The sequence below is a fragment of the Orcinus orca genome, chromosome X, assembly GCF_937001465.1.
Source record: "Orcinus orca chromosome X, mOrcOrc1.1, whole genome shotgun sequence".
Lineage (NCBI taxonomy): Eukaryota > Metazoa > Chordata > Mammalia > Artiodactyla > Delphinidae > Orcinus > Orcinus orca.
The window spans coordinates 103902061-104045398 of record NC_064580.1 but is presented as its reverse complement, the minus strand read 5'-3'; the positions used below and the strand labels follow the sequence as shown (position 1 = coordinate 104045398).

At 44.0% G+C, this 143338-nt stretch overlaps 5 protein-coding genes and 3 non-coding genes across 9 annotated transcripts; 5 read left to right on the top strand and 3 right to left on the bottom strand.

Moving 5' to 3' along the window:
- Positions 1–1574: 1574 nt before the first annotated feature.
- Positions 1575–1719, bottom strand: LOC125963164 (small Cajal body-specific RNA 20). Its single transcript, XR_007474993.1, has one exon. It is a non-coding gene; the product is annotated as a small Cajal body-specific RNA 20 (non-coding RNA).
- Positions 1720–15345: 13626 nt separating this feature from the next.
- On the top strand, positions 15346–15490 carry LOC125963163 (small Cajal body-specific RNA 20). The gene has a single exon (XR_007474992.1). It is a non-coding gene; the product is annotated as a small Cajal body-specific RNA 20 (non-coding RNA).
- Positions 15491–23478: 7988 nt separating this feature from the next.
- LOC125962947 (homeobox protein ESX1-like) lies at positions 23479–34622 on the top strand. The gene is made up of 4 exons (XM_049704532.1): positions 23479–23584; positions 23740–24109; positions 30656–30701; positions 33850–34622. The coding sequence occupies exons 1-4, from the start codon at positions 23479–23481 to the stop codon at positions 34390–34392; spliced, it is 1065 nt and encodes a 354-aa protein (XP_049560489.1). The 3' UTR covers positions 34393–34622.
- A 4507-nt stretch (positions 34623–39129) lies between these two features.
- On the top strand, positions 39130–39202 carry TRNAC-ACA (transfer RNA cysteine (anticodon ACA)). Its single transcript has one exon. It is a non-coding gene; the product is annotated as a tRNA-Cys (tRNA).
- A 39807-nt stretch (positions 39203–79009) lies between these two features.
- Positions 79010–98562, top strand: NKAP (NFKB activating protein). Its single transcript, XM_049704691.1, has 9 exons — positions 79010–79559; positions 82521–82601; positions 87076–87146; positions 87328–87465; positions 89941–90004; positions 91951–92060; positions 92158–92233; positions 93588–93737; positions 96790–98562. Exons 1-9 carry the CDS (start codon positions 79171–79173, stop codon positions 96962–96964), a joined length of 1254 nt encoding a protein of 417 aa, XP_049560648.1. The 5' UTR covers positions 79010–79170; the 3' UTR covers positions 96965–98562.
- Positions 98563–104784: 6222 nt separating this feature from the next.
- Positions 104785–117008, bottom strand: AKAP14 (A-kinase anchoring protein 14). Its single transcript, XM_033439165.2, has 5 exons — positions 113115–117008; positions 112934–113025; positions 108238–108417; positions 105518–105570; positions 104785–104979 (listed from the first exon to the last, which is right to left on the bottom strand). The coding sequence occupies exons 1-5, from the start codon at positions 113230–113232 to the stop codon at positions 104790–104792; spliced, it is 633 nt and encodes a 210-aa protein (XP_033295056.1). The 5' UTR covers positions 113233–117008; the 3' UTR covers positions 104785–104789.
- A 128-nt stretch (positions 117009–117136) lies between these two features.
- Positions 117137–128969, bottom strand: NDUFA1 (NADH:ubiquinone oxidoreductase subunit A1). 2 transcript variants are annotated; one of them, XM_033439166.2, is made up of 3 exons: positions 128769–128969; positions 127636–127725; positions 117137–117264 (listed from the first exon to the last, which is right to left on the bottom strand). In XM_033439166.2, the coding sequence occupies exons 1-3, from the start codon at positions 128868–128870 to the stop codon at positions 117178–117180; spliced, it is 279 nt and encodes a 92-aa protein (XP_033295057.1). In that variant the 5' UTR covers positions 128871–128969; the 3' UTR covers positions 117137–117177. The 2 variants fall into 2 exon arrangements, with proteins under 2 accessions (XP_033295057.1, XP_033295058.1); XM_033439167.2 differs by lacking the exon at positions 117137–117264 and adding an exon at positions 125116–125271 and having other exon boundaries at positions 128769–128963.
- A 56-nt stretch (positions 128970–129025) lies between these two features.
- RNF113A (ring finger protein 113A) lies at positions 129026–130268 on the top strand. The gene has a single exon (XM_004275823.2). The coding sequence runs from the start codon at positions 129181–129183 to the stop codon at positions 130210–130212; it is 1032 nt and encodes a 343-aa protein (XP_004275871.1). The 5' UTR covers positions 129026–129180; the 3' UTR covers positions 130213–130268.
- The last annotated feature ends 13070 nt before the right edge of the window (positions 130269–143338 follow it).

The window sequence follows — 143338 nt, the reverse complement described above, 5'->3', positions numbered from 1 at the left end:
GCATCTCCCTCCCTCCCACCCTCCCTACCCCACCCCTCCAGGTGGTCACAAAGCACCGAGCTGATCTCCCTGTGCTATGCGGCTGCTTCGCACTAGCTATCTATTTTACATTTGGTAGTGTGTATATGTCCATGCCACTCTCTCACTTTGTCCCAGCTTACCCTTCCCCCTCCCCGTATCCTCAAGTCCATTCTCTAGTAGGTCTGCATCTTTAGTCCTGTAAGAACCTATTCTTGAGGAATTGACTTCATATGTGCTTGAGTAGATGGATAGAGATCCATAATCAAATATATGTATAAAGGTATAGTTTACACAAAGGTGTATACATATATATACAAACAGATATATATATGTGTGTGTATATATATACATATATGTGTGTGTGTATATATATATACATATATCTATATATATCTTTGTTTAGACTCTACCTATATAAACTTATATATTATATGTCTCTGAATTCTACACACACACGTTCAATTCCTTCTATCACTGGCATCCTTTAGGTACCACTTCTGTGTGGAGTCACACTGAGGTTAAGTCTGAAGTGGCAATTATTCAAATTAATGCACCGAGGAGCCCTATATTAAATTATTTAAAACCAGGCATAAATGCTTTGCATAAGGAGTGAATATATGAATACTTAGGCATCGGAGTGAGGGGATAATTCACACTCAGAACACAACAGACGAGCAACTGATGTATGTTTCGTTACGCTGACGCTGATGCGGAGGGGAGAGCGTAGAGTCCAAGTCTGCTCCTCCCGCAGCTGTTCTTTTGTTATCTTTTCCACAGAGAGTGGTTTCTTGCTTTCAGAACAAAATAAGATGCTCTCAGAACTTTGGTTAGCGAAGCAAACACTTTTAGGACTTTAGAATCTTTTAGAACTTTTGTAAAACACCATTTTGTCAGCGGATGAAGGAGGCACTTGAATGTCGAACACTTTCCAGAGGCGAGGGCCCGGGCTGGGTGGCACAGCTCATAGGCTTTGGGTCCCCGAGCTGTCCCACTGGAGGCAGCTCGCTGCCTAGGGCAGGGCTTGAGCTGCTGCCAGTGTGCTGAGGGGCAGGTCTGGCTTCCTTGCCCTGACGCCCGGGGTGCCCTTCTTCTCCAGCACCCACTCAGGGCTCTTCCTCGCCACCCCCGCCTCACAATCCTGCACGGGACCCTGTGCAGGAGACACAGCTGGGGGCTGAGGGCTGGAGCGGCCTGGCTGGCGCCCAGGTCAGTCCAGGCGGGGAAAACGGTGAGCTTCCCCCCAACTGAGGTGGCCTCAGAAGCCCTTGTACAACAGCCTCCGTGCCTGGACCCCGTTCCAGGTGACATCCGCTGGGAACAAGCAGGTGCGTCTAGGAGGGCAGGAGGTGAGAGGCCCCCTCACTGGCGGGTGTCTGTACAGTAGGTGGTCACTTGTTGGGGGTGCATACGTCCTTGCCTGGGGACAGCCTAGGCCAGGATCAGCCCATGAGAGCCTGGCAGTGTCCTGGGAAAGAAAGCCAGAGGCCCCGTGCCCAGTGCTGCCACGTAAGGCCCAGCCTGGTGTAGACCAAGTAGGGGCTCCCAGCAACTACAAACGTCTGAGGTAGGAAAACAAGGGTGCCCAGCTCATGGCAGCCCCGACAGGGATCCCCCAGGGCTGATCTGCGCTTCCAGCCCAAGGGCTGAGGAGAAGAGGTCCCCTCCCCCCGACACACACAGCCCCATGGGAGAGAGGCCCTCTCCTGCTGGAGTTTCTAAGTGTTTGGTAAAGTAGTGGAGAGAGTGGCAGCCCTAAATCCTCATTTTCTGGAATTCTTTGCTATGCCAGCCTGAAAGCGTTGCTAACATAGTAGGTTTTGCATTATAGTGGAGGTGGGAGGGCGAGTTGCAACCTTTGACATATGTCTAAAGAACAAAACAAACTAAAACAACAATTTCAAACAAAGTTCCACCGACCTGAGAAAGGTGGAAGTTAGGCAAGAGTTATACAGAGTGGAACGTACGCCGTGAGGATTCCTCACACGTTCAAAGTTTTGAGACTACCGAATGCATTCGTGAATAGTCTCTTGAGGAATTTCTGACACCTGAGGCTTTTCTTCCTTTTCGTGGTACTGTTACGAAGAGATGGGGTGTGTGGAATTTGTTGGCAGTGGAGGATGACTCTTAGTTCAGGCAGGATTCTTACCTGTGGTAAGGTGAAATACATATGCTCTTCCAGTGATGACTAGTTTGTGAGTCAAAGGATCAGGAGTGATTATTTGAGACTATAGAAAAGCCTAAGTTAAATCAAAGGAGTATTTGTGGGGGGAAAGAAGAAGAAAAGAAAGAAAGAGAGAAACAGAAGAATCAGGACGGGTTCACTAGCTTTGCTGCAGAGAGCGTGTGTGATGGACACGGGCTGCAGAGCTGGTGGTGGGGTCTGGAAAGCAGTGCTGGCGGCCTAAGGCCACGGGCTGGGCTCACAGTCAGGTCTGGCCAGGGCTTGGGAGGCGCAGGCCTCTGCTTTCTCAAGCAGGCAAAGCAAGCTCAGAGGAAAAGAGAAACTGAAGTTTTGGTGGCTTGCTTCTCCTGGGTTTACGTAGTGGTCTCTTAATGGAGTTCTGAAGGGAAAAGGAGCAACAAGAAACAAATGAAGAAGACGGGAGAATGTTTTCATCTGTTTCCAAACTCTACAGCATGAGCGTCCCAAAGAAACATTTAATGGACACCCCCCCTTGGTTTGCAAGGACAGTAGGAGCTGTTTTATGAAACCAGTATTGGAAATATGGAAGTAGTGTCAGCCTGAACCTCACATAGCCAGCTTTGCACATTGCCTATATTTATGCAGATTTGACCATTGGTACGCTCGAACCCCCCAAAATGAGCTCTATTACACTGGCTTTTCTCGACTACATATTCATGCAGCAGAAGGACCCAAATACTAAGATGGGAGAGGGAAGATGGGGCGACAGAGAGAGGAGGCCCTTGGTCTCATGTAAAATTTGCCGAGTGGAAACATCCAAAAATACTAAATGTGGCACAATTCCATTAACAGATGCTGAGGGAGCAGTGGAGTCCACAGGACAGGTTTTACTTTCAGTTGTTAATAGTTGGCAGATATTTAGGGGGGAGCCGTTTTGTGACCCCTCACTCACGTGGTTGTCGGCTGTCCTCCTAAAATGCAGGTTGCACCCTCTTGACTTAAGCATAAGGGACAGGATGGGGATCTCCTGGTTGATTAGCAGCTCCTAGAGGGTGCAACCTTGCTGGGCACCAGAGGCTCTGCTCCAAGGCCCTGCAACTGTAGCCAGAGCGGAGTGAGCTGACCTGGTCCTGAGCCCAGGAAGGTTTGGAGGGTGGGGCAGGTTGGAGAGTGCAGAATTGACAGAGGTGACAATGGTATGCCTCTTTCCCCCCAAACTCTTGTCTGGGCAAAGATTTTAAGAGTTTTAGTAAATTTGGGCTGAGTTCGTCTAAGCATTCGTTACCCCTATAGTCTAATATTAAGGCAGTGTCCAGGGCTTCAGTTCCGCCGGTGTCCAGCAAGACAAGCCACAAAGTCCCTGGGCCCCCCATGACCAAACCTCCCTCACAATACCATCTCCTTCTTTATAACCATCCCAAGGTTCCAGAGGATGAATGACCCTTTTTAGTCATCCTTGGGGAAAGCTTTTGTTTAAAAATCCAACCCACTCCTATTGATTATTTACTGTAACCAAAGATGGGTTTTTCAAAATGGGGACCGTTCCCCTCAGTATGATTTTAAAAGGCACCCACTTTTTCCTATGCTCAAGTTCCCCCATAACTAAGGTGACACCTGCCCAATGAGTAGGGATTAGTGGCAGCTGGAGCTGACGGTCAGTTGTCAGGACGCAGACCTCCCAGGCACAGTAATAACAGCAGGGACAGAGTGCAGTTGGTCAGCTCCACCTGCGTGTAAGAGTGGGGGAAATAATAGAAAAGGTGGGAGGGGAGAGACAAAGCCATATGCCAATCCAGAGCCTGGCACATAGTCGGTGCTCGCTCTTGGGGGGGAGGGCGGCTGAAGGGAGCGCCTTCAGCTACATATCCTAAGATACTTTAGCAAGAAGGAAATAGCTTCTCCTGATGCACTTTCAAATCTTCAAGGCACCGAGAGCTCCCTGCTGCAATTTTTCATGTCTGACATGAAATGCTCAATATACTAATCAATCCCTTCTTCTCTCTGCTTGAAGGTTTGGTTTAGGAGTAGAAGGGCTAAGTGTCGGAGACATCAGAGGGCAGTAATGCTCAGAAACGTGCCCCACGTGCCCCCGGTCCTCCCTGCTGTCGTCAGCGTGTGTCAACCCTGCAGTGCCATTCTGCTTCAGGAACTAGATTGGGTCCACGTTTTTCTGGAGCAAGTGCCGCTGGAGCTGCCTCTGCTGCCCGGGGCGCCCATGCCACCCATACCGTGTGGGCCACCCATGCCGCCCGTGCCACCTAACCTGCCCGTGCCACCCGTGCCACCTGAGCCACCTGTGCCACCCTTGCCACCCTTTCCTCCTATGCTGTTGCCGCCTCCGCCCTGTCATCTTCCACACGTGCTTCACTGTAGGTGCCCTCATGTGGCATGGCGTCATTCCTTTCCATTGGAGATCCTTCAGCTGCCCCGACTTTCTATTGAATTGTGTCTGTGACGGTTTTTTCCAAAGTGCCTTTGAGCCAGTTTCAAATTCTGCATACCTCACCACCAAGAGCAGTTCCCCAAATGCCTGCCAAGTATATTAATTAGAAGTAGAGGCCTTGACCCACTGTTTTAGGGCATGTTTTGTATTTTCAATAAAGTTGTGAGTCCTCTGCATATTTGTTCTCTGTGTCACATGGGGTTAGTAAATTTGATAGAAATGGCTAAGCCAACTCCATTCAGACCGAATGCCCAGGAGGCCTCCTTTCATGCAGTAACAGCCCTGAGTCACCATCATAGGCCATGCACATCTCAGAAGTTTGCCAGGTGCCCGTGAGGGGTTTACACAGACCCACCTGTTCTCTTCCACCCTCTCCCCCAGCACCCATGCTCCCCGCACGCTGCCCCACTGGGACCACCTAGATGTGCAAGACGGGTGGTGTGAGTCTCGAATGGGAGAACAGTGTGTTTCAAAGCAGGCCTGAGGCCCATTCATGGTGACCAGCTCAGGTACAAGGAGGACTCCAAGGGACACTTCTGCAGTGACTACTCATAGGGCTTTATGGAGGAGAGGGAGCAGGGCACCGTCGGCTTCTCTCCCAGTTCTGTTCACCGCCTTCCCTGTTGTGGAGGGCACCTGGGGACAGAAACCACGCTAGCGGAGGGGGAGGGGCCTACCTCTGCGAAGGTAACACAAGAGGAGACTGTCCAGGCCCACATGCGGCTCTTCTCACCCCCTCTCCCCCACCCCCAGATGCGGAAAGCATATCATAGCTCCTTCCGCAGCTCAGAGCTGACGGATGATGTGGCCTTCAAGTGTATTTTGTCACCTTCAACATCCTTGGGAGAACTCTGGTTCCAGCTAATTCAACACTGAAAGGGAGCCTCTTGGGTGAGTGCTGCCTGAAGCCAGGAGGTGGTGGTCCCTGAGCACTGATCCAGGATAATCACTTTATTTAAAAGAAGCAGGTAGGGCTTCCCTGGTGACGCAGTGGTTAAGAGTCTGCCTGCGGGAAGATCCCACATGCCGCGGAGCAACTAAGCCCGTGCACCACAACTACTGAGCCTGTGTGCCACAACTACTGAAGGCCGCACACCTAGAGCCCGTGCTCCACCACAAGAGCAGCCACTGCAATGACAAGTGCCTCAACTACAGAAAGCCCGTGCACAGCCACAAAGACCCAACACAGCCAAAAATAAAATAAATTCATTTTAAAAATAAAAATAAATAAAAGCAGCAGGTATGGGAACATATGTATATGTAAAACGGATTCACTTTGTTATGAAGCAGAAACTAACACACCATTGTAAAGCAATTATACTCCTGTAAAGATGTAAAAGGAATAAAAATGAAAAATAAAAGCAGCAGGTACGCCTTACCTTTGTTCATGGGGCCTTCTTCAAATGGAACTGCCAGGTAGAAAACACACACGCACACACACAGATACTACACAGGTGTGCACCCTATAGCACATGTCTGTGATAGAAGCACAAACATACGCAGAAAATACCCGGAACACAAGCAGAATTGGCTTGTGTTATTAAAATAACCCTTCTGAAATGTATCTAGTGGCCTGTTGTCCTTGCCTTCGGTTTTTTCAGGTTCGATGCTGGGAAAAAACGCGTGTCCTTGTCCACCCTGGTCTTGGGGACGGGGAGGGGCTCATGCGGAACTGAAGCCGTGTCCATGCTGCATCGCCACTTTATTTACACAGGCACACACAACCCTTCTTGTTGGTAGGATGACCCCAGCCTGAGGAAGAGTTTTGCTGACGGACCAAAAACCGTTTCCACGGCTAGTCAGGTTTGGGCGGTAGCACTGCAGAGGGTTCTTGGAACCTGGACACCTGAGATCTTCTCTGAGATCGGAATCGCCTCCTTCTTACGCAGTAGCGATGGTTTCAGCATCCTGCCTCCGAATGGAGAAAAACACAGCCTTTCTTTGCAGTTCCCCAAGCCCAGCAAAGCCGCAGGCTCCACGCTTAGCCACCACTCTCGCTCCCATTCTAACCTCAGTCCCGAGACCTGAATGGCCTCAGCCATCAGCTGTCGAGGCTTCAGCCCAGGCTCCCGAAACCAATCCTACAGCTCCTGCTCAAGGTGTCACTCTCAAGAGCTGTCCTGGGCACCATCTTCCCTCGTGACTCCAGGACACTTCTGTGCAAATGGCAAGTTTTGAAACTGCCTCTTGGTATGTTCGTTGATGGAGGTCTTGCTATTCTTTTCCTTTGTGCATTTTAATAGTCAGGTGCTAGAGGGAAACTGGCTATTTTCATTTATTTATTTTATTTGGGTGGGATAATGACACCTTTATTTTGGACTACCTCGTAAAGAAATGTAGCATTTCCTTCCTCCCCCCAGTTTTATTGAGATAGAATTGATATACAACACTAAAAGTTTAAGGTGTACAGTATAATGATTTGACTTACATACATCATGAGATTATTTGCACAAGTTTAGTGAACATCCATCATCTCATATAGATACATAAATAAATAGAAAAAAACTTTTGTGTGTGATGAGAACTCTCAGGATTTACTCTCTTAACTTTCATGTGTAACATACAGTTGTGTTAATTATATTTATCGTGTTGTGCATTACATCCCCAGTACTTATTTGGCTTATAACTGGAAGTTTGTGTCATTTGACTGCCTTCATCCGTTCCCCACCCCACCACAAATCAGATCGCTTTTTCTATGAGTTTGTGTGTTTCTTTTTGAAGTATAATTGACCTACAACACTCAGTTCCTATTACATAGTGAGTGGGTATTTCTATCTATTTCAAAATGATTTCCACGATAAGTCTAGTTATGATATGTCACCAGAGATATCACATAGGTATTGATTATATTCCCCACACTGTACATTTCATACCTGTGACTCATTTATTTTGCAAGTGGAAATTTGTACCTCTTAATTTCCCTCACCTATTTCTTTCCTTCTTCCACCCGCTTCCTCGTCTGGCAACCACATGTTTGTTCTCTGTATCTGTGACTTTGTTTCTGTTTCGTAATGTTTATTCACCTGTTTTCTTTTTCAGATTCCACACATAAGTGAAATCATACAGTGTTTGTTGTCCTCTGTCTGACTTATTTCACGTACCATAGTACCCTCTAGGTCCATCCACGTTGTCACAAGTGGTGATATTTCATTCTTAATGGCAGAGTAATATTCCATTGTATATATATAATATACAAGTTCTTCATTCATCTATTTTTTTTTCTTTTTTTTTTTTTTTGCGTTACGCGGGCCTCTCACTGCTGTGGCCTCTCTCGCCGCAGAGCACAGGCTCTGGACGCACAGGCCCAGCAGCCATGGCTCACAGGCCAAGCCGTTCGGCAGCATGTGGGATTCTCCCAGACCGGGGCACGAACCCGTGTCCCCTGCATCGGCAGGTGGACTCTCAACCACTGCGCCACCAGGGAAGCCCCTTCATTCATCTATTGATGGGCACTTAGGTTGCTTCCATATATTGGCTAATGTAAATAATCATGTAATGAACATACAGGTGTATATATATTTTCTAATTAGTGTTTTTGTTTTCTTTAGATAAATACCAAGGAGTGGATCATATGGTAGTTCTATTTTTAATTTTTTGAGAAATCTCCATACTGTTTTGCATAGTGGCTGTATCAATTTACATTCCCACCAACAGTGCACGAGGGTTCCTTTTTCTCCACATCCTCACCAACACTTGTTATCTGTTGTCTTTTTGATAAAAGCCATTCTGACAGGAGTGAGGTGATATCTCATTGTGGTTTTGATTTGCATATCATTGATGATTAGTGATGCTGAGCATCTTTTAATGTTCCTGTTGGCCATTTGTATGTCTTCTTTGGAAAAATGTCTATTCAGACCCCCTGTGCATTTTTAAATCAGGTTTCTTGTTTTTTTGATGTTGAGTTGTGGCAGTTCTTTGTATATTTTGAATATTAACCCTTTATCAGGTATTTGTTTGCAAATATCTTCTCCCATTCAGTAGGTGGCCTTTTCGTTTCGTTGACAGTTTCCTTCACTGTGCAAAGCTTTTTAGTTTGATGTAGCCCCATTTGTTTAGTTTTGCTTTTGTTTCCCTTGCCTGAGGAGAAATGTCCAAAGAATATTACTAAGGCCAATGTGAAAGAGACTACTGCATATATTTTCTTCTAGAAGTTTTATGGTTTCAGGTCTTACATTTAAGTCTTTAATCCATTTTGAATTGATTTTTGTGCATGGTGTGAGAGTAGTACAATTTGATGCTTTTGTGTGTAGCTGTCCACTTTTCCCAACACCATTTATTGAAGAGACTGTTTTTTGCCCATTGTATGTTCTTGAGTTCTTTGTCATAGATTAATTGCTCATTTAAGTGTGGGTTCATTTCTGAGCCCTATGTTCTGTTCCATTGATCTATGTGTCTGTTTTTATGCCAGTGCTGTACTGTTTTGATGACTGTAGCTTTGTAGTATAGTTTGAAATCAGGGAGCATGATACCTCCAGCTTTGTTCTTTCTCAAGGTCATTTTGGCTATTTGGGGCCTTTTGTGTTTCCATGCAAATTTTAGAATTATTTGTTCTAGTTTTGTGATAATCCCATTGGTATTTTGATAGGGATTGCATTGAATCTGTAGACTGCCTTTCTTTTATAATGCAAAACAGATTTATCGGCATGCACGACTATGAGGATTAGGATCCAAGATGAAAAGGAAAGAATACTTCTGTCCAACAGAGAAGAAGATCAAGATTCTTAAGTAGCTGACTTTGGGACCTGCTGGGTGGGAAGACTTGCTGTGTTGCCTTCAGATGTTGTCTCTTTACCTGATGCTTCAGATGCTTTAGCAGCCTTTTCAAGCTGTCCCTCACTCTGGGCTGCCTTTTCTAAGTCCTTGGGATAGTTAAGCTGGTATTCCAGATAGCTTATGTTCCTGGTCTGTTGATCCAGGAACGTTTTCATGAAGCGTGAGAGTTTGGTTTCTGTATTTTTAGAAGCCGAGGCCTTCAGGTGTTGCAGGAGGTTGTTTAATGCGTTCTCCAACTGCGGAGCAGACTCTACGGCTTGTTTGCCAGTTCCCTTGTGTTGTGTGGCCATTTTAACAATATTATAAGTGTCTGCTTATTTAGGCTATATTTACACCAGTTGGATAGGTACCTTTGAGCTAACGGGTCCCGGTCTGCTGTGAAGAAGTAAACAATATAGAAGCAATATACAGAGTTTATCTTTGGCTCACTTGTATTACACCATAAAGAATCATGTAACATTATGCTCTATCTAGAAATAGATTATAGCTAGTTAGGAGAAATGATAGTATCATTTTAATTTCTAACAGTAACCATGCGTTATAGGTACTTGGGTGATGATTAAATCATGAGTACAAGCAGCCACCTGTCCAAATCTGTTTTGGCTCCTTACAAAGTGATAGCTTAGATTTGTTTTGTGGCCCACTATCTACAAAGTGTATTCGAGAAGCTGAATTAGCTTTTTTTTATTATATAATTAATTCATCAGTACATCTTATTTTTTTCTATTTATTTATGTATTTATATGAGATGATGGATGTTCACTAAACTTGTGCAAATAATCTCGTGATGTATGTAAGTCAAAATTTTACAGTGTTGTATGTCAATTCTATCTCAATAAAACTGGGGGGAGGAAGGAAATGCTACATTTCTTTACGAGGTAGTCCAAAATAAAGGTGTCATTATCCCACCCAAATAAAATAAATAAATGAAAATAGCCAGTTTCCCTCTAGCACCTGACTATTAAAATGCACAAAGGAAAAGAATAGCAAGACCTCCATCAACGAACATACCAAGAGGCAGTTTCAAAACTTGCCATTTGCACAGAAGTGTCCTGGAGTCATGAGGGAAGATGGTGCCCAGGACAGCTCTTGAGAGTGACACCTTGAGCAGGAGCTGTAGGATTGGTTTCGGGAGCCTGGGCTGAAGCCTCGACAGCTGATGCTGAGGCCATTCAGGTCTCAGGACTGAGGTTAGAATGGGAGCGAGAGTGGTGGCTAAGCGTGGAGCCTGCGGCTTTGCTGGGCTTGGGGAACCGCAAAGAAAGGCTGTGTTTTTCTCCATCCGGAGGCAGGATGCTGAAACCATCGCTACTGCGTAAGAAGGAGGCGATTCCGATCTCAGAGAAGATCTCAGGTGTCCAGGTCCAAGAACCCTCTGCAGTGCTACCGCCCAAACCTGACTAGCTGTGGAAACGGTTTTTGGTCCGTCAGCAAAACTCTTCCTCAGGCTGGGGTCATCCTACCAACAAGAAGGGTTGTGTGTGCCTGTGTAAATAAACTGGCGATGCAGCATGGACACGGCTTCAGTTCCGCATGAGCCCCTCCCCGTCCCCAAGACCAGGGTGGACAAGGACACACGTTCTTTCCCAGCATCGAACCTGAAATAACCGAAGGCAAGGACAACAGGCCACTAGATACATTTCGGAAGGGTTATTTTAACAACACAAGCCAATTCTGCTTGTGTTCCGGGTATTTTCTGGGTATGTTTGTGCTTCTATCACAGACATGTGCTATAGGGTGCACACCTGTGTAGTATCTGTGTGTGTGCGTGTGTGTTTTCTACCTGGCAGTTGATTTGAAGAAGGTCCCATGAACAAAGGTAATGTGTACCTGTTGCTTTCATTTTATTTATTTATTTCATTTTTTATTTTTAAAATGAATTTATTTTATTATTGGCTGTGTTGGGTCTTTGTGGCTTGCATGGGCTTTCTGTAGTTGTGGCGCTTCTCTTTGCAGTGGCTGCTCTTGTGGTGGAGCACGGGCTCTAGGTGTGCAGCCTTCAGTAGTTGTGGCACACAGGCTCAGTAGTTGTGGTGCACGGGCTTAGTTGCTCCGCGGCATGTGGGATCTTCCCGCAGGCAGACTCTTAACCACTGCGTCACCAGGGAAGCCCTACCTGCTTCTTTTAAATAAAGTGATTATCCTGGATCAGTGCTCAGGGACCACCACCTCCTGGCTTCAGGCAACACTCACCCAAGAGGCTCCCTTTCAGTGTTGAATTAGCTGGAACCAGAGTTCTCCCAAGGATGTTGAAGGTGACAAAATACACTTGAAGGCCACATCATCCGTCAGCTCTGAACTGTGGAAGGAGCTATGATATGCTTTCCGCATCTGGGGGTGGGGGAGAGGGGGTGAGAAGAGCTGCATGCGGGCCTGGACAGTCTCCTCTTGTGTTACCTTCGCAGAGGTAGGCCCCTCCCCCTCCACTAGCGTGGTTTCTGTCCCCAGGTGCCCTCCACAACAGGGAAGGCGGTGAACAGAACTGGGAGAGAAGCCGACGGTGCCCTGCTCCCTCTCCTCCATAAAGCCCTATGAGTAGTCACTGCAGAAGTGTCCCTTGGAGTCCTCCTTGTACCTGAGCTGGTCACCATGAATGGGCCTCAGGCCTGCTTTGAAACACACTGTTCTCCCATTCGAGACTCACACCACCCGTCTTGCACATCTAGGTGGTCCCAATGGGGCAGCGTGCGGGGAGCATGGGTGCTGGGGGAGAGGGTGGAAGAGAACAGGTGGGTCTGTGTAAACCCCTCACGGGCACCTGGCAAACTTCTGAGATGTGCATGGCCTATGATGGTGACTCAGGGCTGTTACTGCATGAAAGGAGGCCTCCTGGGCATTCGGTCTGAATGGAGTTGGCTTAGCCGTTTCTATCAAATTTAGTAACCCCATGTGACACAGAGAACAAATATGCAGAGAACTCACAACTTTATTGAAAATACAAAACATGCCCTAAAACAGTGGGTCAAGGCCTCTACTTCTATTTAATATACTTGGCAGGCATTTGGGGAACTGCTCTTGGTGGTGAGGTATGCAGAATTTGAAACTGGCTCAAAGGCCCTTTCGAAAAAACCGTCACAGACACAATTCAATAGAAAGTCGGGGCAGCTGAAGGATCTCCAATGGAAAGGAACGACGCCATGCCACATGAGGGCACCAACAGTGAAGCACGTGTGGAAGATGACAGGGCGGAGGCGGCAACAGCATAGGAGGAAAGGGTGGCACAGGTGGCTCAGGTGGCACGGGTGGCACGGGCAGGTTAGGTGGCACGGGCGGCATGAGTGGCCCACACGGTATGGGTGGCATGGGCGCCCCGGGCAGCAGAGGCAGCTCCAGCGGCACTCTCTCCAGAAAAACGTGGACCCAATCTAGTTCTTGAAGCAGAATGGCACTGCAGGGTCGACACACGCTGACGACAGCAGGGAGGACCGGGGGCACGTGGGGCACGTTTCTGAGCATTACTGCCCTCTGATGTCTCCGACACTTGGCCCTTCTACTCTTAAACCAAACCTTCAAGCAGAGAGAAGAAGGGATTGATTAGTATATTGAGCATTTCATGTCAGACATGAAAAATTGCAGCAGGGAGCTCTCGGTGCCTTGAAGATTTGAAAGCGCATCAGGAGAAGCTATTTCCTTCTTGCTAAAGTATCTTAGGATATGTAGCTGAAGGCGCTCCCTTCAGCCGCCCTCCCCCGCAAGAGCGAGCACCGACTATGTGCCAGGCTCTGGATTGGCATATGGCTTTGTCTCTCCCCTCCCACCTTTTCTATTATTTCCCCCACTCTTACACGCAGGTGGAGCTGACCAACTGCACTCTGTCCCTGCTGTTATTACTGTGCCTGGGAGGTCTGCGTCCTGACAACTGACCGTCAGCTCCAGCTGCCACTAATCCCTACTCATTGGGCAGGTGTCACCTTAGTTATGGGGGAAGTTGAGCATAGGAAAAAGTGGGTGCCTTTTAAAATCATACTGAGGGGAACGGTCCCCATTTTGAAAAACCCATCTTTGGTTACAGTAAATAATCAATAGGAGTGGGTTGGATTTTTAAACAAAAGCTTTCCCCAAGGATGACTAAAAAGGGTCATTCATCCTCTGGAACCTTGGGATGGTTATAAAGAAGGAGATGGTATTGTGAGGGAGGTTTGGTCATGGGGGGCCCAGGGACTTTGTGGCTTGTCTTGCTGGACACTGGCGGAACTGAAGCCCTGGACACTGCCTTAATATTAGACTATAGGGGTAACGAATGCTTAGACGAACTCAGCCCAAATTTACTAAAACTCTTAAAATCTTTGCCCAGACAAGAGTTTGGGGGGAAAGAGGCATACCATTGTCACCTCTGTCAATTCTGCACTCTCCAACCTGCCCCACCCTCCAAACCTTCCTGGGCTCAGGACCAGGTCAGCTCACTCCGCTCTGGCTACAGTTGCAGGGCCTTGGAGCAGAGCCTCTGGTGCCCAGCAAGGTTGCGCCCTCTAGGAGCTGCTAATCAACCAGGAGATCCCCATCCTGTCCCTTATGCTTAAGTCAAGAGGGTGCAACCTGCATTTTAGGAAGACAGCCGACAACCACGTGAGTGAGGGGTCACAAAACGGCTCCCCCCTAAATATCTGCCAACTATTAACAACTGAAAGTAAAACCTGTCCTGTGGACTCCACTGCTCCCTCAGCATCTCAGTTAATGGAATTGTGCCATATTTAGTATTTTTGGATGTTTCCACTCGGCAAATTTTACATGAGACCAAGGGCCTCCTCTCTCTGTCGCCCCATCTTCCCTCTCCCATCTTAGTATTTGGGTCCTTCTGCTGCATGAATATGTAGTCGAGAAAAGCCAGTGTAATAGAGCTCATTTTGGGGGGTTCGAGCGTACCAATGGTCAAATCTGCATAAATATAGGCAATGTGCAAAGCTGGCTATGTGAGGTTCAGGCTGACACTACTTCCATATTTCCAATACTGGTTTCATAAAACAGCTCCTACTGTCCTTGCAAACCAAGGGGGGGTGTCCATTAAATGTTTCTTTGGGACGCTCATGCTGTAGAGTTTGGAAACAGATGAAAACATTCTCCCGTCTTCTTCATTTGTTTCTTGTTGCTCCTTTTCCCTTCAGAACTCCATTAAGAGACCACTACGTAAACCCAGGAGAAGCAAGCCACCAAAACTTCAGTTTCTCTTTTCCTCTGAGCTTGCTTTGCCTGCTTGAGAAAGCAGAGGCCTGCGCCTCCCAAGCCCTGGCCAGACCTGACTGTGAGCCCAGCCCGTGGCCTTAGGCCGCCAGCACTGCTTTCCAGACCCCACCACCAGCTCTGCAGCCCGTGTCCATCACACACGCTCTCTGCAGCAAAGCTAGTGAACCCGTCCTGATTCTTCTGTTTCTCTCTTTCTTTCTTTTCTTCTTCTTTCCCCCCACAAATACTCCTTTGATTTAACTTAGGCTTTTCTATAGTCTCAAATAATCACTCCTGATCCTTTGACTCACAAACTAGTCATCACTGGAAGAGCATATGTATTTCACCTTACCACAGGTAAGAATCCTGCCTGAACTAAGAGTCATCCTCCACTGCCAACAAATTCCACACACCCCATCTCTTCGTAACAGTACCACGAAAAGGAAGAAAAGCCTCAGGTGTCAGAAATTCCTCAAGAGACTATTCACGAATGCATTCGGTAGTCTCAAAACTTTGAACGTGTGAGGAATCCTCACGGCGTACGTTCCACTCTGTATAACTCTTGCCTAACTTCCACCTTTCTCAGGTCGGTGGAACTTTGTTTGAAATTGTTGTTTTAGTTTGTTTTGTTCTTTAGACATATGTCAAAGGTTGCAACTCGCCCTCCCACCTCCACTATAATGCAAAACCTACTATGTTAGCAACGCTTTCAGGCTGGCATAGCAAAGAATTCCAGAAAATGAGGATTTAGGGCTGCCACTCTCTCCACTACTTTACCAAACACTTAGAAACTCCAGCAGGAGAGGGCCTCTCTCCCATGGGGCTGTGTGTGTCGGGGGGAGGGGACCTCTTCTCCTCAGCCCTTGGGCTGGAAGCGCAGATCAGCCCTGGGGGATCCCTGTCGGGGCTGCCATGAGCTGGGCACCCTTGTTTTCCTACCTCAGACGTTTGTAGTTGCTGGGAGCCCCTACTTGGTCTACACCAGGCTGGGCCTTACGTGGCAGCACTGGGCACGGGGCCTCTGGCTTTCTTTCCCAGGACACTGCCAGGCTCTCATGGGCTGATCCTGGCCTAGGCTGTCCCCAGGCAAGGACGTATGCACCCCCAACAAGTGACCACCTACTGTACAGACACCCGCCAGTGAGGGGGCCTCTCACCTCCTGCCCTCCTAGACGCACCTGCTTGTTCCCAGCGGATGTCACCTGGAACGGGGTCCAGGCACGGAGGCTGTTGTACAAGGGCTTCTGAGGCCACCTCAGTTGGGGGGAAGCTCACCGTTTTCCCCGCCTGGACTGACCTGGGCGCCAGCCAGGCCGCTCCAGCCCTCAGCCCCCAGCTGTGTCTCCTGCACAGGGTCCCGTGCAGGATTGTGAGGCGGGGGTGGCGAGGAAGAGCCCTGAGTGGGTGCTGGAGAAGAAGGGCACCCCGGGCGTCAGGGCAAGGAAGCCAGACCTGCCCCTCAGCACACTGGCAGCAGCTCAAGCCCTGCCCTAGGCAGCGAGCTGCCTCCAGTGGGACAGCTCGGGGACCCAAAGCCTATGAGCTGTGCCACCCAGCCCGGGCCCTCGCCTCTGGAAAGTGTTCGACATTCAAGTGCCTCCTTCATCCGCTGACAAAATGGTGTTTTACAAAAGTTCTAAAAGATTCTAAAGTCCTAAAAGTGTTTGCTTCGCTAACCAAAGTTCTGAGAGCATCTTATTTTGTTCTGAAAGCAAGAAACCACTCTCTGTGGAAAAGATAACAAAAGAACAGCTGCGGGAGGAGCAGACTTGGACTCTACGCTCTCCCCTCCGCATCAGCGTCAGCGTAACGAAACATACATCAGTTGCTCGTCTGTTGTGTTCTGAGTGTGAATTATCCCCTCACTCCGATGCCTAAGTATTCATATATTCACTCCTTATGCAAAGCATTTATGCCTGGTTTTAAATAATTTAATATAGTTGGGCTCCTCGGTGCATTAATTTGAATAATTGCCACTTCAGACTTAACCTCAGTGTGACTCCACACAGAAGTGGTACCTAAAGGATGCCAGTGATAGAAGGAATTGAACGTGTGTGTGTAGAATTCAGAGACATATAATATATAAGTTTATATAGGTAGAGTCTAAACAAAGATATATATAGATATATGTATATATATATACACACACACATATATGTATATATATACACACACATATATATATCTGTTTGTATATATATGTATACACCTTTGTGTAAACTATACCTATATACATATATTTGATTATGGATCTCTATCCATCTACTCAAGCACATATGAAGTCAATTCCTCAAGAATAGGTTCTTACAGGACTAAAGATGCAGACCTACTAGAGAATGGACTTGAGGATACGGGGAGGGGGAAGGGTAAGCTGGGACAAAGTGAGAGAGTGGCATGGACATATACACACTACCAAATGTAAAATAGATAGCTAGTGCGAAGCAGCCGCATAGCACAGGGAGATCAGCTCGGTGCTTTGTGACCACCTGGAGGGGTGGGGTAGGGAGGGTGGGAGGGAGGGAGATGCGAGAGGGAGGAGATATGGGGATATATGTATATGTATAACTGATTCGCTTCGTCATAAAGCAGAAACTAACACACCATTGTAAAGCAATTATACTCCAATAAAAACGTTAAAAAAAAAGTGTACAAGGCAAAAAAAAAAAAAAGAATAGGTCCTTAAAAGGTGTACAAACATTTTAAGTTCATTGTCTGTATGCCTTCTTCATATTCATTTGCATCAACATTTATGTAATTGCTGCCCAGGGCCTGGGAAACCAGGCTACAAAGGCTTTGCCCCTGCACGCCATCAGCTATTGAGCTAAGTGGTGGGTATAGTTACTGTCTGTGAAGTTTTGGTGTCCTAGAAATTAAACCTTTGAGTGCCAAGATAATCTAGCATGAATTCAAATTACACAAAGAGCAGGACTCTGCACACTATCTACAGTATGTGGAATATAGTACTTGTAAAAGAAATTATAGGATAAGAAACTGAAAAGGTAGTTTTCATTATCACCCTTGCATGTTAGACAAGGTTATAGTTCAGTTTAATTTGTTTTAGTTTTGCTTTCTTCATCATCTCCATGTAAATTACAATGATAATCTGTTACTTTTGTTCTTGAGTGTTTCTTTGGGGAAGGCAAAGAAGAACTCCCACGCACACCTGAGTCATCTTTAAGTCCACTTCTTCAAGTATGCTTCCAGATTTGTATTGAAAGTAACATCTACCTTCTTTGAACTCCCATATTATTGCTTTGTTACTCACCTGTGGCATTTGTCTTGTTCCAGAATATATGTGACTTTAACTCATGTATTTTCTTTCTCTCCATGACTTGCTTATGTCTTTCTTTGGCCCTCATTTATAGTACATGGACAATGAATTAAAAAATTATACACACACACAGACACATACACACACTAATGATAGGGAGGAAAAGGATGATAACTATGAAGAAGGAGAGAGAAACAGGAGAGAAGAGCCTTTGCAATTCAGACTTCCAGGGCAGCTCCACACACAGTGCTTCAGACACAGAGGAGAGCACGTTGCTGATCTGTTTCTCCACCCCCATGGAAGGCCACCAGCTAAGTGCTAGAGCCTTTCTGAGAAGATCTTTGCTACCTCAGAGTCTGTCGCTCAGGACTGCCAGATGGGCTGGGAGGAAAATAAGAGAATGGAGCCAACACTGGACAAGCTCAGCTAGTAAAAGTCCCCAGGCTCACTGGCCTTAGTCAAGGCCATCCACCCTTGTTCTATATTCACTTTCAACCAATCAACAAGTCCTTACTGAATGCCTGCTACGTACACAGCACTGCTCTGGGGTACTGCATGGGGAATGCTAAGAAGTGTGTCAAGTGCCAGATTACACTGTAACTGAGAAGTCACAAAATACACATACGTATACATACATATTACATTCACCCATGGACACACACACACACATACATACACCATTCATGCTTCCATACATTTAAGACTGACTCGCAATGCAAGCAATGTGTGATAGGGATCCAATGAATTGGTCCCATTTCAAGAGCAGTAAGAGCTCAGAAGATGAGAGTACTGTGGCTTCCTCCAAGAGATGGGGATTGAGCTAGAACTTGAAAAATCTGAAAGTTGACAGGAATCAGCACATTGCATTTCTTTTACCATCGAGTAGACTAAAAGGAAATAGCTTGGGCTTCCCTGGTGGCACGGTGGTTAAGAATCTGCCTGCCAGTGCAGGGGTCACGGGTTCAAGCCCTGGTCCAGGAAGATCCCACATGCCGCGGAGAAAATAAGCCCCTGCGCCACAACGACCGAGCCTGCGCTCTAGAGCCCGCGTGCCACAACTACTGAAGCCCGCATGCCTAGAGCCCATGCTCCGCAACAAGAAAATCCACCGCAGTGAGAAGCCCGTGCACCACAACGAAGAGTAGCCCCCGCTCACGGCAACTGGAGAAAGCCCGTGCGCAGCAACGAAAACCCAACTCAGCCAAAAATAAATAAAATTAAACATTAAAAAAAAAAAAAGACTGGTGTTTGCCAAGGGGGAAGGTGGGGTGGGACAGGGATGGATTGGGAGTTTGGGATTAGCAGATGCAAGCTAGTATATATAAAATGGATAAACAACAAGGTCCTACTGTATAGCACAGGGAACTATATTCAATATCCTATTGTAAACCATAATGGAAAAGAATATGAAAAAGAATGTGTATATATATATATATATATGTATAACTGAGTCACTCTGCTGTACAGCAGTAATCAACAAAGCATTATAATTCAACTATACTTCAATAAAAATAAACCATTACATAAATCACCCCTTATGTTTATACACAATTAAAGTTAATAGAGTATCTTTCCATACTTCATTCTGACTTCATAAGAATTCCGTGAGATGATTATCTTTATTTTAGCAAATAGTAGTAGTAAGAGTAATAGTTGTTTATAGTTCGGGAAACTAAGGCTCAGGGACAGTAAGGCTTGTCAGTGTCGTGTAGTGAGAATTCAGGGCCAAAGCTCTTGCTATGAGCAGGAAAGTAGAAGTGCCCTAAAACCAGATGCATATGCTGCAACTCCAGAGACTGCTTCCGTTACTCAATTCCTTGGTCTTTCCGATTATTATCATTAGTTATTATTTATTCTTCTTATTATTTTGGGTGGGAGGGGGTGGTTAGGGGCATTGTGTCCCACTTTTTCTGATGAAAAGTGCACACACTATTCTAATGCCACCATACACACGGAACTTTACATTCAAATTCAAGGGGACTCCCAATCCCGCTGACAGCCAGCTGTGGCCTCCAAGTAAGCCCTCCGGATCTGTACCTTGTTCCGCAGGCCCAGTAACTGCAATGAACTGAACCAAGAGCCAGCCTAGAGATTCCCTTCCTATAAACACATCCTAAAACACTGCTTTCATTAAGGCACTCCCCCGGCACAAAACTCTTACAGTTTTCCATGATCCCAAATGCAGACATTCTAACTCCTTCCATAAATTGGACCCCAACCTAACTTTTAAACTTTAGTTCCCACCCAGTACAGAGTTGTCTCCAGGCTCCCCCTCCAGCTCCCTCTCAAGGTCAGCACGTCATATGCATTCATTCTCCTGGCCACCCTGTTTGGGTTGGTGTTCCCTAAGACAAGCTTTACACTTGATCACTCCTGGGGCTGCTCATACTACCTCCCTGAACTGAAGTTCCATGCACGGCCTGCTTAGCATTTACCAAAATTTGACTCACTCTGTGAGGTGTAAGGGAAACCCCACCACCCTGCAAAAAAAGCCAAATCTGCTCCTCCCACGGGCTGCTAAGAACAAAGTCTCTTCAACGGTTTGAATCCTGGCCCTCTTCCACTGACCTATGTAACCTTAGGGAAGTCACTGGACCTCTCCGAGCCTCCACTTCTTCCCTTAGGAACTAAAGAGACTGATGGCCCCCTCCTCAGGGGACGGCTATAAGATCGATTAGCCAGGCCCTGGTGCACAGTGAGTACCCACATGGTGTCACCAGCCTGAGCAAGCACAGCTCTGTGCCACTCCACAGACTCTCATATCCACTCAGGGGCAGGGGCGACACTCCGTGTCCAGCATCCTCAGTCACAGTGCAGGCCCCTGTGCAGAATGACCACAGTCAGTCCCGACCCCTTAACTCCAGCATCAGCTAAAGTTATCTGAGCCCTCACCATGGGCCTTATTTGTATTCCTTCATGTAAATTTCACAACACGGTACAGCAGGTACCATCATGATCCCCATCCTACAGATGTGGCACCTGAGGCACAGAGAGGTCAGCTAATTTAGCTCTGGCCACACAGCAAGTTAGTGGCGGTGGGGCTGGGCACTCTGTCTCCAGAATTTTCAGCTTCTTTCTCTCACATGGGCTGATCTCTCTCCCCAGACTGTGAGAACCCATGGCACAATAGCTGCGTCTGGAATCATGACACTCTCCACACTGCCTGAGGCAGGGCCTTGTAAACAGAGCAGCCAACAGAGGATTACTGACTGAAGCCTGTATAGGGACACAAAAACATGGTAGCGACATATTCACAAGAAAACTTTCTGTCCTCATTGCCAACTGCCAGAGAATAGCCATCATCTTTCTTCTCTCATGGACCTTTGTGAATAAATAAACCACAAAATTGATGAAAATTGGAAATGTGAGACAGCATGGTATGGCCGTTGGTAACACTGTGTTTTCACCATCTCAGTTAATCCTCACGATAACCTGGTGAGGTAGTTACTATTGCTAGCCTCATTTTACAGATGTGGAAACCACGACTAAGTGAGAATAAGCAACCTAACAGTTTAGCCAGCTAGCAAGCGTTGAGCGAAGCTAGGATTTAGATGCCAGCAATCTGGCTCCAGGGCCCCTGCTCCCATAAATCCGCTACATCGACTACGATTCATGGCTGTTACTGCTTAGGATGAAGCTCCGTTCAGTATTTAAGGTTTTCAAAGTGTGAAGTTAAGTAAAACTTTTAAATAAGTATGACCATGACTGATGCCAAGGTAGGGCAACATTTGTCAAGGGTCACATGGGTGACTAAAGTTGAGAAAACACAAATTCACTGTGGAAATCTGAGATGTGGAAGGACACACCTCCTGAGCTGTCACAGACCTCCTAGCTTGTCTAATGCAAATCATGATAAAAACCCTCATAGGTCTCGCATGTGATAACTGATATGGAACCAAAATTGTGTACAGGGTATCCAGCCAAGAGAGGGACAGGCCTGCCGAACTCACCAAGGGCCAACCTGAGGAGGAAATGTCTTGGTTAAAATCAGGAGGAGGTACTCATATTGCCATGTCTTACCAGTTTTTGAAAGAGAATTGGTCAACAAACCTTTTTTAGTTTCTGGACCACCCTCCACAGACATGAGGCAGGGGCACTTATCCCTTAGGCACTGTAGGTGAGGGGACTAGGTCCCATGATATGTTTAGGAGCCCACAAAAATGATTTGGCTTCTGATCCCCAATGGGGTTGATGAAAATGGTTGTCCAAGGAAACACAGGCTAAATCAAGTACATTGTCAAGTATAGGGCCCATTATTATAAGCTATTTTCAATATTTAGGATATTAAGTCTTGGGGCATCTATAAAACACTTCTCCAAGGAAAAACCATAGAGCTGTAAATCTGGCCTGGCCCTCTTTTATTTGACAATAAATAAAATTTATTTACTCCTCAGCAAGGGCTCAGGAGAATATTTCGAGAAAACGTGAGGAGATGAGATGGGGGGATAGGCAGCGGCAAGGAAGTGGGTAAATTTACCCATGTCCACAGGGGCCCACCACAAGGGACATGTATGCTTTTGTAGAGGATCCACAGCCAGAAGCAATAGGAGCTTAGGAGCTGTGCACAAAGATGTAGCATAGTCCATAGCTGCAACAAGGACAAAAAAAAGAAAAAGAAAAAAGGCAGGAAATCTGTACCCAGTAAGCATTCGTGAGTGCTTGAAACACTGTGCAGGTTTCTACACCTGCAATCTGATGTTGATTCATTACTAAAAATCTATAGGCTAATGGGGGGGGGGCGCTGGCTTTCGCTTTCTTTTGTTTTGTTTGCATAGTGCATCTGAGCACCAGGCATGCTCAGAAAACCCAGCCCTGAACTCCTGCTCCTGGAGACCCGGGGACTATGGCGGACTCTGACTTCAACCTCATTGCAAAAATTCAGAGCAAGCAAACTCCTAGCTAATAATACGGTTGACCCTTCAAATACACAGCTTTTGAACTTGCAAGTCCACTTAAACACAGGTTTTTGGTGTTTTTTAAAAAAATTTCAATAAATATACAGGCGGCCCTCCATAGCCATGGGTTTCGCATCAGCAGATGCGGAGGGCCGACTCTGGGACTTGACCATCCGCCGATTTTGGTATCCGCGGCGGGTCCTGGAACCAATCCCCCGCGGATACCGAGGGGCGACCGTATTACTTTGATTACTGTTCCCTTCTTGGTACTGGCTGCCGGATATGGAGGGCTCGGTCAAGAGATAGTCCCCAAACGCTTCTCCAAGGTCTATGGAGCTTGGGTGAGGTCTCTCTCTTACCCTCCACAAAACGGGCACAGCCCCTTGGTCTGGGAAGGCGCCCGACCAAGTGCGGAGTACTTAGTCAGCTAGGTTGCAACCTGCCACCCGGAATTCTGCTCTCACGCATGCTCCCTACCAGCGCCTGGGCGTCGCGCAACATCCTCCGCGCCCTGCCCGCGCCCCCTTAGACGGCCCCTAGACGGCCGACGCCCTGCCGCATGCGCACATCAGCTAACCCAACCCCCAGCAGGCTGTGGTAAACCCACAGCGGGCGTCATACCAGAATCTCTGAAACCGGACCAGTCTCCAGAGGAGCCTTAACGTGCCAGATCGTGGGCCACCGCTCTAGCCTTGAGTCGTGAGCCGGGGGTCTCAGGAGATCCGGAGCAGCCTCTGCTGAAGCTCACAGCCTCCTCGACAGCAGTCGGGACATGGAGCGTCAGCCGCAGAGCAGCCACGATGCCTATGACGTCACAGATGCAGCCATTGCCCGCTTCTTCAAGCTGGGGGTCGAAGAGGAGCGGGAAGAAGCGAAAGGTCAGTGGCGGGTGGGGCACTCGCTTTAACGGATTCCAGGAAAGGTACTTTCCCAGGGCGAAGCGAACGGCAGGACCCCCCTCGGACGCAAGCCCTCCCCAGAGCCGGGCTCACTCGATGGCCTGATCTTTCTCTTTGGGTTTCCTCCCTTGCAGAGGTGAAGCCCGCGGAGATGTCGCCTCCCGGAGAGGGGGGCCAGGAGCAGAAGGCTCAGTCCGAACTGGAGCAGGGAACAGCCGCGGATGGGAAAGAGGCGGGAGATGAAGGAGAAGGAAAGGAAGGCTGCGAGGTCAGCGTCGGAGCCGCCTGCCCCGCGGACGGCGAAAGTCGCGAGGCCGAGGCCGAGGCGGGCGGCGGCGAAGGCGGAGAGCAGGGCGGCGAGGAGCAGCCCCCGCGGGTCGCCGTCGAGGGTCCTGAGGCCACAGAAGGGCGGCGGCGGGCCCCCCGCGCCAGGTTCACGCAAGCGCAGGTGCAGGACCTGGAGCACGTTTTCCAGCACACTCAGTACCCCACCGCGCTCATGCGGTAAGTGGGCGTCTCGGTTGGCGCGGGCTGCCGCGTGGGTGGTGGGCGGCGCTCTCGCGAGTCCCTCTCCTCGGCTCCGGATCTGAAAGCCCCGGGGCCTGGCGGCGGCCCGCCCTTCCGGCACACTCGAGGCCTAGGACGGGGGCGGGGACTCTGCCTGGCGGGAATCGAGGTCGATATTTCCGTGCGGTGTTTGAGTAAGTCACGTTGGGGAGCTTTGTGGGCCGCCGGTTCACATAAATAATGAGTCGCCCGAGACGTGGTGGAGCAAATGCAGAGTTGGAATCTACTTTTATCTGAAATTTTGATCATCAGTTATTCATGGATTATATTTGCATTAGTTTAAACACTACATGAAAACATCCTTTATCTTGATTACTGAATTTTTAAAAATCCATCAATTTATTTATTTATGGCTGCATTGGGTCTTTGTTGCTGCTCTCGGGCTCTGGGCGCGGGCTTTCTCTAGTTGCGGCGAGCGGGGGCTACCCTAAGTTGCGGTGCGCGCATTGTGGTGGCTTCTCTTGTTGCAGAGCGCGGGCTCTAGGCGGGTGGGCTTCCGTAGTAGTTGTGGCACGTGGGCTCAGTAGTTGTGGCTCGCGGGCTCTAGAGCGCAGTCTCGGTAGTGGTGGCACATGGGCTTAGTTGCCCCGCGGCATGTGGGATCTTCCCGGACCAGGGCTCGGACCCGTGTCCCCTGCATCGGCAGGTGGATTCTTAACCCCTACGCCACCAGGGAAGCCCGATTACTGAATTTTTAGTTACCCCTGAAGTTTGTGCCTGAGGTAGAATTGTTCCCTAAAGCAAGCTTCTGTGTGGAGAATGAATGGGTTGCTGAGTACCTGTGAATGCGGCTAAAATTTAAAAAGCTATCATTTACATTGTGCTTACTGTGTGTTAAGCACTTGTTTTAAAGGGTTTTTCTACATACTGTCATTGAATCTTCACAACCCCTTGTGAATGTGGTAGCCACTGTTATTATCCCCACTTATAACTGTGAAAAAACTGAAGCTCAGAGAAGTGATGAGACTTGCCCAAGATGGCACAGCTGGAATGTGGCAGAGCTGGGATTCAGTCCTAGGAGGCTGTTCAGTAGGCAAGGCCAGAGGTGATGGTGTGTTGGTCCAGGGTAGTGGCGATGGAGAGAAGTGAACAGATTAAAGAGATATTTAGCAGGTAAAATTGATAGCAATTCATGGTAATCTGAACACGGGGGTAAAAGGAAATGTTTAAGAAAAATGTATAAATTTCTGATTTGCCCAAATGAATGGCTGCTGGTATATTCAGTGAGCTAGGGAATATTGAAAGACAATAAAAGAAGCTTGCAAGAGACAGAGGAGGAGTGTTTGGAGAGGCTGTTTGTAGGCAAACCGTATCGTGGAAACCTGGATGGCGGTAGGAGACGATTCAACAAGAAGGGATGGCAACTAGCATCAACTTCGGTTTAGGATTTTCTGTTCAACTCGATTACTCCAAGTTCGGTTGCTTTTTGCTGTGGTGTGATAATTGGATCAGCCCAATTTCTCCCTTTCTCAAAAGTGTCAAACTCAAGATGCCCCTTGATTTGGATGTCTAGAGCTGCCTGATAAATATTTTTTCTTCTAGTTTATTATGATATAATTAACATTCAGTACTGTATAAGGTACTTGTTTCTATTCACCCTTGTTTCTATTTACATTTCTCTAGGAGGTGGGTCAAAAAGGATCTTGCTGTGATTTATGTCATAGAGTGTTCTGCCTATGCTTTCCTCTAAGAGCCCGACAGCTTCTGGCCTTACATTCAGGCCCTCCATCCATTTTGAGCTTATTTTTGTGCATGGTGCCAGGGAGTGATCTAATCTCAAACCTTTACATGTACCTGTCCAGTCCTCCCAGCACCACCCATTGAAGAGGCTGTCCCTTCTCCACTGTACACTCTTGCCTCCTTCATCAAAGGTAAGGTGACCATATGTGCGTGGGTTCATCTCTGGGCTTTCCATCCTGTTGCATTGATCCATCTCCCTGCCTCTGCGCCAGTACCACAGTGTCCCGACCACTGCAGCTCTGTAGTATAGTCCGAAGCCAGGGAGCCCGACTCCTCCAGCTCCGTTCCTCGTTCTCAAGACTGCCCTGGCCATTCGGGGTCCCCTGTGTTTCCTGTATGGATATTTTAGCAATGTTAATTCTTCCAATCCAAGAACACAGTGTATCTTGCCATTTGGGGGGAACATTTTCAAATTCCTTCATCAGTGTTTTGTATATAGTTTTCAGAGTATAGGTCTTTCACTTCCTTGGTTAAGTTTATTCCTAGGTATTTTATTCTTTTTGATGCTATTTTATTTCTTATTATTATTTAATTAATTACTTTTATTTTTGGCTGCGTTGGGTCTTTGTTGCTGCACGTGGGCTTTCTTTAGTTGCGGCAAGTGGGGCCTTCTCATTGCGGTGGCTTCTCTTGTTGCAGAGCACAGGCTCTAGGCACGCGGGCATTAGTAGTTGTGGCACACGGGCTCAGTAGCTGTGGCTCGCAGGCTCCAGAGCGCAGGCTCAGTAGTTGTGTCCCACAGGCTTAGTTGCTCCGCGGCATGTGGGATCTTCCCAGACCAGGGCTTGAACCCGTGGACCCTGCATTGGCAGGTGGATTCTTAACTACTGCGCCACCAGGGAAGCCCTTGAAGCTATTTTAAATGGGATTGTTTTCTTGCTTTCTCTCTGAGAGTATAGTGTATTATAGTGTAGAGAAAAGCAGCAGATTTCTGTATATTAATTTGAATCCTGAAACTTTACTGAATTCACTTATTAGTTGTAGCAGTTTTTTGGTGGAGACTTTAGGGTTATCGGGTTTGTTTTTAATTGAGTTACAGTTGATGTACAATATTATATAAGTTTCAGGTGTACAATATAGTGATTCACAATTTTTAAAGGTTATACTCCATTATAGTTATTATAAAATATTGGCTATATTCCCCATGCTGTACAGTATATCCTTGTAGCTTATTTATTTTATACATAGTAGTTTTTACCTATTAATCCACTGCCCCTATCTCGTCCTCCTCCCCTGTATCTTCCCACTGGTAACCACTAGTTTGTTCTCTATATCTATGAGACTGTTTCTTTTTCGTTGTATTCAATAGTTTGCTTTAATTTTTAGATTCCACATATCAGTGAGATCATTTGTCTTTCTCTGTCCTACTTATTTCACTAAGCATAATACCCTCCATGTCCATCCATGTTGTTGCAAATGGCAAAGTTTTATTCTTTTTAACCTCCATTGTATATACATACCACATCTTCTTTATCCGTTCCTCTATTGGTGGACACTCAGGTTGCTCCCATATCTTGGCTATTGTAAATGATGCTGCTATGAACATTGGGGTGCATGTATCTTTTTGAATTAGTGTTTTTGTTTTTTTCAGATATATACCCAGGATTGAAATTGCTGGGTCCTATGGTAGTTCTATTTTTAGTTTTTTGAGAAACCTCCATACTGTTTGCCACAGTGGCTGCACCAATTTACATTCCCACCAACAGTGTACAAGGGTTCCCCTTTCTCCACATCCTCACCAATATTTGTTATTTGTAGTCTTTTTAAGAATTAATTACTTTACTAAGTTTTGGCTGCATTGGGTCTTCGATGCTGTGCGCGAGCTTACTCTAGTTGCAGGTGAGCCAGAGCTGCTCTTTGTTGCGGTGCACGGGCTTCTCATTGCGGTGGCTTCTCTTGTGGTGGATCACAGGCTGCAGGTGCGCAGGCTTCAGTAGTTGTGGCACACGGGCTCAGTAGTTGTGGCTCGAGGGCTCTAGAGCGCAGGCTCAGTAGTTGTGGTGCACGGGCTTAGTTGCTCTGTGGCATGTAGGATCTTCCTGGACCAGGGCTCAAACCCGTGTCCCCTGCACTGGCAGGTGGATTCTTAACCACTGCGCCACCAGGGAAGTCCCTGTAGTCTTTTGGACGGTAGCTATTCTAAGGTGATATCTCATTGTAGTTGTGGTTTGCATTACTCTGATGATTAGTGATGTCCGTTTTTATTTTTTTATATATTTATTTTTCTGAATTTTTGAATTTTATTTATTTTTTTATACAGCGTGTTCTTATTAGTTATCCATTTTACACATATTACTGTATATATGTCAATCCCAGTCTCCCAGTTCATCCCACCACCAGCACCACCCCACTGTCCCCCCTTGGTGTCCATATGTTTGTTCTGTACATGTGCGTCTCTATTTCTGCCCTGCAAACTGGTTCATCTGTACCATTCTTCTAGGTTCCACATATATGCATTAATATAGGATATTTGTTTTTCTCTTTCTGACTTACTTCACTCTGTATGACAGTCTCTAGATCCATCCACATCTCTACAAATGACCCAATTTTGCTCCTTTTTATGGCTGAGTAATATTCCATTGTACATATGTACCACATCTTCTTTATCCATTCATCTGACGATGGGCATTTAGGTTGCTTCCATGACCTGGCTATTGTAAATAGTGCTGTAATGAACATTGGGGTGCATGTGTCGTTTTGAATTATGGTTTTCTCTGGGTATATGCCCAGAAGTGGGATTACTGGGTCATATGGTAATTCTATTTTTAGTTTTTAAAGGAACCTCCACACTGTTCTCCATAGTGGCTATATCAATTTACATTCCCACCAACAGGGCAACAGGGTTCCCTTTTCTCCACACCCTCTCCAGCATTGTTGTTTGTAGATTTTCGGATGATGCCCATTCTAACTGGTGTGCGGTGATACCTCATTGTAGTTTTGATTTGCGTTTCTCTAATAATTAGTGCTGTTGAGCAGCTTGTCATGTGCTTCTTGGCCATCTGTATGTCTTCTTTGGAGAAATGTCTATTTAGGTCTTCTGCCCATTTTTGGATTGGGTTGTTTGTTTTTTTGCTATTGAGCTGCATGAGCTGCTTGTAAATTTTGGAGATTAATCCTTTGTCACTTTCTTCATTTGCAAATATTTTCTCCCATTCTGAGGGTTGTCTTTTGGCCGTGTTTATGGTTTCCTTTGTTATGCAAAAGCTTTTAAGTTTCATTAGGTCCCATTGGTTTATTTTTGTTTTTATTTTCATTACTCTAGGAGGTGGAACAAAAAAGATCTTGTGGCAATTTATCTCAAAGAGTGTTCTTCCTATGTTTTCCTCTAAGAGTTTTATAGTGCTCGGTCTTACATTTAGGTCTCTAATCCATTTTGAGTTTATATTTGTGTATGGTGTTAGGGAGTGTTCTAATTGCATTCTTTTACATGGAGCTGTCCAATTTTCCCACCACCTCTTATTGAAGAGACTGTCTTTTTCTCCATTGTACGTCCCTGCCTCCTTTGTCATAGATTAGTTGACCATAGGTGCGTGGGTTTATGTCTGGGCTTTCTATCCTGTTGCATTGATCTGTATTTCTGTTTTCGTGCCAGTACCCTATTGTCTTGATTACTGTAGCTTTGCAGTATATTCTGAAGTCTGCGAGTCTGATTCCTCCAGCTCCATTTTTTTCCCTCAAGACTGCTTTGGATATTCGGGGTCTTTTGTGTCTCCATACAAATTTTAAGATTTTTTTTGTTCTAGTTTTGTAAAACACGCCATTGGTAATTTGATAGGGATTGCATTGAATCTGTAGATTGCTTTGGGTAGTATTGCCATTTTCACAATGTTGATTCTTCCAATCCAAGAACATGGTATATCTCTCCATCTGTTGGTATCATCTTTAATTTCTTTCATCAGTGTCTTATAGTTTTCTGCATACAGGTCTTTTGTCTCTCTAGGTAGGTTTATTCCTAGGTATTTTATTCTTTTTGTTGCCATGGTAAATGGGAGTGTTTCCTTAATTTCTCTTTCAGATTTTTCATCATTAGTGTATAGGAATGCAAGAGATTTCTGTGCATTAATTTTGTATCCTGCAACTTTACCAAATTCATTGGTTAGCTCCAGTAGTATTCTGGTGGCATCTGTAGGATTCTCTATGTATAGTATCATGCCATCTGCAAACAGTGACAGCTTTACTTCTTCTATTCCAATTTGTATTCCTTTTATTTCTCTTTCTTCTCCGATTGCCGTGGCTAGGACTTCCAAAACTATGTTGAATAATAATAGTGGTGAGAGTTGTGGAAGTTGTGGAAGCTCTTGTCTGCTAGTCTTCAGGTCATTCTCATCAATAGCTGCTCTGTAGGCTTCCCTGGTGGCGCAGTGGTTGAGGGTCCGCCTGCCGATGCAGGGGACACGGGTTCGTGCCGCGGTCCGGGAAGATCCCACATGCCGCGGAGCGGCTGGGCCCGTGAACCATGACCGCTGAGCCTGCGCGTCCGGAGCCTGTGCTCCGCAACGGGAGAGGCCACAACAGTGAGAGGCCCGCGTACCGCAAAAAAAAAAAAAAAAAAAAAAAAAGTTGCTCTGTAAATAGCTGTAATTTTGGTGTACCCATGGAAGGAGGTAAGCTCGGGGTTTTTCCTATGTCACCATCTTGGTTACTCTCTGAATAAACATTTTAACATAGCATGAAATGTGCATTGTATATTTCGTTTCATCCATAATGTCAAGTGCTGAATATTTTCAATATTTTTCCCCTCAGAAAGGAGCTTGCAAGACGCCTGGGAGTGACTGAAGCCAGAGTGTGGGTCAGTAAACCTGATAAAAGCAACTTGGCAGGGCAGCCAATCTAAAACCTGCTTTAGGAATTGGATACCTTGTCCTAGACATTCTCAAGTTGGTGTGTTTTTGTACACTTGTCGATGTTTTGGAAATAAGGTTTGGACTTCTGGGGCTTTGGGGCCAGAATATATGTATCTTCAGTAAAGTTAAACTCCTTCCAAAACTGGTATCCCTTAGGGGACAAGTCTCTGTGGAATCATGTTGGGGCTGATTCGGACTTGGCAGTTATTCAAATTAATGCACCAAATAGCTGGCTTAGAAGAGGGTTCAAGTATACTAAATTATTTAAAAGTTTTAAAGCCAGGCCTAAGCTCTTTGTATAAGGAGTGAATTTACAAGTATTCAGGCAATTGGGTAAGGGAATAACTCACCTCGGAACACAACATGTGAGCAACTAATATATGTTTAGTTTAGATGAGACTGATGGGGAGGCGAATAGCTTAAAATTCCAAGTGCCTGGTCCTCTTGCTGTTGTTTTTATGTGTTTGGTAGAGCAGTGTAGAGAGTTTCAGCCGTAAATTTTAATTTTCTGAAATTTTTTGATGTGCAGCCTGAAAACATTGCTAACATAGTAGGTTGTGCAGTATGATGGAGGGGGGGGAAAGGTTTGCAACCTTTAGGAATTTGTCTAAACATATAAAACAATAAAACAAACAAAAAGAACAAATTTGAATAAATTTCCACTGACCTCAAAAGGTGGACGGGTTTGAGAATAATTGGATACTATCGATATATGTCTTGGAGATACTGCGTAAATTCAACATTATGAAACTACCGAATGTATCAGTGAATATTATTTTCAGCAATTTCTAATGTCTAAGAATTTTTTTCTTCCGTTTTCATACTATTATGAGGGATTGGTTTCGAAGAATTTGTTTGTGATGGTCAGTGGTTGGCTCTCAGCTAGTCGCTTACCTGTGTTAATTTGAAATACTTGCTCATTCATTCAGGTAGTGGTTACTAGTTGGTAGCTCATGGCACAGAAGCTGATTATTTGTCCATAGAACACAGTAAGTTGTATCAAAGGAGTATATATATATATATATATATTTAATATATTTATTTATTTATATTTGGCTGCGTTGGGTCTTCGTTGCTGTGCGTGGGCTCTTCTCTAGTTGAGGAGAGCCGGGGTTACTCTTCGTTGTGGTGCGCGGTCTTCTCAGGGCAGTGGCTTCGCTTGTTGTGGAAGAGGAATATTTTTTAAAACACAAGATTGATAGAAAGGAAGAAAGAAGGAAGGAAGGAAAGAAGAATCTGGATGGGTTCACTAGCTTTGCTGCAGAGAGCGTGTGTGAGGGCAGTGATGGACACGGGCTGCAGAGCTGGTGGTGGGGTCTGGAAAGCAGTGCTGGCGGCCTAAGGCCACGGGCTGGGCTCACAGTCAGGTCTGGCCAGGGCTTGGGAGGCGCAGGCCTCTGCTTTCTCAAGCAGGCAAAGCAAGCTCAGAGGAAAAGAGAAACTGAAGTTTTGGTGGCTTGCTTCTCCTGGGTTTACGTAGTGGTCTCTTAATGGAGTTCTGAAGGGAAAAGGAGCAACAAGAAACAAATGAAGAAGACGGGAGAATGTTTTCATCTGTTTCCAAACTCTACAACATGAGCGTCCCAAAGAAACATTTAATGGACACCCCCCCTTGGTTTGCAAGCACAGTAGGAGCTGTTTTATGAAACCAGTATTGGAAATATGGAAGTAGTGTCAGCCTGAACCTCACATAGCCAGCTTTGCACATTGCCTATATTTATGCAGATTTGACCATTGGTACGCTCGAACCCCCCAAAATGAGCTCTATTACACTGGCTTTTCTCGACTACATATTCATGCAGCAGAAGGACCCAAATACTAAGATGGGAGAGGGAAGATGGGGCAACAGAGAGAGGAGGCCCTTGGTCTCATGTAAAATTTGCCGAGTGGAAACATCCAAAAATACTAAATATGGCACAATTCCATTAACTGAGATGCTGAGGGAGCAGTGGAGTCCACAGGACAGGTTTTACTTTCAGTTGTTAATAGTTGGCAGATATTTAGGGGGGAGCCGTTTTGTGACCCCTCACTCACGTGGTTGTCGGCTGTCTTCCTAAAATGCAGGTTGCACCCTCTTGACTTAAGCATAAGGGACAGGATGGGGATCTCCTGGTTGATTAGCAGCTCCTAGAGGGCGCAACCTTGCTGGGCACCAGAGGCTCTGCTCCAAGGCCCTGCAACTGTAGCCAGAGCGGAGTGAGCTGACCTGGTCCTGAGCCCAGGAAGGTTTGGAGGGTGGGGCAGGTTGGAGAGTACAGAATTGACAGAGGTGACAATGGTATGCCTCTTTCCCCCCAAACTCTTGTCTGGGCAAAGATTTTAAGAGTTTTAGTAAATTTGGGCTGAGTTCGTCTAAGCATTCGTTACCCCTATAGTCTAATATTAAGGCAGTGTCCAGGGCTTCAGTTCTGCCGGTGTCCAGCAAGACAAGCCACAAAGTCCCTGGGCCCCCCATGACCAAACCTCCCTCACAATACCATCTCCTTCTTTATAACCATCCCAAGGTTCCAGAGGATGAATGACCCTTTTTAGTCATCCTTGGGGAAAGCTTTTGTTTAAAAATCCAACCCACTCCTATTGATTATTTACTGTAACCAAAGATGGGTTTTTCAAAATGGGGACCGTTCCCCTCAGTATGATTTTAAAAGGCACCCACTTTTTCCTATGCTCAAGTTCCCCCATAACTAAGGTGACACCTGCCCAATGAGTAGGGATTAGTGGCAGCTGGAGCTGACGGTCAGTTGTCAGGACGCAGACCTCCCAGGCACAGTAATAACAGCAGGGACAGAGTGCAGTTGGTCAGCTCCACCTGCGTGTAAGAGTGGGGGAAATAATAGAAAAGGTGGGAGGGGAGAGACAAAGCCATATGCCAATCCAGAGCCTGGCACATAGTCGGTGCTCGCTCTTGGGGGGGAGGGCGGCTGAAGGGAGCGCCTTCAGCTACATATCCTAAGATACTTTAGCAAGAAGGAAATAGCTTCTCCTGATGCACTTTCAAATCTTCAAGGCACCGAGAGCTCCCTGCTGCAATTTTTCATGTCTGACATGAAATGCTCAATATACTAATCAATCCCTTTTTCTCTCTGCTTGAAGGTTTGGTTTAAGAGTAGAAGGGCCAAGTGTCGGAGACATCAGAGGGCAGTAATGCTCAGAAACGTGCCCCACGTGCCCCCGGTCCTCCGTGCTGTCGTTAGCGTGTGTGAACCCTGCCGTGCCATTCTGCTTCAGGAGCTGGATTGGGTCCACGTTTTTCTGGAGCAAGTGCCACTGGAGCTGCCTCTGCTGCCCGGGGCGCCCATGCCACCCAACCTGCCCGTGCCACCCATGCCACCCATGCCGCCCGTCCCACCCATGCCCCCCATGCCACCCAACCTGCCCGTGCCACCCATGCCACCCATGCCGCCCGTCCCACCCATGCCCCCCATGCCACCCAACCTGCCCGTGCCGCCTAAGCCACCCGTGCCACCCATGCCGCCCAGGCCGCCCATGCCACCCTTTCCTCCTATGCTGTTGCCACCTCCGCCCTGTCATCTTCCACACGTGCTTCACTGTTGGTGCCCTCATGTGGCATCGCGTCGTTCCTTTCCATTGGAGATCCTTCAGCTGCCCGAACTTTCTATTGAATTGTGTCTGTGACGGTTTTTTCCAAAGGGCCTTTGAGCCAGTTTCAAATTCTGCATACCTCACCACCAAGAACAGTTCCCCAAATGCCTGCAAAGTATATTAAATAGAAGTAGAGACCTTGACCCACTGTTTTAGGGCATGTTTTGTATTTTCAATAAAGTTGTGAGTCCTCTGCATATTTGTTCTCTGTGTCACATGGGGTTAGTAAATTTGATAGAAACGGCTAAGCCAACTCCATTCAGACCGAATGCCCAGGAGGCCTCCTTTCATGCAGTAACAGCCCTGAGTCACCATCATAGGCCATGCACATCTCAGAAGTTTGCCAGGTGCCCATGAGGGGTTTACACAGACCCACCTGTTCTCTTCCACCCTCTCCCCCAGCACCCATGCTCCCCGCACGCTGCCCCATTGGGACCACCTAGATGTGCAAGACGGGTGGTGTGAGTCTCGAATGGGAGAACAGTGTGTTTCAAAGCAGGCCTGAGGCCCATTCATGGTGACCAGCTCAGGTACAAGGAGGACTCCAAGGGACACTTCTGCAGTGACTACTCATAGGGCTTTATGGAGGAGAGGGAGCGGGGCACCGTCGGCTTCTCTCCCAGTTCTGTTCACCGCCTTCCCTGTTGTGGAGGGCACCTGGGGACAGAAACCACGCTAGCGGAGGGGGAGGGGCCTACCTCTGCGAAGGTAACACAAGAGGAGACTGTCCAGGCCCGCATGCGGCTCTTCTCACCCCCTCTCCCCCACCCCCAGATACGGAAAGCATATCATAGCTCCTTCCGCAGCTCAGAGCTGACGGATGATGTGGCCTTCAAGTGTATTTTGTCACCTTCAACATCCTTGGGAGAACTCTGGTTCCAGCTAATTCAACACTGAAAGGGAGCCTCTTGGGTGAGTGTTGCCTGAAGCCAGGAGGTGGTGGTCCCTGAGCACTGATCCAGGATAATCACTTTATTTAAAAGAAGCAGGTAGGGCTTCCCTGGTGACGCAGTGGTTAAGAGTCTGCCTGTGGGAAGATCCCACATGCCGCGGAGCAACTAAGCCCGTGCGCCACAACTACTGAGCCTGTGTGCCACAACTACTGAAGGCCACACACCTAGAGCCCGTGCTCCACCACAAGAGCAGCCACTGCAATGAGAAGCGCCGCAACTACAGAAAGCCCGTGCAAGCCACAAAGACCCAACACAGCCAATGATAAAATAAATTCATTTTAAAAATAAAAATAAATAAAAGCAGCAGGTATGGGAACATATGTATATGTAAAACGGATTCACTTTGTTATGAAGCAGAAACTAACACACCATTGTAAAGCAATTATACTCCAATAAAGATGTTAAAAAAGGAAATAAATAAATAAAATGAAAGCAACAGAAGCCCCACCTCAGATTCTAATTTTAATCCAGACTGAACAAACTGAAAGCTAACTGTATTAGCAAAGATGTTCCAAATGTAAAACAGTTTGTTATGTTATTAACAGAATTATTTACATGCATATTTACAAGCAGTCCTTTTGTACATAAGTTTTACTTTTAGTTAGTTGGAAAAAGATTTTTGACATTAGGTAAAAATATTACTAAAATAGGGTTGAGGTGGTACCACATTATAGTAAAGTATTAGGAAAGTGATTCTCAAGGTGTATCAATAATAAAGCAGATGAAAACTTGAGTGACAAAGATCTAGTAAAATTTTCTAGTAGAAAAGTCAATGCAACTCATGCTATAAAATGAAAGTGGTAAAGTCATATAAATAAAGCAGAATACTGTTATAGGCTTTATTTTTTAATAAATTTAAACCATAATTCAAAAAGAGTCATGTACCAAAATGTTCACTGCAGCTCTATTTACAATAGCCAGGACATGGAAGCACCTAAGTGTCCTAAGTGTCCATCAACAGATGAATGGATAAAGAAGATGTGGCACATATATACAATGGAATATTAGCCATAAAAAGAAACAAAATTGAGTTATTTGTAGTGAGGTGGATGGACCTAGAGTCTGTCATACAGAGTGAAGTAAGTCAGAAAGAGAAAAACAAATACCATATGCTCACACATATATATGGAATCTACAAAAAAAAAAAAGGTCATGAAGAACCTAGGGGCAAGATGGGAATAAAGACACCGACCTACTAGAGAATGGATTTGAGGACACGGGGAGCGGGAAGGGTAAGCTGGGACGAAGTGAGAGAGTGACATGGACACATATACACTATCAAACGTAAAATAGATAGCTAGTAGAAGCAGCTGCATAGTACAGGGAGATCAGCTCGGTTCTTTGTGACCACCTAGAGGGGTGGGATAGGGAGGGTGGGAGGGAGGGAGATGCAAGAGGGAAGAGATATGGGGATATATGTATATGTATACTGATTCACTTTGTTATAAAGCAGATACTAACACACCATTGTAAAGCAGTTATACTCCAATAAAGATGTTTAAAAAAATAAAATAAATTTATTTTATTTATTTATTTATTTTTGGCTGCATTGGGTCTTTGTTGCTGGGTGCGGTCTTTCTCTAGTTGCGCGAGCGGGGGCTACCCTTCGTTGCGGTGCGCTGGCTTCTCATTGTGGTGGCTTCTATTGTTGCAGAGCAAGGGCTCTAGGTGTGCAGGCTTCAGTAGTTGTGGCATGCAGGCTTCAGAAGTTGTGGCACACGGGCTCAGTAGTTGTGGCTCGTGGGCTCTAGAGGGCAGGCTCAGTAGTTGTGGTGCATGGGCTTAGTTGCTCCGTGGCATGTGGGATCTTCCCAGACCAGAGATCGAAACTGTGTCCACCGCATTGGCAGGCGGATTCTCAACCACTGCACCACCAGGGAAGTCCCTGTTATAGGCTTTAGGGTAACGAGGTTAGGTGAAAAAAATGAACAATTCTAAAATTGCAATAAATCCTCAGTGAAGAATCTTGGTTGTTTAGTTGGGAGTTCTAAGTTGTTGTCTTTTTAAAATTTTTATTGGAGTATAGTTGATTTACAATGTTGTGTTAGTTTCGGGTGTACAGCAAAGTGAATCATATATATAAATATATATATATATATATATATATATTCACTCTTTCTTTAGATTCTTTTCCATATAGGCCATTACAGAGTCTAAGTCTTTTTTTTAACCCCATTTTGAAAGCCCTTGGTATCAAATATCATCTGGATAATCAGTCATTAAGGATATATTCTAAGACTTCACTGCTAAAGATATTCATGATCGTGATTCATATTTGAAACTCAAGTCACTGAGACACTAAATGTAAAACCAAATGAAAGCTATAATATTCATATCTTAAGGATGCTGCATTTTGCAGTAGTATGTATTTCTAGGCTAAGACTGTTTCCCTCAAGAAAAGTATGAATAGAATTTTTTTTTTTTTTTTTTTTTTTTGCGGTACGCGGGCCTCTCACCGTTGTGGCCTCTCCCGTTGCGGAGCACAGGCTCCAGACGTGCAGGCCCAGCGGCCATGGCTCACGGGCCCAGCCGCTCCGCGGCATGCGGGATCCTCCCGGACCGGGGCATGAACCCGTGTCCCCTGCATCGGCAGGCGGACCCCCAACCACTGCGCCACCAGGGAAGCCCATGAATAGAATTTAAAGGATAAACTTCTAACCAGCTGGAAAAATTTACTTTTAACATTTCATTTATTTCAAAGTTGATTTTATTGCAGCCAAAACAATGGAATTAACTGTACACAATAAACTATTATATATATACATATACATATACATTTTAAATTTTAGGGAATAAAGTTTACTTTGGCAGAGAGTGTTAAACAAAATTAATGCTGCATACGTTAGTAACATAACTGCATATCCTTAATTTGGTAGAAGTGTGACATTTTCTTGCTTTCCTGTGTTGTGCTAAATCACCACAACCTAAACTGCTTTATAAAAGGTATATGCTGAAATTTAATTTTACTGTTTTTGCTTACTCTCTGATTACAAACAAAACTTTTCATAAGGCTCTTCTAATTCTGGGTCCATCTCATCATCAGTATCATCCAAGTATGGATCAACAGCCCCCGATAAATTTGTTCACAGATATAGAGAACAAACTAGTGGTTACCAGTGGGAAGAGAGAGGGTGGGAGAGGCAAGATAGGGGTAGGGGATTAAGAGGTACAAACAATTATGTATAAAATAAATAAGCTACAAGGATATATTGTACAACACAGGGAATATAGCCAATGTTTTACAATAACTATAAATGTACTATAACCTTTAAAAATTGTGAATCACTATGTTGTAAACCTGTAACTTATGTAATATTATACAATAAAAGAGGTTAAAAAGTAAAAGAAAAGAAAAAGAAGTCAGGGTAAGGATAAAGTGCCAATTTTTTAAATTAACATAAAACCTGAAACAGTAAAACTAGAAGAAAACATATGGGAAAAGTTTCTTGACATTGGTCATGGCAATGACTTTTTGGTCATGATGCCAAAAGCCCAGACAACGAAAGTAAAAGTAGACAAATAAGACTGCATCAAACTAAAAAGCTTTCTGCACAGCAAAGGAAACAATTGCCAGAGTGAAATGGCAAGCTATGGAATGGGAGAAAATATTTGCAAACCATATATCTGATAAGAGGTTAATAACCAAAATACACAAGGAACTTGAACAACTCAATAGCAAAACACAAAACAAAACACGACAACAAAGCACAAAATAACGCAATTGAAAAATGGGCAAAGGTGGGGGTGGAGGGATAGATTGGGAGTTTGGGATTGACATGTATATATTGCTATATTTAAAACAGATAACCAGGGGACCTCCCTGGTGGTCCAGTGGGTAAGACTCCATGCTCACAATGCAGGGGGCCCAGGTTCGATCCCTGGTCAGGGAACTAGATCCCACATGCATGCCGCAACTAAGAAGTCCACCAGCCGCAACTAAGACCCGGCGCAGCCAAAATAAATAAATAAATAAATACATTTTTTTAAAAAGATAACCGGGACTTCCCTGGCGGTCCAATGGTTAAGACTTTGCCTTCCGATGCAAGGGGTGCAGGTTTGATCCCTGGTCAGGGAGCTAAGATCCCACATGCTTTGCGGCCAAAAACCAAAACACAAAACAGAAGCCGGGACTTCCCTGGTGGCGCAGTGGTTGAGAGTCCGCCTGCCAATGCAGGGGACATGGGTTCAAGCTCTGGTCCGGAAGGATCCCACATGCCGTGGAGCAGCTAGGCCTGTGTGCCACAACTACTGAGCCCATGTGCCACAACTACTGAAGCTCGCACACCTAGAGCCCTTGCTCTGCAACAAAGAGAGGCCACTGCAGTGAGAGGCCTGTGCAGTGCAACAAAGAGTGGCCTCCGTTCACCACAACTAGAGAAGGCCCACATGCAGCAATGAAGACCCAATGCAGCCAAAAATAAATATTTTTTTCAAAAAGAAGCAATATTTAACAAATTCAATAAAGACTTTAAAAATGGTCCACATCGGGCTTCCCTGGTGGCGCAGTGGTTGAGCGTCTGCCTGCCGATGCAGGGGACACGGGTTCGTGCCCCGGTCCGGGAAGATCCCACATGCCGCGGAGCGGCTGAGCCCGTGAGCCATGGCCGCTGAGCCTGCGCGTCCGGAGCCTGTGCTCCGCAACGGGAGAGGCCACAAGTGAGAGGCCCGCTTACCGCAAAAAAAAAAAAAAAAAAAAAAAAAAAAATGGTCCACATCAAAAAAAATTTTTTAATAAAATAAAATAGATAACCAACAAGGACCTACTGTATAGCCCAACAAGGTCCTACTGTATAGTGGCAGGGAACTCTGCTCAGTATTCTGTAATAACTTAAATGGGAAAAGAATTTGAAAAAGAATAGATACATGTATATGTATAACTGAATCACTTTGCTGTACACCTGAAACTAACACAACACTGTTAACTAACTATACTTCAGTATAAAATAGCAATTTAAAACAAATTTTTGAAATGGGCAAAGGTACATCAACTATACTTCAATAAAAGTTAATTAATTAATTTTAAAATGGGCAAAAGATCTGAATAGATATTTCTCAAAAGAAGACATACAAATGGCCAACAGGTATATGAAAAGGTGCTCACCATCACTAATCATCAGGGAAATGCAAATCAAAACCACAATGAGATATCACCTCACACCTGTTAGAATGGCTACTATCAAGAACACAAGAGGTAACAAGTATTGGTGAGGATATGGAGAAAAGGGAATCCATGTACACTGTTGGTGGGAATGTAAATTGATACAATCATTATGGAAAACAGTATGAAGGTTTCTCAAGAAAATTAAAAATAGAACTACCCTATGATCCAGCAGTCTCCCTTCTGGCTATATAACCAAAGGAAATGAAATTGAACCCAGAGGACATTATGCTAAGTGAAATAAGCCAGACACAGAAAGACAAATACTGTGTGATCTCACTTACATGTGTAATCTAAAAGAGTTCAAAGTCATAGAAGAATAGAGTAGCATGGTGGTTGCCAGGGGTTGGGGTTTGGGGAAAATGGGGCAATGTTGGTCAAAGGGCACAAAGATTCAATTAGGCAAGATGAATAAGTTCTGGAGATCTAATATACAGCACGATGACTACAGTTAACACTTCTGGACTGATACCTGAAATGTGCTAAGAGGGTAGATCTTAAGTGTTCTTACCACAAAAAGGGGGAGAGGGGCAACTATGTGAGGTGCTAGATATGTTAATTAGCTTGATTGTGGCTATCATTTCACAATGTAAATATATATCAAAATAGCAAGTTGTACACATTGAATATAATTTTTGTCAATTATACAATAAAACTGGAAAAAATAAAGGAAAATAAAATAGACACAGAAATAGAGGAGAGGGAAGAAGAAAATGATACACAGCACCACGTAGGGACATTTAAAAGAACAACATTTATTATAATAATAGGAACAATACCTAACCATTATAGAGAGAGCTTAGGAAGGCTTTTTTCTCCTCTCCTACTTTAGCTTTCATTCTCCACCCTTCCCAACTCCCAACAAAGAATTTTCACTTACATATCCTGTTATCATCTTAAACCAAAAATGTCTGTTCACCATTCAAGAAGCAATAGTTGAGCGCCAACTTAGTGTCAGGCACTGCGAATTCTCTGATGAATCAAACAGGGCTTCTTTCTTCCATGAGTTCAGACTAGTAGGGAATAAAAACATAAAGACAAGTAAATTCCAGTAGGTACGCTACCGAATACAAATTCGTGTGCCCCATGCACAGTGAGGCCAAACACTACTGAAAGTCAGAATTTGGAGCAGAGAAAGGTTTATTGCAGGGCCATGCAAGGAGATATGATTGGTTCATGCCCAAAAACCCCCCCAAACTCCCTGAAGCGTTTCAGCAAAGCACTTTTTTTAAAAGCCAGGTGAAGGAGGGGGGTGTCACAGGGTATGTGATCAGCTGGCGCACAATTCTCTGATTGGTTGACGGTGAGGTAACAGGGCGCTGTCTCAGGGGTTAACATTATCAATCCTCGGGCTCCAGTAGGCCTGGGGGCTATGCGGTCAGGGTCATCAAGTAGTTAACATCTTCCATTCTGTGGGGGGGCTTTCAAATCAGTAAAACAACTCAGGAGCTGTGCATCAGATACTGTTATCTATGTACTTCAGAGAGGAGCTAAAGCAGCGGACATGGGGGAAGGCCTCCTGCTCCGTTACAGGTATTAGGTGCTTGGCCACATCTGTTCCAAGTCGGGAGATGGAAGGGAGAGTGGGAGACCAGGGCACCTTGTGAAAGAACCTGAGGAAGAATGAGAATGTTGAGGGAGTAGGATTTATAAGAGGTGGTTGCGGATGGATTGAATTAAAGGATGAAGATGCGCACAAGGAAGGTAGAAAATGCTTAACTGGGACCGTTCAGAAGCGGGATGAGAGGTGAAGCGAACTCTGAAGGCAGGTGGGCTCCTCAGAGCGAAGGTGCGGCCGCATCACTCACCTCCTCCCGGTCTTCCTGTTCCTCAGGAGACTCTCCGAGTCTAAGCTGAACAGGAGACCGTGTCCTTTCTCAGCCCCGTATTTGAAATAACTGAAGGGAAGGGCGATGGGACACAGGACATATTTCACGGAGGCCATTTCAACAATACAGTGAATTCATCTTGTGTCTGGGGTATGTGTGTATATGTATATACGTATACACACATATACACACTACATATATATTATATAATATGGGTGTGTACTGTGTCATATACCTCTATGTATATATGTGTGTATAATACAGGAATGGCTCAAATCAAAGTACATATTTTTTAAATCTCCCCTGAATTAAAAAATATAAATGGAATGGGGAGAAAAGTACAAAGTAATGAAAATATTTCCTACGGAAATGACAATATGTTTGTATTACAGTTGCAATATTTAGCACAAAGAATACAGGAGGCTGAGTTACGTTTTAATTCTGATAAACAACAAATATATTTCTGGATAAGAATGTCCCATGCAATATTCGAGACATACTTATATTAAAACATTGTTGTTTATTTGAAATTCAAATATAAGTCAGGGTCCTGCATTTTATCTGCCAATGCAAGTTTATTTCCTATTCTTCAAAATCAACAAGATTAAAATGTTGATGCAGTTTTAAATTTTCAAATTTCTATACATTTGTTCTTTTATGTAATACTTCATTTTAGTCATAAACTGATAATTGGCATTATGAAAATACAAGGACTTCATAAAAGTCCAAAGTAAAAAGAACAAATCTACTCACATCTGATGAAGATGAAATAATCAGGGTTGATGATATTGATGTACCTTCCCACCGACATCCCTATACACACAAGGATGAAGAAGAGAGGGTGAATGGGGGCGTGTGTGCAGCAGGAGAATCTAATAAGACTGGAATCATACCACATACACTTAAAATATAGAGTATTATGTTTCAATTTTACTTCATTTAACAGAAGGAAAAGAAACAAAGGAGACTGAAAAAAACTGCTGAACTTCAGGAAAATGTTCTTGACCACATGAGGGAAAAAAGGGGATTCATAAAATCCCCTTTTTCTTCTCCAGGGTACTCTGACCTTCCCAGCCTGTTACCTTGTCCCTGAGGCATAATGTTTCTTAATACTCTCCCAAGGGGCCTCCCTGGTGGTGCAGTGGTTAAGAATCTGCCTGCCAATGCAGGGGACACGGGTTCGATCCCTGGTCCGAGAAGATCCCACATGCCGCGGAGCAACTACGCCCGTGCACCACAACTACTGAGCCTGTGCGCCACAACTACTGAAGCCCATGTGCCTAGAGCCCGTGCTCCACAACAAGAGAAACCACCGCAATGAGAAGCCCGCGCACTGCAACGAAGAGAAGCCCCCACTCGCCGCAACTGAAGAAAGCCATTGCACAGCAACGAAGATCCAACGTGGCCAAAAATAAATAAATGAATAAATAAATTTATTTGAAAAAAAGACTCTCCCAAGATGCATGCTTATCACTAATAACAGCTACAAAATTTGTCAGCAAGGATGACTAGGACAAGTGGGACCTGGTTCATTACCATGGGACTTCCTGTCCTGGACACTCATGATGTCTTAGTCCTCAGTGGTCAGAAATTTGAGATCAGAACTAGGTAACCAGAGTGAAGGATCGAGTTAGAGAAACTCACAGGCAGGGATGGAGGGGAGAGACCAAAGCATGTATGGGAGCGGGACTTATAATGAGAAACAACAGGGCAGAACAGTGGCATCCTATGATTGTTAGCTTTAGGTGTGCTTTCAGTTACATTCTTCTGCTCCAGAAAATGAAAATTGTTTAATGTTATTAGCTTCTCAGGCAGAGGCTGCAAATTGGCAGCTGCAGACTGAGTCTATTCCACAGACCTGTTTTAGATAGGCAGCATGCTTTTCAATAAAACATATTTCAGTTAGTTGCCAACATTTAAAGAATGGAAGGTTTCATATAAACATTTTGATTTGGGGCCAGTCTTGAAAAACTGGGAAAATCTGGCAGTCCTGGCCCAACATTCCTGCCCAGCAACACTGAGCTGGAGCTGAGTACTGGCCATCTTCTTTGGAAGAGACATACTCTTCCCCAATTTGCCAGTCCCCACGCTCCTTGCTATTAAATTATCGGCCTGCCTTTGTCAGCATTTGTTTGTAACCCTGATCATTTAAAAACATGTTTTTTTATTATTCAAAATAATAGCAGAGAGAATCTTAGGATAAACTCCATGTACTCCTCACGCGGTATCAACAATTATCCATCACCAACGTTGTTTCATCAACACCCTAACCAGTTCTCCAACACACTTGCATCTGCCCCTTGATTATTTAGATGCAAATCTAGACATCATCTCATCTGTAAATATTTCAGTGTGTGTCTCTTAAAGAACCAGAATGTGTGGTTCCTAATCAGGCCTCTTTCCATTATGCCAAATATGCCACAGGTAATACACCGTGATGATAAGGATATATTATGGAGTAACAGTAGTGAACATTTCTGAGGGCTTCTTCTGTGGCTAGACATTGTGCTACGTACTTGTGTATGTTATGTCATGAAAGAAGATTTAATGACTTGTTATAGATCTCCCAGATGTCTTTGATTTCCATTTTAGTTTTTTTTTCATTGTAAAATATAAGTAACTTATGTTTTCTGGGGTTTTTTTTAATAGGAAGGTATTTTTTAATATTTATTTATTTATTTGGTTGCATCGGGTCTTAGTTGCGGCAGGCAGACTCCTTAGCTGCGGCTCGAGGGCTCCTCAGTTGTGGCATGCGAACTCTTAGTTGAGGCATGCACGTGGGATCTAGTTCCCGGACCAGGGATCGAACCCAGGCCCCCTGCATTGGGAGCGTGGAGTCTTAACCACTGCACCACCAGGGAAGTCCCTAAGTAAATTATGTCTTAAGTTCATTGTCCACCAAATTTAAGGATGCTTAGGCTCAATTTTTGGGCTAGCTAGAGAAAGTGCTCAAAATTCGGTGATATCCGAGAGTCAACTTAGATATATATGCCTTTTAGTAGAAATATTTCCAACATTTCACTACTGCAACTCTCAGGCAATTACGTCATCAATGGTCTGTCAATCTGGTACTACGGTTTGAGTGAAAGAAACAAATTTCTGGTAGCATTTCATAGATTGCTAGAATCTAGCAGATCGATTGGACAGAAAGCATAGCTGGACAGGCTACATTTCAGAGGATTACGCTTAGGTTACTCAGATCTGATTCTAATTTTTAAAAAACATGTAGTGGGGCTTCCCTGGTGGCGCAGTGGTTGAGAGTCCGCCTGCCGATGCAGGGGACACGGGTTCGTGCCCCGGTCCGGGAAGATCCCACATGCCGCGGAGCGGCTGGGCCCGTGAGCCATGGCCGCTGAGCCTGCGCTCCGGAGCCTGTGCTCCGCAACGGGAGAGGCCACAACAGTGAGAGGCCCGCGTACCGCAAATAAATAAATAAATAAATAAAAAACATGTAGTGAATGTAGAGAAAAGGGAAGCCTCGTTCACTGCTGGTGGGAATGTAAATCGGTGCAGCCGCTATGGAAAACAGTATGGATATTCCTCAAAAACTTAAAAATAGAACTACCATATGACCCAGCAATTTTACTCCTGGGTATTTATCCAAAGAAAGCAAAAACACTAATTAGAAGAGATATATGCACCCCTAAGTTCATTGAAGAGATATATGCACCCCTAAGTTCATTGAAGAGATATATGCACCCCTAAGTTCATTGCAGCATTATTCACAATAGTCAAGATATGGAAGCAACCTAAATGCCCATCAATAGATGAATAGATAAAGAAGATGTGGTATATATACACAATGGGACATTACTCAGCCATAAAAAAGAATGAAATCTTGCCATGTGCAACAACATGGATGAACTTAGAAGGTGTTATGCTAAGTGAAATAAGTCAGACAGTAAGACGAAAACTGTATGATCTCACTTATACGTGGAATCCAAAAGCAATGAACAAACAGAACAGAGTCATAGGTACAGAGAGCAGGTGGTTGCCAGATTTTATGTTACTTATAAATTATCCATATATATATTTAATTGTATACAGAGACTAAAAGAAGTGGTTCAGTTCTATTGGTTTTTTCCTTTAGGAAATCATGTTTCTGGTGGTGATAGGGAATTCCCAGAAGCTGGGGTTTACATATCCCAGTTTCCACTCACAAAGACCCAAAGTTCAAAACTTATTCTCCAAACATGGAAAAGGCAACAAAACACACAACTTAAGAATATCTAGGACAAAGGTGTGTAAGTCCTGAAGCAGGTTTTAGAATGGTTGCCTCCACAATTTTTTCAGGTTTACTGACCTATATTCTGGCTTCAGTCACACGCATGCATCTTGTAAGCTCCTTTCTGAAGGGAGAAAACCACAAATATTCAGTGTTTGGAGTTGAAGGTGAAATGAAATACACCATGTTCTGTTCGTGCTTGCTTTTTTTTTTTTTTTTTTTAAATCTTAGTTCCCGGACCAGGGATCGAACCTGCACCCCCTGCAGTGGAAGCCTGGAGTCTTAACCACTGGACCGCCAGGGAAGTCCCCATGCTTGCTTTTAAATACCCATTCCACGGACTTCCCTGGTGGCGCAGTGGTTAAGAATCCGCCTGCCAATGCAGTGGACACAGGCTCGATCCCTGGTCCGGGAAGAGCCCACATAACATGGAGCAACTAAGCCTGTGCGCCATAACTACTTAGCCTGCGCTCTGGAGCCCACGTGCCACAACTACTGAAACCCGTGTGCCTAGAGCCCCGTGCTCTGCAACAAGAGAAGCCACCGCAATGAGAAGCCCGCGCACCACAACAAGAGTAGCCCCCCCCCGCTCGCGGCAACCAGAGGAAGACGGCGCCCAGCAACGAAGACCCAACTCAGCCAAAAATAGATAAACAAATACAATTTAACTTTTTCCTAAGCAAGCAAGAGATCAGGATGCTATTTATAGAGAAAGGGAGGGGGAGGTGGAAGGGGGAAGAGTAAATTCACCTGGGTTCACAGCAGGAGCTCAGCACAGGACAGCCTGAACTTGTGCAGAAGACCTGCAACTAGAGATGCTGGGGTGGAGCACAGTAGAGGATGCATACTCCATTCTGCGGTCCCGAGCCCATGCAGTGCGAGCGTGCACTTGGATGCACTAAGCCTTGGGCTGTAGTCCACACTTCCACTATGATGTGGATTCATTACCAAGAATCTGGAGTGCTTGAACTTTCTCAAGGGGTGCAGTAAGTTTCCTGCAGAACTTATCTGACCCAGAATCCTTTGCAAATGCAGCTCCAAGATCACGCTCCCAGCACTCCAGGGTGCACAGCGGGCTCTGCAGAAGCTCAGAGCAAGGAGCAACCTAGTTAGTCATTTCAGCTTAATTACTAGCCCGTGGCATGGGCAGGCTGCCAAATATGAAAGGCTGGACTCTGCAACGGTCTCCAAACATTTCCGCGAGGGTTCCTGTGGTTACTGTGAGCTCATGCCCCCTCCCCTCCCCTCCCCCCTAAAAAGAGCTTGCATAACCCAGTACAGCCCCTTCCTCAGGGCAGACACTCTGCTCGCGTGGGCAGTAGTGAGCTGAACTGTAAACCAGAGCCCCGATTCCGCAGATGCCCATGCCCCCACCAGCACCCTGCTTATCCAGGGTGCCCCCATTTTGGGCCCACGCCCCAGCCGCTGCCGCACTTAAGCAAGTGCCACCCCCGGCGACTGGCGGTAAAAAAAAAGCCAATAGCAATCGTCCAAAGCAGAGTGAGTAAGCGGTGAACCCAGCCGAGACCGTTGTAACCCGTACCAGGCATCAGAAAGAGCGCCAGCCTCAGCCTCTGTTCGCACCTAGCAGAGCTCATGGAGGCACGGGGCTTCCATGGCGCGCCAGCCATGGAGCCTCCGCCCCGGGGCCACCACTATGACCCCGGGTAGTACATCCTGGGAGGGTACGAAGTGGAAATAAGATCTGAATCTGTGCAGGGTCCAGCGCCAGAAGCCAGAGAACTCTATGTGGAGGAAGGAGGTCCGGGCCTTGCGGACGGCATGAACCATGTGGGCGACATGAGCCAAGAAGGCGACGGGAACCACGAGGGCGGCGATGGCGGCCAGGAGCCCGGGAAGCAGCCACCTGAGGAGCCAGGCCATGTGGCGACGGCTGCTCAGGCCCAGCAGCCCAGAAACCGGCCTTGACGTTGCGTCCTGTGCAATAAGTTCACACCGTTGCAGCTGCAGGAACTGGAGGGCCTCTTCCAGAACACTCGGTGCCCGGACGTACTCACCAGGTATGTGGCGGGCTCCGGGTGGTTCGGGCTCATTTCCAGGCACCTTCGTCCCTCTGCTGGGCCTCCTCCTTCCCCTCCGAAGCCATAAAAGCCACCTGTGCCCCAGGATGGGGGGAGGAGAATGCCTTCTGCACATTAAAGGGAATATTTTCATACAGTAGTTACGTGGATCAAGTCTGGAAACTGGTTTGTGGTCGTTTGGTGGTGTTTTTTGTAAATTGTGGTAAAATGTACGTAAACGTAAGATTTACTATTTTAACACTTTAAAGTGTTCCGTTCAGTACTGTTAAGGATATTAATGTTGTCAGGCAAGCAATCTCCAGAATTTTTTTGTCTTGCAAAACTAAAACTCTGTACGGGGAAGACAAGTCACTATGCACCCCACCCCAAGCCCCTGGGAACCACCTTTCTATTTTCTCTTTTTATGAATTTGACTACTGTGGGCGCATCATATTAGTGGAGTTGTACAGTGTTTGTCTTTTTGTAACTGGCTTATTTCGCTTGGTATAATGTCCTCAGTATCCATCCATGTTGTAGCATGTGTCAGAATTTCCTTCCTTTTTAGGGCTGAATAATATTCCATTATATGTAAATACTGCCATTTGTTTATCTGTTCCTTTATTAATGAGCACTTGGGTTGCTTCTACCTTTTGGCTATTGTGAATAATGCTGCAGTGAGCATGTGTGCGCAAATAACTCATTTACCCCCCAAAATGAGCCCTGTTACACCGGCCTGGTTTAAACTATCTATGCATGCAGCAGAAAGACTGCAAGTCCTAAGATGGGAGAATGAAAATGAGGTCTCAGGCAGGGAGAGAAGGCCTTCTGTGTCACTTAAAATTTACAGTTTGGAAACTTTCAACAGGATTTAAATACAGTGTTAAACCCCATTAACTAGGATATTGAGAAGACAGTGAAGTCTAATCCACAGTTTTGTTTGCAAAAATAGTAGGCAGATATTTAGGGAGGAGCTATTTTATGACCTTTACCCTCATTGTTGTTGACTGTCTTGCTAAAATGCCTGTTGCACCTTCTTGTCTTAAGAATAAGGGATGGGACTGGGACCTCCTGGTTGAATAGCAGCACCTAGGATAACCTGCCATGGCGGACAACAGCGGCTCCGGTCCAGGATCCTGGAACCGTAGCCAGAGCAGAGTGAGCTGACCTGGTCCTGAGCCCAGGAAGGTTTGGAGGGTGGGGCAGGTTGGAGCGTGCAGAATTGACAGTGGTGACAATGGTATGCCTCTTTCCCCTAAACTCTTGGGTGGCCTAAGATTTTTGACAGTCTTTGTTAACTTGGGTCGAGTTGATCTCAACTTTCCTTAACACTACAGGCTAAAATATCAACGCAGTGTCCAGAGCTTCAGCAACTCTCACGTCCCAGTAAGACAAGTCACAACCCCCCTGGGCCCCCTTGCCAGACCACCGTTCTAACTCTCAAGACATTTCAAAGGATTAATGACCCCTTGGACATCCTTGAGGGAGACCTTCTGTCTAAAAATCCAACATGTTCCAGGACTTCCCTGGTGGCCCAGTGGGTGGGACTCTGTGCTCCCAATGCAGGGGGCCCCGGTTCAATCCCTGGTGGGGGAACTAGATCCCACCTGCTGCAACTAGGAGCCCGCATACCGCAATGAAGATTCTGTGCGCCCCAACTGAGACCCAGCACAGCCAAAAAAAAAAAAAAAACCAACATGTTCCTTCCTATTAATTATTTACTTCACACTGAATGTAGGCGTTTCAAATAGGGAGCCGTTCCCCTCGATATGACTGTACGTGGGGCCCACTATTTACCATGCCCAAATCCACCCCCACAACAAGGTGAGGAGGGGGCAGGAGGCGGCCAGATGGCTGATGATCAGCTGCCAGGGTACAGACTATTTTTATCCTGTTACCAGACATTGTATCAACAGCAAGGACCTGGTACAACAATTCATAAGCTAAACCTGCATCCAATACCTGGAAAAAAATTAGAATATTAAACTTGAGAGGAGAGGGACTTCCCCGGCGGTCCAGTGGTTGACTCTGAGCTTCCACTGCAAGGGGAACAGGTTCGATCCCTGGTTGGGGAGCTGAGATCCCACATGCCGCGTGGCACGGCCAAAAAATAAGAAAAACAATTAAAAATTAAAATTGCGAGGAGACAAAATAATAAGCCTAAGCCAGAACTTGGCACACAGACGGGGGAGCTCACGAAGGGTAAGTGGAAGGGAGGGAGTGTGGTGGTAACTTTCCTGAGGTATTTTAGCAAGAAGGAAATATTTCTCCTGATGCAGCTTAAGATCTCAATGGCATATAAAGTTGCGTGCTATGCTGTTTGTATTATGACATTAACTGTTCAATATACTAAGCCAATCCTTTTCCCGCTCTGATTGTAGGTCTGGTTTAAGAATAGGAGGGCCAAGTGCAGGAGAAATGAGAGAGCATCAATGCTTCGAGATGCACCACCTGTTTCCCTGGACCACCTTGCCATCATAATGTTGGATGGGCCCTAAAATACCATCCTCGTTCAGGAGCCAGATTGGAGATGGGTTCTTCTGATACCACTGACACCTGGGCTGCCCGTGCTGCCCATGCCAGCCGTACCTCCTCTGTACTTGTATTATCAACGAAGAGGCAAATCCTCCATATGTTTGTCTTTGTGTGTCAAATGCGGCAAGCGGGGTATGTATGAAAATTGTTAAGGAAATGCCATTTAAACAGAATGGCAAGGAGGCCTCCTTTCATGAGGTGACACCCCTGAATCACTATCAGTAGGTCCTGTACCTCACAGAAGTTTCCCAAGTGCCCACTGGTGAGTTTGCACTGACCCATATATTCTCCTCCGTCTCTCCCCCATCACTCCATCCCTAACCCCACCCTGCCCCTTTGGGACCACGTGCATATGCACGATTGGGCGGGGTGAGTCCCTAGTGTGAGAACAGTGTGTTTCCAGACAGGGATGAGCTCCGTTCATGCTGACAAGTTCAGGCTGAACACTGGACCCTAAGGGAATCTTCCTTAAGAGGCTGCTCACAAAGATTCATGGGAAGGTGGCAGCAGAGCATCCATCCAGTATGCTCCAAATTCTGTTCCCTTCTCACTTTTCTTCCCTCCCCCCACCAGCCCAGGAAAGCATGTTCATCGCTCCTTCCCCAGCTGAGAAGCTGACCATCACACCTTCAGATGTATTTTGTCACCTTCAACATCCTTGAGAGAACCCCAATTTCTGCTGTTAAACACTGAAAGGGAAACTTTTGGTTTAATGGTGCTCAAAGCAAGAATAAGGAGATGCTCTCCCAAGCAGTGCTCCCGAATAGTCCCTCGTTGCAAAGAAGCAGTCATACTTGTGCTTTATTCATGTTGTCTTCTTTGTGTGAAACGACCAGGGTAGGGAAAAAAAGAAGTTTAGGAGAGTGAAAAGCCAGGCCCACTTTTTAAAAAGCACTATGTTCTTCTCAGTTGAACCTTTGGTGTTGAGTAATCTTTAGCAATGTGAGGCTCCTCAAGTGGGGTTTGATGTTAAAAGCGATTAAATATTTCAATGACTACAGATAAGGTGCCGTGGTTACATCAGATTTTCCTCTCAGAGGAGTTAATCAAAGACCAGTCTCACAGCACTTCTATGTTCCCAGTGTGAAGGAGGCTCTGTTTTCTCAGGAAAGCTTACACTCTTTGCCATGGTGTCCACTAATTTTTATTCCTTCTCCCCACCTTTCTCACTTGTGGGTGTCAAATGTCAGCCAAGCGGTTGTAATGTCAGGCTTCCACAGAGAGAAGGATGTTACTGCTACACAGAGACGCCAGACCTTATGGGGAGTGGGAGAAATTCGAGGATGTTCCCGTGTATGCCCACTGTCATTCTTACCAGATGATTCTGAAACCAAAAATTCTTATTTCCTAATGTTGACCACTATCCATTTATATTTTATTTTATTTATTTTTTTGCGGTGCACAGGCTCCAGACGCGCAGTGGCCATGGCTCACGGGCCCAGCCACTCCGCGGCATGTGGGATCTTCCCGGACCGGGGCACGAACCTGTGTCCCCTGCAGGCATCGGCAGGCGGACTCTCAACCACTGCGCCACCAGGGAAGCCCCACTATCCTTTTTTAAACATTAGGTTTCTCGGTGCTTTAAGGACCCTCAGAACTACAGGGCCTGTACAAATAAGCTCCAGGACACCATCAGACCCAGTCCTGACCCCTTCTCTGTTTTGGCCACAGCGGAAAGGACCACATTCAACCTTTCCAACCTGAGACTGAAAGTCAGAGAATGCTCAGCACAAATCCCCCAGTTAACCCTCACATCCGGTCTGGCACACTCTAACAACATTCTTTTTTCATGCTCAGGCTGCCTGGGAGAAACAAACAAACAAACAAGTGAGTATCTTTCCTGTAAGTGGCTGGTGTCTTCATCATATACACTCTTTTTTTTAAACATGTCTCTACTTCTTTCAGATGCCAGGTATATTAAGGCAGAGTGGTGGCATGAGGCATAAGAAATAAGCAAAACATTGCTGTAGATGATAATTTACCCTTAGTCTAGGTTTGCAAAGAGATAGATAGGTCTTCTAAAATTAATCCCCCAAATTAATTAGTGCCCCAAAGAGAATTTCTCTCAATGTACATTTCAAATATCCCAGACATAGATCAGAAATTAATTATTCTGACATAATGAAATAACTTTGATTTATAAAAAAAAAATCTTTAGAAACTAGCTACCAACAAATACAGAGACCTGAGGGAGGTTGTCTTTGAAGAAGTTAGTTTTGGCTAAAAAGTTATAAGCACAATCTTGGAAGGAGTACAGTAGATTCAGCCTATTACAATAATCTAACAGTTCTGGATGTAGTCTTGCTTTCTAAAGTTTTTCACAATGAAGAACACATGCTAGTGAACTTTCAAAATAGTAAGGTTGGTGATCAAATTAAGTAGGAAGAAGGTATTGCCGACTAAAAAAAATGCGCAACCTAAAAGTTGAGAATTATGCTTCATTTGGCGAACAAAACTGAGGACTTCAGCCCGGAAGACAGCCTCTCAGAGAGCTCTGAGGGACTGCTCCAAAGAGGTAAGGGAGAAGCCACGATATATAGGAGTTTTGCAACAAAACCCAGGTAGTCGGAACATCAAAAGATTACTGTTAATTAAAGAAAACCAGACATCTCAAGTTACTGAATTTAGCGTGCTTTTCTATGTCTGAGAAGATGCAAGAGTCTGCGCTCATTGAAATCATTCCTTTGATAGGCACCTTAGCGATCTAGGGCCAGTTTCCTGCTTTTCTCCATCCTGAATCCCCTCAGGGTGCACCGTTGTGGGGGGCTGTAGTGGCTGCTGGCTTGGTGGCTGCAACATCCCTTGTTTACTGATATGGCAGGCGACAGTTTTCATCCACGGTATGAACTGTTTGAGGGAAAAACTTTTTTAAAAAACTAGATTTATGTAGACTGGATCTTGATTCAAACGAATATAATATACCGAGAACCCTGGAGATCTAACTCGGAAGTGCCTGACAGTCAAAATTCCAAGCTCCTATTTTAACTACAAGTACTTAGAAACAAAGGGCAGCAGGAAAGGAAGGAACCAGAAACAATTCTTTATCAGGCAATACAAGAGTGTGGTCCCTCCAAATAGATGTGAAAAGTGACTTTTAAAATTAATAAATGTATACAAAACAGGGCAATGAAGTTTGTTTTGAGTTGTCGTCAAAGGAACAAAACTACATGTGCCTGAATTCTGATTATGGGGTGCTGTGCTTACCACGGGGCGTGCTCTGAGCACACATACTGATCTACCGTGCAGTCATTTGGTGCTGATGTGGCTCCCCTAGGAAATGTCAGACCCTGGAACTGAAATAATGAGGAAATAATGAAGCTAAATAGAACACTTCACTGGATTTCCTGATTGGTAAGTTCAGCTTGGTCTACAACACAGACTGGGGTTCTCAAAACCTTGAGCAAGGACTTCCCTGACACTCCAGTGGCAGTTAGGACTCCCACGCTTCCACTGCAGAGGGCATGGGTTCGATCCCTGGTCAGGGAACTAAGATCCCGCATGCTGCACGGCGTGGCAAAAAAACAAAACAGAACAAAAACAAAACAAAAAACCTTGAGTGGACACCTCAGGAGTCAGTTGCTATGACAACATAACCCTCATCACATACCCCTCATCCTAAGAATGCTGCAAGACATTACTTTTGTGTTGGGATTCATTTGAGACTTTCCTTCCACTCCCTCCCATTAAACCAATACAGTAGGGTGTCTAATGGAAAGCGAATCCTTGCCTCAGCCAGATCATTTTAGCAGACCACACACTCTTTTTTCCTTTGTGGAACTCACACAAGATCATCTTTGACAAACGAGACGAATGTTCACCAGCCCTGTAGTAAAAGGTCGGCAATAACAGAGAAACCAGTCTCATCATTTCATGATGCTCTTCCAAGCAAAGTACCTTTTTGTCTTCTGGGGGACACCCAGGTTAAAGGAAGAAACCACGGTAGTCTCTCTGCATCGCAGGGAACGGACCTCTGTGGGCATCCAGCCCATTCCCTTCATACTACAGAGGAGTGAATGCAAGTCCAGTTCAGTGGGGTGGCCTGCAAGAGAGAGAGCATGTGGAGTTCGTCTCAGAGAATGTCAGTCTCTGGATGACCATGCCCTTCCCTGGGCCCAGATTCATCCAGCTATGGGCAGTGCACACGCAGGTTCAGCTCTTCAGCGCTTACCACCTCCATCCTGCACAGAACTCGTTCCTTCAAAGGGCTGCTGGCTTAAGGTTTCTCACTCAGCCTCAGCACTAAGGCCCCCACTCTCCACCCTTAAGGCATGCAGTATCCTGGGGTTCCCCCTTGAACAGCAAACACGAGAGCGTTGAGAGAGTGACGCAACGTGCACCCGGCTCACAAAAGCTGAGTGCGATTCCAGGACAACAGCCCTCATTTCCTCCAATCTCCTTGCAAAGCCAAGCCTGCCACCTGGCAGCACAGCTCATGAACAACAGCCTGCTGCACGCATATACACTATCAAACGTAAAATAGCTAGCTAGTGGGAAGCAGCCGCATAGCACAGGGAGATCAGCTCGGTGCTTTGTGACCACCTAGAGGGGTGGGTTAGGGAGGGTGGGAGGGAGACGCAAGAGGGAGGGGATATGGGGATATATGTATACATATAGCTGATTCACTGTGTTATACAGCAGAAACCAACACAACACTGTGAAGCAATTATACTCCAATAAAGATGTGGGAAAAAAAAAACTCCAGGCAAAGTTAGGGTTAGGTAGGTTCTATGCAAGACTAAAAGGCAGCCAGATTGACCCCCAAAATGGGAAGAAGTGGTCCCAGGGCGTTTCCCAAGCTGAGGTCCATCCTCCAACATTAAGGGCCATACATCCTGAGTATCATGCTGGTCACTCCCAGGTGGGTGGATCCTTGAGAGTCATGATGTCAAAATGACTGTTCAGAACACTCCAGTCACCCTTGAGCATGGGGCGGAGGGGGGACTCTGCCACACAGCTGGGCGCCTCACTGAACAGTGCCGTGTACTGTGGGAAAGCTGTCCCTCTGTTGACCAAATACCCGGTGCCGATACCTTGGTGTTGTTCTCTTCTTCCAGTCAGGTCCACCGTCATGTGTACGGTGGGCTGCTCTTACAGGCTCAGGCTGAAAACACCAGAGTTGCCTGAGAGTCCTAACCAACCCCACCCCCAAATACAAGTTCTTATAAGTAAGAGAAAATAGTGGGCCTCTGGGGTGTGGAGCTGTTTTCTGGCCTCCAGAAACAAACATATTAGGCCTGGAAGGAAAAGGTATATGCTGAATAAAACTCTCCCCCAGACAGCCATGTGGTAGGTACCACACAGTAGGATACACACAATATATTGAAGAAACTTGAACACATGAAAAATCACATTATTTTTCTTGTGGAAGTAATACTCCATGTTCTCATTGTATTCACTACCTTTCACCTACTGCCTTCGGAAAGCAGCTCATTAGAGTCATAATAGTGACCTTCTGGGTTCTTCTGGCTAGCCTAATAATTAAAAATTGACAGAAGACAGATTAACAGGAGAAAAAATAAACAAATTTAATTCGTATGTACAGAGGTGTCATGCAAATAGGACCCAAGAAGCAACCAAGGCAGGCAGCTTTTACCTTTTTAGACAAAGAAAGAATAAATCTGTGAGGAATTGACAGGACAAGGAAACTTAGGCTTGAATGCTTAATTGGGGAAGAATATAAGCAGAGTTTGGGTTTGGGGGTAGTAAACTAGCAAAGAAGTAACAGCGTTTGTTTGTACAGGCTTCTCAGCCCTGAATTCCCTGTCTCTGGTGATAAAGATGTCTCTCTCCTGGTACACAGAGAGTAAATTTTGCATGGGAGAATTATTTCCTGCTTTCAAGGAGGACAGAGAAGAGGAGGGTCAAAGTGTTCTCACATCAGCTGTTTCTCAAGTGACTTTAATTCAAAATAATCAATATGCCACTGTGGCATGTTTTGGGGTGGCCTGCTCTGAGCCCCAGCAATAGAAATCACATTATTACTTTAAATGTCTTATCTGATCACTCTGTAAACCAAGTTTAATAATTGGTCTCTCTGTGTTTTCTGAAAGTAATGAAGGTTCCTGCCAAGATACAAAACAACAGATGGTACAAAATAAGCTCAGACTGATAAAACAACAGGTACGTGAGTTACCATAACTGAATTCACCAATAAGATCTGCCTGGTCATCTTCTCAGTGCGACGCTAAAAAAAGAACAATTTGGTATTTAATCCTGAACCAAGATTTGTGGAAATCCCAAAAGAAATCATTTGGCTCTTCCAAGAACATGAGCCTCCAGAGGCGAGGGACTATATTACAGCCAACACCACGAGACAAAAATATACCAAAGAAACACTTAACGATGAAAGACAACACGAACACAGCTTTGGATTTATTCTATAAAGAATTTTCCTTCTCTTTTGCCTTTTACCAAAACACACCAAAATGTGAAAATTGTAAGAGTTCCTGGCCTGATTGACACTCTGATTACGGGCTGTGAGACCCTGAGCAGAGGATCCAGTTGAGCCATGCCCAAACTCCTGACACAAGGAAACTACGGTATAATACATTTGTGTTGGTCTAAGCAGCTAAGTTTGTGGTACAGCAATAGAAAACTAACACATAGGTTGCAGTGGGCTGAGTCAAAGTCCAGATATATGGATGTAAAAGGCCTAAGTTGCCCTATCATTACCTAGATCAAACAAGTTTCATCTCCTCTTCCTATGCCAACAAGTGATGACTTTCTGGATTGCAATGTGGTAGATGGAATAGCTGACCAGAGATGTTCATGCCCGAATCCCTGTATCCTGCGAATACGTTATCTTATATGCCATCTGCAAAGAGGGACTTTGCACATATAATTAAGGTTATGAACCTTAACATAGGGAAATTATCCTGGATTAGCTGGATGGGGCTAATCTAACCACACGAGTTCTTCAAAGTCAAGAACTTTCTCTGGCTGGAGGCAAGAGAGGTGTAGCAGATAGAGCAGTTGGAGAGTCAAAATGTAAGAGGAACTTGGCCAGCTCTTGTTGAAGGAAGGCCACATGAAAAGCATGAGAAGGGGGACTTCCCTAGTGGTGCAGTGGTTAAGACGCTGTGCTCCCAATGCAGGGGGCCCAGGTTCAATCCCTGGTCAGGGAACTAGATCCCACATGCATGATGCAACTAAAGAGTTCGCATGCCACAACTAAGACCCAGTGCAACCAAATAAGTAAATAAATATTTTTTAAAAAAGGAAAGAAAAGCATGAGAAGGAATGAGGGCAGTGTCTAGTAGCAAAAACTGACTCCCAATTGACAGACAACAAGGAAACAAGGTCCTCAGCCCCACACCACAAGGAACTGAATCTGGCTAACAATCTGAATGACCTTGGGAGTAAATTTATCCTCAAAGCCTCCAGGAAGGAACGCAGCTGACACCTTGATTTCAGCCTTGTGACACCCAACAGAGGATCTAGCTGAGCTACATTTTACCTGGGCTGCCAACCCACACAGAACTGGGAGAGAATAAATTTGTGTTACTTTAAGTGACTACGTTTGTGGTAATTTGCTATGGCAGCAATAGCAAATTAATACACAGTGTTCAGGAAGATTCTGAGGCTATATCTGGGTACTGTGGGGAAGTGCTCAATGACTGATCAAAGATATGCGCCAGGGAAACAAGAGAGAGGTGACTTATACGGTCTCCATCTGTGACCCATGATCTCCATGCTCTGCTCAGGGGTAGAAGTCACCTAGCTATTCCTTCTGCCTGCAACGCCTTCCCCCCAGATATCTGCAACGGCTTGCTCTCTCGCCCTCTTCAGGACTTTCCTCAAAAACAATTCACCAGGGGGCCTTTTCTGCCCACCCCAACTAAAATTTCATCCCCTACCCCCTTCCTGGAAACCTTTTACACCATGTCCCTGCTCCATTTCTTCTCTTTAGCTCTCCTCACTTCATAATGTCCTTATTTATTTTGCGTATTCCCTGCCTGTATCCCCACCAGCAGAATGAAACTCCATGCAGACAGAGGTTTTTGTGTCTTTTGTACACTGTTGTATCCCCAGAGCCTAGAAGAGTGCCTGGCATATGAATCTCTGTTGAAATAAAATTACCATTAAAATGAAGAGGCTTTTATCCTGGTTTGTCAAGTTCACACATCCCAACATCTTATAAGGAGAGAATCTCCATGTAATTACAGCTGGCACACATTCCCATGGTGGAGCCTGGTCTCCTATCACAGCCGGGAGCAAGTCACCACACCCCTCATCAGGTCCAAGGAGGACGGAAGGAGAAAATGGTCATAAGTTGCAGATGACTCTTCCTACACTAGTTCTTTAAACTAGGAGGAAGCTGAACAAATAACAGGGTTGGATGTCAAGTCATTTCAAACACACAGGAACAACAACGCCCCGGCACAACTTTCACCTGTATTTCAAAAATTTTTATATGTTGTCATATTTGCTTTCTCTGTCTGTCTCCTGAACCTTGCAAAAATAGTTACAGTTGTCATGACATTTATAACTCTAAAAAATTCCACTATACATCTCCTTAAAAAAGGAGATGTTCCTACATAACCACAATGCTATTACATCTTAATAAAATTAACAATAATGTAATAATATTAGCATATGTCTAGTCCATATTCCAATTTCCGCAATTGTCCCAAATGTATTTTATAGCTATTTTTAGAATAGGTATCTGTTTCATGCATTGCATTTGTTTTGCATTTAGATGCAAAGAAGCTAGTGTTGAATGATTTTACAACTTCCTGGATTCATCAGTTTTCTTAGTCACCTCTACTTAACTCTAGTAAAGTAGTTGTCTAGGTATTACTAGCTATCTCTAGTACTAATATTTCATTCCAACAAGAAATATGAATTTAGGGTTGAGAGGATGGTGTCTTTCAGCTTGGGGACTTTAACTTACGTTATACAAATGAGCCAAAAATGGCCTCGGTCTATTGGCCGCTAGGTGTTTATTTCTTCACTGGAGGCTGAGACCCATTACCTCAAAAGCCTGCTGGAGCCAAACAAATTTTTACACATCCAATTGTTTAAAACATATCCAAATTAACCATATTTTTATCCATTTAGAGCCTGGCTGTTTTACCTTCCCCATGAAATTGTGCCTAACATCTGCTAGCTATCAGTAAGATGAGCCCTGGGCCAATAAGACCACAGGCCACTGCTGCCCTTTGGTGCTCTCTGACCCAGATACTCTCTACAGTGCTGCAAAACAACATCTACAAGTCATCTTTCTGGTTTAGTCTAGGTAGCTCTAGTTAACAGATTACCTAGATTCCACTGGATATCTGTACACTCAACTCGTTATTAGAACAAGGAATAAGAATTTAGACAGAAGATTGTGCTCTTCACCTTACTGGTTTGGACTGGTTATTCTAGTTATCACTAGTTATCTATAGCTAACAAATCATCTAGGTCCCCTTACATATCTATGGTACTGTGGATGAAAACTGTCGCCTGCCATATCAGTAAACAAGGGATGTTGCAGCCACCAAGCCAGCAGCCACTACAGCCCCCCACAACGGTGCACCCTGAGGGGATTCAGGATGGAGAAAAGCAGGAAACTGGCCCTAGATCGCTAAGGCGCCTATCAAAGGAATGACTTCAAGGAGCCCAGACTTTTACATCTTCCCATACAGAGAGAAGTGCGTCTCAATAACTTGCGATGTATGGTTTCTTTAATTAACAGTAATCTTTTGATGTTCTGACTACCTGGTTTTTGTTGCAAAAACCCCTGTATATCCTGGCTCCTCCCTTACCTCTTTGGAGTCAGTCCCTCAGAGCAGTCTGAGAAGCTGTCTTCTGGGCTGAAGTCCTCAGTTTTGTCTACCAAATAAAACATAATTCTCAACTTTTAGGTTGTGCATTTTTTTCAGTCGACAGTACTAACTCATTATTCCAAAAGAAAATAAGAATTTACCTTTTAGCAGAATGTATTTTTCAGCTTTCTGACATCAATGAGTATTAGTAGTTATCTCTAGATATCTCCTGTAAACTAGTTATCTATGTACCACTATTTATCTCAGACTTAGGAGTTCTTTCAACACGAAACATAAAGTTAGATTGAGAAGGATATGTTTTCCAATTCAGGGCTTCAACTCCATATACTAATACTGTTTAGGTAATTAGTAACCTAAGTTCTATTATTTAGCTATATTATTAACTCATTAATCTACCAGGAGAAAAAGAATTTAGGGTCCAGAAGAACGTACATTTAAGCTCCTGACTTCAACTACTTATTCTAGATAGCTCTAAGTAACTAGACACCTAGTGCCAATGTCTATAGTACGAAATCATTACTGCAACAAAAATTAAGACTAATCTTATTCTACTGCAATAAAATACACATAAATAAAACTTACCATCTTAACCAGTTTTAAGGGTACAGTTCAGGGGCATGAAGTACATTCACATTGTTGTGCAGCCATCACCACCATCCATCTCCAGAATTTTTTCACCTTCCCAAACTCCATACAAAAACTCCCAAATACCACTTCTCCCAGCCTCTGGGGACTATTGTTCTACTTTCTGTCTCTATAAATTTGACTACTCTGGGTATCTCATATAAATGGAATCATACAATATTTGTCCTTTTGTGTCCGGCTTATTTCGTTTAGCTTAACGTCTTCAAGCTTCATCCATGTTGTAGCATGTGTCAGAATTTCATTCCTTTTTAAGGCTGAATAATATTCTATTGTATGTATACATCACATTTTGTTTGCCCATTCATCTGTCGATGGACATTTGGGTTGTTTCCATCTTTTGGCTATTGTGATTAATGCTGCTCTGAATGTGTATTCAAGTCCTTGCTTTCAGTTCTTAGGGAACCGCTGTGGAATTGCTGGATCATGTGGTAATTCTATGTTTAATTTTTTTGAGGAACCACTATACCTTTTCTCATAGTGGCTGCACCATTTATATTCCAACCAGTAATACACAGGGTTTCAACTTCTCCACATCTTCACCAACACTTATTTTCTGTTTTGTTGGTAACAGCTATCCTACTGGGTGTGAAGTGGTATCGCATTGTGGTTTTGATAAGCACTAACAGTTAAGAAGAATGTTTTTAGCTTTCTGGCTTCAAATTTTTATTCTGTTTTTATATGATTATCTCTATTTAAATCTTACCTAAGCAACTGTCATTTTCTACATTACTAACTGAATATTCAAAACATAAGAATTGAGCAGAGTGCTTTCTAGCATCCTAGATTCAAACTGTTCTAGATATCTGGTATATTACTTACCTGGTTACTAATAGTTATCTTATTACTGATGCAGCATTTCAATGAGAAATGAGAAGTTTGGGTTGAGAAGATTGTGTTTTCCACATTCTGGCTACAAGTACTTATCTGTAGTTGTCTGCAGTTAGGTAGTTACCTCGTTACCAGTAGTTATCCATAGTACTAAATCTTTATTCCCACAAGAGATAAGACTGTGCTGTGAGGAGTGGTTTTCAACGTCCAGATTTATACAGATTCCTGGTTTTCTCTAGCTATCCATAGTAGACAAATTACCTAGGTACCAATAGTTATCTATAGTCTAACTCAGTACTGCAACAAGAATTAATATTTAGTTTTGAGAGAAATGGATTTCAGCTTCGTGGCTTCAAATTATTCTTCTAAGGAATATCTAGTTTCCCCTAATTAAATAAATAGATAGGTACCACTACTCACTGATAATACCCATTATTATCACAAGAAATAAAAGTTATATTTCAGAATAATGTTTTTCTTTTTGTTTTTTTCTTGTTTTGGCCATGCAGCATGTGGGATCTTAGTTCCCCCACCAGGGATCGAACCCGTGCTCCCCATGGTGGAAGTGCGAGTGCTAACGACTAGACCGCCAGGGGAAGTCCCAGAATAATGTTTTTCTTAACAGCCTCATCTAAAGTATTTATTCCGCTTGTTTCTAGTTACCTTCATTTAACTAATTACCTAGGTACCACTAGATAACCATACTCTTTGCTCATTTTTCCACAAGTAATTTGTATTTAAATTAGAAAAAAAGATGTGTTTTCCAGGTTCTGGACATCTATAAGTTTTTCCACTTATCTCTACCTGTTTCTAGTTATCTAGCACCCTAGGGACACTCAGTTATCTGTAGCGTTATCTGACTTTCCCAACAAGAAATAAGCAGGTAGAGCTGAGAAGAATATGTTTTTCAACTTCCTGGATTCAACTAACTATTCTACCTATCACAGTCATCTTTAGTTTACTTGTAGGAATCCTGGAAGTGAAATAGTGGAGCTAAAATAGAGTTCTTCACTGGATTTCCTGACTGGTAAGTCCAAGTTGGTCTCATTTGACTTCCCGTAGCCCATGACATGGACTGGGGTTCCCAAAACCTTGAGTGGACACCTCAGGAGTCAGTTGCTATGATAACATAAACCTCATGACGTACCCCTCATCCTAAGAATGCTGTAAGACATTACTTTTATTTGGGGATTCATTTGAGACTTTCCACTCCCTCCCATTAAGCCAAAGCAGTAGGGTGTCCCAGTGAGAGTGAATCCTTACCTTCGCCAGATCATCTTTCTTAGCAGGCATATTCTCATTTTCCTTTGTGGAACCCTTACACAAGATACCTTCATTTGGCAAAAGAGACAAATGTTCACAGACCCTGCAGGAAAAGGCTGGCAACCACAGAGAACCAGTCCCATTGGGTCATGTGGCTCTTCTAGGCAAAGTGCCTTTGTTTTCTGTACCTAGCTTAAAGGAAGAGACCACGGTGGTCTCCACACCGCAAGGGACTTTTGGGGTCATCCACTTCACACCCTTCATTTTACAGATTTGGGACATAGGCTCAGAGCAGTGGAGTGGCCAGCCCAAAAAAGCACACAGAGTTCATCCCAGAGAAGACCAGGCTTTTGGTGGCCATGCCTTCCACTGGGCCTTGTATCATCCAGCTACAGGCAGTGAACATCAGCCCAGGTTCAGCTCCTCAGCACTTAAACCTCCATCCTGCCCAAGAACTCTTTCCTTCAAAGGACTGAAGACTCAAAGCTCCCACCAAAGCCTGATCACTGAGCCATTTTACCTGTAGGAAAAGGCATCAACCTCCCCTGCAGAGGCATTCGGCCTCCTGATGTCCACAGTTTCAGGCCCTGAGAGTGATGAAATTTATACCCTCCTCACAAAAGGCTTAGTGTGCTTCCATTACAACAGCGCTCATTTCTCCCAATGTCCTTGCAATGCCAAGCCTGCCAAGTCTGCCACCTAGCGGCATGACCCATGATCAAGACCCAGCCCTAAGCTTGTGCTGAATCCGCTTTTTTAGGAAAGGAGGATAATGGAAACTGTCACTAGGCAATTAATACTCACTTTGAAGTTGATAATTTATGGTTTGCCTTGATCAATGTCACACTTGCTTCTTCTCAGATATCAGCATGAAGCTATGGGGCGGGGACCCTGGTGCGATGGTGTAAATATAATTTTCAACTGCAGTGAGCTGTCTCCACCTACCCACACCCCCCCACCATGCCAAGGGTAGGTCTTAAGGTAAATGTCTGAATTCCTAACATTTACATGCCAATATTTTAGACTCCAGACGTACAAAACACGTCTCCTACCCACAAGCTTGCTTTCAAAATCAAGGGACACAAGACACTGAAGTGGTGGCATTCAGGCACGGGTATGTAATTGATATGCCTAGACCCATTTGAAGCACGGCCCCCAGACAAAATGAGAGCTGCTATTGAGAATTGCAGGTTTGGAGCACCACCTCCTCCTATTCCAGGCCCAAGAATCTTGGTTTAGGAAAAAAAAATGGAGACAAGGTAGAGACCAAAGAAAAGTCTCTGTCCACCTCTCCCTTGAACAAGAGAGACAAAGGGTGAAACAAAGGATATTTTTTCATAGTAAGTGGAAAGGAGGCTCTAGGGGAAAAAGAAATCGATGTCAACAGCTGGGCCCAGAGCTATCGATCCAGTTTAGGGAGCTGGGTATTGAGGGGGGCTGGCAGCTCAGCACGTCCTCTGGATAGTAGTCGGGGGTGTACAAGGAGATGGCTCTGGCTGGCTGGGCTTTCTAAGAGAAAGGAAAAACAGGACTCAGGTTCATGTGCAGATGAGTTCCTTACATCCCCTTCCACAGCCCCCATCACAAGGTCAAGCAACAGAGCTCTTTTTTCTTTTTTTCTCTCTTGCCTACCTTCCTTTTAACGCAACTGGTCACCTTAAGGGATTTCACCAGGACTGAAATATTCATAAGGAAGGAGGGAAAGTCAAAACGGGGGGGGCTGGGGGGGCGCTCACTGTGACTGGCCCTAGCCCAGGTCCCCAACCCCAGCACCTCAAAAAACGTCCAGAATGGTCCTATTTCTTCATTTTAACAAGAAGAAATTCCTAAGAATGTCCAATTAGGGAAGTCCCTGGCGGTCCAATGGTTAGGACTCTGCACTTTGACTTCTGGGGCCTGGGTTCAATCCCTGATCGAGGAACTAAGATCTTGTAAGCCACCTGGCGTGGCCAAAAATTAAAAAAAAATAAAAAATAAAGAATATCCAATTAATTCTGTGGGCCCACCCACCACATCAAAACCTTAACTCCAACAGGGAGTCAGACAGAAATATTGCCAGGTGCTAAATTGGCTCTGTTACTTACTTAACATAGAAACTTAGACTTCAGGGGTCTCTGTGACCAAACCTGGCCTTCCATTAGATGAATGCATTCTATAGTTTCAAAACTCTGCTTAACACTCAGTTTAACAGAGTGTTGGGCTCCCCTGGTGGCGCAGTGGTTGAGAGTCCACCTGCCGATGCAGGGGACACGGGTTCGTGCCCCGCTCCGGGAAGATCCCACATGCCGCGGAGCGGCTGGGCCCGTGAGCCATGGCCGCTGAGCCTGCGCGTCCGGAGCCTGTGCTCCGCAACGGGAGAGGCCACAACAGTGAGAGGCCCGCGTACCGCAAAAAACAAAACAAACAAACAAAAAATAAAATAAAAAATAAAAGAGTGTTCATCTCGTACACTGTTGTTTGGGTTTTTCAAAAATATTTATTTATTTATTTATTAAGAAATTTTATTTATTTATTTATTTATTTAAATAAAAAATATTTTATTTATTTATTTGGCTGCACCAAATAAATAAAGGTCTTAGTTGCGGTATGCGGGATCTTCATTGCTGCATGTGAGATCTTTAGTTGCGGCATGTGAACTCTCAGTTGTGGCATGTGGGATCTAGTTCCCTGACCAGGGATTGAACGTGGGCCCCCTGAATTGGGAGCGCAGAGTCTTAGCCACTGGACCGCCAGGGAGGTTCCTCATACACTGTTGATGGGGTGTAAATTGGTGTAGCCACTATGGAAAACAGTATGGAGGTTCCTTAAAAAACTAAAAATAGAACTACCATATGACCCAGCAATTCCACTCCTGGTTATATATCTGAAAAAAACAAAAACTCTAATTTGAAAAGGTACATGCACCCCAGTGTTCATAGCAGCACTATTTATTTACAATAGCCAAGACATGGAAGCAACTGAAATGTCCATCAACTGACAAATGGATTAAGAAGATGTGGTATATATACACAATGGAATATTACTCAGCCATAAAAAAGAATGAAATTCTGCCATTTGCAACAACATGCATGAACCTAGAGAATATTATGCTTAGCAAAATAAGTCAGATGGAGAAAGACAAATACTATATGATATCACTAACATGTGGAATCTAAAAAATAATACAAATGAACCTATATACAAAACAGAAATAGACTCACAGACATAGAAAACAAACTTATGGTTACCAAAGGGGAGAGGGAAGGGGGAGGGATAAATCAGGAGTATGGGATTAACAGACACAAACTACTATACATGAAATAGATAACCAACAAGGACTTACCATATAGCACAGGGAACTATACTCAATATCTTATAATAACCTATAATGGAATATAATCTGCAAAAAAGAAAAACATATCACTATGCTGTACACCTGAAACTTACACAATATTGTAAATCAACTATACTTCAATTAACAAAAAAAGAAAAACAAAAAAAGAAGGCTGACCACACCAAGATGGGAGTGTGAAGAGATAAGGAAAGAGAGCTCATAGTCATGAGGCAGCCGTCCAAGAATAGTAACCAAATCCAAGGCCAGAAATTGAAATCCATGAGCCTCACCCTGCTCCTTCTCACCATTCCTTCCCCTGAGAGCCATAAGAAGACTTTAATCCACAGGAAACAGACCAATGGTACTTTCAATAGCTCTTAACACTCCCTTGCCATTTCAGGGCCTTTTGCACAAGCACGGCTTGCTCTCCCTCACCACTGGTAGTCCTGTAATATTGTACAGCAATATCTCAATTACATAGAAACATACTAGGAGGTAATTTTGGTTCATAGGATTGCATATTTACTGCAGGAAAAGGCAAATTGCCAGGAAAGAGTCTTTTTTTCTTTTGCTGAGTTTTAATCATTTTTATTTTTCTTACTGTTTCCATTGTAACCATTCAGAGAAAAGTCCCAGGGTTCAGCACACATTCTGTCAAATTTTCTAGCTGTAGTCTTCTGACAATGAAATCTGATCTCCAGAACGATGACTCTGAGACACTGCAACCTCACAGCGGATCCCCAGAACATGTCTCTCATTTCTGACCCTACAGTTCGCTTGTTCTGTTCCTCTTCCCGCTTTTTCATCTAGACAATTCATTCAGGTCTTGCCTTATTCTCCTTTCGTTCTTCCTCCTTCCTTTTTCATCCTAGCCTGCGCACCTGGTGTCTCCCCTACCTGAACTCCTAAAAACCTGAAGTGTGGATCACTCATTTGGCAAGAAAGGTCATAAACAACGGCCTCCCAATGAAACTTAACTGTTTTGTGATATAAATCCTGTGTCCCTTACCTGCACAGAAAGTACCTGAAGTACCCACTGAGTCATTAGCTTTTTTGTTTCCCTCAATACAGCTGGCTAGGTGGTGCTTTACAATCATGAATAATGACAATTAAAACAGCTACACAGGCTTCCCTGGTGGCGCAGTGGTTGAGGGTCCGCTTAGCCATGCAGGGGACGTGGGTTCGTGCCCCGGTCTGGGAGGATTCCACATGCCACGGAGCGGCTGGGCCCGTAAGCCATGGCCGCTGAGCCTGCGCGTCCGCTGCCTGTGCTCCGCAACGGGAGAGGCCACAACAGTGAGAGGCGCGCGTACTGCAAAAACAAAAACAAAAACAAAAACAAACAGCTACAATTTTCTGAGGGCTTCATGTGTACAAAGTACTGTGCTAAGCAATATGCATGAATTATCATTGTTCTGTTTTGCAGAGGAGAAAACTAACGCAGAGAGAGGTTAAATCAGCAGTCCCCAACCTTTTTCGCACCAGGGACTGGTCCTGTGGAAGACAATTTTTCCATGGACTGGGGGATGGGGGGGGTGGGCGATGATTCAGGTGGTAATGGGAGCCATGGCGGGGATGGGGAGTGGCAGATGAAACTTCCCTAGCTCACTTGCTGCTCACTTCTTGCTGTGAGCCTGGTTCCTAACAGGCCTCGGGCCAGTACTGTCCTCGGCTCTGGGGTAGGGGACCCCTGGGTTAAATAATATGCCTAAAGTCACACAGCTGACAAGTGGCTACAACAGAATTCATTTAATCAAATATTCAATTCATTTCATTAAATTCTTTGAATTTGAGAGAAAATGCACTAGGGCAGCGGTCCCCAACCTTTTTGGCACCAGGGACCAGTTTCATGGAAGACAATTTTTCCATGGATGGGGAAGGGGGGATGGTTCAGGCGGTAATGCGAGCAATGGGGAGTGATGGGAGCGATGGGGGAGGCTGGGGAGCTGCAAATGAAGCTGCACTCGCTTGCCCCTCGCTCACCTCGTGCTGTGTGGCCCCGTTCCTAACAGGCCTCGGACCTACCAGTACCAGTCCATGGCCCCGGGGGTTGGGTCTCCTGCACTAGCGAATGTTTTCACATTTCTTTTTTTTTTGATTAATTAATTAATTTCTTTATTTTTGGCTGAGTTGGGTTTGTTGCTGCACACAGGCTTTCTCTAGTTGCGGCGAGCGGGGGCTACTCTCTGTTGCGGTGCGCGGGCTTCTCATTGCAGTGGCTTCTCTTGCTGCGGAGCATGGGCTCTAGGCGCGCGGGCTTCAGCAGTTGTGGCATGCGGGCTCGGTAGTTGTGGCTCGTGGGCTCTAGAGCGCAGGCTCAGTAGTTGTGGCACACAGGCTTAGCTGCTGTGCGGCATGGGATCTTCCCGGACCAGGGCTCGAACCCGTGTCGCCGGCACTGGCAGGCGGATTCTTAACCACTGTGCCACCAGGGAAGCCCTTCACGTTTCTTTTCAATAGGACAGATGGAAATACACAAAAAACATAGGTTCTGTGTTCATTCTCAGTTCATCATAACATTTCATTGACCAGAAAAACCCCATACCTTAGCCATCCTGCTGAATTAAGGATTCACTTTCATATATCACTATGCAATCCTTCTGGACAAAAATTAAGCAGATTAAACCATTGGGCATGAACCAGGTATTTCTCATTTATTCTTGTACCTGCATCAATTAAATGAGTTCCCTTTACTTTCAACTATCTTTTTTTGTTATTCATTCATTCATCCATTTATTCTCTGTCTTAGGATTTAAGGCAACATATAAGACATACATACAATAAGAAAAGGAAAATGAAAAGTGGTGGTTTTTTTAAGTTAGTGGATTAAGCTGTTATTTTTCAAAGAAAACACAATGTCCCTTTCCCTATGTCAACGGTAAGCAGTGTGTGAACACACAATATTATGGAAATATAGAACTCTCACACTTCAAAAAGCAAGATAAGAACTTCCAGTGTCCAGCCCCAAATGTAAAGGGTATGGAAGTCATTCTCATCTTCACAACAAGAAAAAAGTGAACAAACTAAAAACAACTCTTCTTAGATCAGAGAATTGAAGTCACAGGGCACTGCTGCCCTGAACACTTGAGAGACAGACGAATAAAGAGAAACACAGTTTACCAGGAACAGAAGCCCAAGAGCAGAAACCCACAGTTGGAGCCAGTATGAGTAGGGACACAGTACACTGTAATTGAGGAATTTCTAGAAGCTCAGTATGGACTACCTTGAGAGCTAACACTGAGGGCAGAGTTCCTTAAGGAGACTCCACACTCTCATGACTTTTACCTCTAGGAAGCGCCACCAAGTGGTCACTGTAAACATTGGAGAAAAATCCCCTCTGGCTTACAGCAAGGGGAGAGGAAAACTAACCTTCTTTTTTTCTTTTTTTTTTTTTTGCTGCACCCCATGGCTTGTGGGATTTCAGTTACCCGACCAGGGATTGAACCCAGGCTCTCTGCAGTGAAAGCAAGTAATTCTAACCACTGGACCGCCAGGGAATTCCTGAAAGGTAAGCATTTTGAAATATGTCCAGAGCTCTGTTTTCTTCAACAAAGACTTGCCCCGAAGGGAAGTTATTTTACCAGAGCCTAAGTGACTTGCGTTTCACCAAAGCCCAGCTGACCAGGGGGCAAGGAAATACCCAATTCCAGCTCCTTCTAGCCTTCCTGTCTCAGCTAAAGGGAAGGGTGGGAAAGCTGAGAAGCACCTGTAAAGGTCACAGCCCAGGGAGATAGGCTCACTAAAAGACTGAGATCTAATCATAGGACTATAGACTGCTTCCCCTCTCCACAACCTTACCACCACATCAACAGTGCTCCTGTATAACAGTGGATGGTAGCTGAAATAATCTGCAAGCATCAGACTCTATTTAAGAATTAGCCTTGAGGGCCTCCCTGGTGGCGCAGTGGTTAAGAATCCACCTGCCAATGCAGGGGACAGGGGTTCGAGCCCTGGTCCCGGAAGATCCCACATGCCGTGGAGCAACTAAGCCCACGTACCACAACTACTGAGCCTGCGCCCTAGAGCCCGCGTGCCACAACTACTGAGGCCTGCATGCCTAGAGCCCGTGCTCCGCAACAAGAGAAGCCACCGCAATGAGAAGCCCACGCACCGCAACGAAGAGTAACCCCCACTCACTGCAACTAGAGAAAGCCCGCGCACAGCAATGAAGACCCAACGCAGCCATAAATTAATTAATTAATTATTTTTAAAAGTTCACTGTTATTTAAAAAAAACAGGTATAGGGACAGGGAAGGAAGAAATAAAACTGTCTTTGTTCTCAGATGACATGACTGTCTAGGTAGAAATTCCCAAGGAATTGACAAAAAAAAAAAACACCAAAAAACCCTCCTGGAACCAATAAATGATTATAGCAAGATTGCAGGACACATTCAATCATTTTCCTATATACCAGCAATTAGCAATTGGAATTTGAAATTAAAGACACACCATTTATATTAGCATGCCAAAACTGAGATACTTATGTATAAACCTAACAAAATATGTGCAATATCTCAATATCTATATATGGAAAACTATAAAACTCTGATGTAACAAATCAAAAGATCTGAATAAATGGAGAGATATTCTATGTTCATGGATAGGAAGACCTGATATTGCTAAGATGTCAGTTCTCCCCAACTAGATCTATAGATTGAACATAATCCCAATCAAAATTCCAGCAAGTTACTTTGTGGAAATTGACAAACTGATCCTAAAGTTTATATGTAAAGGCAAAAGACCCAGAATAGTCAAATTAATACTGAAGAAGAACAAAGCCAGAAGACTGACACTACCAACTTCAAGACTCACTATAAAGCTACTGTAATCAAGACAGTGTGGTACTGCCAAATGCATAAACAAATAGATGAATGAAACAGAATAGAGTTCAGAAATAGACTCACATAAATATAGTCAACTGATCTTTGACAAAGGAACAAAGATATTACAATGGAGAAAGAAACAACTGGTGCTGGAACAACTAGACATTCACATTTCAAACAAACAAAAAAACAAATCTCACATCTTTCACTTCTAGAAGATAATATAGGAGAAAAATCTAGGTAACCTCAGGTTTGGCAATGGGTTTTTAGATACAACACAAACAGCACAATCCATGAAGAAAAACTGATAACTTGCACTTCATTAGAATAAAAAATGTGTGCCCTGCAAACGTTGTTAAGAGAATGAAAAGACAAGCCACAGACAGGAAGAACATGTTTGCAAAACACATATCAGATAAAAGACTTGTATTCACAATATATAAAGAACTCTTAAAACTCAACAAAACAAACAATGCTATTTAAAAGTGGGCAAAATGTTTGAACAGATAACTCACCAAAGAATATAAAAAGTTGGCAAATAATATGAAAAGATGCTCAATATCATTAGTAATTTGGAAATTGAAAATTAAAACAAAATTTCACTACACACCTATTAGAATGGCTAAAATCCAAAACACTGACAACACCAAATGCTGGCAAAGATGTGCAGCAACAGGAACTCATTCATTGCTGGTGAGAATGCAAAATGGTTCAGCTACATTGGAAGACAATTTGGCAGTTTCTTACAAAACTAAACATACTCTTACCATACGATCCAACAATCCCACCCCTAGATATTTACCCAAGTAAGTTGACAAGTAATGTCTACACAAAAAATATTTCTCTTGAATGTGTGTAGTAGCTATTCATAATCACCAAAACCTGGAAGCAACCAAGATGTCCTTCAATAGGTGAGTAGATAAACTATGATACATTCATACAATGGGATATTATTCAGTGATAAAATGAAATGAGCTACCCTCCTACACTGTTGGTGGGAATGTAAATTGGTACAGCCACTATGGAGAACAGTATGGAGGTTCTCTAAAAAACTAAAAATAGAGCTACCATATGATCCAGCAATCCCACTCCTGGTCATATATACAGAGAAAACATAATTCGAAAAATGCATGCACCCCAATGTTCATTGCAGCACTGTTTACAAGAGCCAGGACATGGAATCAACCTAAATGTCCTTCGACGGATGAATGGATAAAGAAGATGTGGTACATATATACAGTGGACTATTTTAGCCATAAAAAAGAAAGAAATAATGCCATTTGCAGCGACATGGATGGACCTAGAGATTATCGTACTGAGTGAAATAAGGCAGACAAATATCATATAATATTGCTTATATGTGGAATCTAAAAAAAAATGGTACAGATGAACTTATTACAAAACATAAATAGAGTCACAGATGTAGAAAACAAACTTATGGTTACCAAATGGGGAAAGTGGGGGAGGGATAAATTGGGAGATTGGGATTGACATATACACACTACTATATATAAAATAGATAACCAACAAGGACCTACTGTATAGCACAGGGAACTCTACTCAATACTCTGTAATGATCTATATGGGAAAAGAATCTGAAAAAGAGTGGATATATGTATACGTATCAATATAAGTGATTCACTTTGCTGTACAGCAGAAACTAACACAACATTGTAAATCAACTATACTCCAATAAAAATTAATTTTAAAAAAAGTAAATTAAATTTTAAAAAAAGAAAAGAGCTACCAAGCCATGAAAAGACATGGAGGAACTTTATTTTTTTTAATATTTATTTATTTATTTATTTGGCTGCGCCGGGTCTTAGTTCTGGCACGCAGGATCTTTTAGTTGCAGCATGCAGGCTCTTGGTTGCAGCATGCGGGATCTAGTTCCCTGATCAGGGATCGAACCCGGGCCCCCTGCATTGGGAGCACGGAGTCTTAACCATTGGACCACCAGGGAAGTCCCGACATGGAAGAAGTTTAAATACATATTGCTAAGTGGAAGAAGCCAGTCTGATTCCAACAATATGACAATCTGGAAAAGGTACAACTGTAGGGGCAGTAAAAATTTCAGAGGTTGCCAGGGATGGGGGAAGGGGAAGAGAGCAAAAGAGTAAGAATGAATAGGTGGAGCACAGGGGGTTTTTAGGGCAGTGAAACTATTCTGTATGATACTGTAATGGTAGATACATGACCTTAAGCATTTGACAAAATCCATAAGAATCAGGACACAAAGAACTGAACCCTAATGTAAACAACAGGTGTTTGTTAATTACAATGCATGAATGTGGTTCATCAACTGTAACAAATGTACCAATGCAAAATGTTAATAATAGAGGAAACTGGGGGGGGCCGGGAGCTAGCTAGGGTGGAGTGGGAGTGTATGAGAACTGTCAGTACTTTCTGCTCAATTTTGCTGCAAACCGTCTAAAAAAAATAAAGTCTACTAATTTTTTTAAAAAGCAAGACAAGATCAAAGCGTGAATATTGCTAGCATCTCCGCTTGTTTGAATCCAATGTTTTCAAGATGTGCCTATTTTGGATTTTCGGTTTCTTGGTGTAGTTTATCTGATAATAGATATAAAAGTACTTCGTGTGGTGTTGGTTAAATTTTGCAAAACCTCATTCTGGGAAACTCGTGTTCTTTCATTTTTAAAGCAAAGGAAGGAGGAAGGGAGATGTGGAGAAGGAGAAGGAAAGAAGAAAAGAAGACGGCAGCCCGAGGAAATCAAATACCATATTTAACATTTGCCCTTAAAGGAATAGCAAATGTGCAGCACATTTATCTTTTAATATCATCACAACCAAAGTTTTATACCTTAAATGCCACAAATAAAGACATCAGTGAATTGGAATTAAGCAATGCAGGAGTGGAGGGCTGTATCTTCTTTGCCTCTGTATTCAACCGTCTTTCCCTTTTCTCCTCTTTCACACAGAGATGTGAATTGATAGTTGTTTAATTTTATTTGGAATCTGTGATACCACAACCATTGGCTGTGCTTCAGGATCTGAGTTATTTGCCAAGTTTTGCGGCTTCCTCAGTCTCCACCCTTCTCAGACATTGAGGATGAGCTTTCCCACGCTCAACACTAGCCTCTAGCAAAGCTGGTCAACATCCTATTCCCCTAGGGGCCTGGTGGGCAGCAAAACACTCAGATTCTCCATCCAAGCCATGCTCTGTGCAGTGTATTATTCATTCTTTCCTCTATCTTTTGCATACACACACACAGACACTTTAGCTCAAATATATCCTGCAATGGTCACATCATTCCATTTCATCCTGTGTTAATTTGGGCCATCAGAACACTCCCATAAGCTCCAGCTGCTTTTCTACCTGTTGGCAGACATAGCTCCTCCCAGTGAGGGTAAGCTAGAGATAATTGTCCATTTACGGCACAGTTTTCCAATATGAAATTTATATTGGCTGACCCAAGAGTTTGATAAATTTACCATACATCTAGAGGCCTAATATCGTCAAACTCCTTCCTATAAATGGAGCATCAATTCATTATCAGAGAAGAAATCCTGGTGTTAGAGGGACTGACAAAGCTGGCACCATAGCAGAGTTACTAGAGACCACAAGTATGTATCAACCAAGAAGTATTTGGGAAGAAAAAAATTTTTAAGTATGTAGTTCAGCTTTTGAGCCTGTAAATCCTTTCAAAACAGATTAGTAACTTAAAACTTTGTTTTAGTCTGGGAACTTCTTAAACAATCGTTGGTATAATTGGAAAGCACCTACAAATTCAAATGGACGCAGACTACAAAAGAGTCCCCCTAACATGTACCACCTCAACCCCCATTTCCACAACCCAGATCCCAGCCTTAGTGCTCTGGGTGGTAGTCATGAACCTGTCCAGGCAACTCAGATTACGAAGAGAAGTAGTTAGCGAAAGCCGAATGCCCTCATAGCCCATAACACACAAATGATTTAACTCCTGTAAAGAACGAATCAATGTGAGTGTGAATGATTCCTTGTCTTGGCTGGGCTGGGCTTCCACAGGACTCAACATCTGCCTGACTCCATTCACTACCTACACCTGCCTGTGTGCTCTGGCTTCCTCCTCACTTCCTAGTCAAAAAACACAGGCTGCTCCAAGGAAGCTGAACAATAAGCGTAACATGCAAATCAGAGGTGTAGGGGTAGGATTTCTCATTGGAACTAAAATGCATGCCTACCAGCCATTGGGCAGGTAGACCAAGCACTGTTCCGAAGTTGGCTTTTACAGGCAATTGATGTGAAAGTGTACAGCCAGGTGTCACAAAAGTTAGGCATAGGTTTTCCACTGAAAACTGTCTTATTAGAAATTTCCCTAAATCCCCATCCCAAATAACATAACTTCTCTTACTCAATTCAGTTATTGGTCCTCACCCCATGGCTAATTGTAGTTACATAGAAGATATCCAGTAGTGTGGTCTGCTTTTTCCATTTAACATTATATTGTACATCTTTCTCTTAAATTCCAAAAAAAGGAGATTTCCAATAATCAATGGCATTAGTTTTCCTGGTCTGATAGGTTACTTCTTAAGAGGAAAACCCCAGAGGCCATCTAACTACTGATAGACTGGATTCAGAATTTCCACAGCAGTGGCAGGTGAGGGGCAGGGCAGGGAACTGTGTATAGGACGGAAGAAGACAGGGAGGGTGGAAGAGAGATTGATTGAGATTAGAAAGGGGAAAAATGTTCTACCACCTTTCATTGACCTCTAAGAATCTGGGCTTTTTAGATATCTTGGTTTGCACCTCAGCTCTGCCATTTACTTGATTTATGGCACATTTGTCTCTCTGAGACTAATTTTTTAAAAACATTTGAAATGTAGAATATTAACCCTGGTTGTTATACGGAATACAAATAATACATGTAAAGTGCTGTGCACGTAGAATGTGCTCAATATAATGGTGTCCATTACTATCATCATTATTGATTTCCTACCATTAAATGTACTTTACAACTGGAAATAATTTTAAAAAAATAATTTCCAGAGCAAACTCATTGTGCCTTCAAAAATTAAGGTCAATAGAAAGGAAACCATCAACAAAGTGAAAAGACAACCTACTGAATGGAAGAAAACATTTGCAAATTATATGACCAATAAGGGGTTAATATCCAAAATATACAAACAGCACATACAACTCAATATCAAAGAAATAAACAACCTGATTTTAAAATGGGCAGAGGGGGGCTTCCCTGGTGGCGCAGTTGTTAAGAATCTGCCTGCCAATGCAGGGGACACGGGTTCGAGCCCTGGTCCGGGAAGACCCCACATGCTGCCAAGCAACTACGCCTGTGCACCACAATTACTGAAGCCCGTGCGCCACAACTACTGAAGTCCATGTGCCACAACTACTGAAGCCCGCGCACCTAGAGCCCGTGCTCTGCAACAAGAGAAGCCACTGCAGTGAGAAGCATGGGCACCACAACGAAGAGTAGCCCCCGCTCACCACAACTAGACAAAGCCTGCGCAGCAATGAGGACCCAATGCAGCCAAAAATAAATAAATAAATATTTTGGAAAATGGGCAGAGGACCTGAACAGACATTTTTCCAAAGAACACCTACAGATGGCCAACAGACACATGAAAAGATGCTCAACATCGATAATCATCAGAGAAATGCAAATCAAAACCATGAGATACAACTAATATAATATTGTAAATCAACTATATGTCAATAAAATTTTTAAAAATAAATTTTAAAAATTAGTATAGGGGCTTCCCTGGTGGCACAGTGGTTGAGAGTCCGCCTGCCGATGCAGGGGACACGGGTTCATGCCCCGGTCCGGGAGGATACCACATGCCGCGGAGCGGCTGGGCCCGTGAGCCATGGCCGCTGAGCCTGCGCGTCCGGAGCCGCTGCTCCGCAATGGGAGAGGCCACAGCAGTGAGAGGCCCGCGTACCGCAAAAAAAAAAAAAAAAAAAAAAAAAAAAAAAATAGTATAATTAGTGTCTTAATGCTCTTTCATTTAAAACAGTATAAAATGAATAGAAATAATGACCATTAATCATGTATTGCTGAGCTAGTATATATCGACTGAAGAAAAACACACAACCTAAAAGTTGCCAGTTATGTTTCATTTGGGGACCTTACTGAGGACTATAGCCTGGGAGACAGCCTCTCGGAGAGCTCTGAGGAACTGTTCCGAAGTGGTAAGGGAAGACCCACGATATATAGGAGTTTTTGCTGAAAAACAAAAACAAAAAACCTGTAGTTGAACATCAAAAGATTACTGCTAATCAAAAAACAACCAGACATCTCAAGTTAATGACTTTAGTGCTTTTCTCTGTATGGGAAGATGCCAAAGTCTGGGCTCATTGCAATTATTCCTTAGATATGCATCTTCCCTATCTAGGGCCACTATCCTGTTTTTTCAACACCCTGAATTCCCCTCAGGGTTAGGGTGTGGGGGTCAAGGCGGCTGCAGTGGCTGGTGGCTTGAGGGAGGGCAACATTCCTAGTTTATTGGTATGGCAGGCAACACTTTTTTTTTTTGTCCTCACATATGATGGGACTAGTTTAAGGAGCTAGACAAGGAGAGGATTATAAATTCCTTTTGCTGGAGCACATTGGTGGCGATGGGTGGCTGAGGGGTAAATATGCAGTTTTCCTCTGTGCTGCGAACCTAACTGGAATGTTAACAGGCTCAAATCAGTAATACAGAATTTGTGACCTCTAAGCTAACTGGCCAATATGGGGCTTAGACATTGTAGCTCTCCACCAATTTAGATAAACCCCCTTTAATTTGCTTGGAATTGTAAAGAAAAAAAAAGTGTGTGTGTGTGCACGCGCGCGTGCACGCGCACTTATACATACATACATAGACACATTTATTTATTTACTTATTTAGTTACAACGTACTTATTGTTCATACGGCCGCTCAGTGACATGTGTCCTGTGGTCTGTCGTCCTTCCCTTCAACTATTTCAACTCAAAGCTGAAAAAACTACAAGGTCTCGGGCTTCCCTGGTGGCGCAGTGGTTGAGGGTCCGCCTGTCGATGCAGGGGACACGAGTTCGTGCCCCGGTCTGAGAGGATCCCACGTGCCGCGGAGCGGCTGGGCCCGTGAGCCATGGCAGCTGAGCCTGCGCGTCCGGAGCGCCTCTCACTGGCCGCAGCAGTGAGAGGCCCGCGTACCGCCAAAAAAAAAAAAAAAAAAAAGTACAAGGTCTCCAGTAGAGCTTAGATTTGAGCAGCCTCAGTCGGAACCCGAAGGATGAGCCGATCTAGTTGCCCCACGGCTTCTTTATACGGATACACACATCCCGTCCCATTGGCAGGACCGCCTACGTCCGGGGAAGGAATTTGCCGACGTACTCGGAACTGTTTCCAAGGTTTTCTCGGGCTCGGGTGGTGTCGCGGTTGCTGGTCCTGGGAGCCAAGGCAACGGATATCTTCCCAGCTCGCGAGAGCGCCCCCTTCTCCCACGGCTTCGGGGACCCAGCAACAGCTATGGCTCCGGTGTCTGGTTCCCGCAGCCCGGAGTGGGAGGCCTCGGGCTCCGGGGGGAAGAAGCGTCGCAGTTCTTCGAAGAGCCCTAAGCCCAGCAAATCCTCTCGCTCCCCGCGGGGCCGCCGCTCTCGCTCGCACTCTTGCTCTCGGTCCGGGGACCGGAATGGCCTTAGCCATCAACTGAGTGGCCCCAACCAAGGCTCCCGAAACCAGTCCTACCGCTCCCGCTCGCGGTCACGCTCTCGAGAGCGGCCCTCCGCGCCGCGGGGCGCCCCTTTCGCTTCTGCCTCCTCGTCCGCCTATTATGGCGGCTACTCACGCCCCTACGGGAGCGACAAGCCATGGCCTAGCCTCCTGGACAAGGAGAGGGAAGAGAGCCTGCGGCAGAAGTGAGTGAGACGAACGTACCTTATCTTTCGTGAGCCCACCAGCCTTCAGTGTCCGATTTATCGTTCATCTTGCTCCCGACTATACCCATTTCGCTCTCTCTCCCTGACTTGTGCCCATTTTCATCCCTTCCTTCAGTCCACCCACGATAACAGCTTATTCGCCTTTTCTACTCTAGGTTTTCACTCATCCCCGGGCCCCTTCATCTAGTGCGCTGGCCTCCCGCAACCCCCTCCTGCCTCCTGGCTTGTAGCGGACATGGCCAAGAGCCTCAGACGTCCCGGAATTATAGCATTTACTTGGTGTGTCATTATCATTCGTGAGCATGTTTTATTCCCCACTAGACTGAGCTCATGGAAAGTAGGAGCCCGGTTTTATTGATCACAAAATTCACCGTGCCTAGCACTTTGTAGGCGCGCAACTTTTGCTTGTTGAATGATCAAACAGGTTTGAGATGATAGGGTAAGTGAGTGGAATTGTTTTGTAGCGATTTGGGAAGGGTTGAGATTAAGGCTTAAATTGGAGGGGAGGAAAACCTCTGAAACAAGATGTTTGAATAAATGTAGGAAAAGTGATCTGCTAAACTGTAGATTGGACTACACTAAGAAAGATCTTGTTAAGTGGTCTCAATCTTGACCATGAAAAATTAAGTCAGGGTGAGATCAGATCTCTAATGAGACTGAGTATTGGAGTGGAAAATGAATAGTTTAAGAAGGAGAAAGGAAAAGGGTTATAATTATTGCTTTATAAGTTTAAAAAATTTTTTTACTTTTTAAAAATTGATTTATAGTTGATGTACAGTGTTTTAAGTTACAGGTGTACAATATAGTGATTCACAATTTTTAAAGGTTATACTTCATATATAGTTATTATATGCTTTGTAAGTCTTAATATCTAACACTTATTGGTTGTTAAATTGTGTATCAGTTACTGTACTGAGTGCTTTACCACACTGTATGTGTTTTTTAAAAACCAAGAAATTAAAAAGTATAACAGGCATTTAGGAGCAGGTTAAGGTTCCAACAGGTGAGAGATGTCTTCATGAATCTTTTTCTTCCAGGAGTGGGAGGTAATAAAATGTAGTGATGAAGAGGACAGGCTCCAGAATCAGACTGCCTGAGTTTGAAGCCATCCTTTGCTGCTTAATAGTTGTGTGACCTTGGGCAAGTCACTTAACCTCTCTGAGTTTCATTTCTTCACCATTTAAAAGGGGATAAAATAGCACGAAAGCTTTTTAAGAGTTGTAATGACTTAGTGCCTGGAACATAATAAATAGTCCTTAAGTGTTAGCTGTTAGTGTTCTGGGCATGGGAGCAGAAACAGTACAAACAGTCCTGAGTTAGGTTGGAGACCTACTTTTCCAAATTAGAATTTCCAGAAAGTTACCCCCAGGCTGTGTCGATCAAAAAGCATCCAGTTTTCTTATTAGACATTCTTCACCAAAAGATGTCAGAATTCCTTGGATGAAATTCGCATTTGTACATTTAGAAGATAAATAATTTATCTTAAGAGTACAGATGAAGTCAGGTGGTGGGAGGGATAAGAACTTGACTGCTTGTTTTTTTCAGCCTGTCAAGCATTCTTTGTCCTATATGTATATATTCAAAATTTGGCTGTAAGTATGTCCCTTATTAGATTTTTTTTAATCTTTATTGGAGTATAATTGCTTTACAATGGTGTGTTAGTTTCTGCTTTATAACAAAGTGAATCAGCTATACATATACATATATCCCCATATCTCCTCCCTCTTGCGTCTCCCTCCCACCCTCCCTATCCCACCCCCCCATCCCATCCCTCTAGGTGGTCACAAAGCACCCAGCTGATCTCCCTGTGCTATGCGGCTGCTTCCCACTAGCTATCTGTCTTACATATGGTAGTGTGTATATGTCCATGCCACTCTCTCACTTCGTCCCAGCTTACCCTTCCCCGTCCCCGTGTCCTCAAGTCCATTCTCCAGTAGGTCTGCTTCTTTATTCCCGTCCTGCCCTTAGGTTCTTCATGACCATTCTTTTTTTGTTTTTTTTAGATTCCATATATATGTGTTAGCATAAGGTATTTGTTTTTCTCTTTCTGACTTACTTCACTCTATGACAGACTCCAGGTCCATGTTACTTCAAGTGGGAAACCTGAATCTGACTCTGCCTGATTACACCTTTTACCCTGAATAAAGAAGAAAAATAATTTATTTTTTAAAAATCAAACCAATTATATTTATTTTGTAAGGTTTTTTTTTTAAACAAGTAGCATCACAGCAGCTAAACTTTGAGGAATTAAGCCTTAGTTTTTTTGTGTTTTGTGTGTGTGTTTATAAGTAATATCAAAAATTAAGAGAAGAAATCACAAACATAAGACAAAACAAAAAATTTTGTGTCTTCCAAGAGTAGATAGAGGATTTACTCCTTTTTGAAAAAGGAATTAAAGGGAAATCAGAGAAAACAAGTGCTGTATCTTATTGAGTACAGTTTTTGTCAAATAAAACTTTTCTTTCACTTTCAGAGCTCCTTTTATTTTCTACTTCTAATGCTTTGTTGTTATTTTCTTCATTAATTCCTGAGTTTCTGAAAACAGAAGTTTTGACCTTATCAAAAGTAGAGAATTCTCTTTACTTTCATAAGGATACATAAACAAATGAAGTTATTTCCAAATGTAAGACTGTCTCTGTCACATATTGCAGAAGGTGAAAGGAGCAATTAGGAGCTATGTCATGCATGCGGTGGAAGGACAGCCTCCCAGGCTGAATTTCTGGCCTGGCCTGTCAGGCTGTCTGTAGTCTGTACCATTTGATAGTACCGTCAGAACATCAGATCCTAAGTGTTGAGTTTACATTTAAACCAAGTTTTTATTAGTTTAAAGTTTAAACTGTAAAGGGAAAATGGAACTTAACTGGACTCCTTTGACTTTTATTATATATTTAGGAAACAGTTTAGCCATGGTGTTATAATTTACCTGCTTATCTCTTCTAGGAGATTAAGTGAGAGAGAGAGGATTGGAGAATTGGGAGCTCCTGAAGTATGGGGACTTTCTCCAAAGAATCCAGAACCAGAGTAAGTGATTTAAAAATATATTTTTTAAATGCAACATTTGTTTAAATCCAGAGTCTATTGTCAAATTTTTTGTTAAGAACTTTAACTACAGCTCTTTTTTTCCCTCTTTCTTGTGATTTATGCTCTTCTACTCGTTAAGTTTTAAAAAAATTGAACATACCTAAGGATTAAAACATGCTCCTAGTGGATTTTAGCATGCTAATTGTTCTCTTTAAGTTGTAATTCATGAGGTGCTAATTTCCTATTCATAGAAGGGTTCAGTGTTGAAACAAATACATTTATATTATTTTGAATTATTTTTTCTCAATCCCGTAACTGATTGCATGTCAGACATTAGCATTACAAAGCGTTTTTTTTAATGAATATACTGATATGGGTTTGTTTAGTTTCCTGCATACAGTATTGTTGAAGGCCTAATGCTTTTTCTTTTTGCCTATTTTTTTTTCTCTTTGGTGTTGTTCATAAGCTGCTTCTTCCCTCTCCTTTATTTCTGTGTTTTCTTTAGATTGAGTTGAGACAATGTGCTTGACAGGTAAACCTGTTATTTGTAACAGGGTGATAAAGCATTATTATCTGAAAGTTCTTTTTTCTTCTTAAAAAAATTATTTTTCCCACCACCTGTTTTTTTTTTTTTTTTTTTTTTTTTTTGCTGTACGCGGGCCTCTCACTGTTGTGGCCTCTCCTGTTGCGGAGCACAGGCCCCGGACGCGCAGGCTCAGCGGCCATGGCTCACGGGCCCAGCCGCTACGCGGCATGTGGGATCTTCCCGGAGCGGGGCACGAACCCGTGTCCCCTGCATCGGCAGGCGGACTCTCAACCACTGCGCCACCAGGGAAGCCCACCTGTTATTTTTTTTATTGAGGTATAATTGACATACAGTATTAGTTTCAGGCATACAACATAATGATTTGATATTTGTATATATTGCAAAACAATCACCACAATAAGTCTAGTTAACATCCATTACCATACATAGTTATAAATTTTTTTTTCTTGTGATGAGAACTTCTAAGATTTACTTTCTTAGCAACTTTCAAATATGCAATACAGTATTATTATTATTTTATTTTAATTTTTGGCTGAGTTGGGTCTTTTTTGCTGTGCATGGGCTTTCTCTAGTTGCGGCGAGCGGGGGCTACTCTTTGTTGCGGTGCGCAGGCTTCTCTTTGCGGTGGCTTCTCTTGTTGCAGAGCACAGGCTCTAGGCGTGCAGGCTTCAGTAGTTGCGGCTCGCGGGTTCTAGAGCGCAGGCTTAGTAGTTGTGGCGCATGGGCTTAGTTGCTCCGCGGCACGTGCTTCTCGGACCAGGCTCGAACCCGTATCCTCTGCATTGGCAGACGGATTCTTGACCACTGCACCACCAGGGAAGCCCCAGCATTATTAACTGTAGTTGCCATGCTATACATTACATCCCCAGGACTTATTTATTTTATAACTAGAAGTTTGTACTTTTTTATACCCTTCACACATTTTACCCATGCCCCACCCACTGGCAACCATCATTCTGTTCTCTGTATCTGTGAGCTTGCTGGTTTTTTGTTTTTTAGAGTTCACATATAAGTGAGATTATATGATATTTGTCTTTCTCTGTCTGACTTATTTCATTTAGCAAATGCCCTCACAGTCCATCCATGTTGTCTAAAATGGCAAGATTCTTTCCTTTTTAAGGATGAATAATATTCTACTGTGGTGTGTGTGTGTGTGTGTGTGTATATTTCTCACAGTTCTTTTTTATCCATTCATCTGTTCATGGATATTTGGTTGTTTCTATATCTTAGCTATTTTAAATAATGCTGCAATGAGCATGAGAATGCAGATATTTCTTTGAGATACTGATTTCATTTCCTTCAGATATATATCCAGAAGTGGGATTGTTGGATTATATGGTAGTTCAATTTTTAATTTTTTGAAGAACCTCCATACTGGATTCTATAATGGCTGTACCAATTTATATTCCCACTAACAGAGTACAAGTGTTCCCTCTTCTCCACATCCTCACCAACACTTGTTATCTCCTGTCTCTTTGATAATATTCATCCTAACAGGTGTGAAGTGATATTTCATTTTGGTTTTGATTTGCATTTCCCTGATCACTAGTGATGTTGAGCATCTTTTTATGTACCTATTGGCCATCTGTGTGTCTTCTTTGGAAAAATGTCTATTCAGATCCTCTGCCTATTTTTAAATCACATTGTTTGTTTGTTTGCTATTGAGTTGTATGAATTCTTTATATATTTTGGATATTAACCCCTCATCAGATGTGATTTGCAAATATTTTCTCCCATTCAGTAGGTTGCCTTTTCATTTTGTTGATGGTTTCCTTTGCTGTGCAGAAGCTTTTTAGTTTGATATAGTCACACTTACTGATTTTTGCTTTTGTTACCATTGCTTTTGGTGTCAAATCCAAAAAATCATTGCCAAGACCTATGTCAGGGAGCTTACCACCTATGTTTTCTTCTAGGAGTTTTATGGTTTCAGGTTTTACATTCAAGTCTTTAATCCATTTTGAGTTAATTTTTGTGTAATGGTGTAAGATAGTGGTCCATTTCATTCTTTTGCATGTAGCTATCCAGTTTTCCCAGCACCATTTATTGAACCGACTGTCCTTTCCTCATTGTATATTATTGGCTCCTTTATCATAAATTAATTGACCATATATACATGGATTTATTTCTGGGCTGTCTGTTTTGTTCCATTGATCTATATGTCTGTTTTTATGGCAGTACCATGCTGTTCTGATTTCTGTAGCCTTGTAGTATAGTTTGAAATCAGGGCGCATGATGCCTCGAGCTTTGTTCTTCTTGCTCGAGATTGCTTTGGCTATTCAGGGTGTTTTGTGGTTTCATGCAGATTTTAGGACTGTTTGTTCTATTTCTGTGAAAAAATACCATTGGAATTTTGGTAGGGATTTCATTGAATCTGTAGATTGCTTTGGGTAGTATGGATATTTTAACAATATTAATTCTTCCAATCTGTGAGCATAGAAAATCCATTTCTTTGTGTCTTCTTCAATTTATTTCATCAATGTCTTATAGTTTTCAGTGTACAAGTCTTCCACCTCCTTGGTTAAATTTATTTCTAGGTATTTTATTCTTTTTGATGGAATTGTATTCTTAGTTTCATTTTCTGATAATTCGTTATTAGTGTATAGAAATGCAACGAATTTCTGTGTATTGATTTTGTATCCTGCAACTTTACTGAATTCATTTATTGGTGCTGACAGTCTTTTGGTGGAGTCTTTGGGATTTTCTATATATAATATCATGTCATCTGCAAGTAAGGACAGTTTTACTTCTTCCTTTCCAATTTGGGTGCCTTTTATTTCTTGTTCTTGCCTAATTGCTCTGGCTAGGACTTCCAATACTATGTTGAATAAAAGTGGTGAGAGTGGGCATCCTTGTCTTGTTTAGCTTTTCACCATTGAGTGTGATGTTAACTGTGGGCTTGTCATATATTGTCTTTATTATGTTGAGATACTGAAACTTGTTCTAACAGATGCCTTTAAAATACTCAAAGAGGGCTTCCTGGTGGCGCAGTGGTTAAGAATCTCCCTGCCAATACAGGGGACATGGGCTCGAGCCCTGGACCGAGAAGATCCCATGTGCCGCAGAGCAACTAAGCCCGTGTGCCACAACTACTGAGCCTGCACTCTAGAGCCCATGAGCCACAACTACTGAAGCCTGCGTGCCTAGAGCCTGTGCTCTGCAACAAGGGGAGCCATCGCAATGAGAAGCCCGCGCACCACAACAGAGAGTAGCCCCTGCTCGCCGCAACTAGAGAAAGCCCGCGCGCAGCAACAAAGACCCAACGCAGCCAAAAATAAAAATAAATAAATAAATTTATTTATTTTAAAAGAATACTCAAAGAATTAGAGTTGAAAGGAATCCTAAAAATAATTTTCTAGGCAATTTCTAAATTATTCCAGATGTGATCTTCAGAGGAAGAGACTGTGATATGGAAATTCCCTTTTTAAGCTATTGTAGAATGTTAATAACACTCATTTTCAGAATTCTCTTACAACAGGATGAAATCTCTGTAGCTGTAGTGTGTTAGATTCTTGCTCTGGGGAGACAGAACAGTTGCTGCTCTACCGTATGTCTGTTCCACAAGTAGAATGAAATTATGAAGTCTTCCCTCAGCCTTCTTATCTCCAGTTTCTCTCCTCTTTCCTTATGGTTCCTGTTTCCCTGCATTTGCCTTGTGGTTTCTTCGAAAATATAAATCCTTCATGCTGCTTTCAGTGTGAATAGCATTTTGTTAACTCGAAAGCTTTATGCAAATGTAAATGATTATTCTACTATTATGAAGGTGGTTGGCCGATAAGCTGTACTGTTACAAAAGCAGTCCGGTGCTGGCTTTGAATGGTTCTTGGACAATCAATTTGTTACTGAAAAATTTTAAGTATGTATTTTTATACTCTGTGGTCCATATTTTATCACTTTCCTGATTCTTACTACAGTTTTCTTTAAATTCAGCTCTGATGAACATACACCAGTAGAGGACGAAGAGCCAAAGAAAAGTACCACTTCAGCTTCTACTTCAGAAGGTATTTTTTAAATATAGGACTTTTTTATTGAGAAGTTTAAAAAATACGTTTATAAATAGTTGAACATTAGACTTTACTCAAATCGCCTGTCATCAATTCCTTTTCAGTATTTTTAATACAATAAAACTGATGCTCAGAAATACTTCTTTAGAAGTTAGTTTTTTATTTGTATTTTATGTAGAAGAAAAGAAGAAGAAGAAGTCTAGTCATTCAAAAGAAAGGTCCAAGAAAAAGAGGAAGAAAAAATCATCTAAAAGAAAACACAAGAAGTATTCTGATGATAGTGACAGTGACTCTGATTCTGAAACAGACTCCAGTGGTAAGAAAGCCAACATCCTTCTGTGAGCCTTACTTCAAAACTAGTTGTACTTCTTGAAAGCTTATTTTAGAAGCAGGTTCTTAAAAACAATAATAGCCAAGAGTTTTGAACACTCACTGACTTTGTGTTGGGCACCCTGCTAAGTGCTTGATATGCATTATTGCTATTTAATCCACACAGTCACTGTAGGACACATCTTAGAGATGGAGAAATGGAGGCCCAGAGCAGAGCATTAAGTACCGCACCCAAGGCCACACAGTTGGGATTCAGACCTAAGCCGTGTGACTCCAGATTGGTTGTGTGTAGCTGTACAAGGCATGTGGCACCGAACCATGTTGGGGTTAGTCTGTGAGACGTGTGGTGCTAAACCAAGCCACAGGGGGCTGCCTCAGCCCAGTGGAGCAGCTCTTTTGTGAGATTCTCACACTTAGTGGGCACCTTTGTGCAATTTTCAAAAAGGTACACCATAGGGGACTCCCTCTGGCCAGCAGCTGATTTATGTATCACACTTCCTGTGGGGCGGCACATCACAAAAAAGTCACCTTTTTGTGCCCTCTCCTGGCTGATGACTGACAGAGGGTGCCTCCTCTGGGGACACGTTACACTAAGGCACCCCTTCCTCTGATGTCACCTGGGTTTCCTGGCCCTCACTGTCACCTTTCCTCCTCACTGCTAGAAGCCTGAGCTTTCTTGAAGCGCAGATCTGAGCATGGCGGTCCCTACTTAAAATCCTTCCACAGTTCTCCATGGCCTTCAGGGTAAAGTCAGATCCCAATTGTAGAGGAATAACTGAGGACATGGAAAGGAGACGTGACCCATGAACCCCTCGGCAGACCGAGGGTTAGCGAATAAGCCAGAACTGCAGGCAGTCCTGGATACTTTGGGCGCTGATCCATGAAATGACCTCAGTATAATCAGAATGATGGGAACACAAGGAGATGTCCTTGTGCTGCTTGTGAACTCAAGGATGAAGCACGGCATGTCTTCAAGAAAGCCCACTGTTGCTTGTCTAATCAATACAAGCATATATTGCTGCTTTGGCATTTCTGGAATGTTAAAATTTTAAGTCTTAAGATGTAAACATAGATAATGCTTAAATAAAAGTCACCACAGCAGGATGAGACGGCGCTGTATTGCCTGAGCGAGCAGCAGCCCTCTACTGCTGTGCTTCTGCACAGTTCATCTCGTGTGATGAGCTTACTTTCAGCCCTGTCATAAGAAAACTGCAACACCAATTGATCTCTCACATCACACGTACCCTGTGGCTCTCCTGCAGCGTCCTCTTTGGCCTAAGGATGACTTTCCATCTCCTTGATACTGCACGTCCTTTCTCTTGACTCTGTCGCTTGATACAGAGAGTCCGTCTGCCTACAATGCCTGGCTGATGACTGACAGAGGGTGCCTCCTCTGGGGACACGTTACACTAAGGCACCCCTTCCTCTGATGTCACCTGGGTTTCCTGGCCCTCACTGTCACCTTTCTTCCTCACTGCTAGAAGCCTGAGCTTTCTTGAAGCACAAATCTGAGCATGGTGGTCCCTACTTAAAATCCTTCTGCAGTTCTCCATGGCCTTCAGGGTAAAGTCAGATCCCAATTGATCTCTCACATCGCACGTACCCTGTGGCTCTCCTGCAGCGTCCTCTTTGGCCTAAGGATGACTTTCCATCTCCTTGATACTGCACATCCTTTCTCTTGACTCTGTCGCTTGATACAGAGAGTCCGTCTGCCTACAATGTTGGTCTCTCCCTGCACGCGGCTTGGCTTACTCATTGCTATGATGGGCATGCATTACGTTTGTAATGAAACTGATTTTAAAAATAACTAGCTTAAGAGTCACCTTTTCCTGGTCAACCATTCCTCAACCACTATCCCCAAATCAGCCTGATTTTGAGACTCCTCTGTATGCCCAGAGCACCCCATGCTTCCCTCTCACTCAGATTCGCCTCTTTCCCTGTGTCTCCTCCACTAGAATGAGCTCCTGGAAAGCAAACCCCCAAACACACACATCATGAAAATATTCAAACATTGAGAAAACTAAAGGGAGTAGTATAATTAATGCCATGTACAGTACTTGTCACTCAGGTTTAACATTTGTTAGCATTTTGACGTATTTGCTTCAAATAGGGATTTTTTTGTTGAGATAGTCAAGGCAAATTACAAATATCACACTGCCACCCTAAATATTTCTGTATACACCTCTAAACAATAAGGACATTTTTGTATCTAACCACAATACTATTATCTCATGCAATAAGGTTAATAATAATACCCTATATAACCAAATGCAACTTTAATTTCTATGTCCCCCGTGCCTAGCACATTTCCTAACAAGTAGAAATAAATGTTTGAATGAATTTGAATGAATTAATTTCTCTGTAACAACAAATGGAAGAGTAATAAGATATTTATCCACTCAAGAGTATTGGGGTTTTAGAGTTAAAAATTTTTTAAATTATAATGTGCTTTAATTTGCAGATGAAGATACAAAAAGGAGAGCAAAGAAAGCCAAGAAAAAGGAAAAGAAGAAGAAACGCAGATCGTCTGTTTTTTTCTTTAATTTTTATTATGGAAAAATTCAAAAATATAGAAAATTATATAAAATAGTGTAATGGACCTCCATGTAACCATCACCCAGCTTGAACAATTATCAACTCATTGGCAGTCTCTGCTGCCTACCCCCCCACTATTTGAAACCAATACCAGATATCATTTCATCCATAAAGCTGCGAGTTTCTCTAAAAGATAGGCATTCTTTAAAAAAAAAAAAAGTACAATACTGTTAATCCGCCTAAAATGTTTAACAGTAATTGTTCATTCAATTCTCAGTAGTTTTTGGTATAGTTTATTCAAATTAGGATCCAGACAATGTACATAAATTGTGATTGGTTGATATGTCTCTTACATCTCCTGAAATAGGTAGCTTCCCCTTCCCTTTTTGTTCCTGCAGTTTTTTTGTAGCAGAAACAAAATCATTTGTCCTGGAGGGTTTCCTGCGGTATGGATTTTGCTGGTTGTATTCTTACAGTGTTCTTTTCACATGTTTTCTGTCCTTTGTATTTCCTATAGATTGACAGTTAGGTCTAGACACTTGATAAGGTTCAGATTTGAGTTTCTGGCAGGAATACTTCATAGGCGGTGCTGTGTACTTGCAGCAGGAGGCAGATAATGTCTGGTTGTCTCTTTTTGTTATATTAACTGGCATCACTAGTCATTGTCTAGGTCCCTTATATCATTGCCAAATGGTGATGGTCTACTTCTGGCTTTCTTTCTTCATGTATTAGGTAGAATAATTCTATATGAGAAACCTACCCTTATTAACTATTTGGTTACTCTGAAGTATAGTTGGTATAGTAAGGGCAGAATAATTGCTTCCTTTTTTTGTTTTATGAGTTTTCAAATAAATGAGTTGGGGTTTTTTAGTATCATTATGAACCCAAGAATTCAAACATTTGATGTATTTTAATCCATTACACTGAAAATTGTTGATGTTCAAATTGGTAAGAGCTGGTTTTTTTTTTTTTAATTTTTTAAATAAATTTATTTTATTTATTTATTTTTGGCTGCATTGGGTCTTCGTTGCTGTGTGCGGACTTTCTCTAGTTGCAGTGAGCGGGGGCTACTCTTTGTTGCCGTGCGCGGGCTTCTCATTGTGGTGGCTTCTCTTGTTGAGGAGCACGGCCTCTAGGCGCACGGGCTTCAGTAGCTGTGGCACGCGGGCTTCAGTAGTTGTGTTTCACGGGCTCCAGAGCGCAGGCTCACTAGATGTGGCACACGGGCTTAGTTGCTCCATGGCATGTGGGATCTTCCCAGACCAGGGCTCGAACCCATGTCCCCTGCATTGGCAGGCGGATTCTTAACCACTGCGCCACCAGGGAAACCCAAGAGCTATTTTTTAAACTGCTTTATTTCTGCTATCTTTCTACAACATGAGAACTGTATTTTATTGTTCCCTTAGGGATCTTCTTTTTTTTTTTAATAAATTTATTTATTTTTGGCTGCATTGGGTCTTCGTTGCTGCGCGCGGGCTTTCTCTAGTTTTGGTGAGCAGGGGCTACTCTTCGTTGCAATGCCTGCGGGCTTATTGCGGTGGCTTCTCTCGTTGCGGCGCACAGGCTCTAGAGCACAGGCTCAGTAGTTTTGGCTCATGGGCGCTAGAGTGCAGGCTCAGTAGTTGTGGCGCACGGGCTTACTTGCCCTGTGGCATGTGGGATCTTCCTGGACCAGGGCTCAAACCCGTGTCCCCTGCATTGGCAGGCAGATTCTTAACCACTGTGCCACCAGGGAAGCCCCAGGATCTTTTTTTTATAGTGAAACATGATTTGGTTAAATAAGTTAGATTTTTTTAATTAAAGTTCTTCTCTAATAAGTTTGAATTAGCTGAGCATCAAGATCATTTCAGTCAGTCCTTCATTGCCTTGAAAAAAATAAGATGCCCTTTAGCATGGGAATATTAAATCAATTTATATCAAATTATAATCATTACAGGAAGAAATATAAGAAAAAGAAGTCTAAGAAGAGCAGAAAAGATTCCAGTGATTCAAGTTCTAAAGAGTCCCAAGAAGAGTTTCTGGAGAATCCCTGGAAGGATCGATCAAGTAGGTTCTTCTGCTAGACTTCGACTCAGAACAGATAAAACATTAAATTAACTGATTAGTCAAAATGTGAATATGTTTCTGAACATCTTTTGTGCAGAGCCTGAAGAACCCTCAGATTTGATTGGCCCAGAGGCTCCCAAAACACTTGCCTCTCAAGATGATAAACCTTTGAAGTAAGTAAGAGTGTGTTTATAATCTCTAAAGTACCTTCCCAAATGTATGGTCCTAACGTCCTCTTCCAAGCTTATCTTCCTCTACTCCCTTATTTAGACGCCAGGTTCCAACTGAGCTGAACTAAAACTTCCCTGTATTCACTGTGCACTTTCACCTTATTTCTTCCCCCAATGTGCCTTCCCTTCTTTCCCCAGTCCTGATTTCTTTACTACCCCCAATTTCTTCCTGTTAAAATGCTTAACATTCTTCAAAGCCCTTTTCAAAAGGAGGGGGCATATGCTGATTGCTGATATCGTCCCTCCACAGGTAGGTGTGATTCCTACCCCTCTTTATTTTTTATTTCTTTATTTTTTACTTTGTTTTATTTATTTGTTTGTTTGTTTTGGCTGCATTGGGTCTTCATTGCTGCACGCAGGCTTTCTCTAGTTGCAGCGAGCGGGGGCCACTCTTCATTGCTGTGCACGGGCTTCTCATTGCGGTGGTTTCCCTTGTTGCAGAGTACAGGCTCTAGGTGCACTGGCTTCAGTAGTTGTGGCACGCAGGCTCAGTAGTTGTGGCTCGTGGGCTCTAGAGTATAGACTCAGTAGTTGTGGCGCATGGGCTTAGTTGCTCCACGGCATGTGGGATCTTCCCGGACCAGGGATCGAACCCATGTCCCCTGCATTGGCAGGTGGATTCTTAACCACTGCACCACCAGGGAAGTCCTCCTACCCCTCTTTAATCCTTTAGTCCTCATAGCGTTTTCTTTCTTTTGTGCAATGTGTTACATATTCTACGTTGTATTAGTGTTATATCCTTATTAATATGTAAGTGCCATAAGAACAGAGATTATTTTTATATTACAAGCTTTGAGTTTAATAGCTATTCAAGAAGAATTCAATGAATTGAATGAAGCGATGGTAGTTTTCAAAGTCCCCTTGAATGAAAGTTATTTGAGAACCGTTACTGTATAGCATTATTATTGGTTATAAGTCTAATAAATATGTTAATTTGAGATATATTATTTCTTTACTTTTTTTTTAAAGGGAAAAAGGTAAAAGGAGTTCGCTGGAGGCAGAAGCAATAAAGGCAATACCTGTGGGGAAAATTGATCCATAATTGTAAACCATGAATATATGCTCACTAACATCAGTTCTTTTATTCTTCCAAAGTATCTCTGCATTTCTGGGTTAGTGATATAGGTCACAGTGCAGTGTTCCCTAGTTAAGTTGAAGTAATTTACATTGGACTTCCCAGCATGCTGCCCAGCAACTGTTATTCCTACTGTTCTCTGAGAGAAATGGTTTTTTGTGCTCTCTTTAGATGATGAACTTTTTATAATGAACCTTTTCTGAATTCTATATTACTTCGTAGCTATGGCCATGCTCTGTTACCTGGTGAAGGTGCAGCTATGGCTGAATATGTAAAAGCTGGAAAACGTATCCCACGAAGAGGTGAAATTGGCTTGACAAGTGAAGAAATTGCATCATTTGAATGCTCGGGTTACGTAATGAGTGGTAGCAGGTATGTTCTTGGCATTGAGGTCAGTTTCCTTTCTCACTACCAAAATTATATTTTGGTGACATTTTCATTAAGTGACCATTCCTAATGAAAAGAAAAGTATAAATATAGGCTTAATATTGGTTTTGTTAGTATAAATGTAGTTGTCTAAAATTCCAAGTAGGTATGCAACTCGGCTGTGTCTCCAACTTCAAAGAATCAGTCTTTTCAGTGTCCTAATCCATATTTTGGTACAGATAGTTTATCCTCCGGAGGATATAGTTAAATTCAGCTATTTATCACTGCCCCACAAGGAATGTGGCATTCTGGTAGTTAGGAAAGCATTTACATAAGACAGTGTTTCCTGTTTTCTGAGTTTGCCTCTAGTTCTCTGTGGAGTCAGAGAACTTGGACTCTCTAGTTCTCTGGACTCTGAGAATGAAGAGCAGAAAAGGATTATGACAGAGATCAGTTTTAGCATGAGAAAAGGAATACAAAATTGGGAAGAGAAAGCAAAGTCCCAGGAAGAACAAGGAGAGTGAACTAATAGGGTATCAGTACCAAGATCAAACTGAATTTTGGATTTTTTAAAACTTCATAAACTTTTAAAAGTGGGTAAACATTTTTAAGTGAAATTGGAGGCAAATATTTGTGGAACCCCTGAAGCATCTCCAGAATCTTGGAATTCTGAGGACTGATATTTGAAAACATTATATCTAAGGACCAGTAAGACAAGAAAAAGAAATTAGAGGCATAAGAATTAGAACAGAGGATATAACACTGTCATTTTTTGTGAATGATATGATTTTTTACATAGAAAATCCTAAAGACTCTTCAGATGAATTACAGATAATAGGAAGGTTTAACAAATAGTTGGATATAATGTTAACACCCAAAAATCAATTACATTTCTATGTACCAGCAACAAAGAACTAGAAAATGTAGTTAAATAAAAAGAAAACATTTATAATAGTATCAGAGAATATGAAGGACTTAGGAATAAATCTTCACAAAAGATGTCCAAGACCTTTACAGGGAAAACTATAAGACATTATTAAGAGACATTAAAGAAGACCTAAATAAATGGAGAGGTATCATGTTCATGAATAGGAAGGCAATATTGTAAAGTTGTCAGTTCTTCCAAAATTAATCTGTAGATTCAGTGCAGTTCCAATCAAAATCACAACTGAGATTTTCATGAAACGTAATAAGATGGTTCTAAAATTTATATGTTAAGACTAGCGGGCCAAGAATAGCCATCTTACTTCTCTGAAGAAGAGCAGGAAGGTGATTTGCCCTACCATATATGAGGGCTTATTATGAAGCTTGTAGCACTTTGGAAAGAGTGGCATAACAAATGAACTGTTCAACGGAATAAAATACAGAGCCCAGGGGCAGAGCCATACATGTATGGAACTTCGTTATATGAAAGAGCTGGTATGTCAGATCAGTGGGGAAAGAATGAACTAGGCAATAAATGGAGCAGGAAGAAAATGGTTATCTGTATGGAAGAAGCTGAAAGTAGAACCCCATATCACCATATTTAAAAATCATTGCAGCTAGATCAGGAGTTAAACATCAAAAACAACTTTAATACTCTTAGTATAAAATAATGAGGAGATTTCTATTAGATCTTGGGGTGGGGAAGCATTTCTTAAAGAAGACCAAAAAAATGCACTAACTATAAAATAATATATTGATAAATTTGCCTGAGTTAAAAATAAGAACTTTTGTTCATCAAAAGACATCTTAAAATAAGTAAAAAAGACAAGTTCCAAGCTGGGATAAGATCTTGTAATACACACAACTGATCGTTAGTATTGAGAGTATTTAAAGAATATCTATAAACAATCCAAAAGAAAAGTGGGAAAATGACACAAACAGGCATTTGTCAGAAGGAAAAAATATATGGCCTACACATACAAAAAAGATGTTTGTTATCATTGGAAATGGAAATCAACATATGGAAATACCATTTTACAGCCATTTGATAGAGAAAAGTTCAAAGTTCTAACAATTCCAAGCATTTGAGAGGATGTGGATCCACAGGCTCTCTTAAGTGTTGCCAGTGGTGGTATAAATCGGTACAACCATTTTGGAAAACATTCTGACATTATCTTGGAAAGTTGAGCATTCACATATTTTATGACCCAGCAACTCCATACCTACATACCCAAGAGAATCTTTCCCATGTACTAAGAGATGTGTACATTGATGTTTATTACAGCATCATTCACATGGCACTTTCCGTTCCAGATAAACTACTCACTATACCCTGAGCAACCTAAATACATTGTCATCTCCTTGACTTACCACCTGCCACTCCCCCACCTTCACACTAACCTGAAATGATTCTCCCCTCTTTTCCTTACTCAGTTTGCTCTGTTTTTCTAGGCATAGTTGAAGCTTCATCTTGAATTGATTGTGCAGGATTGGGTACATATACATAAAAGAGGCAGGTTTTCATGAAGTTTTCCTCCTAAATAGGCAGATCTTTTGAAGATGATGTAAAAGTTTCCCTCTGCCTCGACCCCTATACTTTACTGATTTGGTCCTTGTGCTAAAATCCCTTCTTTCTTTTCTTTGAGCTGCAACTGAATTCTAAGGAAGTTAAATCCACCCACAAAACTCACCCAAAAATTCAGTTGTAAATTTAAACCTGGTTCTTTTAGTTGTATGATAAATTAGAACTTTGGAGAAGTTCCACCTGCTAGATGACAACTTAAATCTTATCCTACTATCAAGTCTACATATCACTTAGGAAGTTTAATAATTTGCCTGTTCCTAGTTGTTTTACTGGAAATAACAGAACCAGACTTAGGCCCTTAGTATTTGAAATTAATAACATTCACCCTATTGACAGAACCGCAGAGATCATTATTTGAATACTAGAAATGAATCAAAGGACATGTCAGCAGATAAAATGAATGATCTTTTGAAAATCTAACCCATTACAGAAACAGATTCTATTTGTCGGCTTTTTAAATAGACTACTCTGTATTAAGAAAGGATTAGTGAGGAAGCACTATGAAAATAATTACTGAGAAATTAAGCCAAAAAATAAAATTATCTCTAGGCATCGCCGAATGGAGGCTGTGCGACTGCGAAAAGAGAACCAGATCTATAGTGCTGATGAGAAGAGAGCCCTTGCATCCTTTAACCAAGAAGAGAGACGAAAGAGAGAAAACAAGATTCTGGCCAGCTTTCGAGAGATGGTATACAGAAAAACTAAAGGGAAAGAGGACAAATAAGGATTTTCTGATTGTTCATCAGACATTTTTAACAACAAAAAAGAAAGTTTGGGTTCCATATATACACACAAAAAGATTATCATGATCTGAAAAAGCTTTACAGTGCTACTGTGCCTTCTATTTAATTCTTTCAGTCCTTCTATAAAAAGCTGCTTATTGATGTAACTTTAGCAAGCTCTTTGGGTTATTTTGGATTGACCAGAACAACCTTCTGGTTTAAAAATCCAAATTATGAATGAAACTGCTGTGTTGGGGGAGGTGGCATTGAGAGAAGGTGCTGGTGAGGTGAGAAACTGCACTCTCACACCACGGGACAGTGCTCCCATTAGCTCTACATGGTGCCCACTCCCCAACCCGTACCAACTGAACTTGGGAGAAATTATCATTCCTCTATGTTGAAGGTGTTATAAATGGACTTGATAGAAACACACAGGAGGCCACTTTTGTTAACAAAATGAAGGCATGGCTGAAAAAAGCAAATCTGGAATTTGAAGGTTGACTTGTATATTACAATATTATTGTCAGCTCTGGAAGTAATGTGTTTTGATTTTAGTCCCTACCTCCACCCCAAAACCAACAAACCAAAAAGCAAACTAACCCACAGACTTGTTGAATTGAAAACGTGAACATTAGTTTTAAAATTCTTAATAGGCTAATTAAAAATGGTTATTTCAAATATAAAATATTGGGAAGTCTCCTGTTGTGCCAGTGTAAGTATACATTATTTCCATCTGAGCTGTGTTTAGATCATTATTTGAATACTAGAAATGGATGGGAGTCAACAATGATCAGGAGTTTAATAAGGAAAAATATAATGAGTCATTGTTTTCATTGTTTTAACTTGGTTGCTTCATAAGGATGAAGCTAAAATGATGTTAAACGTTTTTAAAGTCTGTCCTTTGTAATAAACAGATTTCATTTTAAGCATTGTTAAACTTTTCAGTTTATTTTTTACATCTGTCATTCAGTTTAATCTGTAACTTCATATAGAACCCCTCACTTTCTCACTTTTTTATGGCTACTGTTGGCTTTTAAGTTTGGAGGAAATGGAAAATTCTGGGACTGTGAGATCGTGATCTTTTTCCTTCCCTCCTTTTGTTAAAGTTTAGTTGTTAGGACATACGAGCGAAGGGGGAGGGGATAGTAGAAGTTTTGACTGTTTTTGTTAAGGTTGTTTTGAGCTGCATTATTATGTGCCTAGGATAAATTTAAATTATCTGAGTGATGGGGAATTTCTGACTTTGCTGTTATAAAATGCCCTCTCTCCTTATAATAGTTCAAAGTTTTTTTTTAAAAAAAGTTTTTTCTTTTGAAGAGTACACTGCGTTTATTTAACCCCATAAATTATAATATCTTAACACATGTAAAATTTTTGTAAAGTGCTTTGAAAGATATATATATTTTTTAACAAGTGGAAAATAATGTTCTTTAAAATACATCAAACTTTTAGTGGAAAATGATATTACCAGAAGCATGTAAGGATTTGTTCATCCTCTTCAAGAAATGGGATTTTTATGTAAAATATATATGTAGCACTGAATGCCAAAATGATGGGTATGTGTTATTGGAATTAAAAATGAGACTTGTTAATAAACCTATCGGGATGGTGTCTTAAGTCAAGAACGACCTTGAGAGGGGAGAGGGAGGGGCGTTGGGTAATCAGTGCTTCCGGAGGTGAACTTCCTTGCCTTGTGATAGGTTTGAGTTAGTGGTCAGGACAGTCATTCAGACTGACAGTCCCTCAAACTTCTGCGGCTTCAGTGACAGGGACAGAAACGTGGTTGACTTGAACATTCTTCAGGCAGCCAAAAAGATTTCCACGCAGGAAGCTTCAGGGTTTTCAAATTAGCTGGGACACCTCCAATGTGCAGATGCTCCTGCATGTGGGCAGTGGGGATGGGGGGTGCCGTCCAGCGGTGGAACTATAGTCTGCGTCCAGTTTCAGGTGCAGGATGTGCTGTTTTATGGTGACTGTCACTGAGTGCCACTGTCTGTCACACAGAGATTGCTTTGGTGTGACCGATGTCAGGATCCCACCTGCCTCACTGCCCACAGAGGCCATGACCTTTCCTGCCTCCATATAAACACATAAGAGCTCCCTGGGTTGACTTCCGATGTGAAATAGAATTCCAGTGAGACTTTTCGGGCGAATGCTGAAAACAAGCTTAAATTCTGGCCCCAAAAGCACGGAGTTAGCTAGGATGACATGACCTCCTTCTTGAGAAAAATAGATGCCTTTCTCCAAAGAGCCATCCAAGCAGGGAGACACCCCAAAGCTTGCAGAAGCGGTGTCCAGGGGTTTCAAATCCAACTGAAAGTTCCTCAGGCATCCCACAAAGCTGTTTTGGGGGAGGGTCTTTGGTTTTCCTGATGGAGACGATCCCAGGTAAACTGGTGCTCTGAGGCTGACGGTGGATTTTCCGGGCAAACTTCCCTCCCGGGCCCTCAGACCATCCACAACCAAGCGCCCCCTTTCTCCATCTTGCCCAAATGCCACCGTGTGCCACTTCCCATCACTGCACTTTGCTTTTGAGCTTCAGTTTTTTCCTTCCTGCGCCCAGTGCAAAGACCAGACGTCCTTTCGAAAGATGAAGAGCCATAAAGGAGTTCTTAGTGGACACGGGGAAGATGGTGGAAGAGTAAGACGCGGAGATCACCTTCCTCCCCACAGATACACCAGAAATACATCTACACGTGGAACAACTCCTACAGAACACCTACTGAACGCTGGCAGAAGACCTCAGACCTCCCAAAAGGCAAGAAACTCCCCACGTACCTGGGTAGGGCAAAAGAAAAAAGAATAAACAGAGACAAAAGGATAGGGATGGGACCTGCACCAGTGGGAGGGAGCTGTGAAGGAGGAAAGGTTTCCGCACACTAGGAAGCCCCTTCTAGGGCAGAGACTGCGGGTGGCGGAGGGGGAAAGCTTCAGAGCCGCGGAGAAGAGCACAGCAACAGGGTGCGGAGGGCAAAGCGGAGAGATTCCCACACAGAGGATCAGTGCCGACTGGCACTCACCAGCCCGAGAGGCTTGTCTGCTCACCCGCCGAGATGGGTGGGGGCTGGGAGCTGAGGCTCGGGCTTCGGTTGGAGTGCAGGGAGAGGACTGGGGTTGGCTGCGTCAACACAGCCTGCAGGGGGTTAGTGCACCACGGCTAGCCAGGAGGGAGTCCGGGGAAAAGTCTGGACCTGCCGAAGAGGCAAGAGACTTTTTCTTCCCTCTTTGTTTCCTGGTGCGCGAGGAGAGGGGGATTAAGAGCGCTGCTTAAAGGAGCTCCAGTGATGGGCGCGAGCCGCGGCTAAAAGCGCAGACACCCATCCCACTTCTAACCAGCGATTGAGGAGTCGGCTGCTCCTCAATGGCCTCGGGGTTCCGTGGGTTCAGTTGTGACTAGGACGGAGCTAGCGGGTTAGAGGCTGGGTGAGGGGTTTGCTAGAAGTTGGCTTTCGGTGGGAGCTAAGGTGTCTCCGTGGTGACAGCATCCGTGGCCTCCAGAGACACGGGTTCAAGACCTGGTCCGGGAAGATCCCACATATCATGGAGCAACTAAGCCCCTGTGCCACAACTACTGAGCCTGTGCTCTAGAGCCTAGGAACCACAACTACTGAGCCTGCGTGCCACAACTACTGAAGCCCGTGTGCCTAGAGCCCGTGCTCTGCAACAAGAGAAGCCACAGCAGTAAGCCCGCGCACCACAACGAAGAGTAGCCCTGCTCACCGCAACTAGAGGAAAGCCCGCGTGCAGCAACAAAAACCCAATGCAGCCAGAAATAAATAAAATAAATTAATTTTTTAAAAAAAGCGCGGACCCCAGAGACGGGCATGAGACGCCAAGGCTGCTGCTGCTGCCACCAAGAAGCCTGTGTGCGAGCACAGATCACTATCCACACCCCGCTTCCGGGGAGCCTGGGCAGCCCGCCACTGCCAGGGTCCCGGGATCCAGGGACAACTTCCCCGGGAGAACGCATGGCGCGCCTCAGGCTGGGGCAACGTCAATCCGGCCTCTGCCGCCACAGGCTCGCCCCGCACTCCGTGCCCCTCCATCCCCCCCAGCCTGAGTGAGCCAGAGTCCCTGAAACAGCTGCTCCTTTAACCCCGTCCTGTCTGAGCGAAGAACAGACGCCCTCCGGCGACGTACACGCTGAGGCAGGGCCAAATCCAAAGCTCAGCCCCTGGGAGCTGTGAGAACAAAGAAGAGAAAGGGAAATCTCTCCCAGCAGCCTCAGGAGCAGCGGATTAAAGCTCCACAATCAACTTGATGTACCTGCATCTGTGGAATACATGAATAGAAAACGAATCATCCCAAATTGAGGAGGTGGACTTTGAGAGCAAGATTTATGATTTTTTCCCCTTTTCCTCTTTTTGTGAGTGTGTATGTGTATGCTTCTGTGAGAGATTTTGTCTGTATACCTTTGCTTCCACCATTTGTCCAAGGGTTCTATCCGTTTTTTTTCTTAAAAATTATTTTTTATTTTAATAACTTTATTATTTTTATCTTATTTTATTTTACTTCTTTCTTTTTTCCTTTTTTCCCTTCCATCCCTCCTTCCTTCCTTCCTTCCTCCCTCCCTCCCTCCCTCCTTTCTTTCTTTCTTTCTTTCTTTCTATTCTACTTCTATTAATTCTTTCCTTCTACTTTTTCTCCCTTTTATTCTGAGCCGTGCGGATGAAAGACTCTTGGTGCTGCAGTCAGGAGTCAGTGCTGTGCCTCTGGGGTGGGAGAGCCAACTTCAGGACACTGGTCCACAAGAGACCTCCCAGCTCCACATAATATCAAACGGTGAAAATCTCCCAGAGATCTCCATCTCAACACCAGCACCCAGCTTCACTCAACGACCAGCAGGCTACAGTGCTGGACACCCTATGCCAAACAACTAGCAAGACAGGAACACAACCCCACCCATTAGCAGAGACGCTGCCTAAAATCATAAGTCCACAGACACCCCAAAACACACCACCAGACATGGACCTGCCCACCAGAAAGACAAGATCCAGCCTCATCCACCAGAGCACAGGCACTAGTCCCCTCCACTAGGAAGCCTACAAACCCACTGAACCAACCTTAGCCACTGGGGACAGACATCAAAAACAACGGGAACTACGAACCTGCAACCTGCAAAAAGGAGACCCCAAACACAGTAAGATAAGCAAAATGAGAAGACAGAAAAACACACCGCAGATGAAGGAGCAAGATAAAATCCCACCAGACCTAAGAAATGAAGAGGAAATAGGCAGTCTACCTGAAAAAGAATTGAGAATAATGATAGTAAAGATGGTGCAAAATCTTGGAAATAGAATAGGCAAAATGCAAGAAACATTTAACAAGGACCTAGAAGAACTAAAGATGAAACAAACAATGATGAACAACACAATAAATGAAATTGAAAATACTCTAGATGGGATCAATAGCAGAATCACTGAGGCAGAAGAATGGATAAGTGACCTGGAAGATAAAATAGTGGAAATAACTACTGCAGAGCAGAATAAAGAAAAAAGAATGAAAAGAACTGAGGACAGTCTCAGAGACCTCTGGGACAACATTAAACGCACCAACATTCGAATTATAGGGGTTCCAGAAGAAGAGAAAAAGAAAGGGACTGAGAAAATATTTGAAGAGATTATAGTTGAAAACTTCCCTAATATGGGAAAGGAAATAGTTAATCAAGTCCAGGAAGCACAGAGAGTCCCATACAGGATAAATCAAAGGAGAAATACGCCAAGACATATTAATCAAACTGTCAAAAATTAAATACAAAGAAAACATATTAAAAGCAGCAAGGAAAAAACAGCAAATAACACACAAGGGAATCCCCATGAGGTTAACAGCTGATCTTTCAGCCAAAACTCTGCAAGCCAGAAGGGAGTGGCAGGGCATACTTAAAGTGATGAAGGAGAAAAACCTGCAACCAAGATTCCTCTACCCAGCAAGGATCTCATTCAGATTTGACAGAGAAATTAAAAGCTTTACAGACAAGCAAAAGCTGAGAGAGTTCAGCACCACCAAACCAGCTTTACAACAAATGCTAAAGGAACTTCTCTAGGCAAGAAACACAAGAGAAGGAAAAGACCTACAATAACGAACCCAAAACAATTAAGAAAATGGGAATAGGAACATACATACCGATAATTACCTTAAATGTAAATGGACTAAATGCTCCCACCAAAACACACAGATTGGCTGAATGGATACAAAAAGAAGACCCAGGGCTTCCCTGGTGGCGCAGTGGTTGAGAGTCCGCCTGCCGATGCAGGGGATACGGGTTCGTGCCCCAGTCCAAGAAGATTCCACATGCCGTGGAGCGTCTGGGCCCGTGAGCCATGGCTGCTACGCCTGCGCGTCCGGAGCCTGTGCTCCCCAACGGGAGAGGCCACAACAGTGAGAGGCCCGCATACCGCCAAAAAAAAAAAAAGTTTTCTTAGGAATTCCCTGGTGGTCCAGTGGTTAGGACTCGGCGTTTTTCACTGCCTAGGGCCCGGGTTCAATCCCTGGTTGGGGAACTAAGATCCCACAAGCTGCGCAGGTGGCCAAAAAATTTTTTTAAAATAAAAATTTTGTTCTCTAAGAACATTACTTTTTGTTACTGGTTCCTAGAGACTGAATGGGTTTGTTCTCTGATTTTCATTCAGTAGGCAAGGTAGTTTAAATGCAACAATTTTGTGATATATGAATATTGTGGATTTTCATTGGATTCTCCTGTCTCCTCCACAGAGTAGATACTCAACAAATGCTTGTTGAATAAATGAAAGAAAATATATTAATTTATTTCAGAACTTTATCATATCTTTCATCAAGTTTTTTTCAGGAAAGATCTGCCAAAGAATAGCTTCAGTAGCATGTTCTTTGGGAAAGAGGAGGGAAGAATAAAAGGGCTAAAAGTATTTTATTTTCAGCCTATTAGAGTTACTGCTTCAAACTGTGTTTTAGTCACCTGAGCCATAAGTCAAATGGGAGGGCTATTGTATTTGAAATATATTTTTTGTTCTCCAAGGAGACTTACCTAGTTTCCCCCCTCCTCACCTGTTGCTCTGATGAGATTTTCCCTCCTTTTTAATTTATTGCACAAATGCAGCAGTTAGAAAATAAGAAGAAAGAAAAATGACCCAGTCTTACCCCATCAATTGTCTTTAGTATTCTGTGTTCCCTTCCAGTGCTTCTGTACATAAATACATATTCTGATGTACCTGTAAGTAATCACTCATAATTTTGTCTTTGGTGTTTTAAAACCTTGCAGCCAGGCAAGACAACCTCATAGGAATGGTAGGAACGATCTGGTGTGAGGATGGGAAGAAGACAAGAAATAGTAAGGGTGGCGATTGAACCTTCCCTGTTTCATTGCACCCAATCCTCAAGCCACCCTGGTGCCATCACAGTTGTGATGCTGTGCTGTGTCAGGCAGCGCACCCAGTTTCATAGTTTCAGAATGTATTGTTTAACAGTGAGGCTTAACTTGCAGTAAATAAAGGGGTCTGCGAGTAGGGAAACTCTTCAGACTGGTTATATTATGAGCTGTAGAACTGTTGCCATTTTTCTGTTCCCTAGTTGTGCCCATGAAAGAGGTGTGTCCAGGCTAGAGACTTAGGCTCAAATGGGGGAACAGGCAGCCAAGGACCAATCTCAGTTTGGTCTGACAGGTGAATTTTAGCAACTCCCTAAACTCAACTTTTGTACCTGTAAGACTGAGTGATGCAGACAGTGATGGGAAAAACCTTTTAGAAAATAGAAGACAACTTACTGGTTACTCTGCTAATGTGATGGAAGTTGCCAACTGGAAAATGAATGAATGCAAAGAAAACCAGTGCAGCTGGATTGTGTGCCACAAGTTTATTATTCAATACTATTCTGTGGTTCAATGTACAGTATTGTATTTTTAACACACTCCGATGAGAAATCTATTCCTAAAATATTCGGGAAGATTCTGACTCTGTTTAATTGGAAGATATTTGAATTCATTAAAATATATTTGCCCTCAATAATGTCCCTCAGGCATTTTTCTTGAAAGTGAGTCGTTCCTGGTCTGCAGAGGAAGAAAAACAAACACAACAGAAGCTTTTAAAATGAAACAAAACATTGAGCCAGGGATTGATTACCTGTTTACTCTGTTACATTTCTAGTGAGCAAAATGCCTTTTGTGGGTGGGGGACAAAGGTCGTCTCTGTTCCTTAGGCCCATTCAATAAAAGGCTTAATGAGTTTATATGTAAAGATTCTTTAAGAGAGAGCTGTACAAATAAAAGGAATTATTATATGTGAGTTAGTTCCATGTGACTGTGAAGTTTCACATAGAAACAGTAGACATGACCTACCTTGGCCCCACCCTACTCCAGCAACTAATCCTCACATTTATAATCACTGAAAAACGAGACACTAAAAATAAAAACAATTTTCTAGAACAAAGGCAGACTCCTACTTTCAGCCCATCTTAATGGAGTAGGTGGTCCAAAGAAGAAAAGTGACCATTACGTAAATTACCTGTGGCTGTGGGCCTGCTGGGCTCCTGGAGTGTGATGAGTTTTCCCACCACCCTTTTAAAGTAAGTCTCTAAATGTTCATTACCTGTGAACCACTGAATGGCTCTCAAAGACGTAAGAGACATCAATGGGTGTATCCTAAGAGAAAAAGACACCTGTCAGCCAAGACCAGTCACAGCAACTCATGATTCTTTCCATTGCTACAAGTGTCCATAAGTAGACTCCTCAATTTCTAGAATTCATTTTCCCTGTGAGTTGGAGGTCTGTAGGTAGTAGTTCTTTTTCACTCCAAACCTGTGTTCCCCAAAAGATCTTTTTGGCAACAAATACCTTAAAAGTATCCACAAAATTGAAAACAAGTCAAGAGAGGCTGTGCTCTCATTACTAGGAGCATGAGGAAGTCATGTGCCTTCTTTACGTGCTCCAGTTTCACTCAACCAACTTACCTCGTAAGGATGGCCTAAGAATGAAACCATATAGATGAACATGGTTCAAAAACATTTTAAAAGCAGCATAAAAATCTAGGTTGTAATGCCGTCTCAGTGGTCCCCATCCAGTGTCCCCTCCAAAATTATACTCGGAATTCTGAGCGAGAGCCAGGTTCCCAAGCCCTCTCTCTGTGTGGTCTCTTGTCATGGTCTCATTCACCTCCAGCAGCCTCACGTTCCGATCTTAGAGCTCGCCAGTTAGCAAGACAGCTGATGGCAGGATATATGACCAGGAGAAGTGAGAACTCACAGATTTTACCTCTTTAGATCACTCCAGGTTCCAAACTCTCCAACTAGGTAAGTTTGTACTAGGATAGGATGAATATAGGACATAGTTGGCTCACTGTGTGGTCATATATAAAGCCTTAGAGTCAGGCAGAGCCTCAAATAACTTTGAAAGGATGAAAGCAGAGGGGAAATAACATTTTTATGTCTGCTGTATTCCAGGCATTATGCTTGGTACCAACCCTGTCCTAAGGACCCTAGCCTTGGATTCATACATGTTATTTGGACTCCTTTCACACCAGCTATCAACATATTTCATATTCACGGTCGACCTAGTGGCTACAAGCAGTCATTCCTTCAAGTATTTATTGAGTGCCTGCTATTTACCAGGCTTTGTTTTACAGCAAGACAGAAATCCCTGCCTTCCTGAAGCTTACATTCTGGTGGGGGAGCAGGGTATAACAAGATAAGAAGTTACATAGAAGATCAGAAGGTGATAAAGTGCTATGGAGGGAAAGCAAAATCATGGGGGTGGGGTAGAAAGTGCAGTGGAGGAGGTGAGCCAGCAGGCTGTGCACGTACCTAGGGGAGAGGGTTCCAGTCAAAGGGAACAGCAAGCGCAGAAGCCCTGAGGAGGGACAATACCTGGCTTATTTAAGGAGTGGCAAGATCAGAGTGGCTGGAGCAGGGTAAGTGAGGGGGAAGGAGTAACGGGAAAGTCGAAATAACAAGGAACCAGATCACACAAGGCCTGTAGGCCCTCATTACTCAAAGTATGGTCTGTGGACCTGCAGCATCAGCATCACCTGGGAGCTTCTTTGTAATGCAGAAGTTTGAGCCCCAGGCCTGCTGAATCAGAATCTTCCTTTTAACAAGACCCCTGAGTAATTCACATGCACTTTGAAGTTTGAAAAGCATGTTGGAATGTTCAAAACAGACGCGTGACATAACTTCATTTTTCCAAGGCTCACTCCGGCTGGCTGAAAAGAGACAGGATGTGGGTAAGGGTGGAAGCAGAGAGACTAGTTAGAAGCCTATTGAAATAACCTTGGTGAGAGATGATGGTGTCTTGGCCCAGGGTGGTAGAGGTGGAGTGGGAAGAAACGCTTGGATTCAGGGCCTTTTTTTTTTTTTAATTGTTTTTTGGCTGCGTTGCATCTTCATTGCTGAGCGCGGCTTTTTCTAGTTGCAGCGAGCGGGGTCTACTCTTAGTTGCAGTGCGCGGGCTTCTCATGGCAGTAGCTTCTCTTGTTGTGGAGCATGCGCTCTAGGTGTGCGGGCTTCAGTACTTGTGGCACGCGGGCTCAGTAGTTGTGGCTCACGGGCTCTAGAGCACAGGCTCAGTAGTTGTGGCGCACGGGCTTAGTTGCTCCGCGGCATGTGGGATCTTCCCGGACCAGGGCTCGAACCCGTGTCCCCTGCATTGGCAGGCAGATTCTTAACCACTGTGCCACCAGGGGAGTCCCGTCAGGGCCTATTTTTGAAGGTAGGACCAACAGGATTTCCTAATGGATGTGAGTGAAAAAGAAGAGTCAAGGATGACGCCAAGGATTTTGGCCATCAGCTGAGATGAGAAAGGCGCAGGTAGGTCGGACTTGGAAAGGCAAATCAGAAGTTCAGTTTTGGATACAATAAGTGAGATGTTTATTAAACATCCAAGTTGCAGAAATCTGGGCTGGAGATAGAAATTTGGGAATCATGAGCTAGAGGTGGCATTTAAAGCCAGGAGACTGGATAAGATCATCAAGGAGGTTAGGCTAGAGAAAAGATCCAAGGCCTGAGTTTTGGGACATTCCAACATGAAGAGGTTGGTGAGAGGAGGAGAGGCTAGTAGACCAGTAGAGAACGAATGGTCAGTGAGGCAGGAGGAAAACCAGGAGAGAATGTTGTTCTAGAAGCCAAATGGAATATTTCACGGAGGAGGGAGTGATCAGCTATGGCAAGTGCTGCAGATGGGCCAAGCGAGACGAGGACAGAAATATGACTGTTCTGTTTCACAAAGAAGGGGCCCATCAATGGCCTTGACAAGAGAAGTCTCTATTCTCGTCGAAGCCTCACCGAAGGGAACAGGGCAGAAAAGGAAAGCGCTTACCGGAGGTTTGTTTGTGTTGATCTTGATGGTGAAGTAGACACTGGCACTGATTCGTGGTATGGGTCTCCGAGCAGTTGGGATGCTCCAGTGTACACAGTAGATGTAGTGGAAGCTGTGAATCACATCTTCCCTCTTTAAAAACTCTGTGTAGTGCACCCAGCGGCCGTGATACTTCCAGTGCTGTTTCATAGGAAAAAATAAAAAGCACACAAAGGAAGAAAAGCAGACTTGTGTTCAAGCTGTCTAGACGAAGGCAGCGCACAACAGTAGGGGTTACAGCCCTGCTTCTGGATCCATTTCTAACACTTTTGACTGGGATACAAACTACAGTCAACCCCCGCTTATCTTCACAGGTAGGGGAGAGAAAAGGTGGAGCTAAAATGTCAAATAAGTGAATAGTGCAGACATTGCTTGAGATTGGGCTTTGGAGCTCAGGGGCCCACGCTCAGTGTGTGTGTACATACACACCACACACACATACATGCTAACCTCCTTCCAGACCTTTTCTTGGAAGGCAACTTTGGTTAATTGGAAAATAATTAGAAAGTGCTTAGAACACGTGTTCTGCTCACTGTACTCCAGAAGACCTAAAGGTGTGACTAGAAAGTAAGGGGGCTGATTTCACAAGCTGTTTTGGAAAATCAGACTCAGTTCATTGCAGCCCTAGGTGGTAGGTAAAATAAGGTCAGAAAAGGAATAGATCAGGCAAGAGATCATTCAGATCCCTCAGATCCCTTGGAGAAGCTTCCCCCTCCAAAGCACAGATCTTACTAACACCTATGGTCCGCACAAGGCATGATGTAGCCTTGAGTCTGAGCACCAGGCCTTGAATGCCAGAGGTGTTCAACAGGTTCAACAGAACACCGTTGCACTGGCTATTGGGGCACAGAAATCTTCCTAAAAAAGATCTTGAATTAGGATGCAGGTCCACAGAAGGAAGGAAGTAGGATTGTCTAACAATCCCACTGATGTAGAGAGAGAGTTTGGGAGGAGATGGTAAAAAGACTTTAGGCCTTCCTTTAAAAAAAAAAAATGTAGGCTGGCCTTCTGCCTCAGCTAACTTTATTTCAAACTTATACCCAATTGGCTGTTTCAGTTAGCCAGAGAGGAGCACCAGACCCTAGATTCCTTGAGATCAGTTCTGTGTCTTCTTACATAGATCATTTTCCCTTTCATTGAAGGAGTCTGACAGCCAACCCCATGAGGCCCGTTGGAGCATGTCTTTTTTTTCCCAACCTTTCTGTGTTACTTGATATACTTTTTCAGGCCTAATGTTTAATCTGTCACACAATCACAGACTTTGTAGCATTGGAGTGGTCCCTAAAGATCATCTAACAAGGCCCCTCACTTTGCAGATGAGGATCCTGGGGCCTAGAAATAGGAAGGGACAATCCCACACAACAGCTGGGACCCAGGCTCCCGAGCAGCCAGCTCGGAGGGCTCCCGAGCAGTGCTCTCTCCACCCCATCAGATGTCTCAGTTCTAGGATTTTCTAAAGCAGCCTTAGACGCAGTAAATTCAGCTATCTCCATCAGGCCACTCTCTTCCCATTTTTATCTCTGTGCAGTGAGTGTGTGTTATCCCATGTTTTATCATTTTTACATAACATTGCTTCATATACTCACTTCCAGGAAGCAGTATCTCATTGTGCTACTCTACCATGGATGGCTTAGCCAATTACATATTACTGGACACTCAAAATCAACAGGCACCTGGAAGTATATGCACAAAACTGTTATCGATGATAAGTGACATTTGAGGGAGTAGATCTGGGAACTTTCATTTTCTACTTTGTGTCTTTTTGCTCAGAGTTTTTTTTTTAATAATGATGTCTTATTGTAAAAATATTTTAAGTGTGGTGATAGGCATGGGGGATTTTCCAGTTTTTCTTATATTAAGAACTTATTTGTATATTCTTGTTGCAAGATTGCATTCCTGAAGAAAATTAACCAATTATTATGCCCACTGGCAATGTATAAGTGCACCAGTTCCCTCCCCACAAACACACAAGCCTTGTGATACCAGATTTAATCATTCTTTTTTTTTGGGGGGGGGCTGCACCGCATGGCATGCGGGATCTTAGTTCCCAAGGGATTGAACCCGTGCCCCATTTCACATTGCAATGCCTTAAAATCTTTTGAATTTGCATTTTTCATTGATAGTAAACTGCATTATTTCTGTCATCAAAAAGTACTTTTCCTGTTAAGGTGGAAGAAGTATATCAGACAGACCTATGATCAAAACTTCATTTTGCTGGTTAATCAGAAAGACTTTGGGGCTTCCCTGGTGGCGCAGTGGCTGAGAGTCCGCCTGCCGATGCAGGGGACACGGGTTCGTGCCCCGGTCCGGGAAGATCCCACATGCCGCGGAGCGGCTGGGCCCGTGAGCCGTGGCCGCTGAGCCTGCGCATCCGGAGCCTGTGCTCCGCAACGGGAGAGGCCACAACAGTGAGAGGCCCGCATACCGCAAAAAAAAAAAAAAAAAGAAAGACTTTGAACAAATTGCCCAACCTCTCTGAGCCTCAAGATTCGTCATCTGTAAAATGGGTACACTGAGGTACCTATACACAGGTTGTTGTGAGGATTAAATGAGATAATGCATGTGAAGTGCTTAGTGGTGCTTGGCACATAGCAGTGCTCACTCAGGAAATGGTAACTCAATTTGCTGTCCCCTGGTGTATGGTGGACTCTGGGAAATCTGCAATAGGCTTGAGAAAGTTCTCCATCAGAAATGCCTAGCACTTAGATGATAGACTTCACTTCTAGGGCTTGCTGCATTAGTGGGGCTGGGAACAGGGTGATTTTATGTCAGGAGTTATATAGAGCTTTTACCTTTTCCATCACCTTCTACTTTCTAATTTTCTGTGTCCTCACAACAGCCCTTGACTTAGCTTTTCATCTGTGAAGAATAATGGTATGGAGAGAATAAATCTGTTCATGTATTCAACACATATTTATAGAACATCCTCTATGTACCTGACCTTTCTAAGGCCTGGGGACAGAGCAATGAACAAAAGTCTCTGCCCTCATGGATCATGTGGTCTGGTGATGGAAAAAAGGCAATAGTGTAAATAAAATCTAATATCATAGGTAGAGGTAAGTGCTAATGGAAAAAAAAATAAGAGGAGAGATGGGTGCAATTTTAGATGAGGTGGCCAGGAAATGCCTCAGTGAGCAAAAGGCGTCCTAACAAAGACCTGAAGAGAGGGAAAGTGCGAACGATGAGAGTAGATCTCAGGCAAGAGGGTTCCAGCAGAGGGAACAGCAAGTGCAAAGGCCCTGAGGTGGGAGCATGCCTGGCAGTTGAACAGCAAGGAGGCAAGTATGGCTGGAGTGAGGAAGGTGAATGGGGAGAAGGTGGTGGGTGATGGAGTCTGAGCAGTCAGTTGGGAGGAAGTGGGGATGGAGACTCAGATTATGTCGGGCCCTATAGGCCACTGTCCGGACTGACCTTTGCCTTTTACTCAGAACCAGTAGGATCTGCAGGGGAACATTTTCCTGCTTGTTCTGTGTCCAATTTCAGTCTGATTCACAGACTTTGGGTGCAGCAGGCAGTCACTTTTGCCCCAACCCAAATGGGAGATGTGCTCCAGAGCAGGAAGGCCCAAGAGTAACTAGTACTTTGCACCGTTTCTCTTCACTGTGCTCTTGATACCCCTTGCAATGGCAATGGCGAGCCGTGCCGCAATCACGGATGGAGGGTGTGGAGCCAGGAACCCCTGACCTTTTTCCTCCTTCCCACCTGACCAAGCCTTCCTGGGCCTGGGAAAGTGCCCTTAGGGTGGAAGGCTTGGATGGGCTGATCAGAGGAACAGAGACAGCTGGAGACTTCTCCCAGGCTGGGGGAGTTTGCCTCCACCAATTTCAACTGGTTTCTCTTCTAAGGAAATACAGTGAGTGGGGATTTCAGGCCATTCTTCTTCATCCACCCCGCCAGTTATGCAAAGCCACCCAGGGCCTTCTCCCCAGAGCTGCTGGGATAAGCCACACAAATAGGTCAGAGCCAGGACCAGGAGGAAAAAGAAAAGAAATTCATGAGCATGTGCATCTGACTGTACAGTGAATACATTCCAAAGCTAAATCAAAAAGACTCGTGATCTGTGTGCATCCCCTCTGTTAATATGAGAACTCTAAAGCTGGGGCTGGAGAACCCCTGTTTTAGAGGGGCATCTCCCTCCTTAGGCCACTAGGCCCCCATTTAGAGCAGCAGCATGGGGAAATTGCTTAGCTGAGAATATCCGATTTTCCTAGGGAAGTGTACGGTGAGGAAGACACAAACACTGGAAAATACAATTGGCTTTTCACCTTCAAAGACTATCCCATCTTGACTTTGCAACCCAGATGAGGACAGTTTTTACTTATTCAGGTCGCCTGTGATATCATTGCTTAGGCTTCCTAGAAGGACTTCCACTTTGCATCAAACAGGAGCCTTTTTTTTTTTTTGCGGTACGTGGGCCTCTCACTGTTGTGGCCTCTCCCGTTGCAGAGCCCAGGCTCCGGACGCGCAGGCCCAGCGGCCATGGCTCACGTGCCCAACCACTCCGTAGCATGAGGGATCTTTCCGGACCGGGGCACGAACCCGTGTCCCCTGTATCGGCAGGCGGCCTCTCAACCACTGCGCCACCAGGGAAGCCCAAACAGGAGCCTTTTAATTGTTCTTCCCCTTTGTGCTGAGCTGGAGTGGTCAACGGACTTACCGAAACGAAATCCTCAATTTGTTTACGGCCCCTTTCTTCTGTGAATTCACCCTGTGTGATCCAGTCGATATTTTTGATGGGCTTTTTGGCTTCTGCAAACAAGGTATGAGTTTATTAGTTGCCTCCTAGTGTGCTGTTACATAATGAGACCATCCTTTACGCACCCCAACAGGATTACTACCTTCCACGAACTTGATAGCAGCAGCGATGACATTCTTGGCTACAGCTAGAGCTAGTTCAGTTACGTTTTGAGTGTCTTCTGTATCCATCATCTGGCTTGTAGGGACCTTTATCCACATCTACTTCCTTCTGAAATTTGACATTTTTAGTCACATTCATTTTCTTTTGGCTTGGAAAAAAACTCAAAAAGTTACTTTTTGCGTGTGTGTGTGTGCACGCGCGCACGTGTGTACACTCTCGTCTAAGTACAGACTATCTCTTGAAGAATCATAAGACACAGGAAACGGTGTTGAGGTCCATATTCCTGAAAACCAAGGATTTGCCAATTCTCATAACCATGAAGACTTCAGCAAGACATAGCCGAATGATTCCTAACTTCCTTAGAGTTCTAACAATATTGATTTCCAGTTGAGTCTTTCTTAGAACTTCAACCCCTGCTTTAGGCCACTGAGGGCACGCGACTCTTTAAAAAAGTGTATCAAAATGATTAGAGGCAGTACAGTATAGGAGAGGTTCGTTTTTCAGGTTTTTTTCTCTTGGATTTTCCAGGTATACAATTATCCGCCGGAAACTATCATTTTTTATCTCTTTTCCTACAATATATGTGTTAGCTTTGGGTAACACTTACAGAAAAATGGAAGTGAAAGCGGAGATGGTGAGCCTGCTTCTTTTGCGTCGGGCTTCAGTGTGTGTGCTTTCTGGTGTCACACCAGTAAGTATGATGCTGGCTCATGGCTTGAGATTTATTCAGAAAACATTTGTCTGCTCCTATTTTAGTAAGATGTTTATAAGTGATAACTAAAATTTTCCAAATGCTTTTAGCATTTGTTGAGACTGTGGAGATTAGAGTTATCAGGGCTGTGAAGGGTTCATCACAGAGCTAGAAGTCTTTGCACGTTTTCCATCTTTTTCCCTTGAGTCTTGGATTCCTTCTTTCCCTGCTATACTGAAGTCTCCTCATGGAGGAGTAGTCACTCACTTCTAGCGCCAGTTATAAATCCCTTGTAGGCAATCCCTGCATGGTGGGCCCTGCGTGAAAGTGGCTCGCTCACTCCCAGGGGAGCTATTTATTTTTGTAAAAATAGCAACTCCCAATTTGGGGTGTTTAATGGGCCTCGTTCCATTTAGCTCTTAGCACAGCGCTGTGAGATCATGGCTGGAGACCTTCCCTGTGCCCTTCCAGGCCCACTCTCCCCACCTCCCCCACTCTCTGCCCTGGAACGCTGACCTGCTGGGACTGCAGCAGTGGGCTCTCCCATGCCCTCTGGCTGAAGGGAGAAGAGTGTATTCACCGGGGTTCTCCGCCTCCAGGGTCACCCGTGGCTGGCTGAGTGGAGGAGGTGTCCATCTGTCCTGGGGCAGCTTGCTCACAACTTGTCAGTCTGGTGAGGGTAACCTTCCTCTCCCCTCAACCCCATGGCCCCACTGTTACCAGCCCCTCCTTTCCCTACCCTCTGCTCACACCTTTGTAAATATTCCCTTTACTTAACACTTCTCCACCTCTCCTATTTTCTATATGCCAACAATTTCCTGCTGGGGCCCTGAGTCATAAAGAGAGGGACTCCTGTTACCATGTGAGATGAGGAAGCCAAGCTCACACCAGACCATCCGGCTCCACAGCCTGTGCTCTTAATCACCCCACTCTCCTCCCTCCAAGGTTCACAAAGAGTCCTGGGGCCCTGATCTCACATTTCCGTCTGCCGTCCAGAATGTGCGCACTCTCTTTCTGCGAGCCTCTTTCAAGAAGGGTCACCCTTTGTTCCCTTTCTGGACATCACGGGTCCCAAGGTGTGGTGAGTGCTGTACAAAGCAACCCCAGTTCCCCTGGCCGTCAGGCCAGAAATGGTGTGAACAGCCTTTAAACATTCTGGGAATAATACTGACTCGTGTTCATTTGGGTTTCATGTCAGCATTTTAAGCTCGTTTGCCTCTGCCTCAGTTCCCTGTTGCTGCAACTGGTGGACAGCGTCATCCTCTGGAGGAAAGTGGAATCTTCTCAGGCTGCCCATCCCAGAGTGAGGAGGACCTGAAGGGTGGCGGTAAGGGTGTCTGGAGGCCCTTAGCTCTAGAGAACTAGCTCTCCCCAGCCCAAGGCCCATGCCAATTTGGCCAAAGCAATTTGCCGTAAACTCTATAGTTAGACAATAGTTTTTTGGTAAATTGGTAAATTCGGTAGGCTTTGGTGAGTTAACCATACAGCAACGTGATCCTTCAGAAAATGGCCCATTTGGCCACTTGGCCATTCAGCGACTTGGCTTTCAGCAAACTGCTTCTTGACAAATTGACTGGAAGCCAAATCTGTGCCCTTCGACACCTAGCAAATGAGGTAGGGGCCTTGTCTATGGAAGGACCCAGGGTGCCCTGTGCTCCAGTGGCAGAGGGAAAGGGGGGAGCAGGGCTCAGCAAAGTTCAGATGTTACCCTCACACATCTGTGGGCACCAGTCTAAAGCATCCCTCCAACCTGCCTCTCTTAGTTCTTTTTCTCCCCTTCCCTTCCTAATGAGAGGCCAGATGGGCAAAATGGGTGTGAAGGGCCAGGGCCAAATTTGCGGTCTGAGCGATGAATGGGGAGAACAATTGCAGGTCCTTTTTGTGGAACCCTCCCACCCTTAATAACCCTCGATACCTGAGTGACCAGATCCTTGTCTGGAACAGTAGTAGCCCGGGAAGCCTCAGAAAGTCTCTGGGCAGCTTTTCCCCAGGATTCCCAGCCAGAATGTTTACACGTGCTGCCAAGGCAACACCAATTTCAACCAATGGGAAGTAAAGCCCAAATGTCTGACTGCTTCTGTTAGTGAGAGAGGGGGATAGTCAGTCACAGCAACAATCTGACCTGCAAAGCAGGACCAAGCTGTCCTGTCCACACCCAGCTTCTCCCCAGCAGATGGGCTCGCAGGGCTGTGCCAGGAGGAATAGTAAACCTGCAGCTGGTATGTACTGGGGGTCCTTATTATGTGCCAGTCACCGTGGGAAGGGCTTATTTACTCCTCACAATAGCCCCATTAGGTAGGTGTCAGTGCTTTCATTACAGTCGAACAGAGGCACAGAGAGTATCAAACAAGTTGCCCCAAACTCAAACCCAGAGCTGTCCAACTTCACTGAGCTTTTACGTATTTATCCCCAAATTCTGAGGTTAGAGTCTCCCTTGTGTGCTTGATTTTTTTTCAAAGATGTCTTTTATGAATCAAGGGTGAGCTTATATTGTAATGGTTATCAGCACAGACCCAGGAACAATTTACTTAACGATTCTTAGTTTCTTTGTCTATAAAACGGGGATAACAGTGCCTATGGAATAGGGTTCTTTATGAGGATTAAATCAGATAATTCACGTAAAGACTGAGAACAGTGCTTGGTACATCATAGCCTCTCTCTATGATGGTTAGGTATTATTTCTAGTAGTATTAATAGTAGTAGTAGTAGTATAAATAGTGTTCTTTTAAATGGTGAAATCAAAAGTCACTGGCCCTGTGTTAGAACCCAGTTTTATTTTATTAATTCTCTTAATCCATGAAAGCCCTAAGTCTCAGAACCCCTGCCCTTAACCACTGTGCTTTATATATGGAGTGGTTGGTTTCTTACCATAAGACAGTTGGTCTCAATCCCAATAAAGAAAGGAAAGTGCTTTGCTAAGTGTCCTCTTTATCCAGGATGAAATGCTGAGCTCACTGCGTGGAAGACACACACAGATACAGGACCCACACACAGAGACTGCTGAGATGGTTGTAGTGAGGTAGGGATGGACTGGGGATGGACTGGGGTGGGAGGTACTGTGGCTTAGATGGAGGAACTCGGACTCTGATCACAGACAGGATTTCAAACCCCAGCTCTGCCATGCACTGGCTTTGTGACTTCAGGCGGGTTGTTTCACCTCTCTGAGCTTCACGTGTACAATAGGGATCTTGATAGGCGTCACTTCATAAGGCTGATAAGAAGATGAAAGGAAGCGATTCATGCAGAGCGCTCAAAACAAGGACAGGTACACTCTAAGTGCTGTTGCCTGGAGCAAAGAAAAGCACAACCTAAAAGTTTTAAGTTCTGTTTTATTCAGGGACCTTACTGAGGACTACAGCCCATGAGACAGCCTCTCAGAGAGCTCTGAGGAACCATTCCGAAGAGGTAAGGGAGGAGCCACGATACATAGGAGTTTTTGCTGAAAAAAAAAATGTTGTCAAACATCAAACGATTATTGCTAATCACAAAAAACATCTCAAGTTCATGACTTTAGTGCTTTTCTCTGTATGTGAAGATGCCAGAGTCTGGGCTCATTGAAATCATTCCTTAGATATGCACCTTAACTATCTATAGCCAGTATCCCATTTTTCTCCTTTCTGAATTCCCCTCAGGGTGCACCATGTTGGGCTGGGGGTGCAGCTGCAGTGGCCCCTGGCCTGATGGCGGGCAACATTGTTTGCTTACTAGAATGGCAGGCGACTTTCTTTGTCCACAGTGCCCAATAACCATTAGGTACCACAATCATGACGATGAAGAGACAAACCATAACGGGGAGAATCAAAAAGTACAGCAGGGGCTTCCCTGGTGGCGCAGTGGTTGAGAGTCCGCCTGCCAATGCAGGGGACACGGGTTCGTGCCCCGGTCCGGGAAGATCCCACGTGCCGCGGAGCGGCTGGGCCCGTGAGCCATGGCCGCTGAGCCTGCGCGTCCGGAGCCTGTGCTCCGCAACGGGAGAGGCCACAACAGTGAGAGGCCCGCGTACCGCAAAAAAAAAAAAAAAAAAGTACAACAGTCAGAAAGAGCCAGTCACTTCCCCAAAGCTAGGAGAACGTGCCTAGGATAACAGGGGCGGGTGTGTCTTGAGCTCTCACTGTTTAGGCTTGATGCCCAGCAGCCAAAGCAGGAGGAGGACTCGTGTGGACACTGCCCTTGGTGAGCCCACAGGCTCCTGATCTACGAAAATGACTGATGATAAGGACTGGCGTCAGTTCTGTTTGCTGATCTGACTCCCACAAGGTCCATCAGACCAACTGCCATGAACCTTCTAGTGCCATAACAGGCCCTGGTCCACACCCTGCCCTCCTCCTGGGTTCCCTGGGGGAAAGAGGGGAAACTGGAAACACTAGGCCCTACGTAGATGCATTCCAAAAGAGCAGAGCTCCAGCCTCCTGCATGCCAAGCTTTTGTGGGCAGGGGCAGCAAGACCTCTCCTAAGAAGCCCTGGGGCCATTGGTGCGAGGCCCAGGGTGAGGACCTGGCCTGGAAGGGCGGGCAGTGGGATTCTTAATTGCCCGGAGGAGAGAGACTTGCAGGCCAGCGATGAGAAACTCCTAGAAGACAAAGTGTTTGCGTGGGGGAGCCAGGAGAGATTTCCCAGACGATTAGAAAGGCTCCTCTTTGAAGCAGGAGCTGCAAGTGGGTGGGCCAGAACTTGACCTCCTACCCCCAGCCAGGCCGCTCACTGAAGCGACAAATTCTGGCCTCCAGGCTGTCCAGGTTGAGAGGGCTTTTGAACTCTCAGGCAGCACTGAGGACAGGTTCTTCCAAAGCATGCCCTCCTCCGGTGCCTCCTTCCCGGCACAGCTGAGTGTGGAGAAGTGGCACAGAGCCCGGAGCGGCGCAGGTGGGGCCCGAGGACGGGAGCAGGAAATAAGCCTTGGCAGCCGCTCTCCAACACACACGGCGCCTGGTCCAGCCTGGCCCCTGCAAGAAGGTGGAGGCTGCGTGCAAAGATGTGCCCCGCAGACCCAGACCCGCCACGAAGCCCTTCCAGACCCTCACGGCAGCCCGGTGAGTGCGCGGAGCATGCCCGGTCCGCTTCAGGGAGACCATCGACACACGGGGTCACACGGGGTCAGACGGGGTCAGACGTGTGAGCCCGCCTCCCGGGCTTCCTTCCTTCTGCCAGGGGAGGGAGAGGGCAGGGGCCTCACTTGCCCCCCCGCATATGGGAAGTGGGGCGAATTTGTACCCAGGATGCGGTGCTCACTAGAGCGAGGAGTTGCTTCCGTCGCTGTCAGCTCCTTCCTGAATTGAGGGCAGTTGGGGGGTGCTGGCAGGGGCGATTGACGTCAGCGCACGAGGAAGGAGGCCACACCTTGGGCCTTGGATTCTATTCTTTCCCACCTGTAGCCCTTCAGTCATGTCAGTTCCCTCCCAGTTCCTGCTCTCGCCTCCTCTTGTACCCTCATGCTCACCCCGTCACCCCCTTCCCTTATTTATCTTCTTACTCTCCCACCCCGCCTTTCCTCCTCCCTGCCTATGTCCAGCAGGGCTGTCAGTTCTCAGCGATGAAGCTCGGGCTAAATGCTGACGTTCTCCTGTCAGGTGAGCCCAGTCAGCCAGCACATATCTTCTAAGTACTGCAAAGTGGACAGGTGGCAGGCAAAGTGGACAGGTGAAGTGAAGCTGAGTGAGACAAGGTTCCCACCCTCAATGCACCTACAATGTAGTTGGGAAGATAAGGTGTGCTCACGTGAAAAGAGAACCAGTGAGTCAAATGTAGCAAGGTATCTCGGGTTGGGGCAGGTTCTAAGTGTGTGGCAGAGTGACCTCACTTCCAGTCTAAAAGGCCACCAGACTGTCCCGGGAAGGGAGAGGAGGTGGTAGGAGCCCAGGGCCTTTCCTAAACTGAGGCCCATTCTCCATCCATAAAGGCCACACAGCCTGAGTACTGTACTGTGCCAGTCAGTCCCAGGTTGGGTGGATCCCTGACAGTCATGATGTCATGAAGACCACTCAGAACGTTCCAGCTTGAGCATATGCAGGTCTGCCATAGGGCGAGTGCCTCACTGAACAGTGCCATGCTCAGAACACAAGTACTGTGGCAGAGCTGTTCCCGGATGGCTGGACTTTCGATGGTGATGCCTTGATGTTCTGTTCCACGGTCATAACCACACTGGGCTGCCCCCAACAGACACCGGATGAAAACTCCAGAGTTGCCCTAGAGACCTGACCCACCTTGCCCCAAAGACCAGGCTCTTAGAGATGAGAGACCAGAGTGGGCTTCTGGGGGCCTGTGCTGTTTTCTGGCCTCTAGAAACAAAGGGTATTAAACCTAGAAAGAAAAAAATCTGTCTGCTAAGTGAAAGAGACCCTCTCCAGCTGTGCAGTAGGTGGCACGCACGGGGACAGGCAGGTATACCAAAGAAACTCCTAAACACACGGGAAAGATTCTTGTTTTCTTGGGGGCAGCGATGCTCAGTGTTTCCATTGTCTTCCCTTTTTTCCTATTGCCTTTGGTATTACAGTCCTTTAGGGTCATAACTGAAATTGCATACTTGTTTGTCAATTTTATTACCTGACTACGCTCTAGCCCATATATCATAATTGGTTTCTCCATGTTTTCTGGAACTTAGGAAGACGCCTGCCAAGAAACAGAACAACAGATGAAACAAAATGTGTTCAAACTAGTAAAGCACCAGTTACATGGGTTTACACAAGTAAGATCTGCTAGGCCATTTTCTCAGTGATGCCCTGAAAAGAACACTTAGGTCTTTAGTCGTCAATCAAGATTTGTGGAAATCCCAAAAGCAGTGACTTGGCTCCGCACTGCTAAAGAGACTTTGCGGGTGGGAGAGGTATATTATGCCCAACAGCATCAGACACAGAGGGTACACAAATAGGCCAAAGAAACCTTTAACAATTAAAGATTATGCAAACATAGCATTGGATTTATTCCTTACAGAAATTTCCTCATCTTTTATCAACAGTGCCCCATATGTGAAGGTCATAAGAACATTCTGAACCCCTCAGGGTCTAGCTCAGGCTCTACTCCAGCTTCATGTGGGAAGCAAAGGAAGAGCACATCCCAAAAGAATATTCCCGAGTATGCAAACCTCAGAGATGAAATATTGGGTCAGGGGTGTGTGGATGAGGTGGGGTGGAGGAAGGCAGCATTACACAAGCACACGGGGACCCAAACCAAGAAGCTGAGCGCCAGTGTCTTTAGATACGTAAAATCTGCATCGACATACTTGGGAAAGAAAAACCTCGATAACCGTTCTGTGTGTCTCATGTGTCACAAAAGTGTAGTAGAATCATTTGAGTTCTCAGGTCACAAAAGTATCAGGGTGATATGAAATCTTGAAAACCAAGTGGTGTTTAACTCTCTACCCTCCTCCCATCCAAAGGCTCCCTGTTGAGGACGGCCAGCTTCAGTCCCATCCGGTCACCACCTTCTCCTAGAACAGAGCAGGCCGCGTCTGCCGAGAGGGGTAACCGGGCACTCGGTCCTCACGGTGGCAAGAAACTGCATTTTCCTCTCTGCTCTCAGAACACACCTTTAGAGCAATGCGTGTCCTTATAGAGGTTAGTGTGGTCTGTTGTCTTTTTTGCGGTGTTCTGCGAATCCCTAGGTGTGATCACTCATTCTAAGAGAGGACCCAAGACTGCTGCCGCCACCTACACTTAGTTCCGCAGAGGGCCTGAGGATCCTCCTACCACGTTCAGGTAAGTGCCTTTGGGCGACCTGGGAGTGGACTGGACAGCTGTTCCAGGGGTGCTTGCAGCGCCAGCAGTGATCCCCTCCACAGGCACAGGGCTGCCCAGTTACAAACTACTCCACATACATGATGTCCTGACTATCTCAGATACCCAGGGACGTGTGCAGAGCGCGTATTATTTTCCCTTGGAAGATAGGAGGAGACCTGAGCCTCAGAGCAGTGAAGTGACTTGCGTGAGGTCACACAGCTAAAGGCGGCGAGCCTCCTGATGTGCTGATTCCCCCAAAGTTCCGAGTCTCCACAGCCCTTCAGAAAAGAAACGGTTTGTTGTCTTCTCGACTTGAAGCACGTCACTCGCAGTGAGTTGGGATACATCCATGGGAAAACAAATGCCTCCAGGGATGGGATAAAGTTCAGGTTTACAAATGAGCCGAGAGAGAATCTGGGATCTGAACTCTAATGAACAAAGAACGAGGAACGAGAGGAAAAGGGGAATTACTCCCATAGACTCCTGACCTGAATAAGTAGGAATTTAAAAAAAAAAACAAAAACAAAACAGCAACATTTCGGGACTTCCCTGGCGGTCCAGTGGTTAAGACTCCGAGCTTCCACTGCACGGGGCACGGGTTTGATCCCTGGTCGGGGAACTAAGATCCCGCAAGCCGTGCCAAAAAAAAATAACACTTCCTGGCGTGTTGCTTGATGGAGACCCTGCTGCTTTCAGAATTTCTCGATCTCAGCAGTGTTGATGTCGTGGGCTCCCTAAAACTGTCCTGGGAGGGGCTGGCCCCTGCACTGTAGGCTCTACCCACTAGATGTCAGTAGCACCTCACCCGACTCCCCACGTGACGGTGAAAACGTCTCCAAACTTGGCAAAAGTGAAGCACGTCTTTAAGTCCGTGCTCTGCAGAGCAGCCCGGCAGATGGATGCACGTCCCCACCTCACTCTCCTGCTTGCCGCCCCCAGAGGCTTCCAGCTGCCCTGGACAAAGTCTGACACCCAAGGGAGACGGGCCAGGCCCTTGGTGTTCTGGGCCCTGCCAGCCTCTCTGCTCCCTCTTCCCTCTCCTTCCTGCCTCACTCTTTGCTCTAGTTCTGCACAATACTTGCGGCTCTTTCCCACACAGCCACGCTAGTTTGTGTCCTCACACTCGCGCTGCTTTCTCGCCTCAGTTGCTTATCTCGTAAATGCTCCCCGACCTTCAAGACTTCGCTTGGTGTGGGCATCACCTGGAACTTACCTGAAGCCCTCTCCCTTCCCTCCATCTGAAGGTTGGGTCAGATCCCAGCTGTGTGCTCCCACAGCACCTTCTGCAGACCCCTGTCATAGCACTCACCACCCCATCCTGTAACTGCCTTGCAGTCCTCCGGACTGAGCTCCAGAAGGGCGAGGCTGTCTTATTCAAATCTGGGGCACAGTACCTGGCATGTGGCATTCACTCAGCAGTGTTTATTGAAGTGAGCCACAAAGAACAGTTAAAAGTACACTAGGTTGGGAGTCTAGACACCAAGATTCTAGTACCTGGTCTGCTACTAGCTAGCCAGGTGATGGCTTCCCATGGCTGAACCTTTGTTTCCTCATCTGAGGAATCAGAATTTGGACTAGATGTCTAAGGGTCCTTATAAGTTGGAATTGCTGATTCTAGAGTGTTGTCTTTTTTTTTCATAAATATTTCACTTAAAAGTGTTTCCCAAAGGGCAGGGCCATCCTCTTCCAACTCCCTTCTGAATGTGTATGGCTTCCTCTAAACTTTTTCAAATTCTTTCCTACTATTTCATTTCACCCTAGAAATAATGATGGCAGCCTGACAGATATAATTTCAAACAAGAACCATTCTTCCAAACAAGGGACATAAAGGTAGACTGTGTATCAAATGTTACCATCACAGAAGACAGAAGAACACGTGTTTGTATTTCTACATGCATAGAGACCCTTTGGGGTAGTGTGACAGTGGGGCAGGTGCTGGGCAGGGGACTGGAACAAGTCTTTTCACTGAATACCTTATATTGTTGGATTTTTGAGCTATGTGAATACAGTATCTGTTTTAAAAGTTAAAGAATAAAGCCATATGTATAAAATTAGCTACAAGGATATATTGTACAGGACAGGGAATATAGCCAATATCTTATAATAACTATAAATGGAGTGTAACCTTTAAAAATTGTGACTTTGTTGTGTACCTGAAACTTATATAATACTGTACATCAACTATACTTTAATAAACATAAATAAAAAATAAAACCAAATGAATGGCATCGTTTACCAAGCATCCTTTCAACTGGCCTTAAAAGCAGGTGACCAATGGACCCGAGGTCAGTAGCCAGACCACATCTGTCATAGCTGCTGTAAGAAAACCCTTCTGGCTAACTGCACTTTCAAAAAATCAAGCGAAATGCAGGCTACAACGCACCACTATAGTCTTCTAGCTTCAAAGTGTGCATTTTAATCTGGTTTACTCCCTGGCAGTGGAGTATAAAAATAAGGCTAAATTTCATAGCAAGTGCCACAAAAAAGGGAGTGAAGAATTCGGACGCTAATGCTAAACCTGACCAACTGATTTTCTGTCACTTTGTAGCCCCTCGCTATACAGCCCTGACATTCATCTAAGGATGAATCCTCTAGTGGATGAGCCCTGCCTAGAGGTACAGTGGACAGAGAACAGACCTAAAAATCAATAGATTTAGTGACAAATCTAGTAATGTTGTCAGTAAGTCTCCTGTATTCCTATCTGTACTACCTGCCCTCTCTCTTCCTTTCCAGAGATAGTTCTTATAACAGTCAGCAAAATGAGCCCTGTGTAGCACGAAATAAAGACTAGAGGTTGTATTAAATTTGTAACCATGACCACAGCTTTCCTTAAACAGTTTCATCATCACAGGGTGGCACAATATACAGTATTCCTCTAAGTGGGACTGCCACCTCCTTCCTCTGTAAGCCCTGTCCTGTAAGATGAGGTCAATGGAAACTATACAGTGCAGGTGTGTTTAAGGTCACCAGCAGATCAAATGTTAAACTAAATAAAAGATGGGGATGACAAATAACTTAGTTTTCTCACCCAGAGGTCCTGTGGTCACCTGAGGTGTTGATCTGTACACATGGAGTATCACCATCTTCACAGTAGTTACACCCTTTCAGATCTTCATATTATCTGAACATGCAATTCTTTACTTCAAATGGTCGGTACACTCATTTTAATAAACATAATCACTGTTGTTTCTGCTCTACACAGCAATCCAAAATAAAAATCAACACTTAAGTGAATACTATGTGCTGGATACAGAGTGCATGAAAGTTGAAGGTGCGGTCTGGAATTTTAAGCACATAGGATTCACCCAGAAAAGGAACTAGAAAGAAAACAAAGTACTACTTTTTCTGTATTCTCCTAGCAATCTCTGAAGAAACAATGGTTTTCAGTAATATTACAATAGCAGGAACTACCATTTGTGACACATTAGGCACCAGGCACAGTGATCGGCACTTGGTGTACATTATGTCTCTAATTTTACAAGCCTCAGTTGCCTTTAGTTTTTTTAAAGTGATAAAGCTACATTGGGTAGACTGCTTGATCTTGTGTAGTACCATTCAAAAAAGTAAAGAAAACCTCTGATTTTACTTTTTTGTTTTATTTTTATTACACACTACAAAATACACTGCATGCTACACAATATACTGCATAACCTTCTAGCAGGGGTAGACAAGCATAACTGAGTTATTTTTCATCAATCAGGAAAATGCTTCCTTAATCAATGTTCTCCAAACCCTGAAAAACAGTTTAAAAAGGATGATGTGAGAATTCTGTTCCTGTCAAAGATGTACATGTACTATAACCTACAATGATTCCTATAACCTATACTGACTCCTAATTTTCATTTTCGGACAGTAGCAAACATACCACTTTATATGAAAAGACAACCCCCCCTTCCACTTGCAATCAAGACTAAAGTAAAGCAACTATTTACCTCCTGGATCCTTCTACAAAGCACCCTCAGCGTCAGAGGACAGTAAGGTAAATCCATTTTATAAAATAACAGCCAACATCAGGAAAGATATTATTAGCCCCATTCTACTTTTTTACAGGTGAAAAAAATGGAGGCTCAGAGAGATTTAAAGTCCGTTGTTTAAGTCAGTAAGGAAGCAGTAGAGCCAGAATTCAAGCTCAGGGACCCCCAACTCCAGAACTCTTGCCCTGTAAGCATGACACTATTCAGAAGACCACTCTATCTTACTCAGTTCACAACCAAATACTTCAGAAACAACAAAGTAAAAGAGTAATCAGTGATGACATTTCTTCCAGGTGTTAAAATAACACATTCCACGTATTCCGTTTCAATTGAAGGAAGAATCACCTTGAGAGAAATTAAAATTGCATAGTCCTAGGAGCCACCTTATAAAAATCCTAATTCATTTGGTCCAGTCAGGGTCCTAGGAATCTGTATTTTATCTCACATGCCAGGTGATCCTGATGGCATACTTTTTTTTTTCTTTTTTTTTGGCTGTGCGGCTTGCAGGATCTGAGTTCCCTAACCAGGGATCGAACCCGTGCCCCGTGTCCCTGCCCCTTGCAGTGGAAGCTCAGAGTCCTAACCACTGGACAGCCAAGGAATTCCTCCCCCACTCCCCCTTTTTTTGGTTATTCTTGAACCATACTTTGAGAAATACCACTCTAGATGAGTAGATATCTATCATCATGTTCATCAGATTAGATTCTCAAATAGCACTATACTGAGAGGCAGATCACATAGGTTGAGTCCTTATACTATAATTTAATCACTCTGACCTTCTGTTTTCTCATCTATAAAATGGAATTAATATTTACCTAGATTTGCTGTGAAGGGTGAATCAGCAAGGAGAAAGTATAAAATAGTAAAATTTTTACAAGAATAATGAGGATGAACTCCTACAATATATAAGAACATACTATTAAGTTGAACCATATGAAAATGCTACTGCTTGGCCATTTTTTGTTTGTTTGTTTGTTTGCGGTACGCGGGCCTCTCACCGCTGTGGCCCCTCCCATTGCAGAGCACAGGCTCTGGACGCGCAGGCCCAGCGGCCACGGCTCACGGGCCCAGCTGCTCCGCGGCACGTGGGATTCTCCTGGACCGGGGCACGAACCCGCGACCCCTGCATCGGCAGGCGGACTCCCAACCACTGCACCACCAGGGAAGCCCTGCTTGGCCATTTTTGACCCACAAAAACAGCAGTTTCATATGATTCAATCAAATAAAACATTATAGTAATTCTTTAATGTACTGGTGCAGGAACTGGCAAACCAATGGAGTATAGAAGAGTACATTCATGAAACAGACCCATGTGTATATGGAAATTTAGTTTACTAGAGTGGTATTTCAAATAAAAAATGGACTTTTCCATATGTAGATAACTGTGACAACTGGCTGTTTCTTGGAGAAAACTAAAGTTAAATCCTTGCTTCACATTATACCCCAAAATGACCTGTAGACAGGTCAGAGCACTAAATGTAAAAAAGACTTTAATGGTATTTGGAGAAACTGTAGAAATATATTTTTAGAATCTTGGGTACAAAAGTCATTTGTAAACAAGATATAAAACCCAAAATCCAGAACGATAAAAATATGATAAACTGAACATCAAGATTAAAAACTATCTGATCAGCTCGGTGCTTTGTGACCACCTAGAGGGGTGGGATAGGGAGGGTGGGAGGGAGGGAGATGCAAGAGGGAAGAGACATGGGAACATATGTATAACTGATTCACTTTGTTATAAAGCAGAAACTAACACACCATTGTAAAGCAATTATACTCCAATAAAGACATTAAAAAAAAAACCTATCTGATGAAAGCCACCATAAAGTAAAAAAGACAGCAGACTGAGAAAAATATTTGCCACATATAAAAGAGACAAAAGATTGATATCTGTAATATATATATAAGAAGCCCTATAAATCAAAAAGAAAAAGACAACAGAACAAGAAAGGGTATAGGCAGATGATCCACATAATAAGAAATGCAAAGGATCATTAAATATGTAAAAGACAGTGCTATTTTAGTTTGCATTTTCCCAGTCTGCTGTAAGACCTTTGGCAAAACATTAACCAGAATGCACCTCAACCCTGACAGATGGGCTAGCGTCAGAGCCATCTTACCTTTGACACATAGTAACGATTAACTCCAGAGATGCGCCTATCTCTTTCCATCAAATTCCACTGATATGAATAATGGGCAACCCTTTTTTCCTACAATTAAAAGAAATTGTTATTGTAGTTTACAAAGATGAGTGACCCAATAGAGGGATATTTATAAGTGACATTCCAGAAAAATGGAATCACTGATATAAAAACCAAATTAACAATATAAGACCAGAATCCTAAATAAAATCGGACCACTAAACTTTAGAGCTAAGATGGTAACCATGAGTTCTTACACTTTCTATTTTAACCAGCATCATTTTTTTTCTTTCCTCCTTTCTTTTTTTTTTTTTAAAGTCATGACTACTTGTTCCCTTTGGGGACCCTAGTGAGAAGAAACGACAGTGGTAGATCACAAGTGAAAGACAATCACAAAACCAGAAAGTAAGTACATTTATACTCTGAGATAATGTGAAGGACTAATTAGAGAGGAAAATCACAAATCCTAATGTGAAAAACAGGAGCGTGACCTAAGTTCCTAAAGGCTTGCAAGAGAAAGTGGGAGGATAAAAAAATGTCAAGGTAAAAAAAACCTAATTAAGGGGAATTTCCTGGAGGTCCAGTGGTTCGGACTGGGCACTTTCACTGCTCGAGCGGGGTTCAACCCCTGGTCGGGGAACTGAGATCCCGAAAGCCGCGCGGCGCAGCCAAAAACAAAACAAAGGCTAGAAAAAAGTGAAAAACATGAAGATACCAAGATATGGATGCGAGAAATTAAAACCAAAATCCAGCAAGAAAGGAGACCAGAGGTCAGAGGGAGTGGGGCCAAGACTAATCGACGCCTCTCTCCTCTGCCTAGCAGTTTGGACCTACCTCTTTCAATCTCCTGTCTTTCCAGCCCCCAAAACTCTACTCCGCCCTCCTGCCCACGCTTCACCTAGCAGCCAGCTGTTTCTTGCTAAAGTAGAATACGGTTCCCGTCGGCTTCGTTCCACAAGCCTCTGCTTTTAGGCAATAAAAAGAAAAAGGGCCGATCTCGGTATTCCCCATCTCGGAGAGAGGCTCCGGGTCCTAATGGGTTCCCGATCCCACCGCCCATTTCGTAACGCCAGCCGGTGGAGTCAGCCGCCGGGCCGGAGAAGCCGCCTTACCTTGCCCCCGTTAGTGAACCTGTGGATGCGTGCAGTGGCCATTCCCGGGATGAATAAGCACACGGCCATGACGGCGATCCCGGGGAGAATCTCGAACCACATCGCGACACCGTTACCAAGGCCAAACACTTCCTTCCAAGCTCCTTAAAGGTGACCCGGCTTCAATCCCTTTCCCGTAACTTCCGCGGCAGCGAACGAGAGGGGCGGAGTCATGTACGCGGAGGAAGCTACGGAGCGCGGCAGGGCCCATGCGTGGCGCGGGCCTGCGCTCTCGCACACTCTTGCTCCCACAGTCATCGTTCCGCAGCGGATTTTGCACCGACTCGCGGTCAAGTGCAAGACGTGCAGTGACGTGAAGCAGCTCCGCGCCACCCAGCAGGCCACAGCCGTTTCGGAGCTCGAAACTCTTAAAATGGCAGAGCAACTTTCTCCAGGAAAGACGACAGACCAGGTGTGCACCTTTTTTTTCAAAAAGCCTGTGCGAAAAGGGGCTGCAGGCCGCAGAAAGCGCCCGGTCTGCAAACGAGAGTCCGGAGACAGCAGCAGCAGTGACGAAGGCAACACTGTGATCCGCCCGGAAAAGAAGCGGGCGACCCACAATCCGATGATACAGAAAACCCGTGGCAGTGGTAAACAGAATGCGGCTTACGGCGACCTGAGTAGCGGAGAGGGGGAGGGGGAGAACGAGCCCGAGAGCCTCGGCGTGGTGTATAAGTCCACTCGCTCGGCGAAACCCGTGGGGCCAGAAGATATGGGGGCGACTGCTGTCTACGAACTAGACACAGAGAAGGAACGTGACGCGCAAGCCATCTTTGAGCGCAGCCAGAAGATCCAGGAGGAGCTGAAGGGCAAGGAAGATGACAAGATCTATCGGGGAATCAATAATTATCAGAAATACATGAAGCCTAAGGATACGTCTATGGGCAATGCTTCCTCCGGGATGGTGAGGAAGGGCCCCATCCGAGCTCCCGAGCATCTGCGTGCCACCGTGCGCTGGGATTACCAGCCCGACATTTGTAAGGACTACAAGGAGACTGGCTTTTGCGGCTTCGGAGACAGCTGCAAATTCCTTCATGACCGTTCAGATTACAAGCATGGGTGGCAGATCGAACGTGAGCTTGATGAGGGTCGCTATGGTGTCTATGAGGATGAAAACTATGAAGTGGGAAGTGATGAGGAGGAAATACCATTCAAGTGTTTCATCTGTCGCCAGACCTTCCAAAACCCAGTTGTCACCAAGTGCAGGCATTATTTCTGCGAGAGCTGTGCCCTGCAGCATTTCCGCACCACCCCGCGCTGCTATGTCTGTGACCAGCAGACCAATGGCGTCTTCAATCCAGCGAAAGAATTGATTGCTAAACTGGAGAAGCACAGAGCTCCAGAAGAGGATGGTGCTTCCGATTTCCCAGAAGACCCCGATGAGGGTCCAATTCCCATTACTTAATTTTCCCATTATTCTCAAATCTCAAAATAAATGTTTTTTTGTTTTGGAAATCTTAATTTGTGTCCTTCCTTTCTAGGGAAAGTGAGAGTAAAAGGCGGGTGGTGAAGTAGGGTGCTGGATGGATGGCTTGTAAAAGCACCAAGGTAGGTATAATCTGGATTTTTACCTGGTATAAATGCTGCCTGTGTGTAACAGATACTTTTCAAAACCCTTTAGCATAAATTTGGGGTATGGGAGAAGTTCGAGAAAAGAGCTAGAATTTGCTTGAAGTGACCAAAGCTGTGATGAAAGCAAGAACTGGACCTACTTATTATATCACATTTTTGCATCACTTAATAATTTACAAAAGTACTTTCATACATTATCCGTCTTGGGAGCGCGTACTACTTCAAAATACACCCCAGCCGGGCTTCCCTGGTGGCGCAGTGGTTGAGAGTCCGCCTGCCGATGCAGGGGACGCGGGTTTGTGCCCCGGTCGGGGAAGATCCCACATGCCGCGGAGCGGCTAGGCCCGTGAGCGATGGCCGCTGAGCCTGCGCGTCCAGAGCCTGTGCTCCGCAACGGGAGAGGCCACAGCAGTGAGAGGCCCACGTACCGCAAAAAACAAAACAAAACAAAATACACCCCAGCCAAGGTGTGTCTGTTGGGGGTTGAGGGCAGCAGTGGGAGTGGGAGAATTGGGTCGGGAGACTGGTAGCTATAGCCCCACAGCCTGTGCGTATGGGAGATGCTCCTTGCTCTCCTTAAAGCACCTTTAGGTAACCCCCTGCCATGGATGACTGAAATGGCCTATGCTCCGTGGTCCAGTATGACAGCCACTACACTAGCTTCGTGTGGCTGTTCAGCACTTGAAATGTGTAGACATGCAGTTCTACACTGAACTTGTGAACCTGAAGAGGGCAAAAATCTAACATTTTATGATCCATTGTCTGAAACTGTTCTCTCAGACCCTGTAATAGAGCTGATCACGCCCTATTAAAGTTAATCTATGTACCTGTGTTCCCAACTAGTTTGTGAATCCTCAGTGACCAGGCCAGTGCTTGGCATATAATAAGCACTTAATAAATAAACCCACAGAGGTTTGAAAAAGGAGATCAGGGCCAAAGCCTTGAACCCAAGCCGAGGAGCTTTGACTATATTCCGTTGGTAATGACGAGATAGAGACTTGGGGAAGGGAACACAATCAGACTTTTTTTTTTTTTTAATGTTACTGTGGTTGCAGGCTATTGGATAGATGGCAGGGAGATGGAAGGCAGGGAGGCCAGTTAGGGAAAATGACTAGTAAATTTTTCTTGATCTGACTAGAATTTGGGCTGATCCCAGGAAACAGATGTAAGAATAAATTGTGGGTTAGTTTCTATATTCATATTCATTAGTCCATTTAAAGATATTCTTTGAGCAACTCTGTCAGGCACCATGCCTGGCATACAGGATATTAGCAAACAAGATAGACATAGCCCCTTACCTCATGGAGCTGGACATCAAACAGTGCAGGTGTGATGAGTACAAGAACAAAAGTGCAGTGGGTTGATCTCTCAGGATTAAGCCGATCCCAGACTTTGGGAGAGTTCAGAATCAAACTCACTTGATATAATGTGATAACATTCTTTAACAGAATGTATTAAGTACAGTGGGGATACATGAGAAGCCTAGTGGGAAAAGGGCTAAAGAAAGCATCACACAGAAAACAGCATTTAAGAGATGAGACAAAAAAACAGCAGAACAGGAAAGAGGAAGTTGTAGAGGCAGATGGAGAAAGAGAAGCTTACACTGAGGTGGAACGCAAAGGAAGACAGTGTTCTAAAAAGTGTCATGGAAAGAAACAGGACAATGACTAGCAAAAATCAGTGGTGTACTCAAGGTATTTTTCATGTTTACAAAGTTTATGATTAAAGTTTTTAAAAGAAATATTTTTATCACGTTTAATTAAATGGTGCAACTTCATTTCATAGGTGAAAACTAAATAGTTATTCCTACAAATTAAAAAAAAATTAAACATGGAGGGAGTTCCCTAGTGGCCTAGTGGTTAAGACTCCGGGCTTCCACTGTCGTGGCCTGAGTTCAGTCCCTAGCTGGGGAACTGAGATCCCGCAAGCCTTGTGGCGTGGCAAAAAATAAATAAATATGGGGGGGGGGAAGAAAGCATGCCAGCAGAGATGAGTTGCAGCTGGACTCTGAAGGCGCTAACCTAGTCTGAGAGCTCAGAGGAGGCTCCCCTAGGAGATGACCCTCAAATTGAGACCTGAAAGGGGGGTGGTAGGAAGAGTATCACAGTCAGAGGGTTAGTATACACCAAGGACCTGAAGTGAGGGACTGGCTTCAGCTAAGAACTCAAAGCAGACCAGGATGCTGGAGGCAAAAGACAGATGGTAGTCAGGGCCAAGTCAGCCACATTGCAAGTCATGTTAAGGACTCTGGACTTTATCAGAAGGGCAAAGGGATGCCATCAAAGGGTTTTAAGAAAGAAAGTGAGATGATCAGATCTGAATTTTAAAAAGATAATTCTGCAGTGTGGGAAATGGATCGTGGAGACTGGACACAAGCCAGAGAGATCAGTTAGGAGGCTCGTGCACTAGTCCAAGCGATATGATGGCAGACTGGACTAGACCGGAGGCTGTGGACATTCATTTAATAAATAGTTTTTGAGCACCCACTATATGCCAGGCATTGAGTTAAGCACTGGAGATACAGCCAAAGCAAAAGCATTCAAGTCCCTGCACTCTAGAACTTACATGAGAGAGACTAACAGAATTATACATGCATAATATATAATAGATTGAGCTAAGTGCTATGAAGAACAATGAAGCAAGGTAAGGGGATGAGAGTGCAGGGTGGGGGGGCATGTTATTTTATATAGGGTGGTCAGGGAGGGCCTCTTCTGATAAGGTGACATTTGAGCAGAGACCTAAATGAAGCAGATATCTGGGAGAAGAGCATTCCAGACAGAACACCAAGTGCAAAGGCCCTGAGGCAGGAAAGTGCCTGACGTGTCCTAGGAACAGTGAGGAAGAAATGTAATTATCTGTTTTGGGAGCCCGTACAGAGTAGACTGAAGGAAGAGGAAAGAACTCTAAGATTAGATAAGAAAGGTAATGGCGGGGGCGAGGGCAGACTGTGTACAGCCTTATGAGCCATTGTACGAACTTGAGTTTTTATTCTCAGTGACATGGAGGGTCACTGGGAGGTTCTGAGCAGAGGACTAACATGATCTAACACTGGCTTTAAAAAGGATCCTTCTGGAACTTATGGGGGATAATGGAAATGTTTTATATCTTAACCGGGGTATTTGTTACACAGGTGTCTACATTTGTCCAAACTCACTGGACTGTACATGTATGTGCATTTCATTGTATGTGATTATATCTCATTAAGAAACACCTTCAGATCAAAGGAGAAAAAAAAGAAACTGGTTGCTATGTTGAAAATAAACCAGGGCAGGAGGGTCAAGGGATGAAGCACAGAGATCAGTTAGAAGGCTACTGCTGTTGGGACTTTGCTGGTGGTGCAGTGGGTAAGAATCTGCCTGCCAATGCAGGGGACGTGGGTTCGAGCCCGGGTCCGGGAAGATCCCACATGCCGCGGAGCAACTAAGCCCGCGCACCACAACTACTGAGCCTGCGTGCTAGAGCCCACGAGCCACAACTACTGAGCCAGCATGCTGCAACTACCGAAGCCCGTGTGCCTAGAGCCTGTGCTCTACAACAAGAGAAGCCACTGCAATGAGAATCCTGCGCACTGCAACGAAGAGTAGCCCCTGCTCGCCACAACTAGAGAAAGCCAGCACAGAGCAATGAAGACCCAACGCAGCCAGAAAAAAAAAAAAAGGTTGTCCAGGTGAGAGATGGTAAGTGCCTCAAGCCAGGTGGTGGTGAGAAGGGGTCAGATTCTGAATGTAGTTTGAAGGTAAAACTGACAAGTTGTCTTGACAGGTTAGATATGAGGTGTAAGACAGAAGAGTCAAGGTGACTCCAAGATTTTTGACCTGAGCAACCAGGTGGAAAGTGGTACCACTTAGTGAGATGGAGAGAGGCACATAGAGAAAAGTGCATAAAACATAACTTTGCAGTATAACAAGTAGTTACATAGGAACCCCTTGCATAACCACCACCCAGGTCAAGAAATATAAAACTGACAACACTCAAGAAGCCCATCACATTATCCAGATTCTCCAGATGACACACACAGGTAACCACTACGCTGATTTTTATGGTAATCACTCCCTTGCTTTTTTTCCATTGATCTTCCTCTTTAGCTATTTATCTCTCCTTCCCTCTCGCCCAACCAAGAATAATGTATACTTAATGTCTTTTGTTTCTCTCCCATGTACTCTTCTTTGTAACAGCTTTATTGAGATATAATTCACATATCATATAATTCACCATTTTAAAATATGCATTTGAGTGGCTTTTTGTATATTCACCAAGGTTGTGCAACCATCACCACTATCTAATTTCAGAAAATTTTCAATACTTCAAAAAGAAAAGCAATACCCTACACCTGAAACTGACACAACATTGTAAATCAACTATACTCCAATAAAATTTTTTTTAATTTTTTAAAATTTAAAAAAGTTTGCTAATAAAAAAAAATAGAAAGAAAAGCATACCCATTAGCAGTCACTCTCCATCCCCCCAGGCAACCAGTAATCTCCTGTCTCTACATATTCGCCTCTTCTGGACATTTCATATCAATGGAATCATATAATATGTGGCCTTTTGTGACTGCCTGCTTTCACTGAGCGTGCTCTCAACGTTCATCCATGTTGTACAGTATATCAATACATTCCTTAAGGGGGCTGAATAATATTCCATTTTATGGTTATACTATATTTTGTTTACCCATTCATCAGTTGATGGACTTTAGGTTGTTTCCACATTTTGGCTATTATGAGTAATGATACATTCATGTACACACATTTCTGTGTGGATGTGCATCTTCATTTCTCTTGGGGAGATACCTAGAAGTGGAAATGCTGTCATATGGTAACTGTTTAACCTTTTTTAAAACATTTTTTTTTAACTGAAGTGAAATTCACATAACAAGAAGTTAACCGGTTTAAAAGGAACAGTTTGGTGACATTACCTCTATATAATTCCAAAACATTTTCATCACCCCAGAAGAAAGCCTCATACCCATTAAGCAAATGATCCTCATTCTCTCCTCCCAGCATCTCCTGGCAACCGCCAATAAGCATTCCGTTTCTGTGGATTTAGCTATTCTAGATACTTCATATAAATAGAATCATATAATATGTAGTCTTTTGTGTCTGGCTTTCACTTAACATAATGTTTTCAAGGTTCATTCACATTGTAGTATGTATCAGAACTTCCTTTTTGAGGCTGAATAATATTCCATTGTATGTATATACCACAATTTATTATCCATTCATCTGTTGATGGACATTTTTTATTTTCCACCTTTTGGCAATTGTGAATAGGGCTACTCTGAAAATGTGTACATATCTCTGAGTACCTGTTTTTCAATTCTTTTGAGTATTCACCTAGGAGTAGAATTGCTGGGTCATATGGTAATGCTATCTTTTTTTTTTTTGGCCGCGTTGGTTCTTCCTTGCTGTGCACGGGCTTTCTCTACTTGTGGTGAGCAAAGGCTATTCTTCATTGCGGTGCACGGGCTTCTCATTGCGGTGGCTTCTCTTGTTGCGGAGCACGAGCTCTAGGCGCGTGGGCTCAGTAGTTGTGTCTCACGGGCTCTAGAGCACAGGCTCAGTAGTTGTGGCGCACAGGCTTAGTTGCTCCGCAGTATGGGGGATCCTCCCAGGCGAGGGATTGAACCCGTGTCCCCTGCATTGGCAGGCAGATTCTTAGCCACTGTGCCACCAGGGAAGTCCCTGGTAATGCTATCTTTAACTTTTTGAAGAACTGGCAAACTGTTTTCCACAGCAGCTGTGCCATTTTATATTCCTGCCAGCAATGTAAGAGGGCTCCAATTTCTCCACATCACCAGCACTTACTTCCTTTTTTTTTTTAATAGCAATCCTAGTAGCTGTGAAGTGGTATCTCATCATGGCTTGGATTTGTACCTCCCTAATGACTAATGACGACCATCTTTACATGTGCTTGTTAGCCATCTGTATGTCATCTTTGGAGAAATGTCTATTCAAGTCCTTTACCCATTTTTTAATTGGTTTCTTTGACTTTGGGTTGTTCAGTTGTAAGAGTTCTTTATATATTCTGGATACCAGGCCCATATCAGATATATAATTTGCAAATATTGTCTCCCAACCTGTGGGTTGTCTTTTTACTTTCTTGTTGGTATTCTTTGAAGCACAAAAGGTTTTAATTTTGATGAAGTACAATTTAACCATTTTTCTTTTGTTATTCATACTTTGGCATCACATCTGAGAATACATAAATCTGATAAATAAATCTGAAGTCATAGAGATTTACCCCTATGTTTCCAAGAGTTTTATAGTTTTAGCTCTTACTTTTAGGTTTTTGATACAATTTGAGTTAATTTTTGTATATGGCATGAGATAAGGGTTTGGTTTCATTCTTTGGCCTGTGGCTATCAAGTGACCTAGCACCATTTGTTGAAAAGACCATTGAATGTTCTTGGCAGTCTTGTAAAATTATCAGTTGACCATAGACAGATGGGCTTGTTTCTGGACTCTCAATTCTATTCCATTTATCTATATATCTATTTTTATGCCAGTACCACAAGGTCTTGATTACTGTTGTTTTGTAGAAAGTTTTGAAAACAGGAAGTGTGAGCCCTCCTATTGTTTTGGATATCCTGGATCTCCTGCAATTCCTTATGAATTCCTTATGAATGTTTGAGTCAGCTTGTCAATTTCCACAAATAAATCAGCTGGAATTTTGATAGAGATTGCATTGAATCTGTAGATCAACTTAGGAAGCACTGCCATCTAAATAATATTAATTAATATCGTGAATTCCCTGGCAGTCCGGTGGTTAAGACTCCACACTTTCACTGCTGAGGGTCTGGGTTCAATCCCTGGTCAGGGAATTAATACCCTGCAAGCCTCATGGCGACGTGGCCAAAATAAATAAAGTAACTAAAAAAATTAATGTTAATCTTCTAATCAGTGAACACAGGATGTTTTTCCATTCATTTTAATCTTTAATTTCTTTTACAGTTATTCATGGTATTCATTTATAATCCTTTTCATCTTTATAAGATCATCAGTAATGTCCCCTCTTTTATTTTTTTTATTTTTTTGGCCACGCCGCACAGCTTGTGGGATCTTAGTTCCCCGATCAGGGACTGAACCCAGGCCCTGCAGTGAAAGTGCCGAGTTCTAACCACTGGACAGCCAGGGACTTCCCTATTCATTTCTGATTCTAGTAATTTGAGTCCTCTCTCTTTTGCTATTTATTTATTTAGTCAATCTAGCTAAAAGTTTACCAATTTTATTGATCTTTTCAAAGAACCAGCTCTGGTTTCATTGATTTTTCTCTATTTTTCTGTTCTCTCTTTCATTAATTTCCCCTCTAATCTTAATTATTCCCTTCCTTCTGCTTGCTTTAGGTTTAGTTGGAAAAGACACTTTTCCAGTGTGTTAAAGTAGAAAGTTAGGTGATTAATTTGAGATTTTTCTTTTTTTAATCTACAGATTTAAAGCTATAAATTTCCCACTAAGCACTGCTTTTGCTGCATCTCATAAGTTTTGGTATGTTGTGTCTTCATTTCATTCATCTCAAAGTACTTTCTAATTTTCCATTTGACTTCTTTGATTCATTGATTGTTTTAGAGTATGTTGTTTAATTTCCATATATTTATAAATTTTCCAGTTTTTCTTCTGTTATTGATTTCTAATTTCATTCCACTGTAGCTAGAGAACATACTTTGTATTCTTTCTATCCTTTTAAATTTATTGAGGTTTGTTTTATGGCCTATCATTTGGTCCATTCTAGAGAATGTCCCATGTACACTTGAGAAGAATGTACATTCTCTTGTTGGGTGGAGGGTTCTAAGAGTGGGATGTGTCTCTTAGATCTATTTGGTTTATAGTGTTGTTAGATTTTTCTATTTCTGTGTTGATCTTCTGCCTACTTATTCTATCCATTATTGAAAATGGGGTATTGAAGTCTCAAAAATTATTGAATTGTCCATCTCTCCCTACATTCCTGTCAGTTTTTCCCTCATGTATATTGGTGCTCCTTTACTAAGTGCATATATTTTATAATTGTTATATCTTCTTGATGGATTGAGCCCTTTATCATTATAGAATGTCCCTCTTTATCTGTAGTAACACTTTTTTGTTTTAAAGTCTATTATGTCTGATATTAGTATAGCCATTTCAGCTCTCTTGTGGTTGCTGTTTACATGATATATCTTTTTCAGCCTATTTATATCTTTGAATCTAAAGCGTGTCTCCCGGGAATTCCCTGGCGGTCCAGTGGTTAGGACTCCTTGCTTCCACTGCAAGGGGCACAGGTTCAACCCCTGGTCAGGGAACTAAGATGGCACAGCCCCCCCCCCCAAAAAAAAGGTGTGTCTCCTGTAGACAATAACAGTTGGATCTTGTTTTTTTACCCAGTGTGACAAACTTTATCTTTTGCGTTGTTTAATCCATTCACATGTACTGTTACTGTTGATAGAGTTGAATGTATGTTTGTATTTTACTTTTTTTCATTTATGTTCCTCTGTTCCAACTTTACTGCTTTCTTTTGCATTAAGTGAATATTTTTCTAATGTAGCATTTTAACTTCTTTAATGATTTTTTCACATTTTTGGAATTATTTCCCTAATGGCAGCTCTAGGGTTTACCATTCATGTCTTTTTTTTTTTGGCTGTGCTGGGTCTTCATTGCTGCGCACGGGCTTTCTCTAGTTGCAGCAAGCAGGGGCTACTTCACTGCCGTGCTTCGGCTTCTCATTGCAGTGGCTTCTCTTGTTGTGGAGCACAGGCTCTAGAGTGCGTGCCACAACTACTGAGCCCACGTGCCACAACTACTGACACCCATGCGCCTAAAGCCTATGCTCCGCAACAAGAGAAGCCACTGCAGTGAGAAGCCCGCTCACCACAACAAAGAGTAGCCCCTGCTCACCACAACTAGAGAAAGCCCGCGCACAGCAACGAAGACCCGATGCAGCCAAAAATAAAATTAATTAATTAGGGCTTCCCTGGTGGCGCAGTGGTTGGGAGTCCGCCTGCCAATGCAGGGGACACGGGTTCGTGCCCCAGTCCTGGAAGATCCCACATGCCGCGGAGTGGCTAGGCCTGTGCTTCGCAACGGGAGAGGCCACAACAGTGAGAGGCCCGCGTACCGCAAAAAATATATATATATATCCTTTATTAAAAAAAACTCAGATTTATACTAATTTATACTAATTTATTTCCAGTGAGATATAAAACATTCCTATATACTTCTATTCCCTTTTGCCCCTTTTTGTGATATTACTGTTACATATATTACATCTATAAATGTTACAAACTAATAATACATTATTATATTACTTTATATAATTTTATGACTTTTACAGGAGCTAAGAAAAGAAAGGAGAACAAGTATATATTTATACCTTCTGTTATATTAACCTTCTTTTTATCATTTTTCCTTAGCCCAATACATCTTTGTTCCACCCACCTCCTTTGTGCTACTATTGGAAAATATATTACATTTCTATGTTATAGGCCCAACAATACACTATAGACATATCATTTTCTACAGTTAATATATAAACTGGTTAAGAGAAGAAAGGAGAAGAAATATGCATTTATATTGTCTTTAATAATTACACAACTACTGTTGGTTTGTAACCTCAGGAGTTCCCCAGGTGAAATCTGAAATTGGCCCCCTTACACGGAGGGTTAGGAGATACCAATGAAAGAGGCAGACCACTCCAGATTTGTAGGTGGCAGTTTTAATAAGCAAGGGAACTTACATAGGAGGCGTGTCTTGGGTGGTTGCAAGCTAAGTAAATCTCTGCATCCACCCATCAGAATCTTAAAAGTTTACATAGAGGCCTTAACAGGGTTCAGTCACATATTCAGTCCAGGTGGTCTCAACAATTCAGCATTACTCTCTCAAGGCTACATTCTTGAAATGGCACCTAGTGTGGGAATGGTGGGTAGAATACATATTCCACTGACTCGGGTAGTGGGGATAAGGAGCCTCTAATTGCCTGGGTCCAGCTTTCGGGTCAACCAACGATCACATCTTGATGACCTCCTCCAACAATTACCTTTACCTTTGTTCTTTGGGGTTTTTTGTATGGATTTGAACTAATATCTGGGGTCACTTGATATCAGCCTAAACAACTTCCTATTTCTTGTAAGGTAGGTCTACTAGCAATGAAGTCTCTCAGTTTTTATATACCTGGGAATGTCTTTATTTCACCTTCTTCTTTTTTTTTTTTTTTTTTTTGTGGTACGCGGGCCTCTCCCTGTTGTGGCCTCTCCCGTTGCGGAGCACAGGCTCCAGATGCGCAGGCTCTGCGGCCATGGCTCACGGGCCCAGCCGCTCCGCGGCATGTGGGATTCTCCCAGACCAGGGCACGAACCCATGTCCCCTGCATCGGCAGGCGGACTCTCAACCACTACGCCACCAGGGAAGCCCCACCTTCATTTTTGAAAGATAGCTTTGCTCAATACAGGATTCTTAGTTGACTGTCTTTTTATTTTTCTTTGAGCACTTTGAATACATTGTCCTACTTTCTTCTGGCCTCCACTGTTTCTGATAAAAAGTCAGCTTTTAATCCTATTGGGATTCCCTTGTAAATGATGAGTCATTTTTCTTTTGCTGCTTTCGAGATTTGTTCCTTGTCTTTATATTTCAGCATTTTTATTATGATGTGTCTGTTTATGGATCTTTTTGCATTTGTTTTACTTGGCGTCCATTGAGCTTCCTAGATGGGTAGATTGTTTTTCAATAAATTCAGGAAAGTTTTTAGCCATTATTTCTTCAAATATCTTTTTTTCCCTCCTTTCTCCCACTCCTCTCTTTCTGGTACTTCTGCTACGTATATGTTGGTGTGCATAATGGTGTTCCATATTTCTCTGAGGCTCTTCATTCTTTTTTCTCTCTATTCTTTGGATTGCATAATCTCTATGAATATATCTTCAAGTTTATTAATTCTTTCTTCTGCCAATTCAAATTTACTGTGGAGACCTGTTATATAGGCAGAATTGTTTCCCTCCCAAAAGTCATATGTTGAAACCGCCAGTACGTCAGGATATGACTATATTGGGAGATAGTGCCTTTAAAGAGTTGACTAAGGGGGAGGACTAAATTGGGAGATTTACACACTACTATATATAAAATAGATAACTAATAAGGACCTACTGTATAGCACAGGAAACTCTACTCAATACTCCATAATGACCAGGACTTCCCTGGTGGTCCAGTGGTTAAGACTCCATGCTCCCAATGCAGGGGGCTGGGGTTCGATTCTTGGTCAGGGAACTAGATCCCGCATGCCACAACTAAGACCCGGCACAGCCAAATAAATAAATAAATAAATATTTTAAAAATACTCTGTAATGACCTATATGGGAAAAGAATCTAAAAAAGAATGGATATATGTATATGTATAACCGATTCACTTTTCTGTACAGCAGAAACAAACACAACATTGTAAGTCAACTATATGCCAATAAAATTTTTTTTAAGATTGATTGGGAGTTTGGGATTGACCTATGCACACTGCTATATTTAAAATAGATAACCATGGAGGGCTTCCCTGGTGGCGCAGTGGTTAAGAATCCGCCTGCCAATACAGGAGACACGGGTTCGAGCCCTGGTCCAGGAAGATCCCACATGTCACGGAGCAACTAGGCCCGTGTGCCACAACTACTGAGCCTGCGCTCTAGAGCCTGCGAGCCACAGCTGCTGAAGCCCGTGTGCCTAGAGCCCATCCTCTGCAACAAGAGAAGCCACTGCAATGAGAAGCCTGCGTACCGCAACGAAAAGTAGCCCCTGCTCGCCGCAACTAGAGAAAGCCTGCACACAGCAACAAAGACCCAATGCAACCAAAAATAAATAATAAATTAATAAATTATTTTTTAAATAATAAAATAAAATAAAACAGATAACCAACAAGGACCTACTGTAAAAAAAATTAAAACTCAGTGGGATGAATTGGGGGACTGGGATTGACATATATACACTAATATGTATAAAATAGACAACTAATAAGAACCTGCTGTATAAAAATAAAATAAAATAAAATTCAAAAAAGAATTAAAACTTAAAAAAAAAAAAAGGTGACTGGGCTTCCCTGGTGGTGCAGTGGTTGAGAGTCCGCCTGCTGATGCAGGGGACACGGGTTTGTGCCCCGGTCCGGGAAGATCCCACATGCCGCGGAGCAGCTAGGCCCATGAGCCATGACCGCTGAGCCTGTGCGTCCAGAGCCTGTGCTCCCCAACGGGAGAGGTCACAACAGTGAGAGGCCCGTGTACCGCAAAAAAAAAAAAAAAAAAAAAAAAAAGGTGACTAAATTAAAACAAGACTGTTAGGGTGGGCCCTAATCTAATCTGAGTGGTGTCCTAATTTTTTTTCTTCCAGTATTATTGAGATATAAATGATATACAGCACTGTGTAAGTTTAAGGTATACAGCATAATGATGTGACTTACATACATCATGAAATGATTACCACAATAAGTTTAGTGAACATCCATCATCTCATATAGATACAAACTTAAAGAAATAGAAAAAAATGTTTTCCTTGTGATGAGAACTCTTAGGATTCACTCTCTTAACAACTTTCATATATAACACACAGCAGTGCTAATTATATTTATCATGTTGTACATTACATCCCTAGTACTTATTTATCTTATAACTGGAAGTTTATACTGTAAACAGAGAATGTGGCCTGCCATTCCAGTTCTACAAGGATCAAGTCATTGGCCACTGCAGTCACTGACCTACAAGGGCACCCTGAAAGGAATTCAGGATGAAGCATTGTGTGTTTTGGATATATGAGCCCCTGCATAGTTAAAATGCATATGTAAGGAAGAATTTCAATGACACCATATGCTCGCACCTTCCCATACTTAGAAAAGTACTAAAATCATTGACTGAGATATTTGAGCCTCATGAGCAGTAAACCTTTACCGAGATCTTGACTGCACTATATATACTGGCTCTTCCCCTACCTCTTCGGAACTGTTTCTCAGAGTTATCTGAGGGGCTGTCT

Coding starts and splice junctions, on each gene's coding strand:
- AKAP14 (XM_033439165.2), bottom strand. CDS start 113,232: ATGTGGATAAAGGTCCCTACAAGCCAGATGATGGATACAGAAGACACT. Junction 113,026..113,114: donor TGCTATCAAGTTCGTGGAAG/GTAGTAATCCTG, acceptor CCTTGTTTGCAG/AAGCCAAAAAGCCCATCAAA. Junction 105,571..108,237: donor TCAACACAAACAAACCTCCG/GTAAGCGCTTTC, acceptor TTTTTCTCTTAG/GATACACCCATTGATGTCTC.
- NDUFA1 (XM_033439166.2), bottom strand. CDS start 128,870: ATGTGGTTCGAGATTCTCCCCGGGATCGCCGTCATGGCCGTGTGCTTA. Junction 127,726..128,768: donor GGTTCACTAACGGGGGCAAG/GTAAGGCGGCTT, acceptor TTTTAATTGTAG/GAAAAAAGGGTTGCCCATTA. Junction 117,265..127,635: donor ATCGTTACTATGTGTCAAAG/GTAAGATGGCTC, acceptor TTTTTTTTTCAG/CAAAAACTCCTATGTATCGT.
- LOC125962947 (XM_049704532.1), top strand. CDS start 23,479: ATGGAGCGTCAGCCGCAGAGCAGCCACGATGCCTATGACGTCACAGAT. Junction 23,585..23,739: donor GGAGCGGGAAGAAGCGAAAG/GTCAGTGGCGGG, acceptor CCTCCCTTGCAG/AGGTGAAGCCCGCGGAGATG. Junction 24,110..30,655: donor TACCCCACCGCGCTCATGCG/GTAAGTGGGCGT, acceptor TTTTCCCCTCAG/AAAGGAGCTTGCAAGACGCC.
- RNF113A (XM_004275823.2), top strand. CDS start 129,181: ATGGCAGAGCAACTTTCTCCAGGAAAGACGACAGACCAGGTGTGCACC.
- NKAP (XM_049704691.1), top strand. CDS start 79,171: ATGGCTCCGGTGTCTGGTTCCCGCAGCCCGGAGTGGGAGGCCTCGGGC. Junction 82,602..87,075: donor CCAAAGAATCCAGAACCAGA/GTAAGTGATTTA, acceptor CTTTAAATTCAG/CTCTGATGAACATACACCAG. Junction 87,147..87,327: donor TTCAGCTTCTACTTCAGAAG/GTATTTTTTAAA, acceptor TATTTTATGTAG/AAGAAAAGAAGAAGAAGAAG.